This window comes from Ictalurus furcatus, chromosome 15 (assembly GCF_023375685.1).
Source record: "Ictalurus furcatus strain D&B chromosome 15, Billie_1.0, whole genome shotgun sequence".
Lineage (NCBI taxonomy): Eukaryota > Metazoa > Chordata > Actinopteri > Siluriformes > Ictaluridae > Ictalurus > Ictalurus furcatus.
Window position 1 is genome coordinate 14,049,665 of NC_071269.1, and position 128,410 is coordinate 14,178,074.

Consider the following 128,410-nt stretch of genomic DNA (forward strand, 5'->3'; position numbering starts at 1 on the left):
ATTGTATACCTGCTATATATGAACTACAGGAACTGAGAAATTCATCTTGCACAATTCAGTTAATTCTGTTTTTAAACATTTGTCCTTGTTCTATGAGGAAACTACATGCTAATGTGAATAAATAAATATTGGAGACACTATGTATTTAAACATCTAAAAACACAACCACATACTTTTTACCTATGACCTAGAGACTTTTGGAAAACAAACAAAAAAAAGACATGCAGCTTAAATTATGTCTCAGTTACATTTTGGGACAGTGTGGATAAGTGATTAAGTTTTTTTTTTATTACTTAAAAGCAAAAAAACAACAACAACAACAACAACAACAACAACAAACAAAAACCACACTCTGCTGTGCTTTCACAGACATTTATTTAGTAAATGTCAATGAAAGACACCGCTTACTTACACCCTTTAAAACTAGGGACTTTGACATAAAATTTCAACATGATACACAGTCAAAATTTGTTTACTGTCCTAATACCTCAACAGATGGCACTATATTACTATTACAGCACGCACGCACACGCATACACGTTTGTCAAACTACCTTGTGAGGACCATCCACTGACAATTATTAATGCAGCAAATTAACGTTATGCATGTACTCAAATCTAACCCTAACCTTATCAGTATCCAAAAGGAAGCCTTTGCCTCTTTTAGATTTTGAAATAAAACCGGCAGGTTAAAAAAAAAAAAAAATTCTTATGAGGACCAGCCAAATGTCCCCATAAGTTGAAAACCATCAGTTATTCCTATCCGTGAGAGGACATTTGGTCTCCACCAAGATATAAAAACATGACCCACTCCCCCAGCACTCCCCCCACCCTTATACACATCAGTAATACCGAGAAATCTTTTCAAAACCTTGAGAAGCATTTGTTAATCTAATGTGTTTGGGGTTTAGAGCATCTGTTTTAGAAACCTCTTTATAATGCTGTAAAACAGATGCACTCTGCACAGAAAACAGGCAGTGTACACATTTCATTCCTAACTGGTGCATTAAAACAGAAAAATAAAAAGGTGGGTGAACGAAAATGTGGTTACACGGTTAAAGATTGGTTTATACTCAATACACATGCAAAGGTATTCGGTTGCTGTGTGTTTACAGAATCATTGTAAAAACCTAAGACACTAACTATTAAAATTCATAACATTATTAGTAATAATCATTAATTTAGTCATTTAGATTCCAGAGATTTATCTGTCAAATGTAGGTTAATAAATATATATATATATATATATATATATATATATATATATATGGATGTCTTAGTATAATGAGGACACAATGTATTAAGAACTATGCATCAGTTCAAGGTGAATGCATTTGAATGCATCAATTTGAACAGGATCTACATGTACAGAAATACAAGACTGAGCAGGGCCGAGTGTGGGACTGAATGAGGGACTCGTGTTTACGTGAGAAAGTGCTGCGTTTTTGGACTGGAAAAGAAAAAAAGGAAAAAGAAAACCTGCTCCTTTGCATGTGCAGAGGCAAGCCTGATCTTTGAGAGCTTTGACATTTAACAGCAGAGATAGACACCTGTCCACTCCTTTAGTAATCTCAGCAGTCCCTGGCTGGAGGACGCAGGATGGCTCCCTCTGCTGGTCTGGTGTTCTAGAGGAGGGAAAGTGAGGGAGTCGTCTAGTTGAGTCCAGTGTCGGTGCGGTAGCTGCTGTGGTGACCATCCGCCGTCAGTTGAGTGGTCTCTGTAGCTGATGAAGGCTGCACGAGGATGGGATCACCATCTGTGTGAGAAGGACGAGACACGGGCAACACATGCGATTACGATGATTTTTTTTTTTACCAGTTTATTTTTTACTTTTATTATTAAGCGTTGGTAAGCATCCTAAATAGTAGCTGGGGCAACTGTGAACTGTCTTCTACTCAGGCTAGTAGCAGTAATTCAAGGTGACTTGTATAATTGTAAAGATGGCTTTGTCACTCACTTATTCTTTTCCACAGAATCAGTGCCCTCAAAAAACAAAACAAAACAAAACCAGAAAAAAACAACAACAAACAAAACAATTGCATCAAAAATTCATGATGCCTGTCTTCAAAATACTAAATTCAGCTGTCCTGACTTATAGTACAAAGTTTAAATGATCTGTTTGACCAAAAACCTTCCAAACAGTTATTTAGTAGCACAAAAGAACTGGATCATTCCTTTTTCATTTGGTCATCAATCCATTACCAAACGTGTGTGTTTTTGGAACCTGCATAACAGTTATTATTAGGATTCATAATAACACAGGCCTATAAATAATACTTGAGGTGATTGATAATATGCAGATCTCTCACCCATGAATATTGATTTAAAAAAAAAAGCAAAAAAAAAAGGCAGGAGAAATAACCCACATGACAGTCCTTTCAGGATTTTACAATCAAGGAAACTCCAGAATATTCGGAGGAGTTTGCAATTTTTCAGAATTACCACAGATTTGGGCCAAGATGAGTCATGTGACATCATCACAACGCGCATTCAGCCAAAGCCCTCTTCGATTTACGTGCTTCAAACGTTGAAGGTCTCATTTACCAATGAACATCACTCGTGCAAAACAATTTCGTGCAATTCCGCAGAAAAGCACAAAAAAAAACCTAGAACAACAATTTTTAATACCACAAACATAATAAGCATAATGGAACAGAAATAGATCATATATGTTGCCAACTTCATTGAAGTTTTTGAGATAGTCCTCACTGCATGAACTAAAAGTCCAGGGGGTGGAAGTGGATCTGATCCAACTCCTCCTACTAGCCTAACCCTAAACCTCTAAAACTAACCAACACAACACCGTACAACATGAAGCAACCTGAAAAACATTTAATTGTCTCTACCTCCTCAACTTTTGGCTCGATTCCACCCGGGTAGGAGAAGCTTGATCAGGTCATACTCGATCCTGCTGACATTTTGTTCTGCAGCCGAGAATACTTGAAGTTCGCAGTGTGTTTATCATATTATTTTTGCTTCTTCCTATTCGATTAGAAGCTCAGGGTACTGACTGTGTGGAATTTCATATATTCTATGTGTATCCTCCAGTTTCCAAAAACATGGTGAAAGGTGAAACGAAGGGTGAGTCTAAACTGCCCCTAACTGTAAATGTATGTAAATGAATGTGTGTGCTACTCACTGGCGTGCAATCCATTTACATTTATTCATTTAGCAAACGCTTTTATCCAAAGCAACTTACAAATGATCCAGCATTATGCCCATAATTTAGTGCAATAAGAATTAGGTGGTTAATTATAATTATAATCAGTTAACATTGGCTTTTAGACAAGGGAACAGTGCTAATCAAAGTACTTCTTCTAGGTTAAAGTCAATATTTAAATTGGTAAAAAACAAAAACAAAAAAAAACTAGTAGTCCAATTTCTGCTGCTTGCTGTTTCTGCTGTTTACTTCTTGTTGAATGTGAATTGAAAAAAAGCACTTATTCTGTGGTCTCACCTCTCTCATCCGCTTTCATCTGAGCCTCCAGGTCCTCTGGGGAGACATAAAAATCAGGATCGTGTTCCATAGGAGGTCGTGGTTTACACTTCCCACAGCAGCAGTTACAGCAGCAGCACAGACAGCAGCAGCAATAGCAACCCGTTGCAATGCCACAGAAGATGAACAGCGCCTGCAATGTACAGATCGTATTGAATAAAACATGAACATTCCAGAATCTGAAGAAAAAGAAAAAAAGAAGTCAGACCTGCTATGATCAATCACCTTAAAAACATCTGCATGTTGTGTGTGTGTGTATGTATAAGTGTGTACAGTGCACACTCACTTTGGCCCACCAGCTGGACAGCACAAAGTACGTGTTAACGTTCTCCTCTCCAAACTGCTCAGCCACATAGAGGCCGAGAGAGCCGTACTGGTCATAGATGTTGCGTTTCGTGGGATCATTGAGGATGGCGTTAGCGTTGTTTATCTCCTTAAACTTCTCCGCTGCTTCTGGGTTATCAGGGTTTTTATCCGGGTGAAACTTCAGAGCTAGTTTCCTGTGATGTGAGCAAGAGAGGTAGAATGAGATAACTTTCCAACTGAACATGTATGAAGGTGATTTTTTATATATATTATATATATAAATAATATTAATGACACGCATTAGATGAATTGAAACAACTCCTCCATCAGCCCTATGTTGAAACTATGGATTCCTGAAAAAAAGAGCTAGGATAAATGTGCGCAGTTGTGGAATTATACTATCATAACGAAGTCTATAAGCACTTAATTACAATCTTTAGATTTTCCTTTTCGGATAACTGTGGAAAATGAGGTTGTGGGGAAAAAGGATACCCTTAGAGCAAGGTTAAATATAGGTCAACATTTATTATCATTCATTTTTGATATTAACATCTTGACATACAGGTAAATGAAAATCTACTACAATTTGCAATAAATGTCATAGGGTAAGGCCGGATAAGGACAAACTTTTGAACTCAACTGGAGTATATATATATATATATATATATATATATATATATATATATATATATATATATATATATATATATATATATATATATATATATATATACACACACACACACACACACACATATACATATACACACACACACATACATACATACACACCAACTACATTTTCTGACTATATGTTGCAGAGGTTCTTTTGCCACCCAGTAAGCATGTAAAAGTTTTACAAACTTGCGTGTAAAAAATACACACAAACATTAGAATCTAATGTTTGTATGTATTTTTTACAAGCGAGTTTGTAAAACTCTCACACACACTCACACATACACTGCTGCCTCTGTTAATGAGAGAGACATGACAGGAGAACAAAATGTGAGTGCTTATGAGAACATTTCACCCAAAACATGTTTGGATCTAATGATTAAATCCAAACATGTTTTGGGTGAAATATGTTTTTAATTCATTCTTTCTTCTGAATTCTTTCTCTTGAAACATAAAATTCAGAACATAAGGTGCAATCGCAAAATGTCTTAAACAGTTTGTTCTTAAATATACAATTAGAAAAATCTAGTGTCTTTTTTGCTACCTAGGCCTGTTTAATTCATGAATGCACGTACCACAGTTCCATTATTGCATTTTGTTGCCACAATTTACAGACTACCCAACCCCCCCCCCCATTAAAAAAGAAAACTCTTTTTCTTTTATATATATTTCTATTACTTGAACTATAACCCCAATTCCAAAAAAGTTGGGACAGTATGGAAAATGCAAAAAAAAAAAACACAACCCAACCAAACAAAAAGAGTCATTTGAAAATTCTATTCTCCCTGTACTACATTGAAAACACATTATTAACACATTATTTAATGTTTCACAGCTGATATTTGATCACAAACTGTACTGAAACTACAAAAAAAACAAAACAAAACAAAATAAAAACCAACAGTTCGACATTTAGTTAAATCTATGTGCATTTATAAAATATTTCTGTCTGCAAAGATGTCAAACTGTATTATTCAAGAAGAATGTGAACATGTGAAAGGCTTTCCCAGACAAAATCACATGAACATAATTGAATAAGACAAACAGGAGATTTCAGGAGATTTCCCCTAATGAAAATTCTTTAGTAAAGGACTAACAGGGATGATGTTCCGATTGAAGTCACTGTTAAGAGTTAATACAACGTTTACTTCTAAGCACTTACACTTGCTCACACACATTATTGAGTTTCTTACCTGTAGCACTTTTTGATGTCATCTGGTGAGGCATTCTTAGTAACCCCCAGAACCTCGTACAGGGTTTCCCCCGATGTGGAGAGAGCTCGCTGTCTTTGGTGGTCCATTACTTGCACTCAAACACCATATACACACACACACACACACACACACACACACACACACACTCTCACACACACTCACACATACACTGCTGCCTCTGTTAATGAGAGAGACATGACAGGAGACCAAAGTGTGAGTGATTTGATACCAGCCTTTAGTTCCTTATAGTTAAATTACACAAATGATCATAAATGAGCAGGTGGAGGACATAATTATTTCACGTTTTTTTCTTCATTTTTACAAAGAGCCATTCTTTAGCTGACCACTTGACTGATCTACTCATCATGTGGTTTCTTTTATGATTCGTCGGCTTCCTGATTGGTTTCAGAGTAAGTTGCAGAATGAGTCGCATGATGTGATGATGCATATTACTCAACTGACTGTTTCAGAGTTCTTCTGTTCAAACTTGAGTCTCAGTTACTGATGCTGTAGCTGACACTATGCCTTATTTTCAAAAGTCTGCCATCGCAGTGGTGTCCAAAAGCATAGCGGAGAATGTCCAGTGAATTACTGTAATCCCATAATGCACCATGATAGGTAGTTTACAAACACAGCATGGCAGTTCTGTAAGTGAGTGGGGTCCGGGCAACTTTTCACAAGTTATTATATGCATTATTGAGTTTGATTAGCATGTAATTTTCATCATGTTTAACTGGTCATCTAAATTGAATGGGTTACTCTCAGTAACTCAAAAACCAAGTAGCCCACAAACATCAACCTGGACCTGATGTGTTTCGTCAGTGAAATGTTCAGGAATAAAAAGCTTTACGGCTCTAATAAATAGATATTATTGAACACATTTAATCAACATTCATGAAGTAAACCTGTGCAGAAGGGAGATTTTTAGTTTATAGCTAATGGGGCTTTCAACAATCTCTGTATTAGTGGCTACAAAATACCCATATTGCACTGCGTTGTTTGGTTTGATTTCAATCTTCATTAACCATTTTATCTCGGGCAGGGCCGCTTGATGTTGCTTCTGTTAATTCAATCAGCAAAGACTTTCAGTTCTTCTGTGGTCATGTTTATGATTAGATGTATCTAGATATAATTACTCAAACCTCTCGCTTATGCCTCGACAACACCATTTATTCAACAAATCTGCATCTTTTCCTCTTCTTCACAGCTCATCTTTATGAACAGACCAACAGTTTGACCTCAGTCAAGCATACACATTTTTCTGCAATGTTTAGGAGTTCTTTTATTCTGGGGTTTTTGTTTGTTTTTTGTTTTTGCATAAAGAAGCTGGATGGAAAACAGCATACTAATTCGGTCCTCTTTAGCAGCGTTTTGTGTAGTGATACCTTCATTTTTCCAATGTATGTACAATAAAGAATCGGGGATTATTTCCTACACAGTGTGAATGTAGTAATGAGGAGAATGCATGCAACAAATACATCACAGTAAATGAAAATGGTAGACACAAAGGACCCAACAGCTATGTCCATTAACCTATTAAGTTCCAGCCATTCATGTCAGAAGATTTCCACACACAGAAAAAAAAAAAAATTAGAAGAGAAAAGTTATTCTTCTCCAGTGGCCAAGGTGCCAGGATTCCTCTCCAAAACCACATCAGTGGAAGTGAACTTCTCAGCATGTGAGAAATTATTCTGAACCATTTAAACATATCTAGTTCTAGAGATAGAATATGATCATTCGATCCACATGTTTGGCTTGACAGCTTCAAAAGAAACTTTTTTTCTGCAAATGTAGTTTCTAATGACTTCTTCATAAAGTGCTGTGAAAAAATATATGCATCTCACATACTAAATAGTTTTAGAGCTTCAAACTAAATACAACATCAAAAAAATCAAAAACCTATCACTAACGTAAAAACTAATTGCCCCTTTAAACTTAAAATCTGGTTAAACCACCTTTAGCAGCATTTTTTTTGGTAGAGAGCAGAATTCATGTTTCCCTCAATTATTACAAGTTGCCCAGCCCTGAAGCAGCAAAGCATCCCCACATCATCACACTTCCACCACCATGCTTGATCGTAGGTATGATGTTCTTTTTGTGGAATTCTGTGTTTGGTTTACGCCAGATGTAACGGAACCCCGGTCTTCCAAATAGTTCCACTTTCAACTCATCAGTCCTCAGAACATTCTCACAAAAGGTTTGAGGATCATCAAGGGGAGTTTTGGCAAAATTCAGATGAGCCTTAATGTTCTTCTGGGTTAGCAGTGGTTTTCACCTCATCACTCTTCCATGGATGCCATTTTTGACCAGTGTCTTTCTGATAGTGGAGTCATGAACAGTGACCTTTATTGATGCAAGAGAGGCCTGTAGATCCTTTGATGTTGTCCTCTTTTGTGGCTTCCTGGATGAGTAGTTGCTGTGCTCTTGGAGGAATTTTGGAAGGTCGGCCACTTCTGGGAAGGTTCACTACTGTGTCAAGTTTTTCCATTTGGAAATAATGGCTCTCACTGTGGTCCTTTGGAGTCCCAGAGCCTTTGAAATAGCTTTGTAACCCTTCCCAGTCTGAATATTTCAATCACCTTCTTCCTCATCATTTCTTGAATTTCTTTCAATTTTGGCATAGTGTGTTCACATGTAAGACCTTTTACCCAACTTCATGCTGCTGAAAAAGTTCTATTTAAGTGTTGATTTTATTGAACAGGGTTTGCAGTAATCAGGCCTGGTTGCGTCTAGTCCAGCTGAACCCCGTTATCAATGCAGTTTCATAGATTTGGGGAATTAGTAACAACAGGGGCAAATATATTTTCACACAGGCCCAGTTGGTATTTGATAACTTTTTTGCTTCAATAAATAATAATTTAAAAACTGTATTTTATGTTTACTTGGGTTGCCTTTGTTTTCTCTAAGATTTTGTTTTAATTTCTGAAACAATTTAGTATGCGATATACACAAAAACAGAAGAAATCAGGATGGGGCAAATACTTTTCCACAGCACTGTATCTCTGTATACCATAATATAAGACCATATGATTTCCACTATTCAAGGAACATGAATAGAAACTAAGAATTAAGATGTTCAGATATAAACATGAAAATGAGTTGATAGATGAGGAGAGATTTGGGGGTATTATAATAAAATTTCAAAACAATTGAAATGTTTTTGAACATTTGGTTCATATAGTTTTAAGAATTTTAAGAAATAGCACTCTAGAAATCATGTTGTTCTTGTGCCCGGTGTCCAGTGAGCATCACTACAGTCACATAAGTCAGCTCATTGCACTAGACTAACAGGAAATATGTGGACACAATTCACAACAGAAAAAAACGTGCCAAAAAACTTAGGAATCTCCAAGAGCTTTTAAAACCAAACATTGCTCAGTTAGCATTGACGCCTTTATCTATATGTCTATAGTAAAACTACAGTAAAAATAATAAATAAATAAATAAATAAATAAATAAATAAATAAAGGCCTGATAAAAGTAATAGAAAACTGACATTTAGAAAGAAATTAATTCCTTTTGAGGGATTATATATGCAGCCAGTAACAGCAAGGAGTGCAGTTATCTGGATTAAACAACAGTAAGTTTCTGTCAAAACAACAAAAATAATTTATACATCAAAAGTCGTGGATTGGTTTGCTTTTTATTCCCTTCAGTTCTGAGGTGCAAGGAGGATGCAAGTCTGAAATTTACAATGGGGGGGGAACCAAAGAATGAAATCATGTACATTCCTAGTATGTAATGCATGAGATGTCCAATAAGAAGTGATAGGGCTGGCTTCACTTTCTGCCAGTATACACTATGTGAAAAACGCAGTCTCTCAGTGCAGTTATTTCCTGCCACTACACTGAACAGGTGGCTCATATTGATCAAGCTTTCCAGAGAAATAGACAGCTTTAGTGGAACATCTGAATACACAGCGAATTATTTTAATCACATTTCAAACACTGCATGCCACTTTACACTGGGCACCAATCATGTGTTTAGATCTTGTACATGTAATTACTATTATACACACACGCGCGCACACACGCGCGCACACGCACACGCGCGCGCACACACGCGCGCGCGCACAACATTAAAACCACCTGCCTAATATTGTGTAGGTCCCCCTTGTGCCACCAAAACAGCTCTGACCCGACAAGGCATGGACTCCACAAAACCTCTGAAGGTGTGCTGTGGGTTCTGGCACCAAGCCTTTAAGTCCTGTAACTTACGAGGTGGGTCCTCCATGAATCGGACTTGTTTGCCCAGCACATCCTACAGATTCTCAATCGGGTTGATTTCTGGGGAATTTGGAGGCCAAGTCAACACCTGTACTCTTTGTCATGTTCCTCAAACCATTTCTGAACAATTTCTGCAGTGTGGCAGGGCGTATTATCCTGCTGAAAAAGGCCATTGCCATTAGGGAATACCGTTACCATGAAGGGGTGTACTTGGTCTGCAACAATGTTAAGGTAGGTGATACGTGTCAAAGTAACATCCGCATGAATGCCAGGACCCAAGGATTCCCAGCAGAACATCACACTGCCTCCGCCAGCTTGCCTGCTTTTCATAGTTAATCCTGGTGCCATCTCTTCCCCATTTAAGTGACACACACGCACCCGGCCGTCCACATGATGTAAAAGAAAACATGATTCCTCAGACCAGGCCACCTTCTTCCATTGCTTCATGGTCCAGTTCTGATGATCACGTGCCCATTGTAAGCACTTCTGGTGGTGGACAGGGGTCAGCATGGGTACTCTGACAGGTCTGCGTCTATGCAGCCCCAGACGCAGAAAGCTTCGAAGCACAGTGTGCTATGACACCTTTCTATCATATCCAGCATTAACACTTTCAGCAATTTGTGCTACAGTAGCTCTTCCGTCAGATTGAACCAGACGTGCTAGCCTTCGCTCCCCACGTGCATCAATGAGCCTTGGGCGCCCATGACCCTGTTGCCGGCTCTCCGGTTGTCCTTCTTTGGACCACATTTGGTACGTACTAACCACTGCATACCGGGAACACCCCACAAGACCTGCTGTTTTGGAGATGCTCTGACCCAGTCGTCTAGCCATAACAATTTGGCCCTTGTCGAAGTCGCTCAGATCCTTACACTTACCCATTTTTTCTGCTTCCCACCCCTCAACTTCAAGAACTGACTATTCACTTGCTGCCTAATATATCCCACCCCTTGACAAGTGCCATGGTAACAAGATAATCAATGATATTCACTTCACCTATCAGTGGTTTTAATGTTAAGGCAAGTTGGTGTGTGTGTGTGCGTGTGTGTGTATGTATGTGTGTATGTGCGTATGTGCGTGTTTATCCTTATTGTATTGTCTTATGTGAAAGGTTACATAAATACTTTGTTTTTGTGATTTCACCTAATCCAAGTCTGGTATATACAGAAAATGTGATTAAAATTTGTACTTGCACTGTTTTGTATTATATTATACTATACTATATTACTGTATTATTCCACTCATGGAGTCATTTTTATACTCAATAGCTACTTTACACATGTCTACAGGGAGTTTGGCCTCATCACCTAGACATCAATACAGTAGCTCCTTATAGCAGCTAGTTAAAATAGCATTAGCTGTGCTGATGGACGAATGACACCTATTAAACTCCCAACATGTCTTCTACGGTCATTTAACCCACCACGGGCAACTGAGAAATCACTGCTGCAAACAGTATAGCTAGACTGTCATTGTCTTTTATACAGGGGTACACTGTAGTCTGGTCTGGGGTGAAGTGCATTTTATACTTTTTATTTATTTGGACACACAACTGTAAAGCCCACCTACCGAGAAAACTGATAAGTTAAGTAACACAAAGAGGGACCAATCAGGATGCGCGCTGCGTCACTCTCTCACCACATCTGTCACTCGCTCTCTCAGTTTCTCCAGAGCCCGTCTAACATTAGAAATGACCATCATACTCTCTCGCTCGCTTTAAAAAAAAAAAAAAAAATTCAATTTCCGGGATATCATGTATAATTTGCAGGCTATTAAAATGCGAGAACCTCCCGGAACTCCAGGAGAGTTGGGATGTCTGGTTTTACTCAAGCTTGGCAAACATGTTGGAGAAGGAAGTCATTTCAAGAGAGCATTTTCTCATCCATGAGGAAGCCATTTTCCCCATCCATCTTCCTCTGTGGTGCTGTGAGCTGGCTCCCTGAGGCTAATCACTCTGTCGCAGAGCATTAGCGGATTAGTTCTAGCGTACCAAGTTATTTCTGTCACCTCCCAAACCCAGAGTGCCTCTTAATACGAGAAATGAAAAGTAAGCGTTGATGGCAAGTTGAACAGCTGGTAGCACTTCTTGATTATCAAAGTCTACTAAATTCATCCAGTCTGGGATTAGAAAAAAATGGCATGTTGCCAAGTTATTCAGGCTAAAGAAGAAGCCTTTATTTGTCACATATACACATTACAGAACAGTGAAACATTTTTTCCCCACATATCCCAGCTTGTTTTAGGAAGTTGGGGTCAGAGCCATGATATGGCGCCCCTAGAACAGAGAGGGTTAAGGGCCTTGCTCAAGGGCCCAAAAGTGGCAGCTTGGCAGTGCTGGTGCTTGAACCCCTGAATAAAGGGTGGGTAGTATGAATTTTTCTTGACTAATGTAATTCCTCTGATCACCACTTCTCTTCTACATCAGCTAAATACAAACCATCCATAAACACACATAATTAGACAAAATCACATTGGTTTCTTCCAATGTGTATGTAAAATGTGCTTGGGCCCACACAATTCATGCTCCATTTCCAGGATAGGTTCTGGACGCACTGGATCCCTGACAAGTATAAAGCAGTTACTGAGGATGAATGAATGCACAATTGAGAGTACTGCAAGGTTCCATTTTAGGACCATTTTTCCCAGCCTGCACATGAATGTTTTCCCATGTATACATGTTTCTTTGATTCAGATGTAGGCAAGTACATTTTGTATAATCATGGTAAAGTTAATGTACAATTTCTCAATTCTCAAATACACTACATGGCCAAACGTATGTGTACACCTGACCATCACACCCCTTTGCTCCCATTCCAAAACGAGGTGCATTAACATGGAGGAGTTTTCTGATGTAATAACCTCCAGTTTTTTGGGAAGGCTTTCCACTAGATTTTGGAACATGGATTTGGGGTTTTGCCCATTCAGCTACAAAAGCATTAGTGAGGTCAGGCAATTATGTCAAATGGGGAGCCCTGGTGTGCAGTCGGTTTTCCAAGTCATCCCAAAGATGTTCAGTGGACTCAAGGGAACTTGAGTCCTTCTACATCAACCTTGGCAAACCATGTCTTTGTGGATCTCTCTTCACGCAGAGGGGCATTGTTATGATGAGACAGGTTTGGACCCATTATATCCAACTAAAAAGAAAACATCATGCTACAGCATACAAAGACATTTGTGTTCTTCAAACTTTGTGGCAACAGTTTGGGGAAGGAGCAGATGCCCAGGTGTCCACATACTTTTGGCCTGGCATATAGGTAAAATGCAAGGTAGGTAAACCAAAAATGTGGAGTTATAACGTAGGCACTGTCTGGATCCTACCCTTGGCCTTAAGAAGCATAACAAAGCTGTGCTATGGATTAAAATATTAATCCAGCTCAATTCACCTCAGCTCAGCTAAGACATTTCTAGATGCAATAATTCTCTCATTTTCTTATGAAAGCAACACAACTCGGGTTCACTTCATAAACAATCCCGAAAAATCTTTGATAGGATTTCACATCACAACTGCTGTACACTTTCTAAACATACTATGTTGAACTTTGATCATTAAATGACATTCAGGTATTCACGGTTTATATAATCCACAACAAATGCTGCCCTTCCACCTTTTAGAGTAATCAGTCATGTTCCATTACTGCAACTAACGATCATTTTCATAATCTATTAGTTGGCCGATTATTTTTTCGATTAATTGACTTTCAGTACCATTTTTTTGTTTATTTAAAATAAAATTCACAAACTGAGTGTTACAAATATGAACTTCAGACTAAAACTTTACACAACTGTTTGTGCAATTATATAAGACTGAAAAGAACCCAATACACAAAGACACACACCAGAATATATATTATTCACTTAGGACTGTAGTTTAATTCAGTGCTTTTTGTGCATCCATAAAAAATAATGCATAAATACATATATAATATAAACAAATATATAAGTTTATATTATATAATAGTATTTATGCATTACTTTTTTATAAAAGGTAACGTCGATATAAACAGTAAACTGAAGAAAGTCATTGTCGGTGACTCTGGGTGTCTGCTAAAGCTAGCGGCGTCGCATAACGTGCGTATGACATCATTCTCCGTCCACTAGGAAGCGGATTATACTTCCGGTTAATAAAAAAAACGCTCGTGTTCTATCTGAGATGATATTACCTTTCTAAAATTCATACACTAGACGGTAGAGTACATAATGCATAGTGTAAGTGTACAGTACGTCATTTGGGACACAACTTTAGTATTTACTCTCCGATACGTGTTTCAGAACAGAAGCAATGCAGTGAGTTACAATACAGTTTAATTTTTCTTCATCATAGTATTCTGTTGCTGTCATATATTCAGTAAAATGCATAAATCGATTTCAGCCCGAGCGGCTGGTATAAATGGGCTAGCAGGGCTTAGCCTTCCCTGTCTTTCAAATATAATCTATCTATCTATCTATTTATTTTTAAAAGACACAGTTTTATTTTTGGTATTCATAACAAGTTTGCTGTTAACAAATGCGGATTAGTTTGGGTTTGTTGTGGAACCAGGCACAACAGCACTACAAAAGACACAGTATTGTATGAAGCAGCGAAGCAGAGATTTCTTTCTAATATGGTCTGTAGAGTCACGCAGCACATCAGTGATGGTCGTGCCACATGATTTCAGATAGTTGTGGGTGTAACGTTTGGGGAGTGTGAACGAGGTGGAATGTTTACTCTATCATCATCATCATCATCATCATCTAATTCCCCTAAAATAGGAGGCACTGGAAGAAGATGACACATTTTTTGTGTTTTTATGATTTTTTTAAAAAAATGAGAACTATGTATGTGTTTAACAATAATCATTCTTCTATATAAAAATCATTCAATGAGACCTCGTGAAATAATTAAAGTTACATTTATATAGTGCTTTTCTAGACACTCAAAGAGCTTTACATAGTGTGTAACGACGGCATACAACGTCAGCCATAGTACGCCAGCACACCCACCACACACCAGCTATTAGTGGAGAGGAGAGTGTGGCGTAGCCAATTCAGAGATGGGGATTATTAGGGGGTCATGATGGAGAAGGGCCAATGTGAGGAATTTCGCCAATGGGGGAAATAATGCACTGCTCTGCCCTAAAACTTTTGTTGTCAGGCCGTTAATAGATATTAGATTAAATATCTAATACTGCAACCAGCCGCCACTGAACCCCAGTACAGTACATATTCTGCATTCGACTTAACTCGGATGTGGGAAGTCGAAACACAGAATTACTGCTGGGGGGGAAAGGGGGAAGAAAAAAAAAAGGTCGCCTCCATGGTCATGTTTTGGTAGCAAAACGATGTAGCTAGCAAACTATCATGAGTGATGCGTAATTACCTCCTCAAAACAGCAAGCTATATAGTCAGCGTTACAGATTTTCCAAGCGAATACGTCTGTATGTTGATTTATCTCTATCTAATAATTGTAAATACAGTATAACTCATTTAAAAGGTAAGAGGATGCGAGTAGCCATGTTGATTTGACGTCACGTGCTGAACTCGGGCTTGAGGAGTGGAATTCCGAGCTGTGGGAGAAATGACAAATTACAACCTTAAGACAAATGCAGCAACGATTCCACCGGCCTCAACATGCTGCACTCTTTCACTCATTTGCGTTTCCTCCTCCTCCTCCCCTCCTCCACCCACACTTTCTTTCTGTATGACCATATGGACAGCCTAAATCCAGTCTAGTCCTCTGTATAATCGCTCACTTTATTTTTGTTTTAACATGGTTCAGGATGAATACTATTCTGAGAACAAGCACCTTATGGCAAAGTAAAACAGTACATGAATATGAAAGTTTTTCTTTTTTTTTTTTTTCCCCCCATTACACCCACCTGCCACCTCTCTTCGCTCCACTGGATTATTCTCTGTCTTCCTCGGCATTGTCCTTTCCTTGTTTATGTGATCCTGTGCCACTCTTTATGTGGGCTGAAAGATGAGAGCTGTGTACCTGGTTGAGCTTCTGCCCTGCTTTGAATCATCTGTTGACTTTCATGCCAGTCCAGCATGAGAGCAAACACCGTTCTTTGGGAGTCTGTCATTTCCAAACACACATTCACACACGCACAGGAAGCCTCAGTACAGAGCTTTTTCGTTCCTGGTGTAGTCTTTTGAATAACAGGACACAGGGACACATCTCCCTTCTTCCCAATATCACTTCATCTGCTCTAGACATTAGGCACTCTAGACATCCTGCTTTTTTTTCTTCCTTTTTTAAACAAATTGAAAATTTTTCCAGATAAGGACACCTGAATGCAAACATCAGGAATTCAATGAGTATTCATCAAGAGATGACGAGATTTTTGTGTGAGGGACTGGATGTAGGCAATACGAGAACACACAACCGTTGCCATGGCAATTAACACAGTGGCAAGTATGTGGATGTGGGGAGTGCTTGGTGGTGGGGGGGGGGGTTTGTCTCTTAACAGCCAGAACTCTAAACAGATGTTATATGAGATGATTATATATATATATATATATATATATATATATATATATATATATATATTATAATATAAATCAGAAAATGCCCAATTAGCACAATCCAAGACGTATTTAAATCTCAACAGCAACATTTGCAAGCATTCTTAACAATTTAAGTTATTTTTTGTGCATTTTTTGGTTATTTTTAATCACCATATGGAAGCAAGTTCATCAGACTAGGGGGGGAAAAAAAGAGAAAGCTTTTCTGTGGATTTTAAACCCAATGCTGTACACCCATGATCTAATAAAATAATGTCTTATAAACTTCAGTACTTTGCAATTACATTTTTATGCATATTAATATTATGTAATATTACTACATACTACTGATCGGAACGTCATGAGTTCAAACCTCAGCACCGCCAAACTGCCACTGTTGGGCCCTTGAGCAAAGCCCTTAACCTTCAACTGCTCAGATATATAAATGAGATAAATGTAAATCGCTCGGATAATGTACGTCTGCCAAATGCCATAAATGTAATGCAAATGTATTAATATTATTATAATATTAAACATTTCATGCAAGTGCACTGTTTGAACATCGGAGGTCCCGATCTGTGCATCCCATAGAGTTAAAAAGGCCGCGTGTCATAGGATCATGTTCCTTCGTGGAGAGCCTGCACCGTTAGCAGGGGGACCCTGCACTTGTGCAAGGTACGATAGCTCCGGATCGCGATGACTGACACACATTACAGGTTGTATGTTCTCACAAAAAAAAAATTACACCAACCCCATGCCACTGCAATCTACAGTGTTCGAGAAAGAGGTCACGTAACTCTGGCATTTTAGCTGACTTTGGAGCTCTATTTCTGGTTAAAATGATGCATCAGGCACTGCTACAGAGCTCGTTATGTTTCAATCGATCATTTCCCCCAGGTCAGAGACTTTGTTCATTCAATCACATTTTTGGGAGAATTTCTACATTTATTTATTTATTCATTTTTAAGATATTGTGACCACCTGCGATGGATTTGCACTGCATCAAGGGTGTCCCCCGCCTTGTGCCCGCGGGATAGGCTCCAAGCTCCCCGCGACCTTGTGTAGGATAAACGGTAAAGAAAATGGATGGATGGATGGATATTATGACCTTGTAGTACATTTTATTTAAAATATAAAACTTCTGTTCATATCTGTTTTGGACTTGTTTAGTTTTACACCGACAAAAACCATGCAAAACAATGTGTATTTAAGATTCAGAAATAAAAAAATAAATAAAAATAAAAATAAATGAATAAATAAAAAGGTTGAAAATATTCTGAAAATCAAATCTAATTGAACCAAATCGTGAAGCCAGTATCACAAATCAAATCGAATTGTGACTGGGGTGTATCGTTATACTTCTAATTCACTAGAACGCAATTCTAAATCTTGTATGGTAGCACTACTTGTATTGTCTCCGCTTGATATATCACTTTGCTTGTATTACCTCATTTGTAAGTCGCTTTGGATAAAAGTGTCTACATTTACATTTATTTATTTAGCAAAGATGTCAGAGTTGAATAAACTCATTGGGCATATAACATGCCTGCATTAGTGTGTTGTCATCCCTCATATAATATCTACAATTATGCTTGGTCAGCCTGGTGTTGCTAAACAATGCTGTGGTTTGTGGGGGTTTTTTTTGTTGTTGTTGTCCCCAATCAGCACATGCTGAACTAATGACATTTTGCGCCATAGCCATATTTCCTTTTCACTGAGCTTCTACTCCCATAATACTTAGCCTTACACTTACTGTGACAGAGGTGAACAAATCATAAACTCATTAGCTAGCCCGCTGGACAAGTGTAAACTCCAGTGTGCTTGCCAATCTTATGTTTTGTTTGCTGGAAACCAAATTGACTAGACCTAGAAGTAGTAGCAAACATAATGTAATAAAATACGGTGAGATAGTTCAGTGTATTAATGCAGACAAAGAGAAACATATGACTAATATAGTACACTGTGCCTTACTGACGGGAAAAAAAACATCAATGTTTCAGCTATGAGATGCGATGTTGTCCCCGCATCACACATAAAACATATTATTCGAGTCTCGATCACGTCTTTATTTTCTTCAGACATGTATAAGTTTCTACTTTGTGCTTTTTCCACTCAGCTTCCTCAATGTTTTCGTGCACCTGATCATTCCTGTTTCTGAAAAGATTATCTGTCATTAGCTTTCATTAGCTCAGCTTCAGGTAATGTTCACATCAAACAGCAAAACGCAGAAACGTGTGATCTTAGTGACTTTAACCGTGGCATGGTTGTTGGTAGGCTGGTTTGAGTATTTCAGAAGCTGCTGATTTCCTGGTATTAACAGTCTATAGAGCTGACATGGATTGATGTAAAAAAAACAAAACAAAAAAACTATCCAGTGAGTGGCTGTTCTGCAGGCAGACATGCCTTGTTGATAAGAGGAGAATGGCCAGATTGGTCCAAGCCGACAGGAAGGCTACCCAAATAATCACGCTTTACAACCACTGTGAGCAGAAAAGCATCTCGGGCAGATGGGCTACAACAGCAGAAGACCACATCAGAATCCAGTCCTGTCAACCAAGAACTGAATCAAGAACAGTGGGCACAGGTTCACAAAAACTGAAGAGCTGGAAAAAAAAAAAAAAAAAAAGTTTTTCCAATCTTCTATGCTTTTCTATGCTTCTATGCAATCTTATATGCTTTGTGTTGGATCACATTACAGATGATTGCTGTACAGTTATCAATTATTTATGACGGATCCTCTGCTATAATGACAAACTAATAAAACTTTTACTATTATTATTATTATTGTTTTTTTTCCTCCCGTAAAATTGTTTCCAAAGTTCCATTACAAACTTATAGGGGTGTTATACCCACAACACATTGTTACATTTAATTCTTTCTAAGGACATGGGTCAAATTCAAATGGCACGGTAATGAACATTTATTTGGCTCAGAAAACACACACAGCTAATCAACACCAGCGCTTCTCCAGCTGCATCCTCGCTTCCTGCTAGGGAGCATCTGTCTTCCTGTGCTGGCACATTCTCGACACATTCTCAACCCTTGCACTCCAGCTTTGTCTTTATTCACCAACTCAATTCAAGACTATTCCTCAGACCCTTCAGAAATCATTTCAATCTCTGTCTCTGCTTCGGTCGACACTGATGAGACAAGGGACTCTCAAACTGTTAGCAGCCATGAAGCTCTTCCAATGTTAAATAAATCCCCTTATGATCACAGCACAGATTTATATTAGGGAATAATCCAATTATTCGCAAAAGCCAAACCACAGTTACACGATGTTAAAATGTAGACCACGACCTACACAAACAAATACTAACAATGTTACTATGGGACGATAATGTTCTCTGCCATCGCAATGTCATTCATATATACATACAGATCTCTCCAAAAGTATTGGAACAGCAAGGCCAGTTCTTTTGTTTTTGTTATGTAAAAACAAACAAACAAACAAAAAAAACAATTAACTTTCTTTTACTTTCACACTATCCGGTGTTACCCAGATGAGTATGAGTTAACTTCAGAGTCTGGTTCCTTTCAAGGTTTCTTCCTCATATCATCTTAGGGAGTTTTTCCTTGCCACCTTCACCACCGTCTTGCTCAAAAGGGATTAATCCACACACTTAAAATCTGTATCCTACGTTTATATGATTTGAGACAATATCCATTGTAAAAAGCACTATACAAATAAAATTGAATTGATTGAAAAAAGTTGTACACTTGGGATTAAGACATTTAGGTTTGAGGTCATAATATGACTGAGACGACAGATCAGAAGTACAGCTTTCATTTCCTGATATTTACATCTAGACGTGTTGAACAGCGTAGAAAATGGCACCTTTTTTTTTTTTAACCAATCCATTTTTCAAGTGATCAAAAGTATTGGAAGATGTAACTGAAAACCCCCAAAACAACATCCATGTGACATCACCAACAACCTCCACAGTGCAGGGGTGAAGACATCACAATCCACCTTTTGCAGAAGACTTCAAGAACAGAAATATAGAAGCCATACTAAAAGATGCAAACCATGAATTCAGAAGTCTACAGAAACATTGTGTCTGCCAATTTAAAGAGAAATGCATGAACGTATATGACAAAACTAATATTATATATATAGTTTTGTCATATACGTTCATGTTCATTCAATCATTCATTCATTCATTCATTCATCCACCCTCTAACCGCTTTATCCTGGTTTAAGAAGCAGACTATCTTTTCTCCTCCAAAATTTTTTTTCTAATTCTCAAAACGGTGAAGAAGAACCGAAAATGTCACACTTCTGACACTAAAGACTACTGAAAATGAGTGAAAAAAACACCCACCTTAACACTTAACATATATCACACTGCACATTCTATTGATTTGCCATGTTTTGCCATTTCGGTTGATAAATAGGCTATGTTTTATTTAAAAAAATCATTATATCCAGGCTGTTTCTACAGGCTAATCAATGAGAGATGACTGTAAATATCCTACGAACAACAGAAAACTAGAGTGTACACAAACCATAGCCCTTCACCATCATTAACACAGAACACAATCACACAAAGCTGGGAAATATTCCTAAAGTGATAGTGTGACTTCTGAGGGACAGCTTTGTGTTCAACATTCTTGGGAGAAAACGTGAAACGATAATGTTAAAATGATTTGGTTTAAAGTTACGCAGGTCACAAGACACTTGTATATAAAATAAATAAATAACAAGTGTCTCGAAGTGAAACAGAAAATGAAAGGACTATTCTTAAGGAGCTCGTGTGAATAAACAAGTTCACTCGAGTTGAAATACTAACCACACAACAGATTATAATGTTTGGGTCATATTACATTGTGGAGTTTTTACACAAATAGTTATAAATTCACCAGATATTATCATCATTAATATTAAAATGTGTTTAGTTCAATATTCGGAGACAATGTTAAAACTTTGACCGGGTTAATGTGTTATATATTTTGCACACAGGATTTAACCGACCAGCTGGCATTAGAGACCTTAATCTGCACTGTCCCGGTCCTAAATGACTCCCGACTCCCTACACCAGCGCACTTCACAGGCTGTGAAATACTTGCTTCTAAACCATATGCAGTGTACTATATTTAAAAACGTAAGTAAATTGAGATTCACCCAGACTCACTCACTCACTCAGTAGCCCATATTCGTCGGTTAGCAGCAGTTTTAGTTGACAAGGCTAGCTGTCAGCGCTGCTTCATAATCCAATCCTAGCATAAATGCTACCGTTAGCTAATGAAGGTCCAGGATTTGAGACGCTGTGCTGAACTACATCCAGCGCGGATTTTCTTACCTTTGTGAGAAAGGTGTAAACTTGTAAAGAGGTCGTCAGTGTCCCGCTGGGAAGACTTTCCGGGACTTGTTTTCTGTGTGCAGGAGAGGCGTTATTCAAACATTCATACGCACCGGAGATCATAAACGCTTCGCCTCGCTTAGAGGAAGGACTCGTACACTGACGTCAGGGGCGGAAACACAACGAGGGAATCCGTTTTCCTAACGACGGAAGCCTTTGAACGCACCACGTGATCTAGCATCTAACTTCCAAAAAAAACCAAACAAACAAAAAAAAAAAAACTGAGAGCTCTAGGACAAAAGGCCTTCATCAGCTGTGCAAGCAAAGACCACACACACACACGCGCGCGCGCGATCGGTGTTAATTGTTAGTATTTTGTCTTCTGGGAGACATCTTATTTAGCGTCTAAATCTTTAGACAAAATAATAACAATTTACTCCAATCATCCTGTTCAAAAGTTTACACCCCATGGCTCTTAATGTATAGTGTTGCTTTCTTGAGCGTCAGTGAATGTTTGCACCTTTTGTAATAGTTGTGTACTAGTCCCTCAGTTGTCCTCAGTGTGAAAAGATCTCAACGTCATTATAGCAGCTGTCGGAAAGGGGTTAAATATGCAGAAGATGCTCGAAAAGCAAATAAAGTGCAGGACCTGGAGGATTTTTCTGAAGAACAGTGGGCAGTTTAACTGCTCAGGACAAACAAGGGACTCATGAATAATTCTCACAAAACATAAAAAACAGTCGTGGATCATCCGGAAAACGACACACAGTATTAAGAACAAAGTGTATGTAAACTTTTGAACAGGGTAATTTTTTTTTTTAATAAATTCTGCTATTATCTTGACTATATGTAAATCTGTTATGTGAAATAACTTATTCAGGACAGTACTAAATAAAAAACAACATGGGATTTTTATGATCCCTCTTATTTTGTTAACAGTGTTTAGATTTAGCAGAGTCTGCAAGGGGTATGCACACTTTTGGTAGGGGTATAAAAACTTAGTTTTTAGCACGTTTGCCTCACACCTCCAGGGGTGGTGGTTCGATTCCTGCCTCCACCTTGTGTGCGTGAAGTTTCGTAAATGGTCTGCACTTATATAGTGCTTTTTTTAACCTTAGCAGTTCTACAGAGTGCTTTACAGTGTGTCTCATTCACCCACACACTCACACACCAATGGTAGCAGAGTTGCCATGCAAGGCGCTAGCTTGCCATCAGGAGCAACTTAAGGTTCAGTGTCTTGCCCAAGGACACTTCGGCATGTGGAGTCATGTGGGCCGGCAATCGAACTGCCAACCCTACAATTAGTGGACATCCCGCTCTACCACCTGAGCCATATATAGAGAGTTTGCATGTTCTCCCTGTGCTTCAGGGTTTCCTCCTGGTAAACCGGTATCCTCCCCCAGTCCAAAGACATGTTCTGTAAGCTGATTTCCAAACTCTCTGTGTCAGTGTGTGCGATTGTGCCTTGCAATGGATTAGCACCCCGTCCAGGGGACTGCCTTGTGCCCCGGGTCTCCTAGGATAAGCTCCAGGCTTCCGTTGTGACCCTGTGTAGGATAAGCGGTACAGAAAATGGATGGATGGATGGAGAAGAGGTACATGTGTTCTTATTAAAGTAGTCGGTGAGTGTATACATATACAACATACAGAACATAGTGACACTACTGCAACAGGATAATATTTAGGTAGCAGGACAATTACTACATTTACATGGACAGCAATAATCTAATTTCTGATCTTATTCTAAATAAGACAATATTGGGATTAAGGTATTTACATGAGTTGCTTTTAGAATATTCCTTTCATGTTCAGGTTTTACATGTTATAGAGCAGAGATTGATTAATGGCACACGTCATTACGTCCCCACGCCACGCCGTCCGACGTTCCCTTCAGAATTTCACGTATCAACATACAGTTCGTCTTCGTTTTTGTACCGTATACAGTTTTGGATGTTTTCATTTTGTAATTTCATGAAAGCTTCAAGTGCAGTTAGTTATTTGTCATGATATACGTGCAAATAGATAACTACTTGAAGCCACTGGCTGCGTCCATACAATACATGTATTTCACCTACTATACAGTAGGTAAGTACACGGTTTCGGACAAAGCCAAGCTCTCGTTTGCCGTCAAACGGTTGAGCGCTGCAGTGTGTATACGTGTCCTGTCACAAAATGTGGTGAAAATGGCCACACGACGTTAGATAAATAGTGTGATTAAGGTGTGTACATGTCTATAATGCTTTCCGATAATGCTACTAAAATAGGAATACTCCATGTCAATAATCGCTGTTTACATGGTAGTATCTTAAAAAGAGTATCGTCTTAATCGGGTTAATATCGGATCATTTTTGTCCATGTAAACGTATGATAGACACGTCACAATATAGGACTGAATAGAAAAGGAATGAAATGTGAGGTGAATAAGAAGCATCTGGCAACACGCGTAATCTCGTTGGTCACGAACTCGCGCGAGATCAGACACTTTGCGGCCCTGCTCGCCTGCACTACAAGCTGCTGTTTAGCAGTAACAGTATCAGGTACAATTTACTGACGTTCAGTTTTTGTAAACACGCTTTCTGCGCTACTCTTTTCATAGCATGATTAATGTTCAGTGTTTCGGCTGATTCGCAGGCGGTAGTTAGAGATCACTGGTTCAGACGAGAGAAGACGCTTGTGTTTTGTTTTGCTGAATTTGGAGGCTTCAGTGTTGTGGTTTCGGGGAAAGGCCTGAATACTGAGTGTGCTGGTCATGTTTAGCTCACTGGATGAATAAATCCATAATAAATAAAAAAAAACCCATAAACCTTTTAGCATTTTATATTAAGAAAGAGTTTAGTTTCATCGTAGGTGTGTCTGATCGTTTATGGCATTCTTCTTCATCATCATCATCATCATCATCAGGATTATGATTCTTATTATATTATGTTACTATGATTGTGGTGCTATTCAGGTGTATTGAAATGGTTTGACAGCATTTATAACTTTTATGAAACCCTACAGTTGTCCACTCCTATAAGTGAATTTAAGAAGATAAAATCTGGTCTGTATCCAACCCAAAAGCTCCATGTCTTTACTTGAACATGAGCAGAATGCAGCCAGTGATGAGCTCAACTTTTATTCACCTTCTTTGCTTATGTATTTATGTAAGTATGTATTTATTCATTCTTCAAGACCCCCAATGATGAGTTATGCTGACAAGCCCGAGGACATAACTCGAGAGGAATGGATGGAAAAGCTCAACAATGTCCACGTTCAGAGGGCGGACATGAATCGACTCATTATGAATTATCTGGTGACAGGTATTCGGTATTATTATTATAATTTTTTTTGTCCATTTGCTATTTATTATTCTGAAAAGCTAGGACCCTGTACACTTCATCATGTATTTATTTTTCCAGAGGGTTTTAAGGAGGCAGCAGAGAAATTCAGGCTGGAATCTGGAATCGAGCCAAGCGTTGACCTGGACTCGCTAGATGAGAGGATAAAGATCCGAGAGATGATTCTGAAGGGCCAGATTCAGGAGGCCATTGCACTGATCAACAGTCTGCATCCTGAACTTCTAGATACTAACCGCTACCTATACTTCCATCTCCAGGTGAAAAAAACAAACAAACAACAGTGAGAAGGCTAATATTATATACAGGTGCATCTCAAAACAATTAGAATATTAAAACAAAAAAAAAGGATTGAAATATTTCACTTTGTGTAATGAATCTAGAATATATGAAAGTTCCACTTTTTGAATTAAATTACAGGGAAAGAAATGAAGTTTTCCATAATATTAAAATTTTCTGAGATACTCCTGTATGTGCTTCAGGCTTTTACTAACAAAACTGAACATTGGAAATGAATTAATGAAAGTAAACACTGCTTTCACATTTTACTATTGATCATTTGTATTGTGAGCATTTTGTTTCAGTTGCTAATTTCAGCATTCTGAGAGGTTTCCAACACCACCTTCTCGTCTGTTCCATGTGCAGCAGCAGCACTTGATCGAGTTAATTCGCCTGCGGGAGACCGAGGCGGCGCTGGAGTTTGCGCAGACGCAGCTGGCTGAGCAGGGCGAGGAGAGTAGAGAGTGTCTGTCTGAGATGGAGCGCACGCTGGCACTGCTGGCCTTTGATAACCCTGAGGAGTCACCGTTTGGAGATCTCCTCAACATGATGCAGAGACAGAAGGTGATTTCAGATATTTAATTATGGTTCTCAAAGTGATGTCTATTTTGACCACCACAAATGGTCTGCGATTTTTCTAATTTTGTTCTGGTGATGGAAATCACAAATGGACATTGTCATAGCTATAATCACTATAGAAAACGCCATCTGGAGTTTCACCATATCGGCAAAAATCCACACCAATAGTTTTTCCCAGTTGCGGCTGAGAAGGGTCTGCTTTCATTACACAGTACAAGAGCTGCCTCTAGAGGTGAAATAAAAACTATCACTGACCAATTTGTTGTGTTATTTGAAGTGTTTTTTTTTATTCATTTTGAATGTCTCTATTTTTATGTTATTTGGAGTGTTACTTTTTGGTTCAGTTTGGATGTATATCTTTGATTTATATTAATATTTATTAAGTTAGTGTGTGTATGTGTGTGTGTGTGTGTGTGTGTGTGTGTGTGTGTATATATATATATATATATATATATATATATATATGTGATATATATATTATTTATAAATTTGTTCATTTACAGTACACTTTCATGGTACAGTCAGTACTGTTTGTTTTTGTAATAAAGTTCAGCAGTGTTTTACTTTGAGTGTTATGATTTCATTCAGTATAAATTTTAAAACTATCGGTTGATTAATCGGTTATCGGCAGGTAACTTAGTTATCGGTAATATCCTCTATCAATCGACCTCTAGTATTGCCTAGCATTTGGTTGCATTTTCTTTACTTCATGGTGGGTCTCTTAGATTTTAGATTAGTCTTCTGCTTGACAGCATTTTAAGTGAGGGCATACCCTTAAAGTGTGTGATGGTGTTTTTTTTTTGGGGGGGGGGGACTAAATAGGATTAGTTTTAAATAAATATGATGAAATAATCACCTGAAGGAAATAAATGTTGTGTTTCCTAAAGAGATGGCAATTGTTTTTTTTTTTTTGGGGGGGGGACTAAATATGATTAGTTTTAAATAAATATGATCAAATAATCACCTGAAGGAAATAAATGTTGTGTTTCCTAAAGAGATGGCAATTGATTTTTTTAAAAATTTTTTTTTAAGGCCACAACCATTGCATTATTGAACTATTCACTGATGTCTTAAATGTTGAGACATAAAAGTATTGTGTATGCAATGTATTTGTTACTGTAAGGCATTGTTCTTACAGGTTTACACTGATTCACTACATGTGTGTATTAATAGGTATGGAGTGAAGTAAACCAAGCTGTCCTGGACTATGAGAACCGAGAGTCGACGCCCAAACTGGCGAAGCTCCTAAAACTTCTGTTGTGGGCTCAGAATGAACTGGACCAGAAGAAGGTCAAGTACCCTAAAATGACTGATCTGAGCAAGGGCACTATCGAGGACCCCAAATAAAGAGGCGCACGAGAGCTGCTCAGTGTTAACATTGTGTGGGAAATAAAATGGACATTTTTTTCCTCCTCTTTCTCTATTTATATTCAGTCAGTGACTGATTCTTTTTTCCCCCCCTGTTTAGCATACTTATAATTGCTATTGCTTATCAGAGACTTTTTTGCATTAAATGGGTTGTGCAAATGGGAATGTTTATATCTTAAATCTAAATGGCCAAAACAGGAACACTTTTGAACACGGAGACAAATGTGATGATTTTGTTACCTGTGTATTTAGCACAGTGAATTGAATCGACTTTTAACCATTGTTTTGAACAAAATTGCTGTTCTGTGTACTTTGTCAACAAATATTCAGAAATATTACTGGTCAGAGATAATATTATGATGATTATTTTTTAAAGTAGATTATGCTCTGGACCTACCGGCAGATCATCCTAACACACCGGTTAAGTGTTACCTTCAGGTTTTTCTACCTCATCTGTGGATCTCTGTCCACTCGAGTGTGAATCATTTCAACAGGACAGATCAAATGGATGACGGATCTTTTGTTTCTGTAACTTTATTAGACTGTAATGGGGGGGGGGGGGTGCATTTTGTAAGTGTATTAAGAGAGTATTATGGGGGGGATCAATCATCTGCTCTGTGAATATTTCTCATTTCATTATGATGTCTTTTATTATCCCTGCTCACATTGTATGATTTATAGAGTTCAATAAGTGAGATCTCAAATGCAAGTCAGATGCTTTACATAGGTATTAAATACTTTTTTGTTTTTTGTAAAGTCCTTGCATATTCCTCTTTATTATTTTGAGTGTTCGAGCCTACAGGGCAGGGCATGCAGATGTGCACAACGTTCATTGCGTTACTACAGTGAGCAAAGCGCCACAGCTGGTTTGTATAATACTCGTCATCATGGAGGAACAGGACACACAAGAACCCAGATGCCACCGATTACATCCAGCACTGCTCTGTTATTTGCTTTAATACACATCAGTGTGTTCTCTGTGCGCTGTCGTAAAAGGAGGGAGGTGCTCCTGTGTTGAACGCGGTTTATTTCAGATCCTGGCGTCTTTAAATCGCAGTTCAGGCGTGAACCGGGTCGATCCGGGAAACCTACAGTGAGAGATTTAAGCCATAACGATGTAAACGGACAGCGATTCGTTTCTCAGAGCTGCTGTTTTGGTAAAAAGGGGCTGAGTCATATTACTTCCTGGTTGAAGCACACCGAGGGGCTGGAGTGACTGCGTGGCTAAAAGAGAGAAAATTGCTGACACGTGGATTAGCAGTAATCAGGAAGAGCGAGAATTACGCGTTGGGCATCTCAGGCGGCAAAGCGAAACTACCGAAGTGTGTTTCTGCGGTCCAGGACTCGAGAGAGGCTGAGTAGCCATTCAGATACGATGTTACTGCGATATAAGAGCGAGCCAGAGACCACTTTAACGCCGTTTTGTCTCCTCGCACTGAAGAACTAAACTCAGCAGAGCTCAGGAAGGAAGGCACAGAAAAGCAAGGGCAACTTCTTTGTTGAATGGCAATTCTACAAAAACATGGCAAGAACTCCAGTCCAGACCTGGCCAGTGTTAAAGACAGTCCGGCGGATAATTTCGAAGGAGTTGGACATCAGAAAAAGTGGCCGGAGTCAAGTCAGAACTGGTCCAGGTGAGAGAGAGAGCGCGAGCGAGCGAGCGCGCGCGTTGTGAGTCTGTGACTGAATCCCAATTTGGTATTTTTCTCCCTATTTAGGTTCACTGGGTAGTGTTTGAAATGATCGCTCGGACGCCTTTCATGTAGTACACTATGTCTCGAGCCGTTTGGGATTGTATCTGGTTCTGCTCTGATGAGAAAGAGATTGATGGACCTGTGGTTTATCAGCGACTCCTTACCACGCACACTCACACTTTTTAACAAACAAACAGACAACATTCTTTTATGTATGTGTGTGTGTGTGTGTGTGTGTGTGTATATATATATATATATATATATATATATATATATATATATATATATATATATATATATATATATATTTTTTTTTTTTTAATGAATACCCGTCATTTCAAACGAAACATAAGTGAAATGTCGAGTGCTGTTTCTTCAAGAGTTTTCCGTCTTGTCTAAAGTCTAATTCTAAACTCCCACACAAACTAGTTAGCATGTTGTTAAACGAGTAAAGTGATGTAGCAGCATGTCATTCATGTCTGTCAGGCGGTTTAGTAGTACATGACTCCCACAACACTAAATTTGGGGTGAAACACAGTCTAGAGTATCATTTTAGTAAACAAAAATGTGTAATAGTATAGATGTAGTTGTATGAGATGGATGGAATCTCTCTCTCTTTTTTCATATTATAGAAAGAGGGAGAGAGAGAGAGAGATCTTTTTTTATATATATATACACATATATATATATATACACACATCCATCCATCCATATGGTCAGATGCTTACATATAGTGAAGCTGAAACCTGCCTGAAAATAAACTTGTCGCAAAAATAAGTAAAAATTAAACAACAAAGTCATCCACATGTGAATTTTGGTTCATATGCTGCTGTTAGGAGCAGAGCGTTTTCATCAGGGGGATAAAATATAAAATTGCAATACCATGATAATAGTTTAACCCTTTTATCATGACGTATTAAGATGCAATCACAATACTGCATTTAAGAATGACTGCACGCTAACTGCGTTTTAATCTGAAAAGAAGCCGTAGCAGGCATCACGTTCGAGACTTGTATTTATCATCATAAACCTTCGCTTCTAGTGTGCTCGCGAGTTTCTCATTCGTTCATCTTCAGCAAATGACTTTATCCTGGTGGATTTGTTGAGGAGTCTAGCTTGGAAACCCTGGATGTGGGGAAGGAACACAGCTGGGTTGCTAGCATCATCGCAGGGCATGGTATACAAATACGTACGTTCACACCAAGGGTGTAGTTTAAGAAATATGTGCAAAGGTTATGATCTATTAATATTGGTTGTCTTGTGTACCATTGATTATCAGAGCAGATCCTCATCCTGTTCTCTCTGTTCAGGCCAGTAGCGCGGATATGGACAGTGGTGCTGCTGTTGGGAACATGTCTGCTGTACTGCGCCCGTGTGGCCATGCCCATCTGTGCCGTGAGTATGGCAGAGCGCTTCAGCTGGTCCAAGAGGGAGTCAGGCATGGTGCTGGGCAGCTTCTTCTGGGGTTACTGCTTCACTCAGGTCCTCGGTGGCTACATCAGTGACAGGTCAGCACACTGGATAGTCGTGTTCGTCGCTCATCTAGTCACAAGTCACATGTTTGAAAAAGAACTAGTTGGTCTTTGAGGTGAATGTGACATAATATGACAGGGTAGTGTTCTGGCTCATAGCTGGGTGACACTTTAGCCATGATGTCAGCCTGCTTTACATGTTCATGCAAAACAGTGTCATGGCAAGAGTAAACAAGCGATCTATTGTAAAATAACTATTTGCAAAAAGGTCTTGTGTCACTTCACCAATCAGATTTCTTGGGAATAAATGACTGCTTGTTTATTTTCATAACAGTTGGCTGAACACTTATACAGATTTTGTCGAGGCTCTATAAACAAAGGTAAATATAGGCTGGCTCAACCGGATAGATCTAATCTTGTTGTTTCATGTTGCATCAGTCATTTTTACAGTGCATAGTTATCAGTCAGGCCTTCAGTAGGGTTCCAGTTCCAGTCATTTCACGTAATACAGTGCGTGGCGGTTGTAGCCTTCCATACTAACTCAGTAATAACTCTGCTTAGCTCCTTGAAACGACTGCCTTGAAAAGTCTTCAGTAAATCTGTATTCATGGCTCTTGTTTGTGTTGTAAATAGGGTGGGAGGAGAAAAAGTGATGTTGCTCTCTGCTGCGGCATGGGGAGCCATGACAGCATTCACGCCCATCCTGGCCCACTTCTGCTCGCAGCCCATCGTCTCCATGACAGTGTCCCGCTTCCTCATGGGTCTCCTGCAGGGTGAGTGACGGGTCAAGAGCTCCAGGGAGTCGCTCATTAGGTCGTCATCCCAATGCAGTCTTTTACACTCTTAATAATCGTGTTAATCATCTCCATTTCTTCAGCCAAAGCTGGAAATCTGATCTGGCTCCATAAAGCCATCGAGGTGCTGTGGCTTTAAAATTGCCCTCAGTTGAACACAGGGTTTGTTTGTGATGTCTATTATCAGAAACATAACTTGTCCACAGCTTAGAAAAGAAATCTGGAAAGCAATATGCGTGTGCTATGAACTGTTTGACAGTGAAAAGTATAACAGAAGTAAACTGCAAGGTCCTTCTAATAAAAAAAATGATTCATGATTGTCAGTGAGCAGCTGAAGATTGCCCTGCAAATGAGAAATCATTTTGTCTGTTGAAGAGGGCAGTTTGTGGAGCAGTAATGAGTGACACTGTTGAGACTCTGCACTATATCCCTCGCCTTGGGAATGCTTTACGATCATTCTCTGGCACAGAAGGAAGTAGGCATAAGATGTATTTTATGGAATACCTTTTATGTGTTATGTCTTTAGTACCCAAGTATTGTGGTTCCAGTTGCTTGCTCACATTTGATTCATTTTTGTTGTCTGTGAACACATTTAGCATCTGGACTAGCGCACTGTTCTCAGATGCTAATGTAGACTTCTAAATCTCGGTTGTCGTTATTTCTGTCTCTTCTCCAGGTGTTCACTACCCGTCTTTGGCTAGTCTGTGCTCCCAGAAAGTGGTGGAGAGTGAGCGTGGTTTCCTCATGAGCACTGTAGGGAGTGGCTCGTATCTGGGGTGAGTCATATAGAAGCACGATGATCCTGTACTGAGCATTGTGAACAGGTTTACCAGGTGATTCCATGATTTAGCGTTTGTAATGATTACGAAACAAAGATTTAACCATTCAAAAATGTGTTAACCCATCTCAGGCATTAATTAATTTTTTTTATTTAGTTTCTTGACAGTGGCTCTAAAATTTGCTCTTAAAATGAGTAACAGGATGGAGTCTGTTTAACACAAACAACATTAAGGGTGTTCTAATGATTTACTTAAAATAAATAATTTACCTTCAGCCTGTAATTTGGGCAAGAGGGTTATACTTTCAAAGTGACCTTGTATCACCATATCATTGAAAACATGGGGGGAAAAAAAAGAATGAGAGAACAGGTGAAGAAATAAAATGTCTGTTCATAATGTACAGTTACATTGAAAATTATTCACCCCAACCCCCACCCCCCCACCCCGCCTTGCAAATCAGGTTTATTGTCAAAATTTACAGTCTTTCAGCTGTTTGCAATGAACAAATCAAACAAAATCAATTGAAATAGTTCAACACAATCAATGCTTCAAGTGGTTTCCCCAAATTCAACTGAAAATGCAACTTTATAATGATTTCTTCAGTTTCCAAATTATTGAAACTGAAGAATAGTGGCCTTTGTGAGGCCATTTTAACTTGGGCAGAAATTGAAACAGTTTATTATTCTTCAGTGTGTTGTACACAAGTTGGTTGAAAATGTTAGGTATTAAAGAGGGCCCAGTGTATTGAACAGAAAACTCTGTGTGTGTGTGTGCACGATCAGGACGTTGGTGATTGGAGGAATAGGCTCACTCATGCTGGACCTGTACGGCTGGGAGAGTGTGTTCTACATCTCGGGCCTCCTGTCGGTGCTCTGGGCCTACTGTATATGGAAATACCTGCTCAAGGGTGAAGGTAAGATTCGACTACTCTTGGTACACATGCTAGACCAAACTGGATAATGAGTTACATGGCTTTAGCAGCTTCAGGCCGTGGCAGCTTAGTGGTTATGGTATTGGTCTGAGGTACTGATCAGTTGTATCCTCTCTGAATTGTAAGGTACTTTGGATAAAAGTGTCAACCATATGAGGTAAATATAAAAATGTCCACCTTAAATAACCGGTTGTTATTTAACAACGTCATGTGGATGTACTACACAATTATGGTGCTGTGGAAAAGCATTCGCATACTAAATTGTTTCAGAAATTAAAACAAAGGCAACCCGAGTAAACACAAAATACAGTTTTTCGATGATAACGTTATTTATTGAAGGACAATGTTATCCAATACCAACTAGACCTGTGTCAAAATGTATTTGCCCCAAATCTATGAAACTGCATTCATAATGGGGTTCAGCTGGACTAGACGCAACCAGGCCTGATTACTGCAAACCCTGTTCAATAAAATCAACACTTAAATAGAACTTTTTCAACCAGCATGAAGTTCGTTAAAAGATCTTACCCAGTAACACACTCTGCCAAAAATTGAAAGAAATGATGAGGAAGAAGGTGATTGAAATACATCTTTCTGGGAAGGGTTACAAAGCTATTTCAAAGGCTGGGGAACCACAAAGAACCACAGTAAGCTATTATATCCAAAAGGAAAACCTCAGGACAGTAGTGAACCTTCACGGAAGTGGCCGACTTTCCAAAATTCATCCAAGAGCACAACAGCTACTCATCCAGCAAGTCACAAAAGAACCAAGGACAACATTGAAGGATCTACAGGCCTCTCTTGCATCAATAAAGGTCACTGTTCATGACTCCACTATCAGAAAGACACTGGGCAAAAATGGCATCCATGGAAGAGTGATGAAGCGAAAACCACTGCCAATCCAGAAGAACATTAAGGTAGGGCTAGGCGATATCTTTTTTTTTTTTTTTTCAACTTTATGAACAATTGTCGATTTGAAAAATTATGCAATTTATTTATAAAGAATGGGCATTCTATAGCAAATAGTGCAAACATTGGTTCTTATTAAAAAAAAAAGTATATTTGCATGTTATTTGCAGTATTTTATACCCTTCTTTCTCGAGAAAGTAAATGGGGACCAGGTCTTTCATGACCTCAAATGCCACCGCAACTGAAAAGTCAACTATTCTCATATCTGAGTTCCTTCCTTCAAATTAGCACGGCTGAGTACAACGTCAGAAATAAGTTATACTCTATATACAAGTATTAACTTTAGATTAATCACATACAGACATATTTGTTTAAATCTAAAAAAAACTGATCAGTTTGCTGTTTGAGAAAGAAAATAGTAAGCTCAGTGAAGTGCTGCCTGTCCATCTTGGTGGGTTTTTAAAAATTGAATAGATTTTTTTAAATCTAAGTGAGCAGAGTTTTGGGAGTAGTGCAGGCTGTAGGAGGTGTTTGAGGTTAAGTTTTTCCTTCATATTTGTTTAAACTTTTTAAAAGCATTTATGAATGTTTTAATTAAAAATTTAAATATGCCTATTTAAACATGTACAATCTTGATTGGAACATTTTGAAAATCATGGTAAAACGGTCATTTGAATTAACTATATTAATCATGAAAATATGCGAGCCCTACATTAAGGGTCATCTGAATTTTGCCAATACACACATTGATGATCCTCAAACCTTTTGGGAGAATGTTCTGTGGATTGATGAGTCGAAAGTGGAACTGTTTGGAAGATGGGGGTACCATTACATCTGGTGTAAACCAAACACAGAATTTGACAAAAAGAACATCATACCTACAGTCAAGCATGGTGGTAGAAGTGTGATGGTGTGGGGATGCTTTGCTGCTTCAGGGCCTGGGCAATTTGTGATAATTGAGGGGAAACATGAATTCTGCTCTGTAGCAGAAAATCCTAAAGGAGAATATCCGGTCTTCTTGAGTTCAAGTTGAAACTCAAGCACAACTGGATTATGCAGCAAGACAATGATCCAAAGCATAGGAGTAAATCCTAGTCCTAGAAGTAAGTGAAAGATGGATCTCCAGTTATTGAAAGTGTTTGGTTGCAGTTATAAGTTTAAGGGAGCAATTCATTTTTCCACATTGGTAATGAGTATTGGATAACTTTTTAAAAAAATTTCTTCAACAACAAAAAAAAAAACTATTGTGTGTTTACTGAGGTTGCCTTTGTTCTATGTTGTATTTCGTTTGAAGATACACACAAACACAGACAAAATCAGGATGGGGGCAAATACACAGTCCTGTATATTCTTCATGCCTGACAGTGGGATTACAGTACGGTGACTAAAACTACTAAAGAAGTAAACTAGACTACGTCTATAATGCTGCTGTGGAGCTATAACAAACATTCTGACATAGAAAAAGCCTAAAGCAACAAAATGTTTTTTTTTTTGTTTGTTTGTTTTTTTTTGTTTTTTTTTTAATATAAAGACTGTCAGTTTTTATAACAAATCATTAGAATTTTTCCTCAAAGGAATTCTTTTTCGCATTTGAATATTAACGTGTCTGTTGTTTTATGCTGCTACAAACAGAATAAATATTAGCCTCAGAGCTGCACCATGAATCCATATGCATATATCATAGAACATGAACATGGTGTTTTTTCCTAAGCAAAAAAAAAAAACCTCCAAAAAGAATGAGAGCACAACTTTTGAAAGAAACTTTAATTCTGAATTGTTAATTTATTTACAGCTGGGTTGGTGGCTTTCTGTTAACTACACAGGCTGTAATAGAATGCTGTAGAGTTTACGTAGTGCACTACACACTGATCAGCTGTAACCTTAAAACCACGTGCCTAATATTGTGTAGGTCCTATATTTATAATATTGTGTAACCAAAACAGCTCTGATCTGTTGAGGCATGGACTCCACAAGACCTCTGAAGGTGTGCTGTGGTATCTGACCCCAAGCCTTTATGTCCTGTATGTTGCGAGGTGGGACCTCTATCGATCGGACTTGCTTGTCCAACACATTCCACAGATCACAGATGCTTGATCGGATTGAAATTTGGGGAATTTGGAGGCCAAGTCAACACCTTGAACTCTGTCATGTTCCTCAAACCATTCCTGAACAATTTCTGCAGTGTGGCAGGGTGCATTATCCTGCTGAAAGAGGCCACTGCCATAAGGGAATACCGTTGCCATGAAGGGGTGTAATTGGTCTGCAGCAATGTTTAGGTAGGTGGTAGGTGTCAAAGTAACATCCACATGAATACTAGGACCCATAGTTTCCCAGCAGAACATTTCCCAGCGCATCACACTGCCTCCGCAGGCTTGCCTTTGGTCCTGGTCAAAGTCTTTGCACTTGCAAACATTTTTCCTGCTTCCTACATCAACTTTGAGAACTGACTTTTCACTTGCTGCTCGGTATATCCCACCCCTCCACGGTGCGATTGTAACAAGATAATCAATGTTATTCACGTCACCTGTCAGTGGTTTTAATGTTATGGCTGATCATTGTATATTACAGGTAATGTAATTTTTACGTCACATACTTATATCATAAGACCTCTTTTATAGATCAATTGATACAATTTTAATTTTGCCAAATAGTTTAGGAAATGAATCAACAGACTTGCATTAGGCAACTTAAAGTAGGACATGGAATCTTAAACACTTGAATGTTGTTGGTTTTTTTTTTTTTTTACTGTAGATCTATTGTATCTCCATTTGTGCATCTTTGTTTAGTTGTACCGAACCATGGAGAAGCCACTTAGAGACTACTTCATGGAGGAAGTAAACCTTTTTTAAATAAATGTAGCTAGCAAACCAGAACAACTAGTCACAAAGGAAGTGCACTCAGTCAATTAAACGTCTGCATATGGGAGCTGGGATGCTGAACTTTTTTATTGATCAGTTTTACTAGATATTTGTTTAACTTTTAGCCCTTTCAACTGTAAGCTCTAGGTTCTGGGTTAATGTTTGATACTGTTGTATGTGTTCAGGCCCCATCATTACACTGGAATCACTGGGCAGCGCTGGAACTCAGTCCAAAATGTCGCGCAGGAACTGGCTGCGTCTCTTCAGACAACCAGCCGTGTGGTGAGATAAGGACCTGCACAGTGACTGAGAACTGAAGTGTGTGTGTGTGTGTGTGTGTGTGTGTGTGTGTGAGTGAGAGAGAGAGAGAGAGAGAGAGAGAGAGAGATTCTTGTTGGGGTTTACTGTCAGTGAGATTCAGAGCACAGGGCCGAGGGAGGGGGGGGAGAGATCTTTTAGTCATGTGAAAGCTAAACAAAAGCTGTAATGACACAAATAGACCACTTGTCTATTTACTTATCACGCCGAAGCAATAAAAATCCTGTTTGCAAAGTTTACATTAGCTATGCTAACATTCTCTTTCATTAGATACAGATGGTATTTACCCATTTTGTGTTAAAGACCAGAGCTGGCCAAAATACAACAGAATGATTGTTTTTAAAATATGTGGAATTATATTTGTATCAAATATGAGACATTTGGATATCATGATCTTGTGATATGACTAAGTGAAAAGTAAGCACATTTCCTTATTTGCTATATAATTATTATGTTTCATGTTATCTCAGTGTAATTAATATGAAGGTACTTCACATTTCAGTGGAAGTGTTCATAATTTTTTTTTTTTAATGATATGGTGACATTATGAGTTTCTTACTCTTCTCTCTCTTTCTGTCTCTTCTGCCACCAAACCCATGCGTGTGTGCGTTTGCTGTCTCTCAGTGCGGTCATTATTACACACCTGTGCACTGCTAGCACCTTCTTCACCCTGTTGTCGTGGCTGCCGACTTTTTTCAAGGACACCTTCCCTGATTCCAAGGTAAACATTGCTGCCCTGAGGGGAGGTACAGGTGCATCTCAGAAAACTAGAATTTCATGGGAGAAATAAAAAAATTTTCCCCACACTTTAATAAAAAAAAATGTAACTTTCAAATTTTCCAGATTAATTACACATAAAATGAAATATTTCAAGCCTTTTTTTTTTTTTTTTTTTAAATCTTGATGATTACATCTCCTAGAAATCACAAATCCATTATCTCAAAGTATTAGAATAAAGAATTTATATATACAGAAATGTCGACTTTCTGAAAAGTCGACAAATTTATGCACTCAATATTTGGTCTGGGTTTTAATCCTTTTGCACGGATTACTGCATCAATGCGGCATGACATGGAGGCAATCAGCCTGTGGCACTGCTGAAGTGTTATGGAAGCCCAGGTTGCTGAGGTGTTATGGAAGCCCAGGTTGCTTTCATAGCAGCCTTCAGCTCATCTGTATTGTTGGGTCTGGTGTCTCTCATAGATTCTCTGTGGGGTTCAGGTCAGTCGAGTTGTATGGCCAATCAAGCACAGTAATGTCATGATCAGCAAACCAGTTACTAGTAGTTTTGGCACTGTGAGCAGGTGTCAAGTCCTGCTGGAAAAGGAAACAGCATCTCCATAAAGCTCATGAGAAAACACATTGGACCAACACCAGCACATGACATGTCACCTCAAAATTGGATTGTGTCTCTCCACTCTTCCTCCAGACTCTGGGACCTTGATTTCCAAATGAAATAGAATATATGAAAGTTCTACATAGAATATATGAAAGTTCTACATTTGAATTAAATTATGGAAATAAAAGTGAACTTTTTCCATGATATTAAAACTTGAGATGTACCTGTAAACATGTTTTGTGTGGTAATAGTGTTTTATGTCATTCCTTGTTGTCCAAGTAATGGCCCCCTGTCCCACAATGAATGGGGAAATTCCATTTAAAATGTATGTTTTACAGTATATATTACAAAATGCATTACCGTCTATATTACATGCATTACTGTCATACAAGCCCCTTTCCCTTTTTTTTTTTTGGTGATTGAATCCCTCCACTGTCTGATTTCAAAGAAAAACGAAAACACAGTTGACTAAAATACCCCGTGAATTCGTGTTATTTTAAATCTGCTCATGTCGGGTATGTGCATGCAAAATACTACATAATTATGTATTGCCATTTTATCTATAAACAGGACAATAGAAACCTAACCCAGGACAGTGAACTCTGAACTATGGAAGTCCTAAATGACTTATTTATTTATTTATTTATTTTCCCTTGTTTCTTTTTGTGATCTCGACATAACAAAAAGCTGTTCTCACAGAGCGTAATTTTATCATGAGAAAATCTTGTGTCTTGTGAATGGATCTGGTGTTGCATACATGCTGGTGTAATCGCCATCATAAATGTAATAATTGCCTGCTGTAGAGATGGCTTTATCCTCACATTAAGAGAGTGGGGTGTCCCTTTTTCGTGTGTCGGACACTAACGTGGAAGTTGTCAGTCACTGATAGACGGTGAGTCCTCTGATCAAAGTAAAAACGAATTGGTTCATCCATGATGCTGCGGGATTGCGCTGAGCTTTTGCTACCTCCAGAACAATAATAATAAAAAAAATGTTATGTCGAGTACACAGGAGAACTAAGTCGTGATCACGAGAAAACAAGAAAGAAAGAAAAAATAATGCATGGCCACTTGGGGCTTCTGTACTGAATAGATATTGTCGAATAATTAAGGAATAGAGCATGACAGTGTGCATTTATAGAAAATTAGTCAGTGATGAAATTCATTATTTTTCTATTTCACAGCACATGCTTTATTCCTCTCTGCCACTGATTACAGTTATTGATTTTATTAATTAACAGCACATACTTTTTATGTGTTTTAAAGTTGCGTTTAATTTGGTGGAACGACCATGATTGCAGTCATTTCTTCCCTTTCTCTTGAAGTTAACATGATGGGGGGAAACACAGAGCCCACAAAAGCACAAATTCCTCTGTCCTGAAGATTTTGCTATGGTAGAAACCACACGAGCTGCTTTACGTCTGACCGTTATAGTTATAGAGCACTGACAACTCATTCCATGAATATTAAATAAATGTCTTGTTACTGAAGGATTCACCATTTGTATTTTTTTTTTCCAGGGTTATTTATTTATTTATTTATTTATTTATTTATTTTAACAAATCTGTTTTTTTATTATTAGTAATAGTAGGCTATTATATTAGGCCAGAGCCATATCTCCCTGCAGTTCTCGCCTGGTTTCCCACCGAAGCTAAGCAGTATGTGAATGGGAGACCTTCTGGGGAAAACCTAAGCTGGAAGTGGTATTAGTGAAGCCAGCAGGGGGAGCTCACCATATGGTCTGTGTGGAGCCTAATGCCCCAGTATAGTGACGGGTACACTATACTGTAAGAACCACACCGTCTTGCGGATGAGACGTTAAACCGAGGTCCTGACTCTCTGTGGCGAAATTACCCTATTGGCCCTTATCTATCATGGCCCCCTAATAATCCCCATCTCTGAATTGGCGACATCACTCTCCTATCCACCAATAGCTGGTGTGTGGTGGCTGTTCTGGCGCACCATCCAGGAGGATGCTGTGGTGGTTGAGGAGATTCCCCCCCATCCCCGAAACACTGTAAAGCGCATTGAGTGTTTTAGAAAAGCGCTATATAAATGTAACTATAACTGTTATATTACGCTATTAGTCTGCAGGACAGGTTTAAATCAGCGTCGTGTTTCTTTCTATTATGTTTATGAAACGTAAAGAAACATCATCGCTTGTGGCTACAGGTTGTCTTTTCTCTATTCCAAACATAATTGAAACATTATATTACAATTTATGGACATTGAACATTTAGCTAAATAATGTTTGTCATTCAGTGTTGAAATGCATGCAGCGGTACTAATGTACTCCTAGCAAAATTATGTAAATGACTAATTTGCTACCGCAAAAATCATGACCATAACCTCATCATAACCTCGTCTACGACAGGTTTTAATGATCGTGGCAAAGTTACAGTTCCACTCGTTACTGTGTTCGACAACAGAACACAGTTAGTAATAGGTCTTATCCATTATTCTTGATTTTAGGATGATTAAAGTAAAGCTGTAAAAGTATGTTCCTTGACTGTGTATAATTTATATGGAAGCATATGATTGTGGAATTTATTAATCAGATATAATCATTGGAATCGGCTCAATTAGTTTATTTTGTTGGCAAGCTTCCCTTTAACTTAAAGAAAAAAAAAGATGACGATTTGGCAGGTGCTACATAAGTGCATTTTATATAAGATTCCAGCAGAGGGTGCTGTCACATCACTGCTTATAATTGAGCTCATACTAATGTTGCATGTTAGTTATATGATTCGGAGAGTTGAAGCAAGTGGTGTGTGTATTCTAAAGATTCAGCAGAAGCTAAGCTTCCCATCTCAGCTCAGTTTCCCTATGACTAGTTTTAATGCTGCTCTGATCTCTGTCACATCGAGTCCCATTGATTTCTGCCTAGACTAAGACTTGTACAAATGTGTGTGTCTACAGGGTTGGATATTTAATGTGATCCCGTGGCTTGTGGCTATTCCCTCCTCGCTGTTCAGTGGCTGTCTGTCCGATCACCTCATCAGCCAGGGTATGAAGCTGTACACACGTACACTTGCACGCACGTCATTTTAGCCATGTAAAGAGTAGACGATCAACATTGTCTCTCTGATTAATTCTCTCTGAGCTGTGCCAGTAACTTGGCTTGTAATTAGCTCTACATATACAACAGAAGTTGTCTAGCCATCACTGAGACTTTTCATTAATGTTAGGGTCTTGATTTTTACTGTGTCTTTTACTGTGCTGTAAATGTCTCATAAACCTTTCAGTCTGTAGAATATAACTCTTTCTGACTTCTGTGCATACTGTTTTGAGTTTTATTTATTTATTTTTTGTCGGGCACTTGTCTCACACTGTTGTGTAATCTTGTGTACTGTTATGTGTTGCACCATGGTCCTTGAGAAACAAAATATTTTTCCAATGTGCAGTTGTGGTCATAAGTTTACATGTGCCTTGCAGAATCTGCAAAATGTTACCAATTTTTTTTTTTTAATTAATTATTAACATAAAAATTGCATTTTGTTTTATGTTTAATACTGCACTGAATAAGCTACTTCACATAACTGTTTACATATAGTCACACCATAATAACTGCATTCATACAAATGAACCAGTTCAAAAGTTTACATATGCTTGTACCTGGATGATCAATGACTGTTTTTATGTTTTGTGAGAGTTGTTCATGAGTCCCTTGTTTGTAATGAGCAGTTAAACTGCCTACTGTTCTTCAGAAAAATCCTCCATGTCCTGCACTTTTTATTTGCAGCATCTTCTGCATATTTGACCCCTTTCCAACAGTGACTATATGATTTTGAGTGAGGACAATTGAGAGACTTGTACGCAACATTTACAAAAGGTGCAAACATGCACTGATGCTCTAGAAGGCAACACGACAATGCATTAACAGCCTGGGGGGAATGCAAACTTTTGAACAGGATGATCGGTGTAAATTATTTTGTCTTCTGGGAAACATGTAAATATCTTGTGTAGCTTCTGAAGGGTAGTACTAAATGGGGGGATAAAGATATTTTAAACAAAATAACAATTTACTGCAATTTTTATGATTACTTTTATTTGTTTAAAAAAAATTAACATATTTTTGCAGATTCTGCAAGAGGATTGACAATAAAAATCCACTTGACGAGTTTCTCTTTTTTTTTTTTTTTGTAGGGTTTGACATTGCTTCAGTGAGAAAGTTAATGCAGGTAGGTTTCACACGTTCTTGTGTATGGACTTGTTATGAAATAGTGCAGAGATGTTTTCCTAATATTTGTATCTTTTGACTCTCTCTCGCCATCTTTCTCTTTCTTTCTCTCTCTTTCTTTCTCTCTCTCTCTCTCTCTCTCTCTCTCTCTCAGTTCTTTTCCATGGGTGTATCCAGTGTGTTCACGCTATTACTGTGTGGCACCAGTACGTTCCCCATAGCTGTGGCCTTTGTGTCTGCTGCTATGGGCCTGACCACGTTCAGTCACAGGTAACAGTGCTGTTTGCGCTGTTAGTCGAATTCAGGGTTGAGTTAGGCGCTGATACCGTCATTGTACACATCAGTTATACTCTCAGTTGCGCCTGCGAGGTGAAAGCTTACTGAAAACAGAAATGGTTCTCAGTTCTGTGGTATTTTGACCATTTTTCTTGTGCAATATCGACTTGAGTAAGGAGCAGTATTACATCCAGTGTCAGTTTCTTAATACAACCACAATATGTCACACTCAAATGTATGTTTTAGGCTATTAATACACAGCAAATACATTGAGGCCAGTATTAAATGCATAAATATGATCTTAAGTAAATAGTATTGTCCACAACGTTATTTACGAGGAGATCTAGCATCCTAATGAGAGACATTGTTTATCTTGGAGACAATTTTATATGGATTAAAAAAAAAAAAAACTTGCAGCAGGTGAGTGCTCAGTCTGCTTATGCTGCAAACATTTTCTTTAGAGGAGAGTGCATCAGTTAACCAAAACATTCAAATCATTTTATTCATTTGAGAACTCTTACCCACACATTGTGGACACAATGAACTGTTTGAGCAGAATACAATGCAAAATTGTTATTGTTAAATTAAACCAAATGTGCTTGCCATCCTTTCATTCATGCCTGTATCAGATGATTAGAATTTTTAATTTTTTTAATTTCCTCTTGCTTTTATGCTGCATCTGTCCCCTGATATTCTTTTTCATGCTTAAAGGCAAGTGCTTGTGTTTAAAGGTGCTATTAAAAACGTTCTTGGATGCCTTTCAAGAAAAATTTGCCTCAGAGGCACGAACCACACACAGTTGATTTGCACGTGCCCAGACAATCGAACTCATCAGCTGCATAACTCAACTCTGAATACAAATACCTTTTTTCCCACCTAAATAAAAGATGCCAAGTCTGACTATGTTCCATAGTGCCTATTAGAGGAGTATTTTACTGTCTAAAGTATACATGACTGAGTATTTTTCTGTCTCTGCAGCGGCGTATCCGTTAATGTTCAGGATCTTGCCCCATCCTGTGCTGGCGCTCTGTTTGGTATGTGCTGTCCTCTTTCCTTCCATCACACACCCTACGAACTTTATGTAATAGACAGCCGATAGAAACAAGCATGTGCTGTTGTAAGTAATATGTTTGTTTGTGTTTTCTAGGTGTGATGAACACGTGCGGTGCATTTTCAGGTAATCTTTCAGGCATTTGAAAACTCATGTCATTTATACGTTGGGGGTTAAGTTAAAAGGGTGTATGGAAAAATGGAAAGAAATGTATCCATATATAAACCTTTTGCAGTAGAAATCATTTGGAATAATACGATTAAAATGACGGGGGCACGGTGGCTCAGTGGTTAGCACGTTTGCCTCGCATCTCTAGGGTTGTGGATTCAAATTCGACCTGTGTGCGCGGGGTTTGCATATTCTCCTCGTGCTTCAGGGGTTTCCTCCGGGTACTCTGGGTTCCTCCCCCAGTCCAACGACGTGCGTTTTAGCTGATTGGCATTCTCAAATTGTCTGTAGCATGTGAATGGGTGTGCAATTGTGCCTTGCGATCGGTCGGCCCGTTGTCCAGGGTGTCTCCTGCCTTGTGCCCCGAGTTCCCTGGGATAGGCTCTATGCTTCCCCATGACCCTGTGTAGGATAAACGGTACAGAAAATGGATGGAAGTACGGAAGAGTATTGAAGGTATTTAAAAGTTGTTAAAAGCATATTAAAATGGTTTAGGTGGAATTCCACATGATTGGACTATTTATATACACTTTGAGCTAACAAAACAATCTATTGGCTGTTAATTGTATAGTTTTATAGCTGTATATTTTTGGGGGATGGCTTCAGGTGAACAGGATTAGTTCTTTATAATAATTGCTCTGAAAAATATTGTCTTCAAATATCTCTTCATTTTTGGTACTTCACTAGAAAGAAGAACATTCCGAATTTCCTATTTGATGGTGTAATTGTTAGCGCATGTACAGTGGGGGAAATAAGTATTGAACATTTTTTTTCAGTAAATTTCCAATGAATCTATTCACATGAAATTTTCACCAGACATCAGTATTAACTCAAGAAATCCAGATATTTAAAGAATTCACAACATTTAAAGTCCATAAATGAAGTTGTGTAATAAAGTGGAATGACACAGGAAAAAAGTATTAAACAAGCTAAGAAAAAGCAGTTCTCCAATGCAAGGTAAGGCAAGGAACCAGCTGAAATCTGTAAGTAATTATACCCCCTATCTGTGCAAATTAATATCAGCTGGGTTAGTAAATTGATAGTCTATAAAAAGGCTTTTCGTTACCAAGGTGTCACACAAGAAACATCTGAAATATACTGAAAATAAATGTTGACGTGTCCAATACTTATTTCCCCTGCTGTATGTGGCACTGAGTGTAATTAGTGCTTTGTGTGTCTCAACAGGGGTGATCATGGTGTATTTCTCAGGCTATCTGATCGAGACCACAGGGTCGTGGGCATCGGTTTTCGCCCTCGTCACCGTAGTGAACCTCTTGGGATTAGGAATGTTCCTGACGTATGCAGAGGCACGCAGGGTCGACATCGAAGCCATGAAGGGACGCTATCACAACATACACATCTGAACAAACAGAAAGGAAAACTGTTGTAATGGATGTGTTGTGCAGACTGGGACACTACAGAATTTTTAAGGATGGTCTGCACTATAATTTCCATACCTGCTGTCATGACTTCGGAGGGATCTGTGGCAGCATTGGCTTTACCGGTTCGGAACCCAGCTACACCAGTATTTCAGTATTAGCTTTTCTTCCAAAGTGTCTTGCACTTAGGATGGGACAAGTTACTGAGAATATGAAGATTGTTGGCTATAGTAGTGTAGTCTATTATAAATTAAAGTAATATAGTAAAAACTGAAAATGATATCTAATGACTGCACATTTTGTTGAGCTTGACAAAACTCAGGCATCATCATCATTGTGATCATTAATATTATTGTCCGTGGAGGTTCCCCCCACCCCCCCATTGCTCTAGTTTACCATTTTACTCTAGTTTCATTTAATTCAATGGATGAAGCCTAAATGCCAAATATTATCAAAGTTATTGAGAATGTTTCAATTCATATCACATTATGAATATTGCATGATGTCCAGCCCCTAAATCATTCCCACGTTTCACGACGCACGTCTCATGCTTTCATACTTTTGTTCTTTGATCAAGTACTGTACCAAAGGCTTTACAAGCTGCTTTTGCAAAGTAGTTGATGTTTCCAGCAAAGTTGAGCACTTTTTTGATAAGGTATAATGTTTCTAGGAAAGAAGTAGCTCTCTTTAGCTTTACAGCACTGTGTGGATAGAGGGACAGTTCCAGTAGGACAGGAAGTGATGTTACCGTTAAACCCTTAAGTGACAAAAAGTGCACAGTCTGTTTGGATGTTTTAAAGAGCATCCTTTAAGTTTACTGTTATTGTTAACCATAAGAGTAAAGATAATTTATATTTTACAGGTATTTATTTGACACTATCATCCAAAGTGCTTTAAGTGTAGGCAGAGTACAATCCATGTACAGAGCTGAACACTTGTCCCGTGAAGTGTCTTGGTCAAGGAGCCAATGGTGGAATTCCGGGAATTTAAACTCTCAAACTTTTGGCCACTAGCACAGAGCCACCACTTCCCACAGTCACTGTTAAATGTGCATTTGATTGTTGGTAGGAAAGTAAGTCTCCCCAGTATGGACAATATCGATTTGAAAAATCTTTATTGTAAGAACTGTGAATGTAACTTAGTATGTATATTTAATATACATATAATAATATATAATATCTGAAGAATTGTCAAAGGAATTGCTTCTATCTACACCAACACCATTTTTAAATTGTACAATTCAATTGTTGTAGCTTGTTTATTATATACTTTATATATACTACCTAAATATATAGTTATATTTTGCCCCCTCTTTCTTTTCATTTTCAACCAAGTCTGATCAAGGAAATTTTCCTGTGAAGCTTTAGTCACCATATGTATCTGTTTTAGGATGAAATATCACGAAGTAGCTTGAAGCTGTTGATTTGTTCAGTTACTCGAGGTCTGTAGTGAGATTATGGCAGCGTTTTCTTTTGTTTTGTTTTTTTTTTTTTCTTCTTTTTTTTTTTCTAGCATATGCTCGTCTTATGTGGAAAAAACACCTTAACAGCAATTTTGCTTAGTTTCTTGGTCAGAAAGCCTGAATGAATGATTTAAAGATATGCTGAATCTTGCTGCATCATGCTTATCTCACTAAGCTGATTCCCACCAAGAATTTTTTTTTTCAGTATTGTTTATTGCAGCTGACAAGACTGTGCAGAAAAAACAAACAAACAAAAAAAAACATGACATTCACAAAGGATTTACAAATGCAGTCTGTTGTTGTTAATTTCTTATACATAGTCCAGAAATATGTATGAGTAATAATAATAAGCTATACATACAACTAGTTCAGCTGTTAGTTTCAAAAACCTACTTAAGGTGTAATTTACTGCCATGTAATTTGTCATGTCTTGTACTGTGTTTTATAACTGCTTATGTTAAATGTTGGCATTATGATTGGAGTTCAAAATAATATTTTACCTGTCACCTGTAAAACACTGAGTACTTTCATTGTTTATCACACACGTTAAATTTGCGGTCATATTCTGTGAAAATATGATGGGCCATACAATGCTGATTCATATAATCCTGACTATTCACAGGCAGTTTTCTGGAAGTAGAAAACAAAGAGGTTATCTTTGAACTATTTAAAATGAAAATGCCTGAAAAGAGATATAGAAATGCAATATTCTCCTGCTTTAGAAAACGTGCTGTTTGTAAACCTTTTGTTCAAAAATAAAACTATATTTTATCAAAGTGTAAGGATTATTTTTCAGCATGATTTCATCACAGAGGTCCAATCCTAAACCAAAGCATAGGAAATTTAGGCCAAAGAAGTGTAATGTTCAATATTTAACACATGGAGGCAGTAGAGGGCTATGTTTATAGATCAACAGTTCATTAAAAGTTCAGCTACATATAAAAGCTCAAAGTAGAAAAGTTGTTATAGAAAACATGCATTCGGCCAGTCACATCCTGGCCCATGTATGATGTCACCTCACTCAGATCAGAACCTTCATATCACATGCAGCACTCACCCAATACCATAATGTAGTATCAATATGAGCATGAACGGACATGCAGGTCTCTCTCCCCCTCTCTGGACGTATGTTGTGGCACCATATGGCAGACTGCTGTGTGCCATGCTGGTGAGCTGGCAGCGGGTGTAGGTGCCACAGGCCAGGCGTCAGTCACCCCTCTCATGGGACCTGATCAGGTTAGTGAAGAGACAGATGGCCTTGCCCGTTACCGTAACGCTGGCAGGGGGAGGTGAGATCAGCATCCCAGGGTGAAGTGGAGTGGGCAAACCTGTGTCATAACCCAAGATGAGCAGCACTGACTGGCACCAGGACCAGATTCTGACCTGTGTATGAATCTAGGGTATATTAACTATACCTTTGAACAGGGCAGTGGTAGCTCAGTGGTTAAGACATTGGACTATTGCTCAAAAGGTCATGAGTTCACATCCAATCAAGCTGCCACTTCTAGGCCCTTGATCAAGGCCCTTAACCCTCAACTGCTCAGTTGTGTGTGTGTGTGTATATATATATATATAGAGAGAGAGAGAGAGAGAAATGTAACTCACTCTGCATAAGGCCATCTGCCCAAAGGACATCTGGGATGGAATCTGGATTGAAGCTTATGTTTCTCTAAAACCTATATATACCTTTCAGCATTGATGGTGCCTTTCCAGATGTGCAATTCCATAGGCACTAATGCACCCCATACCATCAGAGATGCAGGCTTTTGAACTGAGCGCTGATAAAAAAGCCAGATGGTCCCTCTCCTCTTTAGTTTAGAGGACGTGGCATCCATGGTTTCCAAAAAGATTTCAAATTTTGATTCGTCTGACCACAGAACAGTTTTCTACTTTGCCTCGGTCCATTTTAAATGCGCTTTGCCCAGAGAAGATGGTGGCGTTTCTGGATCATTTTCACATATGGCTTCTTCAATGCATGATAGAGCTTTAACCAGCATTTGTGGATGGCACAGAGAACTGTGATCACAGACAATGAGTTCTGGAGGTGTTTCTGAGCCCACGCAGTGATTTCCATTACAGAATCATGTCTGTTTTTAATGTAGTGCTGCCTGAGGGCCCAAAGATCACAGACATGCACAGAGATTTCTCCAGATTCTCTGAATCTTTTGATGATATTATGTACTGTAGATAATGAGATATTCATAGTCTTCGCATTTTTACATTGAGGAACATTATTCTGAAATTATTCCACAAATTGTAGACGCAGTTTTTCGCAGATTAGTGAACCTCTGCCCATCTTTACTTCTGAAAGACTCTGCCTCTCTAAGATACTCTTTTTTATACCAAATCATGTTACTGACCTTTTGCCAATTAACCTCCAGCTGTTTCTTTTTAGTAACACGTTCTTTTAGTAACACGTTCTTTTCAAGCCTTTTGTCCCAACTTTTTTTTTTTTAGACGTGTTGTGGTCATCAAATTCAAAATTACCTTAAAATGGTACATTTCCTCAGTTTAAACATTTGATATGTTTTCTATGTTCTATTGTGAATAACATATGGGTTTATGAAATTTGCAAATCATTGCATTCTGCTTTTATTTACATTTTACTCAGCGTCCCAACTTTTTGGAATTGGGGTTGTAGAACACTGACTGCACCACAGGCCTCCTCACCCAACATCAGTGCCCGACCTCACTAATGCTTTTGTAGCTGAATGCGCACAAGTCCCCACAGCCACGCTCCAAAATCTAGCAGAATGCCATCCCAGAAATTGGGGTTGTAAGTCATCTCAAAGGTGCAGCCCACTTGAGTTCTCACACATAAACCTTGGCAAACCATGTCTTTTTAAACTTGCTTTGTGCACAGGGGCATTGTGATGCTTGGGCCCTTTAGTTCCAGTAAAAGGGAAATCTTAGTGCAACATCATACAAAGTCATTCTAGACAGTTGTGTGGGAACAGTTTTGGGGAAGGCCCACATAGGGTGTGATGATCTGGTGTTCACAGTGTCAGGTGACCATAATGTATCACTCGAGGGAGCAGCATGGTGGCACAGTGGAGCGCACTGCCCCCTCACAGCTCCTGGGTTCAATCCTAAGCTTGGGTTACTTGGCTACGATAACTTGTCCTGAGGTGTAAATGTGTGAATGTGAATGTGCGTGTGTGTGTGTGTGTGTGTATGTGGATGGTGCCCTGAAATGGACTGATTTCCCATTCAGGGTGTATTCCTGCTTTGTACCAGTGTCCCCAGGATAAGCTCTGGGTCCATCACAACACTGACCAGGAAAAAGGGTTAGGTATGAAGTATGAATGAATGTTTCTTGTCACATAGATTGGCAGTTCCTAGCCTAAATTTGTAGGCCTTTATGGGTTTTTTTTTAAATGTTTTACACCAGCTTACATGTTTTGAAGGATTTGCTTATGAATTTACAGAACTTACAGTGATAATTTCCCTAGAGTTCTGGCCCTAGATATGGATTTGGACTACAAATCTCGCAAAAGTCTAAATAAAGTCTTTCCCCTCAGTCTCCCATGTCATAGACCAGTCAAGTGTTTCTTCACCTCTTGATCTTTTATTTATCTTTGATTATCTTGAAAAGTATGTAATTACTATAGAAGAGGTCAGTATGAAGAATATGCGTATGGAGAAATCAGTGTAAAAAGGAGATCCAGAAAATATTCACTTATACACCCACTCCAATCTCTTATGTAAGTTAAGAACAGGAGGCCAGTAATAAGATGAGAAACAACAAGCAGAAATCAGCAGAAGGTGTGAAAGTATACGAGAGGGACAGAATGTTGGAAAAATATAGCAAAGAAAGGTAGGTCTTCAGCTGCCCAGAGGGCAAACAAGCTGTTGTCCACCACAACCATGTGAAGTACCACACGCTCTCATGTTCTCCTTGCCATCTTTGTCTTCTCACTATCACTATCGCTGTCTCTTTCTCTTGAGTTGACGTTAGAGGATTTGCTGTGGAAAAGAACTTCCCCAGGCCTTCCTAGTCTGATGCTATTAACGTTCAAATGATTTGACAGACAGGCGACAATGTCCAGACCTCTTGTGACACAGGTGTGTGTCTGTGTGTATAATAGAGAGAGGAGAAAGAGAGAATTTAACAGCAGTTGAGACATATTACACTCAAAAACAATAAGGCTACCATCACTGCACTGTAGAGGAGACCAGAAGACAAGTGAAGAATGATGCATAAACATTACTTTACCTGTCAAGACATAACAGAAACATATCATTTTAGGATTACGGATTTGGGTTAAATGGTGCACTATGAGCGTTTGAATTCACATCTGGTGTGGACATGCTTGCTAATTCTGAGCCCTAAGACCAGCCCATACTTCTGTCACGCTCTTCATGCCAACACAAGTGATTTAATAAACAAAGCCAGAGGGCTCGCTGAAGCACACTACAGTGTAGGTCAATTTTTTTTCAAATTAAATGGATAACGTATTATGCGAATAATATATGATCATATGTGAATTCAAAGTAAATACATGTGACATCTTATGAACAATATGGGATGACGTAAAAAATAATGTGGAGGGAAAAAAGCATGTGAAAAATGAAATCATGAAAAAAAAAATCCAAACAAGCATAAACAAACCATGTAAAAATGCTCAGTGTAAAAATTACATGTGAAAATATTCGTGTAAAAATCACGTTAGAACTGAATCATGTATAGAAATCACGTGAAAGTTAATCATCTATGAAAATCATATTTGAAAATAAATTGATAGTGTGTAAAAAATTTACATGTGAAACTAACTCTGTTGGGGGGAAAAAAAACACAACGAAACCCTCATAGAATTTGTAATGGTTTAATGGTTATAATCAGAATTGCATTGGTTATAATGGAAACTGTAATCATCCCTGAGGGTCTCTACTGGTAATTTGTTGCCTTCTATTGGTGGCAGGTTATGTCTAGTGGATACCATTAAGGACTAATAATGGTAATGGTTTTAATGGATAGCTGATGGTTTGTAATGGTATTTGTAGTGGAAACCATTCAAATTTCTGTGATGGTTTCTCTGTTTTTTTTTTTGTTTTGTTTTTTTTAAATAAACGAATCATAATCAAAAATGTGTCAAACATAGCTTGTGTCTAAAAACCTCATTGTGTAGCCTATATTTCACAAGTGAACCATGTGATTATCCATGCGAATCACTTATCAATACTCAATCTTTAACTCGCACACAACTAAACCATATTCTTTTGTGCACTAATGGGGAATGTTGGTTAAATTTGCTGATTTAGAATAGGTGTCTTGTTCCTCCAGCCCAAAAGATGTGACCTTTTGAGTATTCTGTGTATGCGCACCTGGCTATGATGTGTCACATATCCTTAAATAGCCTTAAATAATATTAAAGTGGTGGCGAAGCACTTAATTAGTCGGCCAGAAAACTGCCAGAGACACAGAACCCCCACTTGTTTTATTGGTTTCCGGTGAGACGGTGCAGTAAAGAGCCTGTCAGAGGAACAGGAGTTGTGTGTGTGTGTGTGTGTGTGTGTGTGTGAGAGAGAGAGAGAGAGAGAGCGAGAGAAAGCGAGAGAGAAACAGCCCTGTTAATTACTAATTAACATCAAGCTAATGACAGTGTCAGTGTGTCACCGGCGTCTCGGCGAACGTCCTTTCTGTGTATCTGGGCGCTCTCTTGCCGACTGAGCAGCATATTAATTAAACAATCCCGTGCAACATTATGGGCCTGTTTGAAAGACTTCCTTACACATCATTTAACATTATATCCACAGTGCAAGGAATTAAATACCACATATCTTGATACAAACATCATGAGCAAGACAAACTAACACTAAGGCATGCATAACTTACTTGTGTCCTGCATGTTGTTTTCTGAAAAAAGCTATTATATATAGCCAGTTAACAATTCAGAAAGAATCAAAAATAGCTATTCGTGAACTGACTAATGATTAATGTTGCATGATAGTCTACCTTGTTGTGATTGCAATAAACCGTAGACCTTTATGGCTGAAAAAGTTTCACCGCCTGTGAGAAAAAAAGTTACAGTTAAGGCAACTTTTTAGGATTTGTTCATCTTTTCTTTCATTACAAGGTTGTCCAAAGTCCAGCCCCAGGGCCAAATGCAGCCGGTGGACAGATATTAATTGGCCTGCGGCTTCTCTCTTAGAATGTGTGACAGTTGGCCCGTTGGCCAACATGCTGCAATTTTTCCTTTCACCTGACAGTGCTAGCAGACTTAGCTAAACTGAAGAGGCTTTTTTTTCTGAGTACACATGCAAATCAGTTCTTCAAATGTGTGTGCAAATGTGTGTACCTCGTATGTCTCATATGTCAAGAGACATAGTGCTGAATTGAATATCGAGATATTAAAAAATAAATCATAGGCACTGGGAAAAAAATATTCATAGGATGAGAGGGCAGAGAAACTGAGGCAGCTGGAAGCCATCCTGGTAAAAGGAACTTTTCATCAGAACTTCCAACCACTGAGCACATCAAAATTCGGGAATTCTTGGAAGAGTTTTTAACTAGTCGACAAATGGAAAATGTCGTTTATCCTGGAAAGAAGCACAAATTTATGAATAGTGTCCTGGATGTCACAGCTGTCAGGATACCCTGCTGCAGATATCCCACTAAAAATAAATTCACCATTAATATTTTGTTGACTGGCCCTTGGGTATTATGATAAAGTCTAATCTGGCCCCTTTAGAAAAAGTTTGGACACCCCTGCGCTATCTTTACACCACATTTCATTTTGGTTTGAAACCCCAAATGTAAATCTTCTCTCTGTGGGCCTGCTGATCACGAATTATTTGTTCTCTCCTGCTTTACACACACACACACACACACACACACACACACACACACACACACACACACATACACACACAAGCAAGGCCAGATATGTTGATTTCCATCAATTAAACTCAGTCAGCTGTTGGCCTCCTGCTAAGCATATGGCCAGTGTTAAAGATACAGTCCTGTGGCTCAGGCAGAGAATGGGGCACCGTTTTAATGGACCCCTCCGGGACAGGACCTCACACCTGCGCACACAGTACACTAAAGAGCTGTCAGCAGATATACACATTGTTGATATAACAAAACAGAAAAAGCAAACTACTAAAACTTTATGCGAGTCACAGTTCACAGCTACTTCATCCATTTGAGCTGCATATGAGAATGCTGCAGTGATCTTTTATTCTATTGTTAATGCTCCTTGTCCTTTTATGTCGTCTTGTTCAGTTTGAGGTATTTCTCAGCACAAGCTTGTGGAAATAAAGTCAAAAATGTTGTAATTGCATTCTTTTTAAATACAGTCTGGTCCACAAGTATTTGAACACTGACACCGTTTTCGTCATATTGCCGACATACACCACCACAATGATGCGATTGAAGTGTAGACTTTCAGCTTTAATTCAGAGGGTTTAACAGAAATATTGCATTCACTGTTTAGGAATTACAGCCATTTTTTGTGTCGCCCCATTATTACAGACTCAAATGTAATTGGACAAACTAACATAATCATAAATATTAGGATTATTATGATTATAGTATATTTTTAATACTTTTATGCAAATCCTTTGCAGTCAATGTCTGCTTGAAGTCGGGAAGCCATGGCATCATCAAATGCTGAGTTTCCGCTCTTGAGAGGCTCTGCCAGGCCTTTACTGTAGCCGTCTTCGGTTGCTGCTTGTTTGTGGGTCTTTCTGCCTTCAGTTTTTGTCTTCAGTAAGTGAAAAGCATGCGCAATTGGGTTGAGGTCATCGGACATTTAAGTACATTTCATTTCTTTGCCTCGAAGCTCTTGGGTTGCTTTTGTGGTATGTTTTCGGTCATTATCCATCTGTATTGTGAAGTGCTGTCCTATAAGTTTTGCAGTATTTGATTGAATCTGAGCAGAAAGTGAAGCTCTGTACACTTCAGAATTCATCCTGCTACTATCTAGTCACATCATCAATAAACACCAATGACATGCTTTGTGATATGTGATATGCTTTGGATCATGAGCCCTTCATTTCCTTCTCCATTCTCTTCTCTTCCCATCATTCTGGTACAAGCTGATCAGAACTGGTCAGGCTTTTCTTTTTTCTTTTTTTTAAGAGGTTTTTATTTTATTTTTTATTTAATTTATTTTTTTTTTTTTAGAAAATTCTAATCTGGGCTTTCTGTTCCTGAGTGTTACCAGTGGTTTGCATCTTGAAGTAAACCGTCTTTACCGTATTTACATTTGTGAAGGCATCTCTTGATTGTAGACTTTGACAACATCACACCTACCTCCACCAGAGTATTCTTGACTTGGATAGATGTTGTGAAGGGGTTTTTCTTCAAAAAGGAAAGAATTCTGAATTCATCTACTTCAGTTGCCTTCTGTGGTCTTCCAGGCCTTTTGATGATGCTGAGCTTGCCAGTGCATTCCTTCCTTTTAAGACTGTACCAAATTGTTGATTTGGCCACTCCTTAAGTTTCTGCTATCTCTCTGATAGGTCTGTTTTGTTTTTTCAGCCTAATGATGGCCTCCTTCACTTGCATCAACACCTTTTTGGACAGTATATTTTGAGTTCCCATGAACAGCTACCAAATGCAAATTCAGTGCTTGGAATCAACTCCAGACTGTTTATCTCCTTAATTTGTCATGAAATAATGAGGAAACAGACCACACCTGTCCATGAAACTGCTTGTCAGTCAATTGTCCAATTATTTTTGAGCCTGTGAAAATGGAGGTACTTTGTAAACAATAGCTGTAATTCCTAAACAATGAATGCAATATTTTTGTTAAACCCCTTGAATTAAAGCTGAAAGTTCACACTTCAATCACATCTTGACTGCTTTATTTCAAATCCATTGTGGTGGTGTACAGAGGCCACTGTCCAAGTACTTATGAACCTGACTGTAGGTCTACATGGTATACTGGCAACACAATAGCATTTACTGTAGCATTTACATCTCTGTAACACTACAACCCCCCTCCACTTAAATCACCAACCATAACTGCATCCTTAAATGCAAGTGGAAAATGACGAACTACATGTATTCTTATTACAGCACTTTAGGTCATGGTTCACTGCACCTGTAGTTTTTTGAGTATAATTTAAAAATGAAATAATAAACTTTCCTACACTGATTTTTGATCACAGTTACAGAGTAAAAAAAATTACTAAAAATTAACCTCGGAAGACTGTAAGCCAATCAAAAGACCACCAAATACTGAGTCAGCAGCAGCAATGTCCGAGACAGTGGAAACAGATGAGGATCTCTGTCCCAATTTACTTATATATTTTTTTCTTGCATTTTTAATGCTTCATATGAAACAGCATAATAATGGTTTGCAAATTATGTGAGCCAAAGCCTTTGGAGATATTGAAATTTCATAGCTGCAGAAACTTACAAGTACAAGATGTCACTCCGATGTTCAGTAGCGATTGACTGTTGTGTTAAATATATCTAAGTGCTGCTATATATAATGTGTAAGAGGCATTTTACCTAAAGAGCTAACTATGTAGCTGTAAATATATATGAATGAATATGAGCTAGCTAGATTACAAACCTACCAAGCCACTGAAACCCCAACAGCATGTCGCTGTTTGCTAGCCAGCTAAAGGGACCTTGAGCAGCTTTCATGATCACTACTTTTATTTTACTCAAGTGAATTATTACTACAATACAAGGGTTTTGTACTCTTTCCCCAACTGCTTATAAACTGAAAAGGTGTTTGATAGGGTATCCAAACTTAAAGGATAATATTTTCCCCAATTACCAGATGGCAACATAAAAGTAATACAAATCTTTACAAATCAATACAAAACATCAGAATGGGGAAAAAGTGTGATCTCTGAGACTTTAAGCATGGCATAGCTGTTGGTGCCAGATTGGCTGGTTGAGAAACTGCTGATCTCCTGGGAATTTCACACTCTAGAGTTTACACAGAATGGTGCAAAAAAAAAAAAAAAAAAACCCAAAAAACATCCTGTGTGTGGAGGGTCTGCAGGCTGAAACACCTTGTTGATGAGAGAAATCAGAGGAGAATGACCACTGTTCTGAGCTAACAGGAAGTCTATAGTAACTCAAATCAGCACTCTTTGCAACCTTGGTGAGCAGAAAAGCATCTAAATGCACAACGCATCGGACTTTGAGGAGGATGGGCTACAACAGCAGAAGAGCACATCAGGTTCCACTGCTGTCAGCCGAGAACAAGAATCTGAGGCTATCATGGACACACACTCACTGAAACTGGACAGTTGAAGACTGGAAAAAGACGAGGGAATTTTGTTTCTAATCTTCAACTGTCCAGTTTTGAGTCTCTGACCATGATGGTCTCGGATTCCTGTTCTTGGATGAAACGAGTGGAACCTGATGTGATCTGCTGTTGTAGCCCATCTACCTCAATGTTTGATGTTTTGTGCATGCTGAGATGCTTTTCTGCTCACCATAGTTGTAAAGAATGATTATATGAGTTACTATATCCTTCGTGGCAGATAAAGCCAATCTAGCTATTTTCCTCTGACCTCTCTCATCAACAACGTATTTCCACCAACAAAACTGTCGCTCACTCAATGCTTTTTCTCTCTCGCAACATTCTGTGTAAACACTAGAGACTGCTTTCTGTGAAAATCCCAGGAGATTAACAGTTTCTGAAATACTCAAACCAGCCCATCTGGCACCAACAACCATGGTTAAAGTCACAGAGATCACATTTTTCCCTCCATTCTGATGTTTGATGTGAACATTAACTGAAGCTCTTGAACGTATCTGCATGGTTTTATGCATTGTGCTGCTGCCCCATGATTGGATGATTGGATAACTGCATAAATGTGCAGGTGTTCCTAATAATGATAATGAGTCTTTATTGATCACATATACATATGCACAGTGAAATTCTTTTCTTCGCAAGTCATGAAGTTGGGGTCAGAGTGCAGGGTCAGCCATGATACAGCACCCCTGGAGCAGAGAGGGTTAGGGGCCTTGCTCAAGGGCCCAAAAGTGGCAGCTTGGCAGTGCTTGAACCCCCGACCTTCCGATCAGTAACCCAGAGCCTTAACCACCAAGCCACCACTGCCCCAGTATATAATAATGAGTATTTGACTCAGTCAACTGCCAATGTTTATGCTTTTAGACTGAGGTGGGTTGACAGGGGTCATCGAGAAGAGATCATTAATATTTGTCAGTATCTTCCTCTTGATTATGGAGATTCATCCTATTAGGGGAAACTCTGTTACTATAAGGTGCAAAAATAAGCATATTGTGACCTTAGAATGAGGTCACAATACCTACCTCAACACTCTCCTGAAGGCTTACGTTCCCTCACGCAATCTGCGATCAATCAATGACCTGCACTTAGTAGTGCCTACTCAGCGTGGCTCAAGGTCCCTTTCCAGAACCTTCACACAAACTGCCCCTCAGTGGTGGAATGAACTTCCATCCTCAATCCGGACTGCAGAATCTGTCACTATCTTCAAAAAACAGCTAAAGACCCACCTCTTCCATGAACACCTAACCAACCCCTAAAAAATAAAATAAAATAAAAAATAAAAAATAAAACCCCTTACTCTGGCACTTACACCTCTACTCTGCGCACTTTGCTTCTTCTAGAACTCAATTATATATATATATATATATATATATATATATATATATATATATATATATATATATATATATATATATATATATTCTAGATTCATTACACATAAAGTGAAATATTTCAAGCCTTTTTTTCTTTTAATCTTGATGATTATGGCTTACAGCTCATGGAAATCAAAAATCCAGTAACTTAAAATATTAGAATAAAGATTTTATAATACAGAAATGTCGACCTTCTGAAAAGTATTTTCATTTATGCACTCACTATTTGGTCTGGGCTCCTTTTGCACGAATTACTGCATCAACACGGTGTGGTATGGAGGCAATCAGCCTGTGGCACTGCTGAGGTGTTTGTTATGGAAGCCCAGGTTGCTTTGGTAGCGGCCTTCAGCTCGTCTGTATTGTTGGATCTGGTGTCTCTCATAGATTCTCTATGGGGTTCAGATCAGTCGAGTTGGATGGCTAATTAAGCACAGTAATACCATGCTCATCAAACCAGTTACTAGTAGTTTTGGCACTGTGGGAAGGTGCCAAGTCCTGCTGGAAAAGGAAATCAGCATCTCCATAAAGCTTGTCAGCAGATGGAAGCATGAAGTGCTTCCATCTGAAGTGAATCTCCTGGTAGATGCTGCATTGACTCTCGACTTGAGAAAACACAGTGGACCAGCAGGTGACATGGAACCCCAAATCATCACTGACTGTGGAAACTTCATAGTGGACTTCAAGCAACTTGGATTCTGTTCCTCTCCACTCTTCCTCCAGACTCTGGCACCTTGATTTCCAAATGAAATGCGAAATTTACTTTCATGTGAAAAGAGGACTTTGGACCACTGAGCAATGATCCAGTTCTTTTTCTCCTTAGCCCAGGTAAGACGCATATACATAAATTAGCATACTTTTCAGAAGGTTGACATTTCTGTATTATAAATTCTTTATTCTAATATTTTGAGATACTGGATCTTTGATTTCCATGAGCTGTAAGCCGTAATCATGTGTGATGAATCTGGAATATGTGAAAGTTTCACTTTTTTAATTAAATTATGGGAAAAAAATGAACTTTTCCACGATATTCAAATTTTTTGAGATGCACCTGTATTGAGTGAAATATAGTGAGCTGAATTTTTTTTTTTTTTTTTTTTTACTAGTCATCATATGCTAAGTTTATGTGTTTAATTTCAGTTTTTTTAAAAAAAAATTTATCCCATATTGAGTGAATATTTCAGTAGAGGGCCTCATAAAGCAATGACTTTAATACATAACGCAGCCATTCTAGTCACTTCAGTATAATCAGTGGGGGTTGCTACTTTTTTTTTTTTTTTTTTAACTTATTATACTATGTTTTATAAGACAGAAATTGTTGTTAATCCTTCAGAAAAAGGCAAATAAATTCTCTTCATACCAGTTAGTTTGGAGTTAGAAGATCTGGTAGGTTATGATCATCTTGCTGCATTAAAAAAAAAAAGCCCCAAAAAACCTGTTTTCAGTTAACAGGGATGCATATGATCACCAGTCTAATGAGATTTCTTTATTCACTCATTTTAATGGAATAGTAGTTTGTATAAGTCATTAAAATGCATAATGGAAGTGTTAATAGTGGCTCTCTGCAGTACAACTAAATTAATTATGTCTGAGGTGGTAATTTATGGTACTTGGTGTGTAGCTGCCGTCACAAGGTAGGATTGTTTGCAATAACAGTGTGAATCCTGAAAGGCATACATTTTAGATTCAGAAAAGAGCTTTCTTTTCTTTCTCCTCAACCACAAAAATTCACAAATCCATCCATCCATCTCTCTCATTCTCTATTTCTCTCTCTCTCTATTTCTTTCTCTCTCTCACTCGCTCTCTCTCTCTCTCTCTCTCTCTGTTGCTCTCTCTCGCTCTCAAAGTTTGGCTGTCAATCAGATCTACCCCTCGGGCTATGGGCACTGATTAAAAGGCCCTAGAGATAAGGAGACCTAAATTAGATTTCAACAAGGACATTGAATATTCATAACAGGAAAACATCTAAAGGTAAATGCTTTTTGATCTCTGCTCACAAATATCACTTGTGTTCGTTCTCAGGTCCTTTCGCATCAGTTCCAAGTGTCGCTGCACTGAATAAACCAGCCTGCCATTAACCACTGCTTATACCAAAGGGACCCAATAGAAAGGGCACCCGCACTATGCATTCATTAATTAGTATTTAGAAGACATTGATCAGGTGAAAAAGAGGGTATGGGGAAAACAAGGCTGACTAACGTGCTACAGGCATCAGCACTGAAAATTATGTGAAAAAATTATGGAAAAATTATTTATATTAAAAAAAAAGGCATAAAAAACTGAGAAGGCCTTGTTGGAATCCATATGCAAATGAATTTCATTTCTGCTGCCAGCTTGTTTATTTCATTTCCACTGCTTTCCCCCCTTTTTATGGAAATGTCAGCTGAAGAGTGTCAGCGGCTACTAGCCACTTCTACTAATTATGTTGCTACAGTAGTCATAAACCTGAATGCCCATAAGAAAGCACCACATTAGCAAAATATGCCTCTATTTGCTGTCACATTCCACCGTGAGTATTTAATGTCATCCACTCAGTGGCAAAGCATCGAATTCTGGTCCATATACATACAGTGGGGGAAATAAGTATTGAACGCGTCAACATTTTTTTCAGTAAATATATTTCCAATGAGGTTATTCACATGATATTTTCACCAGACTTTGGTATTAACTCAAGAAATCCACACATATAAAGAAATCCAAACATTAAAGGCCATAAATAAAGTCATGTGTAATAAATTTCATGTGAATAGCCTCATTGGAAATATATTTACTGAGAAAAATGTTGACGCGTTCAACACTTATTTCCCCCACTGTATGTACTTTGAAGCCCCCTTCATAAAAAATTGTGGTGATACTATCTGTACTTTAAATAGTTTTCAAACTGTTTACTGACCTTTCTTTTGAAAGAAATCATTTAACAGTTGTTTTAAAGTCTATCAATAGAATTTGGTCAGTCAATTGTCTCACATACAGTAGTTAATCTCTTTGGTTGTGAATTGAACGTTCAACAGTTGGGCTCAAACAAAGTCAAAAGGTATGCATCCCTTTAGGACAAAATGAATGAGACAAAAAAATATAAAGCAAAAAGACATTTACTTGACCAAGGATTAAAGATCATCAAAAATAACAAAACATGTCAAATAATGTTTGTTATGTTTTACTTCTTTATTCAGGAATAATTTATTTCCTTTATTTATTTCCTTCTAAACTAGTGAAGTATTCCCATGCGCTCATTTCCTTTCCAAGTACCAACAGCTAATTCATCAACTCATGAATGGCCAAAAGTATGTGGACATCTGACCATCACGTCCATATGTAGGCCTTCTCCAAACTGTTGTCACAAAGCTGGAAGTATGCAATTGTCTAGAATGTCTTTGTATTCTGTAAGCAATAAGATTTCTCTTCAGGGGCCCAAACCTGTTCAAGCATGACAGTACCCCTGTGCACAAATTGAGGTCCATGAAGACATGGTTTGATAAAGTTGGTGTGGAAGAACTCGAACAGTGGCCTACACAGGGCCCCGACCTCAACAACACTGAACACCTTTGGGAACAATTGGAAAGCCAACTGTGCGCCAGGCCTTATCACCTGACACCAGTGCCCAACCTGCATAATGCTCTTGTGGCTGAATGAGCACAAATCCCCACAGCCACATTTCAAAATCTAGTGGAAAACTTTCCCAGAAGAGTGAAGGCTGTTATAGCAGTAAAGGAGGTACTAACTCTATAATACAAAAATAGACACAAAAATTACTCACATAGGAGTGTAATGGTCAGGTGTCCAGATTCTTTTGGCCATATAGTGTATCTTGCCATGGCATTGAAGAAGTAATTTCAAAGATGCTTAAGATCTCAAATTCTTTGCTTATTGCTAATGCATCGTATTTTGTTATTGTTAAACTGCACCAACAAAAGTGAGTGTTCGTGAGTCACTGTATTTTCCAGTATTTAACTTTTTACTATTCTCACCACATTTGACTGTGCCTGTGACTGTAACCTGTTGTTTGTGGAGGCTTGTGGCAGCATGGACGCTGAGGACACAGAGTCAGAATGATGAGCAGTTTGTTCTGCCAGGCCCTGATGGAGCTTGGTGATGGATCTGATCAATGACCAAACTGTTTGGGACCAGCACATCTTCAACAAGCATGTACAGAGCCTTGCACTGACTGGTTAATACTGGAAGCAACATGAGAAGACTGCTGCACAGGCTATGGGAATACTGCTGGGTATTTATTACCTTCCTTTGATGCTATATTGTTACGATGGATTATAACATGGCTGTGGGGTCATCCAGGAAGTTTTCATGGAAAGAAAAGAAATGGGAAGAAGAAAGTTCTTCTGCTTAGCCCCATGGAAAGGAAAGTTAGAATGCACAGTAGAGGACACAGGGGTACACCCCAAAGAAGATAGCTGGCTATACTGACAGTGGAAGTGCCATTACTAATAGAAAATGATGTGCTCAAGGCATGTCGGAAAGATCATATTTACGAGTTGAACGCACGTGAACGCCATCACAAAGTCGTAATTATGAGTGGGACACTACGAATTTTCTTTGAGCTCCGAGTTTCAGAGATGGGGGCGTGTCAGTATGACAACATGGTGGAATCAGTGGATGCAACGTTTGTAGGTGACGGCAAATTTGTTAAAATTGAATGTTTACAAGTCTCAGATTTCAGTTATGTGTTTGGTTTATGCAGCAAGTTATTGTCAGGCTTTTTTATTTACAATAAAACAAGCTAATTGCCTGCACAAAATACGATAGCATTGTACAATTACGATATATTATAAAATGATAAAGTTTAGAGTGACTTCATAAATTGATTAAAAACATAAAAAAGCAAAACACACCTGATGTGCATTCTTTGTTATTCATTTTCTAGAAGTAGAAAAAAAAAACTAGTTGCAAGAGGAGGTCCACCGCCATCTTGCTCCAACCAAAGTGACTTGAACGCACATAATTACATCTTACTAACTCGTAAATACGAACTTCCCAGGAGGACTTGAATGCACAGTATGTGCTTGAATGGGTTCTTTTCAAAAAAAAGAAAGAAAAAAAAAGAGACAGAATCAATGTCACTCTGGATCTAAATGATCTAGGTGCTATCAGATGGAAGCGGTGAAAACAAATGGTTTGTGACCATAGATCTGAAAGATGCATATTTCAAATGTAAATTACACAGGTGAGATTTCCTCTTCCGCAAAAACAGTGACATATCAATTCACAGCCCTTCCATTTGGATTAACATTAGCACCCAGACTGTTATAAAACTTTGTGTGAACCCTTTAAAACCTATGCAACACCAGAGTCTGTGTGTATTATCTTATCTGGATGATGGCTGCTGTGTGGATAACCCAGCAGCAGGTGATGAGCCAGACAGAGCTCCTGATCTCTCATGTGGAAGATTTGGGATTAAAAGTCAGCCATGAACCATTTGACTCCCATGCAGATTGTGCAAACCATTGGCATAAAGGAAGTCTCCTTGATTATGGATTCAGCAGCAGCAGCAACTCCAGTATTAAAACTCCAGTATTCAATCTATCTATCTCTCTCTCTCTCTATATATATATATATATACATATATATGTATATATATATATACATTCTCAGCAAAAAAAGAAATGTCCTCTCCCATTCAACTGCTTTTATTTCCAGCAAATTTCTTAACATGTGTAAATATTTGTATTAACATAAAAATATTCAACAACTGAACACATTTCACAGCAGACTTTTAACGAACTTTTAACGGGGGTGTCAATATTAAAAGTAACAGTCAGTATGTGGTGTGTCCACCAACTGCTTTAAGTACTACAGTGGATCTCATCCTCATGGACGGCACCAGATTTGTCAGTTCTTGCCTCCCTGCAGCAGGTCTATGGCATGTTCACGCAGGTGAGCAGGAACCCAAGGCATCTTTCTTCTGGTGTTTTTCAGAGTCAGTAGAAAGGTCTCTTTAGTGTCCTAAGTTATTGTAACTGTGACCTTAATTGCCTACCGCCTGTAAACTGTTCGTGTCTTAAGGACTGTTCCACAGGTGCATGTGCATTAATTGTTTATGGTTCATTGAACAAGCATGAAAAACATTGTTTAAACCCTTTCCAATAAAGATCTGTAAAGCTTATCTGGATTTTACAAAATTATCTTTAAAATACAGACTCCTGAAAAAGCAGCATTTCTTTTTTAGCTGAGTATATATATATCACAAAATAAAATAAAGCATGTGTGACTGTGTGGCCAATGTGCTCTGTGGAGAGTTTGAGTGATTATAAACCTTAATAGTTAGCAGCAGTATCTGAAATCTTAGAGTACATGATCATATCTTTGAGTGGTCTACACCCTCAATAGGGAGCAGTATCGACTCTTTGAGTGCAATGGTACAGGGGCCCTTTTATAGGCTACTCACTTTAAGTCACAGTCATGAGACAGAGGGCTTTGAGCTTTACAGTTTCTTTGTAATAATAATATAATATGTAATATGTATAAGCTGCATTTATTGTATTATTAAATTCAAGAGAGAGAAAAAGAAAGACGCTTTAAAGCTGCTATAACATACATGATATGGCCAGAAATTTGTGGACACCTGACCATCACACCCATATATACTTGTTGAACATCTCATTCCAGATTTAGTCCTCATTTTCTCTTATAACAACCTCCACTCTTCTGGGAATGATTTCCACTATAGTTTGGAATGATTTGCTCATTCAGCCTCAAGAGCATTAGTGAGGTCAGGCACTGATGTCGGACGAGGAGGCCTGGTGCACAGTCAGTATTCCAGTTCAACCCAAAGGTGTTCAGTGGGGTTGAGGTCAGGGCTTTGTGCAGGCCACTTAACTTCTTCCACTACTAACTTTGAAATCCATATCTTCATGAACCTTGCTTTGTGCACAGGGGCATTGTCATGCTGGAACAGGTTTGGGCCGCTTAGTTGCATTGAAGGGAAATTGCAATGCTACAACATACAAAGACATTCCATAGAATTGTGGCAATATTTAGGGGAAGACCTATGTACGTATGTGATGAGCAGGTGTCCACATACTTTTGGCCAAATAGTGTAAGTGACAATAGGAACTAAATTATTTTAATGTAAATATAACATAACTATGGACAAATAGACACTAAATGGATAAAAATATGATGTGTCATTCTTTCATAAATAATTTTAAAAAAAATAAAAATCATTGGCAAATTGTTGTGGTATAAGAGGAATAAAACTTCAGGATATGCCATTAGAGGTAAACTATCAACTTCAGGGTGATAACAGTCCTTCACTTGAGCCACATTATACCATCCAGTTGATACATAGCTTAAATAGCTATTTACATATTGCATTAGCAATCATTGTTATCCATTTTTAGTGTTCTGCTGAGGTGAATTGTCGAATAGAACTTGAGTGGTTGGTGCTTTGACAATTCACTTACATTTTTAGATTATTGGTTATAATGTGCAAAAAGAAAGAAACTCAAAAGAAGAAATTCAAAAACAATTATAAAATCTTTTTTGTCACATTATGATGTCACTAAAATAAACTTGAAATTACAGAATCAGATAACTAATAGAAATGTTGGAGCTGTAGTCTTAATATCTAATATATCAGCAAAGGGAAGTTGTACGATAGGATTACACTTGATTCTAAGTAATACTGAAATGGCACATATTCATAAGTCATTTTGAAGTATATTTTTCAGAAGAAAAAGCGCTGTCATATTTATTAAAAAAAACTAAATGATCTCCTGCTAGATCAGACAATTTGCTCTGACTAATTATGCCACCATAAATGTGTTATTGCCCTAAAAAATTGATTAGATATAGAGCAATCAGTCATTTGCGGTCTTTTGTCATATTTAGAATAGATACGATTAACCAATACATCAAATTAAACATTAAATAATAAATTGGTTATATTCCATAATATCATGCAAGATTATTGGATCTTTTAGTCTGCAAGTGTCACTGTTACTTTGAACGCATTTTTATTTGTGCTTTTTATATTTTTCCCCCAATGATTTTGGCCTGTTGAAGGCTGTGCATTGATTAATGAGTAATTCGACCACTTTCATAGCACTTGATATACATTATTGCAGTAAAACGTATAGAAATAGAAACTTTCAGAGCTTCTGGAACCTCAGAAACCGTATCTAGGCATTCGTGCAGACTGTCACAGGCTGTCAGTAAATCTTTAGAGATAATATTTTATGGTCATTTAACTAGGCGTTTATAAAAAAACAAAAAATCAAGAATAAAATATAAATTACTACACCTTTAATTGATGAATCTGTATGTAGGGCAGCAGACTGAACCATTTGTGCCTTTAAATGGGAGATAAGCTCACAGAGGAGCCAAATTTGTATGAATGGACAGCTCAATCTCTCAACCTTATCTTGCCAATGTGCATTAATGTAGGAAATGAATTACCTAGGGACTTGAAATTGGAAACCAAACACGTTTTGAGGGTCCTCCTTATGTTGAAAGCCTGGACCACTCGTCTGCCCACTCAACCTTGCATCTATTTAACAATCCTGTATGAACAGCTAAGAGAAAAGGCTAAGCTGTGTTTCGGTGCATGTAAAACTAGTTGTACTTGTTATTACTACACAGTACAAATCTGTATTTTTACACAGAATTTTTATAATATACATGGTTAAAAGTTAGGCGAGAGGATGAATTGTGTGAGAGGGGAGAGGAGCATGACGTGCCACACATTCCAGAAATATATCAAGCTTCATGCAACAAGACACCCGAAAACAAGGCTGCCACTCTCTGATGGAGTCAGTGAGAATCTGAGTAATGGTACAACACTAAAAAGTACAACACTACTGGCACCAGAACTTTTTGCACAGATACAGTGATTGAAAAGAGTCCATAAATGTTACTATAATAAAATACACAAGCATGCGTGTTCTTTTTGTTTCATAAAATAATTCATTAATATATAGATAAGTAATTAATTCAACCAATTTCTAATGCTTGGCAAGCTAGACATGAAAACTGTTATTTTGTGTTTTCTCTTTTTTCATGCTCTCGTTCTTTTTCTCTCTCACTCTCTCTCTCTCATTCTTTCTCTATTTTCCACTCTCTCTCTCTTTAGCGCCAAATGATGGTCATTCGGTTGCCAGGCAATCTGCTCGGATTCGCACTTGCTTTTACCCCCAGATTTTCACTATCTCCTATTCTATTTCTTTCTGTGCCTTCTCTTTTCTTTTAAGAGGACAGCTAGAAATACAGCAACACCTTCCGGTTATGTAGTCTGTGTACTGGGAAGCTGTAGTTTGACTGGCAGGCTGTGTACGTGTGAAGTGTGAAGAGTGTGTGTGTATCCAACCTGGAGGTATGGATGAACTCAACATAGGTCATTTAGACCAGTGAGGAAGGCAGAGCAGGACTTGACCTACAACCTGTAGGAAATGTGGAACAAATAATTATAGAGTGTATTTGTTTGTACATGTACAAATGCACTCATGTAACTGACAAGTGTGTGTGTATGTGTGTGTGTGTTTGCAGAGGTGATTGCGAAAGACATACCTGTCTCTCTGACAGCTGCCTCTCATGCCGCAGGGGTCCAGCAGCCATGGTACCTCTCTCTCTCTCTCTCTCTGACTCTAAGTATGTGTGCACTGCTTCCCGTAAGATAATATACCCAGAGGTCGGTTTCTCACATGTTTTTTTTAACCAAAACAAAGAAAGACGAGGTGTATCTGGCATTATATATTCACAGCACAGGATGAACAGACAACACATCATTTTATAATAATAAAAAACCTGATACATTTATAGGGTTGATATCATTACTAACATTAAAAAAAAAAAGAAATAGTCCAATTAAATAATAAAACCTTTAATATTAAAAAGGAATTTGACATGCAGAAGTGAAGTTAGACTCCGGGCTTGGAATAAAACACTGTGTTCATCTGTCCATTTTTCTACTCATACATCCTGTTAATCCTCCTCAATCTACTTGTCCATTTTAATTAGATCACTTAAACCAGTGCTGCTGCTCTTACAATAAATGTTCTGAGCCCGGTCTGTGGGTATTTATGTGTGTCTGATGCACGTGCAATCAAAGACTTGACATTGCAAGTCTTTGATTGACTGATGATGATCTTCAAAATGATGAACGTTAAATGATTTGATATTTGTTTAGTAACCTAGAAAAACCTAAACATTTACTACTATATACTGTATAGAGCTGAAAGCTACAGATGAAAAACTACAACATGATCTTCGCAGGAAGATAGCATAGGCGAGACAAGAAGTGTTAAAGTCAAAAGGCAAAATCTAGCATGTACAGTGGGGGAAAAAGTATTGGACGTGTCAACATTTTTTTCAGTAAATATATTTCCAATGATTTTATTCACATGAAATTTTCACCAGACATCAGTATTAATTCAAGAAATCAGGAAATATAAAGAATTCACAACATTAAAGTCCATAAATAAAGTTATGTGTAATAAAGTGGAATGACACAAGAAAAAAGTATTGAACACGCTAAGGAAAAGCAGTTCTCCAAGGCAAGGTAAGGCAAGGAACCAGCTGAAATAAGTAATTATACCCCTATCTGTTCAAATTAATATCAGCTGGGTTAGTAAATTGATGGTCTATAAAAAGGTTATTCATTACAAAGGTTTCACACAAGAAACATCTCATGATGGGTAAAAGCAAAGAGCTCTCCCAAGACCTTTGCAACCTTATTGTTGCAAAACATATTGATGGAATCAGATACAGACGTATTTCAAAACTTCTGAATCCTCCAGTAAGAACCATTGGGCCCATTATCCACAAGTGGAAGCAACATCACTCCGTCATCAACCGACCATGCACAGCAGCTCCTCATAAGATTTCTGACCAGGGAGTCAGAAGAATAGTCAGAAGAGTAGCCCAAGAGCCAAGGACCACTCGGAAAGAGCTCCAGAATCACGTAGAGAAAACAATAGGCAATGCCAGGCAAATAGGCAAAAGATTCCATTACTAAAGAAAAGGCATGTCGAAGCTCATTTAAAGTTTGCTACAACTCATTTGGACACGCCTATGAAATACTGGAAGAGTGTAGTCTGGTCGGACGAGAACAAAATGGAACTTTTTGGCTGTCATACTACACACCATGTTTGGAGAAGAAATGGTGAAGTTGCAGTGAAGTTTGGAGGTGGAAGCATCATGGTGTGGAGCTGTTTTTCATCGCATGGTACTGGCAGACTTCATATAATTGAAGAAACGATGAATGGAGCCCTTTACTGGAAGATTCTTGAGAAGAATCTGCTGCCATCCACCATGATGATGATGATGAGACGTGGGTGGACCTTCCTGCAGGACAACGATTCAAAGCATACAGCAAAGGAAACTCTCAACTGGTTTCAAAATCAAGGCTTTAGAAAGGCCCAGTCAATCACCTGACTTAAATCCAATTGAACAAGATTTAGACAATATGTTTAGAAGAATGAGCCAAAATCTCACCTGAATACTGCGGCCAATTAATTTCTTCATACAGGAAGCATCTTGAAGTTGTCATTACAAACAAAGGCTTCTCCACTAAGTATTAAATAAATTTCAGTTAGTGTGTTCAATACTTTTTTCCTGTGTCATTCCATTTTATTACATATAACTTTATTTATGGACTTTAATGTTGTGAGTTATATTTCCAGATTTCTTGAGTTAATACTGATGTCTGGTGAAAATTTCATGTGAAAAGCCTCATTGAAAATATATTTACTGAAAAAAAAATGTTCATTACTTTTCATTACTTGAATTAGTACTTGAAGTAATAACAAAATATTTTTTAAAAATGTAAAAAAGAAATTAGGGGCATGGATAATTTCAAAATTGTTACCATATGGCAACAGTGTGGAATGGTGGAAAGTAAAATAATCACACAAATATAACACAAAATGTAAGAGATTACAATTCCAATTACTGCAATTTTTATTTATAAGGTGAAGTTTTTTGTCACCTAGTGAGCATGTTATATGTTCTAAAACATTTGAAAGTTTTATCTTCTCGAAAGGAATTACAATTGTAAAAATCATGTAGATGGATTTACTCACTCAAAATACCTACAAACATGAGATCCAAACATGTTTTGGGTGAAGTATATTTTTAATTCTTTCTCTCGAATTCTTAATTCTTTCTCTTGAAATATACAATTTTGAACATAAGGTGCAATTGCAAAAAATAATAATAATAATAATAATAATAAAAATATCTGAAATTACAACAGTTTTTCGTACTTTGAATGTGAAGAAATGTAAATATACTATTAGAAAAGCCTAGTGTCTTTTTTGCTGTGTAGACCTGTTGCAATTCCTGAATGCACATTACCACAGTTCCATTATCGCTTGTTATTGCTCGCATTACATTTTACCATTTAACAAAATACTCAAAATATATAAACTTGTTTAAATGACAAAAATAAATGTTAACTTGTCTCAGATAGTCGTCCCCCCCTTAGAGATTAAAGCCCCCCTTTTACAGTTATATAAGAAAATAGTAGTTTTGTATTATTGCCTATAAAAAAATTTTGGAGATAAATTAATTGTTGCCATATGGCAACACCATGCAGTAAAGGATTAAATATTACTTGAAATGAGACTAAAAATAAGGCATATGTGGTAAAATGTGTCTGGTGCTATTTGTTTTTCTCATGGGATTCCTGTTAAGTGTGAGACAACTATTTTGCTAACACAATAGTGTAACCATATATGAGAATGCTGAACTGTATGTAAAAAAAAAAAAAACAACAACATACAAGAAGGTGTTTCTCAAATGGCACAGACTACACATAACACTACTGGTGCAATTAAACACAAAGGCTTTTTAATAACAATGTTGTAGGTGGGATATAGGACCATACGATGAATATGTGAAGGCAGCATTACACTGGCCAAGTGTACTCATGTTACTCCAAGTAACTGTATAAGAAATTAAATGTATGTGTGTGTGTGGGTGAGAAGCTGTGCTCGGTGTGTGTGTGTGTGTGTGTGTGTGTGTGTGTGTGTGTGTGTGTGTGTGTGTGTGTGTGTGTGTGTGTGTGTGTGTGTGTGTTCAGCCTGCAGGTGAAATGTAATATCCATTGTCTCTTAGTACCGTAGTAGAGCATGAAATAAATCCAAATAGAGAAGAAAATTACATGATAGGAAAATTGGACAATAGCGTTAAGACATGGAGAGGTCAACAATACAAGCAAAAATGTCAATGGCTGGTTACCCCAACAGGGATTAAATAAAGTGGCAGTTAAAGTGGTAATTATACAACAGTTAGCTCTGGTCCACTAAGTTGATCCACTAAGTCGAGTGGCGTTCCAAAAGTACTTATATTTCCTATAAATGGACTGGGATGTATCATGCCGCTTGTCTGAGTTTGCCACATAAAATTCCACTTAGTTAGAAAGTGTTACTATAGTAGTGTTAGTGACATCATCAGCAGACATGGCAAATTTTATTTTCAGGAATATAACTTTTTTAAAATATGAAATCGCGTCAATTGAGGATGAAAAGGAAGAAGGGACACCGATTTTAAGCACCTTTACCAGGAATGTACAAATCAATGTGAGCTATCTAGCCTGCTAGCTGACATGCTTTAAAGTGAGTGTAGCTTCTTCAGGATCTATTTCCAGCAGCAGTACAAAAATAAACAGGACATTTGGCCAACATGTTGTGTCTGAGATGTCAGTTACTTGATGTTAATTTCTTGTTTATAGAACTGTTGTATAAAAGCAATGTTGCACTCAAAATCCTGGAGTTATGATGAATATCGGCACTGCTGTGATTACATACGGTACTTGGCCTGCGGGCTCGTGTCTGCAGCAAACCGCAGCCATGCCGATATTTGGTATTACTGCACTCTAGCTTGTGCGATATAACTTAATGCGAATACCACTAATTTATAGAGAGGACTTTTATAGATTTATAGAGAAGACTTTACATCCATTGCACAAATTGCTTAGGTGCAACTAAGACCAGACTTAGCTGTGTGTGCTTTAACATACATTACACTATATGGCCAAAAGTAAGTTGACACCTGACCATCACATGCATATATGAGCCTTCCCCACACTGTTGCCAAGTTGGAAGCACTTCATTCTCTAGAACGCCATTGTATGCTATAGCATTAATATTTCGCTTTACTGGAATTAAGAGCACCAAAACCTGTACCAGCATGACAATCCTCCTGTCCACAAAGCTAGTCTATAGAGACATGGTGTGCCAAGGTTGGTGTGGAAGAACTCAAGCGGCCTGGACAGAGCCCTGACCTAAACCCCACTCAACACCTTTGGGTTGAACTGGAACGTGAACTGTTTTACCAGGCCTCGTCACCCAACATCAGTGCCTGACCTCACTAATGCTCTTGTGGCTGAAAAAGCACAAATCCCCACAGCCACGCTCCAAAATCTACTGGAAAGCCATCTCAAAAAAGTGGAGGCTGTTATAACAGCAAATGGGGGCTCTAACTCTGGAATGGGGTGTTCAACAAGCACAAACGGTTGTGATGGATTCCCTTCAAATGCTATTGAAGTTAGAAACATGTATACCAATATGTAACTTTAGAGACGGTCCCTTAATTTGCGCATATCTGCGAATATCGAACTTGAACATTGTCAAGCGAACTTTATGCCAGTCCGATAGGTTCATCTTCTCTTGTGGCTTGTCAGTACAATCCCACCACTAGGGGGTCGGCCCAGAGTAACATGTTACAATAGTATTGGCAATAAATTGCTCTTCCTGTGAGACCCGGATGTGAAGACTTGAATTTTAAGACCCGAATTTTAAGAGCTGTATTTTTGCAGCCTGAATTTGTGAGGTTGAAAAATAATGTGTTGAAATATTACCTGACGAATAATAAAGATGTTTTTTTTAACAACTGAATATTTTGGAACCGTATTTTAGGAAGGTTCAAGGTACAAAATTCAATGTGTGCATTGAATTTTGAATGCTGGAATTTTGTTTTCAATCAAAATATACAAACCCAATGAATTGCAGAGGAAACTAATTCAAGCATTGATATTGCTGTGTTTTTTTTTTTTGTTTTTTTTTCCAATTTGTGTCAAATTGCTGGGCAGAAAAATTCAAGTATTGTTATTGCGATATGTTTTTATTCAATTTATGTAATTCAGCATGCCATTTTGCCTTGAGGACATTTGGCACTATTATACTTCCATAAACAAGGGACTCATGAACAACTATCATAAAACATAAAAACAGTCATTGATCATCCAGGTAACGATACACATTATTAAGAATCAAGCATAGGTAAACCTCTGAACTGGTTCATTTGTGTAAATTCAGTTATTATTGTGTCTTGTGGACTATATGTAAACAAACTCCATTTTTATGATCCCTCTTTTTAAAAAAAAAAAAAATTAGTAACATTTTGCGGATTCTGCATGGCATATGTAAACTTATGACCACAACTGTATTTTGCACCCGTACTTCTGATTAAGAACTACTAGCCAATCCTAGTACAGGAGGCAGGACTATCATAGGGGAAGAGGTGAAATTTGTTGGAATAATAGTGTTCTTGAAGTTTACTGATGGATTGCAGGTCCAAGTTTTAGATGTATACATCTATCTACAGATGTCCTGCATGACTGTGCATCTGTTTATTGTGATATCATCTTTGAAGCATTTGCCAAGCAAGCATTGCTTCCTCTCCTGTCTAAAATCTTGGGTATACCACTGATTAAACAAGCTTCTGCTGCTCATAGAAATGAATTAGAATTTTCCTTGTCTTTGGAAAAATTTGGTTTATGACAAGTTGCATAGTGCAATAGTCTTAAAATTACAACCCTAGAAAGCTATTACAAACTCATCTTATTACCTAGTATTTGTGACACCTGTTTGTGTAACTGGATGTGGATGCACAAAAGGTACACAGACAAGCTTGTGTAGCAGGAGTGTAGATACACATAAATGCCAGTCTACAACATCTGTGGACAAATCTGATGCTTCAGGAGAGTATTAGCTTCGGCTGCTTAAGCAAAGCTGGTCAGTCTGAACTGCAGCATACATCCACATCCAAAGACCCACACATCCACATGCATCAACACACACACACACGCACACACACACACACAACCCCACAAATCCAGTCCCTCCTGTGACGACTCCTCATCATAGCCCAAAAGACAACTCCAAACATTTCAGCTCAACAATATTCTCCCAGCTCTGTCTCTCTCACACACTCACACACATAGAGAATCGCACACACGCATCATGCATGCTTTTCTCTCACGTTTTTTTTTGTTCCCTCCTAGTTGCATGGTGAGGCCAGATGTCCAGGTTGACATAGCGCTTAAGGCGTTTGACTTGATAAAAAAAGCGGCAGGGCCGTGGGTAAAGGGGGATTAAAACAGGGCCCGAGGCGCTGCTGCTAGATTGAAAACATCCTGGCCTGCTTTGTATGGAGATTTGCATACATCGGCCCTGCGCAGCGCCGGCCCATCTGCTGGAGTGCATTGTCCCCAAACAACAAAGTGTGTTTAAATATTTCACATCTCCATCTACAGGGAGAGAGCGAGGCACACAGAGTGAGCAAGGGGAAGAGAAGAAAGAGAGGATGATTTGGCAGGTCTTTGAATGTGAATAGATCCCAAATGTGCATCAGTGCCTGAGTAAACACAACTCTTCACAGGCCAGGGTGAGGGAGAGCTCCGGATTTTTGTGTTTTTGCTTCGATATGAGGAGAGATGAATGACAGAAACAGGTAGTGGGAAGGAAAAGCGGTTTTAACATAAGTATAGTACATTGCACATTAGAAAGAACAGGCTTACTGGAGATGGCCAGATTAAAAAAAAGAAATGTATAAATCTTTACCAAGCTGTCTGATATTTAAGTAAACACCATATAAATAAACACATACAGTGTTAAAAGATACTGCAAATCAAGTATCTTTTATTTAAACATGTTATTGCAGAAAGTAATTATGAGGTGAACTAGAATAAACAAAGAATTACAAAAATTTTTTTAAATATTTTTTTCTTGCATGTTTTACTATGCAATTATCTTTATTTATATTTACGCACATATTGTCAAGTATTATTTTCCATGCATTGCTTTAAATAAACACATACCGGTACTTTGGTATAATAAATATAATTAATATGACCTTCATCTACTATCGAGAAATAATAATAATACCAAATATGATCACTACAGTTATAGCGCTATCCTCCTCATCTTTATATCAGCAGTGCAAATAGAGCACCAATACACACGTTGTATATTTTAAGTGGCCTCCGTGTACAGAAACATAAAATCTGTTTTACAAACTGCATCAAGATTCACTGCGCTGGCATTAAGGAGCTGATATTAATTCATCCCAAAGCCCAAGTCTCTCTTTATAGTATTAATTTCCTAACTCCAACTGGATATGACATTAAAGCCATTGTAAAACAAGATAATTACTGCAGTGTACTCATCAGTAGCCCATGAGCTCAAGACATAAAACTTAGCAGATAGAGATAGAGAGAACGTACTGTAAGAGGAGGAGGTGGAGGAGGAGGAGGAGGAGGGAAGGATATTAAAAATGGTATGAAACATGATCTGATGACAGCCTGTGTGTAATCGAAAGTGACCTTGTCTTATCGGTGGTAATGGCAAGGCGAGTGATGGTAGAACGAGTGTACCTCTTTCCTCTAATGAGCATTTGCCTGCTAAACTCAACCTCCAGGGCAGGACTGCCTGTTAGGGCAATTCAAAAAGTCACCAGTGTTTTCACAGCTTAACTCTAACATGGTACTCACAAGCTCAACGAATAAAGCCATTTTCTGTGGATATTTTGCAGATATTCTCCAACAGCAGCTCTGCTTAAGGTACAAGTCAGTGATGGACGAGTGGGCCGACGTCCTGGCACCGTCCCCAATGCCGATCTCACACCAAATGCGCACACACACGTACAGCGGAGATGGACGTTGGAAAAGTGTGGACTGCACGGGGGAGGATTTTTGGAACACAAAGCCTGGTCAAGCTGTCTGTTCAATAAGACGTCCAAGAACACAGAAATACAGAGAAAATTCCTAACTGCCATCATGACAGGCCATCAGGAGCTACACGATTCAGCAGAGGAAATGCACTTTTTTGGGTGCTTTTTTTTTTATATAATTAGAAGAGAAGTGTATACTTTGTTGACAAGATGAGTGTATTTGTTGTAACACAAAGCCAACGAGTGATTCCGGAATTACTTACATGTGAGACACACATTAACCTCTGGTAACCTGGATTAACTGCAACAGAGAGCCATTATTTAAAAGCCATTACATGTTTTTACTGAGGGTGGTGTGTGTGAGAGAGAGAGAGAGAGAGAGAGAGAGAGAGAAGTGTAATGAATCTGTGTTACACTGAGTAAGTAACTTGGACTCTGGCTGTCCGAAATATCTAAGAGGCAACACAATCAGACTAATGGTGTCCATTAGTTAAGCGTCCAAATGTTCAGCCTTTGACTTTAAGATTTAAAAATAAATAAATATGGTGCACCGAGCAGAGTAATTAAACCAATCCCCTTAAATCACTGCACATTTGAGTGTATTTAACATCTCTCCTGTTAAATGTCACTCTGCTGATTAAATCATCTAGGACACTAAGTTGGCGTTCGGTGTGTTTATGTGTGTGAGTGCATACATTTGGCTGAACGCCCCCTAATAATTTTGTCCCTGTTTTATGATTCACAATAATGTACACAAGCGTAGGCGACTCTACAGGCAACACATACACCCCCACCATACACACACACACACACACACACAGTCTGAGCAGGACACTAGTGGCTGTCAGTAGGAGGCCTGAGCTGATGGACATTCTGGTTATGCAATGCAGTGATCGCAGCCATGAGAGACAGGTGGCCCACCACACTGTGTGTAGGTGTGCGTGAGAGAGTGGGGGGTGACAGAAAGAGAGAAAGATAGAGAGACAGTGGGTAGAAAGATAAGTAGGATGGACTGACCATGTAAAGAAAAGTATGACTATGATAGTGTCCTCAGAAGATACAGACATATGGGTAATTAAACATCATTAAACTCGGCCTTGATCGTGACATCCACACAAATGTTCATCTGTAAAATTGCTACAGCGCAGTCAGTTATAATAGATTGAAAATTGTGGCTGACTTCTGAGTGTCCACCTCGTAGTAGAAAGGTCGTTAACATCATACTGCAGGGACATTCGCTTTTTAAAGTCCCTATGAAATTGCTTGAGAGCTGTGATTAGATTTCGTATTTTGACTTAGGGTAGGTCTCATCAGCTCCCTAATTCAGTAGTCAGGCCACTGATCAGGAAGTCGGCTATTTTAAGGGCTGCCTCAATCGCACTGGAACGTTCGCTCCCTAAAAAATCCCACAATGCACTGCAGAAACCAGGGAGCATCGATGCTCACTATGTTCCCTAACTGGAAATGACGTCATATTTTCTGAAGCCTCTCAGCTCGAAAAAAATGGCAGATGAACTCTCAGCCAACTGTAGCTTGTTATTGTTGTAGCTCTCAAATGATTATTTATTTTGGCAGTTTTTAACTTTATTTGACATTCTATATATAGTTTGTTTCAGTCTAACCCGAAGTACCCTGACAGAAACGTGTGTGATTAAGCTAACAAATTTATATGACATATAATGTCAGAAATAATCCTGCCCGTTGTTGAGAAATGCCAATGGTGACATTTTACAACACGTCATGTCACGAGATATTGAATCATCAGTGTCCCAATGTGTAGTAAGCCTTGGTCCTTACTAGTGCCGAATTCTTGTACACGATATGCTGATTCATGACCTAGGGAGCAAGGGAGTTGATTGAGACGCACCCTTAATTCCTTTTGAAACAGGAAGTCAGTGTGACAGCATGTTATAGTGCTTGACTGATTATACTACAGCCAATAGTGTTCAAGATGCACTGCACGCATGCAACTCTAACCAAACTTGCCAGTAGCTTAGCGAACTAGATAAATATGGAGAACATTGAAGAGTTTAGCAAGAGCCTTTTTTTCAAGGAATTCTGACCACCACCTTAGTCTGAGGCAGCAACACATTCCAGCAGTGAACAATCCCAAACTGGTAAAACACTCCTCTGAGAAGTTCTAGTCACTTATCTGCCAACTCACACAAATTCCACCCAATTTGCAATATATGAACTCCAACCATTCATTCTCAGTCAAGAGATGGCGACTAGTGTACAAGGAGACACATGTCCAAAAATGCACTGATGAACAAATAGCAGCTTGTTAGCAGCAAATATGGCAGTGGAGTCTCAGTGGTTAAAGGCTCTGGGTTGCTGATCAGAAGGTCGTGAGTTCAAGCCCCATCACTGCCAAGCTACCACTGTTGGGCCCTTGGGCAAGGCCCTTGACCCTCAATTGCTCACTTGTATAAATGAGACAAATGTAAGTCACTCTGGATAAAGGTGTCTGCCAAATGCCGTAAATGTAAATGTAAATATGTTTTGGGTGCATCTCAATCAGCTCCCTAAGTCATGAATCAGTATATCATGTACACGAGCTCAGTTATTGCTAAAGATCCTGGCTAACTACACCATGGGATACTGATGACTCAATTTTCGGCGATTCTGACCACATACTTCTGTTGTAAAATGTCACCACTGGCATTTATCAACAACAGAGGGGGGGGCATTCAATAAAAATGGTAATACAATACATGTTAAGTTCTTGTCTGATACCAATCAGAACCAAAATTTGGACCGCAGGAAATATTGATAAAGAATGATAAATGTCGATTGGAACAGGTCACAGATACTAAAGACATCTATTCTACCAGATTATAAGAAAAAGAGCCGAGAGAGATGGAGGACGAAGGACGCGGCGATTAGTTGCTCGCAAAACAACACATTCCAAGAACAGGAAACAGTTCTATCTGTTCTGGTCCAGAAACATCGTGACACTGACTAGAGGCCTTCAGAAGTGAGACACAGAGATCATGCTATAAAAACGTATCAGTACAGAAAATTACTACATCCACCATGTTTTAAATTTTCCATCTTTCCAAATTTTCCCATATGACGTGAATGCAGCATAACTCTGTTCTTGGCTACAAGCTACTTGCTAGGCTTTGTTAGCAGACCAAGTTAGAGCTGCAACTGCCCTGTCTCTCAGTTTGACCCCTATGTCCGTGGTTGGCAGGTCTCAGGAAATTTTAAATCCAAAGTAGATATCAAAAACTGCACAAAATGACTCTAACCTAGTCCAAAGATTTTGGGAATAGAAAAGGCGAGATGCACTTCCTCCACATGCGTGAGAAACGAGTTCACTGAAGTACGCAGAAATTTTTTGCAATATACCTTTTTTTTAAATCATTTTTTTTTTACAACCATTGTGCACTCCATAATTCCCTTTAACCCTCTTGCAATCTTTGCAATACATCTTACAAAAGAAATAGTTGTATACATCATAAATTATGTCTTTACTTCACTTTCCCTTTATTTACCTTAGCCAGTGTTTTTGGAAATTGATTAGATTTCATTTTGACTTGCTTAAAAACAACATCTCGGTAGTCGAAGAATTTTTTTACACTAGTCCCAAAAAATGCCACCCGCAAGGTTGTTCCAATTTGAGGTTTAAAAAACCGAACCCTGGCAACTCTGCCTGATTATATTTAACAACTAGGCCTCACACGAACACACACTGTCCAACTGTTTAATAGGGTAATGCTGGCTTATAGTACTTCCTGTAACCCGACTGCAAACATGCCTTATGCATTAGCCTCTAGTTTAGACTTTGTGGGACGTGAATCTGGCACTGTCTGTTATTTCCATGATTAAGAGATGAGAAACAGCCTCAAATATCTGACATTAACAGCAAGGGGGAGGTGGAAGGACAGAAATTTAATATTCCAGATTTGTTTATGCTGTGACTCAAACACAGTGCATCCAGATAAAGACTTTGAATGTTTGCACTGCTTTGGTAATGTTCTTCTTCTTAGTCCATGGATATTAGTGTGAATAGACGGTATCATCATGAGGTGCGACCAGCAGTAATGCATTTACACCTTGCTGCCACACTTGAAGTTTAAAGTGTAAAGAAGACAAGAAGCAACTAACTTTCTCCGGGCAGGAGAAATACTGTCATGCAGTAACATTACCAAGTGTTAACCAGAACAAATTTAAACATTTACCATGAGGATGGAAGAGAAAATGATGAATAGTGGCTGGTCAGCAGTGAGACAATACTACCAGGTTTCAAACTGGATAGCAACAACATGTTGACGAGCATGGTCCTACGCTGGCAGAAGTTGGATGCATCAAACAACTTTAATACACAGAATTACCCCAAAGAACTCCAAAACATATACTTAGGTTTTAAGTCTAGAAACGCATCCATATGCTAGACATTGGTGTTCATTTGTTGTTCCTCCTGTTTACAAGTGTCCTAACTTAAAACTCACTGATTCCAGTTTTTTGTCTCTCCATTTTCCCCCCAACTCTGCTGCCAGTTCCTTTCTTGTCGTTGACATTATCATACCGCCTTCATACAGCTATGCAGCTAGTCATGAGACTGTGATCTCTGACTTTTCCAAGACAGGGCATCCAAACTTGTAAAAGTGTTCATACACTCAGATACTGTATATAGATCAACAAGCAAACACACATGTATATACACACACCCACGTGCACACCCACATTTATGAACAAACCTAGAAAGCAAACATGAATATGAATGAGCACACGCAGACACAAGACATGTACTCCTGTATTTGACTGTTCCCACAGGCAGGCAATGTGAAATATGAGCGGTAAACATTTGTATGGACAGATGTGGATTAATGTTCATCTTTCCCTCATGTAGGAGATTAAAGCTGATTTAGTGCTAACAGGGTTTAGGCTTCTATGATTACACACACCAGACAGGAGGGAGGAGGGCTTGACTAGAAAACTGGTGGAAAGGTAAGTTGGAAAGAACAAATGGATCTGGAATATACTATTTGTGTGTTAAAATGAGATTATACAACAGAGAGGCTGTATAGAATTTAGGTCCATGAGTGGACCATTCTGTGGCAGACAAGGGGTGGGGGGCATTAGTGGTGTAAGAGCGTCCATGTCTGAGTGTGTGTGTGCATGTGTGCATGTGTGTGCTTCTGTTTAAGGGGGTGTGATAGTGCTACAGGAGCTTGGCTGCATTTGCAGTTGATAACGAACATTTAATGCAAGTCTGGAAAATTGAATACGGTCACCATCTGCTCTGTGCCCGACTGCTTTCTGAGGACGAATCTACAGCCAAGCAGGGAAGAGAGAGAGAGAGAGAGAGAGAGAGAGAGAGAGAGAGAGAGAGAGATTCATCATAATCTTGGGATCATCACAGCCAGCTCCGATAGCCTTATTTTTCCTTGGAACTAATTTGACCATCCTTAACAATTAATTTAACAAACAAGCCCTTTTGTTTTTTTATTTCCCTTCAATGAAAATAATACAATATAAGCAATAAGATTCATAAAACATCCATAAAATAAGTAAATTACCTAATCTTTCAAAATGCAAATTCATATCCCCCCTCCCCCCATAACAATGTAAAGCGATGAGTGCCTAGAAAAGAGATATATAAATCTAATGAATTATTATTATTATTATTATTATTATTATTATAGTTCCCCGTCTGCATGAATAATCTGTTGCAGAGGAGGTTTGATGAGTTACTTTCACACATACATTGCTTAAAAAGTTCAGGCACAATATTTAGATCAGATAAGAAGAAATTCAAGGAAAGACAATATGATGAACTTGATACCTTGATCTGTTTTTGTGTGTGTGTGTGTGTGTGTGTGTGTGTGTGTGTGTGTGTGAAGTTGATACCTTGATCTCCACACATTTTGCACCTCTCCAAGTTCTCAGCAACACCCAAATAAATCACGCATATCACTTCCAACTAATGAGAAGCCACTTTGGCAGCATGAAGGTTTTCTCAGTTTTCACCCATGTCCATAAAATGTGCATCTCTTTCTTAAAAGACCTTTACATTTTTAAAACACCCCAGTTAAAATAGCAGTGTTTGTGATGTAACAAAATGACGTCAAAATACATCATTTCAGATCATTTTTCCCACCTTTAATGCGATTTAGCAACCAACACAATATAACTCAAAAACAAATAGAAATGTTTTATGGGGAAAAAAAGGAAAAACCTTTTGCTTGTAATACAGCACTCTGTGTTTTTGGGTAAGAGTCTACCAACTTAGCACATTTGTGCTTTGAGTTGTTATCATGCTGGAAGGTGAAATTTTTCTTCATCTTCAGCTGTCTAACAGAGGCCTGCAGATTTTGTGCCAAAATAGATTTGTATTTAGAGATATCCATGATTCCCTCTATCTTGATTAGAGTCCCAATCCCAGCTGAAGAGAAGCAACTCTATAGCATGGTGCTGCCACCACCATGCTTCACCATGGATATGGTGTTTTCCGGGTGTCTTGTATTTGCACCAGACATATCTTTTCGAATTATACCTAAAACATTCTTTTTTTTTTTTTCACCAGACTGTAGCACATTTTGCCACATGTTTTTGGATGATTTAAGTGGGCTTGGATATTGTTTTTTGTGAGAAAGGGCTTCCATCTAGCCACCCTGTCCCATAACCCAGACATGTGACAAATATTTGAGATTGTTGTCACATGTAGGGAGTTACCAGTACATAGATATTCCTGCAACTCCTTTAATGTTTCTGTTGGTCTCTTGCAGCCTCCCTGATAAGTTTTCTTCTTGTCCTTTCATCTTGGTAATGTCACTGTGATGCTCCATTTTCTCCACTTGATGATGGCCTTCACAGTGTTCCATGGTACATGTAATGTTTTGGAAATTCTTGTGTAACCCTCTCCTGATAAATACCTTTCGATAATGAAATCCCGTACACACTACATAAGCTCTTTCTCTACCAAGGTTTCAGCAGTTGTAAACCATTTTTGTTTTTCAGCTGATTTTTGTTGCTTGCTGTATCACATTAAAGGTGGAAAAAGATCTTGGGTTGTGTAGACTTTTTACCTCCACTGTGTATATAGAGAGAGCAACCATTTTGCCTGTATTAATGAGGTTTATGGAAAAGGTTCCTACAACATTTAACTTCATGTGTACATTGCATTTCATAATTAAATCTGTCTCAAAGGAAGTTCACAGAGGAACATATACTAAAATTAAAATAAAAGTAAAATTTTACTAAAATAAAGTAAAATGATATAGCACAAGAAATGATTAAATAACAATATTTGTAAACAAGAAAACCAGATGATGGAAAAAATATTGGTAAAATAGTCGATCATAAAAGTAACGTAAACAGAATAAGAACTGATGGTTAAAAAAATCTTCTGCTGTTGGTATGTTCATCTTGAGTTACTGCTTTATCCCAGTCAGGGTCACGGTGGATCCTGGGAACACTGGGCGCAAGGCAGAAATACACCTTTCATTTTTTTAGGAACACATGTACACCTACTCATACATGCAATTAAGGAATCAGCCAATCATGTGGCAGCAGTGCAATGTATAAAATGCTGCAGATACAGGCCAGCAGCTTCAGGTGATCACATCAACCATCAGAATGTGATCTCACTGATTTTGACCATGGCATGACTGTGGTTTGAATATTTTTATAACTGCTGATCTCCTGGGATTTTCATGTAAAACCGTCTCTAGAGTTTACTCAGAATGGTGCAATAAAGAAAAAAAACAAACATCCAGTGAGTGGCAAACTTTGGGCTCGTTAATACCAATCAATCGTCGCTTGAATGCCACAGACTATTTGAGCATTGTTTCTGACCACATGCATCCCTCCATGGCCACAGTTTACCCATCTTCCAATGGCTACTTCCAGCATTGATGCACCATGTCACAAAGCAAATGTCATCTCAAACTGTCATGACTCATGAACATGACAATAAGTTCAGTGTTCTTCAGTGACCTTCCCAGTCACTGGATCTGAATCCAATAGACACCTTTGGGATGTGGTAGAACAGGAGTTTTGCAGCATGAAAATGCACTTGATCTGTAGAAATCTGTAGGAATTGTGTGATGCAATCATGTCAGCATGGACCAGAATCTCAAAGGAAAGTTTCCAACATCTTGTGGAATCCATACCGCAAAGAACTGAAGCTGTTTAGAGAGCAAAGGGAGGCCCTACTATATACAAATACCCAGTATTAGTGTAGTGTTCCTAATAAAGTGACCAGGGAGAGGTCCAACATTGCAGGCATCCTACACTCTGTAGGATTGTATTGTCTATCTGAGGCTATGGCCTATGTTATTAAATGTGTTGTTAAATATGATTTAATTTTCATTTGTATGAAACCAAATGAAACCCAACCACATCGTCCTTGGTTATTTGAATTCATAAGAATTCCTCATGAGACCAGATTTCATTGGCAAATGCAGTAACAGCCACATTTCTGCAGAGAGAGAGAGAGAGAGAGAGAGAGAGAGAGAGAGAGAGAGAGAGAGAGAGAGTTATATTTACTTATAAAAACATTAAAAGAATTAATAGCTTAGAAATTGAGGAAAATGTGGCAGAGATGTAAGAGTTAGAGAGAGAGAGAAGATGGCCCACCCATCATGTGTGATTTGTGAAGTCACAGACACAGATGCAGGTGAGCACAAGTAGGATGGCCAGCCATGAGTCTCACATTTACAGACACACAAATACACAAATACACATGTGCACACATACACACATACATTTGTCTTACTTTCCCTGTCAGGACCTTCCATGGACATAATTATTAATACACACACTCACGCAATCTCTCTCTCTCTCTCTCTCTCTCTCTCTCTCTCTGTCTCTACACACAAAATCACAGCCTTAGGGTACAAAACTCTACACAACCAACATCACAGGTTAAAACAAATATGCACATTCACACATATACACACTGATCACAGCTGAGCATTATCAGATAAAAATGTAACTCTACGTTGGACATGAAAATCTGCCTGAGTGATTGTGAACTGCTTGGTCACTAATGTTCCCAGTTAAATGTGCATGAACATCACAGTAACATCACAGTACAACCAGTATAACTTACAGCCGCTGTGCTTATTGTACTTATACTTCCTTAAAAAGTGCAATCAGTGATTTTTCCAGAGGTTATCTGCAGTTTTAGAACTCAAACTCAAGCAAACAATAATTTGTTTACTTGTAAATAATATATTATTATATGAAAGGGGGCGATTTCTGAATTGACACACAAATAGAGATGGTTAGATGTTGGTGGATGACATAATTTATTTTTCCTCCCATTTAACATGCCTGAGGCACTGCAGAGAATTATTATTATTATTATTTTTGTTCTGAAATGGAGTGGGAACATTACACAATTTGTTCTAAATTAAAAATGCTCATCACATCTTTTGCCTACCACAACTACAGCCTATATGTGATTAAACAACCGGAGACCTACTGTAGCTGACGAGAGGGTTAAGAATAGACAGAAAAGAAAAGAATAGATTTCTCAGTGAATTTTAAATATAGTCCACATCACCATTTTCAATATATTCTGAAATCCTGATACATATCTTTCCTTTCATCATTCTATCATTCACAGATAAACAGATAGACGGTCGAAATTTAATTCACCATTGCTCATGAGCCTTTGTTAAATCTTTGCAATTTTCATTTAATAGAGATTCAATGTGGATTTTTGACCATTTTTGGTCTCCTGTCCCAATCTGTAGCATAGTGAACATGCTTAGAGAGAGAGAGAGAGAGAGAGAGAGAGAGAGAGAGAGAGAGAGAGAGAGAGAGAGAGAGAGAGAGAGAGTAAACAGCTGCCTAACATTACAGCTATTGGTGTTAATCTGTATCTCTCTGACTCATTCAAACACATATTAAATATGAAGCATGGATTTAGCAGGCATGATAGCAGGAGGTGGGGAGAAAGTGCTGATACCGGAGAGTAAAAGTGGCTCATCTGGAGACTGACTGTACTCAAGTGTGTATACAATACAAACATGGAGGACTAGAATTACTTTAGTGTGTCAATTTATCATATAGCTATATTTTTAAAGCTACATCCTTCCAAAGCACAGGAACGCCCAAATGGTATGAATGATTATGAATTTTTTTTCATGCTGTTGGTATCCATAAAACCTAACCACTAATTGCTTTTGGTTGAGATTATTTCGGCATTTTAGATAGTGGTGAGATTGTCTTTCACTCTTCAAAATGGCAAAAGCTTGATAAAGTGTCTAACCACAGGGTTTTGAACATCAAGATCGGCAACACCAAATTATAATGTGGGCTCGTGTACAATAATACATCAAATCTATGAATGCATGTTGAAAATGACTTTAAATGGAGATGACAATACACCAGTATGCAAAGACCTTAGGCACAAATAAAGTAAAGCTTTCATAACTAATGAACTAAAATGTTTCTAAATATAAAACATTACTATGAAGAACAATGAAAACTAAAATAAAATTCAGATCAGTATTTGGGGTGACTGGCCTTTGCTCTTATAATTGCATCAATTCCTTTAGGTACATTGTGGTGCAGTTTTAAAAGGAAATTGGCTAGTATGTTTTTCAAGCATCTTGGAGAACTATGTCCTAGATGTTCTGTAGACTGTGGCTCACTCTCTCCCTCTCACTCTGCTTTTATTTCTGCAGGTCCTAAGGGCTAAAAAGATCTCTAATACTTCACATGGCTCTTTAGGAATTAAAATCTTTGAACATTTTAGGATGAAAATAAAGGGGGGAAAATAAAGATTTAAACAATAAACAAAAATTAAGTAACACTTTACATTAAGGGTCATATAACTGAGCTTTAACACATTAGTTGACAAAAAAAACAACAACATAAACTTACCATACGTAACATTTAAATAACTAAAACTTAAAGTAACTGATGGTTTTTAAGTAATAAATTATGTAAGCTAAATAATAAACACCACAGTTTATGAACATATTTGTGGTTGTTAACTGTAAAAAGAATTAAGACTGAAAAGTTCTCATGTTTATGTCTGGAGAGCAGAGTTCAGAACTTAGTTTTAGTCATGAACTGCAGTATGCAGGTGCAGTTAGTTTAAATAAATATTTAAAGACATGTCAATTAACATGTGTTTTAAACATTGTAATTTATTTATGCTGACCTTCATGATTTGTTAGTGTTAACTCATGCAGTTAAATATATGCATATATTTGCATATATATGCATATAAACGGTACATATTCTCAGTTTAAACATTTGATATGTTTTCTGTGGTCTATTGTGAATAACACATGGGTTTATGAGATTTGCAAATCAATGCAATTTTATTTACATTTTACATAGTGTCTTTTTTGGAATTATTTTTTGTAGTACCCAGCTCTTCTTCTTTCTGTTTATGGACATGACATAACTATGTAAAGATGTGGTGATGTCAAAGGCCACGCAAGTGATGTCAAAATGACATTTCTGGCGAAATTCCACCCGACAGCACAAATTCTAAGATCATTATTATAAGCTTACCATTGCGAATCGGGGTAAGGTAAGGAGATTGTTTTGAACAATTACTTTTTAAATTGATTTTTGTTCATTTTTATCAAAAAAGTTTGATACTCCAGCTTCAAATGATATTCATTCAACTGAATGACTAATTTAATTAGTACGATGTTTTTTCTTGCAACATATCACCATTTGAAACAAGCTGACCATCACAATGTACATTTAACTGCCAATCAAACAGCAGCTTGTAACCATGCAGTCAATTATCGTAACTACATTTATTCATTTTATGCATTTGTTGTCATTCTAAATTAATTTATTTTGTAATAGAAAGTACAATGTTAACAGTCGAACAGCTTTGTTCTTTTCAGGCAGCTTATTCAGTACTAATGCTACATTTTTAATCTACAGAGTACACCACATTTGAGCTTGGTGGAGGCATTGTCCATATTCAGAGGATGGTGGTACAAAAAATTCTACTGTGAAAGCTGTAACACTGAATAATACTGTATTACTGTATACTCATACATGGATCATATGGATATATCATTTTTTATTTATTTATATTTACTGCAATCCACTGAAGTAGACATACAAAATACAAATAAAAATAAATAAATACATGTAAATTGGTAAACCTGGATACAGACTTAACATTTAATTATTATTTATAAGGATGCCAAATACACCAAAAAGTTAAACAATAGTACATATCATTAGTTGGGACTAAAGTTAGATATTATTACAAACACTTAGCTGTACAAAAGTTTAGCTGAAATGATGGAACGAGCAGATGAACAGACAGTAGCTCCATTTCTGTTTTCTTTTCCGTATTGAACAATGCAGTGGTTTCAGTGGGGGAGAAATTGGCCTTGCTCAGTGTGAGTCAGGCTGTCGCTCTGTGCTGGATTACGGTGGTGCATTAGAGAGAGCACAGAAAGCCCTCCAGCTCTAATGTAAATAATGACTGAGATGCAAGGAAGATTACACACACACACACACACACACACACACACGCATACACACACACACACACACACACACACACACACACACACAAATACACATGCAATGCATACACACAATTAGCAGATTCTACATTATAGGTGTGTTCATCAGCACAACAAACAGCCTGCAGCTACAAACTCCCAACTCTTTAAAGTCAGTTTAGACCTAAACGCTAAACAATGACTGATATACAGAAAGACAGCCAGTGACGGAAGCCTCATTTTGCATTCATGTTTTTTTGGTGTGTGTGTGTGTGTGTGTGTGTGTGTGTGTGTGTGTGTGTGTCAGGCAAAACAGAGCAGCAGACTCCGTCTCCTCATGGCTAGGCATGCTGCTGGGGGGATTAATACCGAGGGGTTGTCCATATTTCCCACTGATCCCCACACACTCACAGACACTAAGTCTATACATGTCTGATCCTCCACTTATGTCCACCGTCTGATACTATCTTTTACTCTTAGTAATCATTCTATACATTTTACTGACATGTCAAGCCACGGCAAAAAAACCCCCCAAAAAACAAAACAACAACACAAAGATAGTATGATCCAGAAGTGGATATTCATCCCAGTACTATTACAGCTACAGTAAGTGTCTTTTCTTTGCCCTGAAGTCCTTTCTTGAACAATTAATCACTAATTATTAAAGGTCTCATTCGCAGACTTCTCCAACCGCTGACAAAAAGCTTTAAATACTTCTTTCATCCTTATAAACCTCTTAGTCTATTGTTCCTGCATATTAAACACCACTCACTCTGACCTTAACCCCCCTTTCACCACTCTGACTTACATTGGTTTAACTCCCTCAATGCGTGTAAGTGCTGCATTTCCACTGCAAACATGATTAAATCACACAATCTACTGCCATGAATCCTCTTATGCTGCATATTACATATCTGTCTAACAAAAGAGTCTCAATCAGAACAATCAAAGCCCACTCTCAGGCCTGGATTATCTGATCCCATTGCCATAATGAAACGAGAGTCAGGGACATCATGGAAAATCCTCTGTTCATAGTATTAAAGATAGAAGCATGGAAGGGTTATGAAGGATAATAACACAGAAGTATCCTCAGAAAGTGCCTGATATGGATCAGTTAAACTGTAACCTTGTGCATCATATACTGTAAGCGAGTATAGGACAGAAAACCCTGCTGAAAAAAAAAAAATGAAGCCAATAGAAACCCTCATAGAATGTGTAAAGATTTTAATGTTTATAATGGGGATTGTATTGATTTTAATGGAAACTGTAATGGTCCAAGTGGGTCTCCAATGGTAATTCGTTGTCTTATATTGGTGGCATGTTATATAAAGTGGATAAAATTAAGGATCAGTAATGGTAATTGTAATGGTTTTAATTGTTAGCTGATGGTTTGTAATGGTGTTTGTAGTGGGAACCATTTGAGTTTCTGTGACGATTTTTATTGTTTTGTTTTTTTCAGCAAGGATGACATTTGTAGAAACGAGTTTAAAAATACTGAACAACTGTGTTAATGTCTGTGAATGTGAAAATACAGGAGAATCAGAGTCAATATGTGTTTTTAGAAATCTATCTTTAAATGTTCAATTAATTAGTCAACAAGTGTGTATTCTACCTTTAGGATTTATAATAATTTACGACACTGTTGTGATCTAAAGTGTATACCCAAAATATGCTAAATAAAAAAAAAAAAATAATAATAATCATATGACCAAAAGGACTGCTGTCATTTCTGATTACGCCTAACATCAGAAACGCCAATTTACGTGTGAACTGGGATATACTGTATGAACTGGTAGATCTAAAATTAGGGCAAGATGTTTAGAAACTATAAGCACACCCAATCAAAGTTCATGTCATAAAATCTAAGACAATATCTTATGCAAAAAAGAATTAAACCCTTATTAAGGTTAGAAGACACACTTGTACCGCATCACAATATGTATGTGTATGTGTGTGTGTGTGCGTGTGTGTGTGTGTGTGTGTGTGTGTGTGTGTTTGCCAGGGCTCCTGTACTCTCCACAGGGCGTAGGGATTATCTGAGGAAGTGCACTGGAGTGGCAATAAATGGGAGACCTCCTCGAAAGCATATGCATGCTCAGGTTCACAAGTACACACACACACACACACACACACACACACACACAGACAATACACATGTACAATTGTTTGTCATGCCAATAAAGCACAAGAAAACTGAAAACTGAAAAAAATAGAGAGAGTGAGTGAGTGAGAGAGAGAGAGAGAGTGTGTGTGTGTGTGTGTGTGTGTGAGAGAGAGAGAGAGAGAGAGAGAGAGAGAGAGAGATTTCCTTTATACAAAACCAAACCCAATATGCCAATCATACTTGCATTCACCGAGAATAAATATGGAAAACAACCGTTAAGTACAAGTTCTCAAAATCACTCATCATAACCTGTACATGCGCTATAGAGGCCATTCCATAAAAAGCTGAAAAAGACTTGCACTTGTGTGACATAGAAATGTAGTTTACTGACAGATTGCAGTAAGGACAGCAATGTTGTTTTCTTACACACACACACACACACACACACACAAAATCAGTGTGTCTCCTTCTCTGTCACCTGCCCTACTCTATCTCCCTGAAAGTCATCTCCACCATTATGCTGCCAGTGTAATTAAGAAGGAGAATGGCACCTCACCAACCCCCTCGATGGACCAGCTCTGCTCTGCATGATAGACGAGGAGGCTGTCACATCAACCTGGAAGAGGCACGGGGTTGAGAAGGTGGTCATAACAGCAACTCTAATCACATACAGTAAACCAAAACTGTTGTCATTATGTTGTCTAAATGCTGGTGTGCCTTAAACCTCTTGAAGGCTTTAGAATGCTGAAAGTATTATTCTCTCATTATTATTATTATTTTATTTAGCCTGGAAACAGATCAACAGAAATTCCCATGAACGGTACAGCAATAATGTAGTCCAAGCCTTTTCCAGGAAAACAGTTAGGTATGTACAGTATGTTTAAAATGTGCAACGGGATAAAAGGTACCAATTAAGTGATTATGAAGTATGAGTATGAAACACCCATCAGCACTATGTGTTTCCCTGAAGGGATATCACAGAAAACTAATAATGAAACCCGCACTATTATGTAGTTGAGTTTTTGTTTATTTTGAATGCTTTTGAAAGAAATTTGTAAGAAGTATGACTGAAATTAAAAGTTACAAAGTTAGTGTTAGGGTGACTTATTTATTTATTTATTTATTTATAAATGAATTAATTTGTATGAATTCAAACAAAATTCAAGCCAAACATGATCCATTTGTTGAATTTTATACACTATATTGCACTGTAGTTACCCAAGAAAGGCTTATACAACATTAGCTGAAGAGTCATTACCCCTTGTAATGTTGTAACAGGTTAAGACTATGTAACATCCATATCCAGGAAAAACTTCTGAGTCTAAAATGTCATAATTCAAATCCATTTTCATTATCAGAACATTTCAAAAGCATTATCTCTTGGAGTAATATCCCATTTATTCCTGTTAATCCTTTACAAAAAAAAAAAGTGGTTGATACCACCTGATAGGCTCAGTGGACATGAGGGGTTTCAATGGAAAATGAAATCATGCTGGAATTTGTGTAAGTGGATTCCAGGCCATTTAATTTCGTTGCATTAAAAATGAACTCGCTTCATACTGAGAGATGAAAATAACACCATGTCCTCTCTCGTTCTCTCCATCTGATTAAATACATGTGCTCCTGTCTCATGCAGATTGTAGGAGTTGTGTTTTGGTGACTTAATAGGTCTCAGTAGACAAATGCTATTCTCTATTGTATAACCCGTTCGTAGCCTCATTTCTCAATCAAATAAAATACGACAATAAACATATAACAAACCTGCTGACTAACTGAAGAAAGTCAGGAAGGTAATCATCCTTTAATTCCTCCTGCAGATAAGTAAGATTATTTTGGATATAATCGGATTTCCATTCTGGTAGTCGCACAGAGAAAATATACAGTTGTGCTCATAAATTTACATACCCCTTGCAGAATCTGCATAAAGTTGTTTAAAAAAAAAAAAAACAATAATAAGAGGCATCATTAAAATTGCAATTTGTTTGTTATTTCGTACTGCCCTGAATAAGCTATTTTACACAACAGATGTTTGTGTACATATAGTCCACAAGATATATAGTCACAAGAGTCACATATAGTCCACAAGAGACAATAATAACTGAATTTACACAAATTAATTATTAATTATTAGTTAATTATTAGTTAAACAGCCCACTAATCTTCAGAAAAATCCTCCAGGTCCATTACAAAAGGTGCAAACATTCACTGATGCTCAATAAGGCAACACGATACATTAAGAGCCAGGGGGATGTAAACTTTTGAACAGGACGATTGGTGTAAATTGTTATTATTTTGTCTTCTGGGACACATGTAAATATCTTATTTATCTTCTGAAGGGCAGTACTAAATAATAAAAAAAAAGATCTTTAAACAAAATAATAACAATTGAACAATTGAACCATCAGTACTCATTATAAATGTTACCTAACATCTATGATGAACAATACTGATGATATTCACAATGATGAACAATATGGAACAATATGAAGAATATGAATAATATGACCACTATGATGAACAATATTCAGATATTTGCAACCATACTACGTCTACCAATATAGGTAGTATTATGTGAAATAAACTATGTTATGTTTATCCCAGATATAAAAAGGATGGAATCAAAAGTAAGAAAAGCCAAATAAATAGCTTTATAACAGGAAACCACAGGCATTAAAGCCCTGGTGAGTGACAGCTTTCTAACTGTTAGTCCTTGAAGCTGAGCATTTTTGTCTCGTGGAGATATTGACAAGTGGAATTGGCCATAAACTGATTATCGCAATGGGATAAAGAAGCTTTAAGAGTCTTTAGCACAATCCACTGCTGAGGAGATGGCCGGAGAGCCCTGGATCAAGCTCAGATAAACCTCACGCCTCCAGAACTCCCTTCTTCCATCATCTTCTCCTCTCAACCCTTCTAGCCAAACTCCTCAATTGTAAATGCACTCAAAGGCAGTGAGTCTCACAGTTTCAAAACAAACTTTAAAAGCCCTCTGTGCAATGAGCATTGAGGTTCATCTTAACAGACCCAACCCACACACATTGAACTGGACTCTTCTTATTGTGTTTATTACATGAAGTAGCATAGTTCACAAATGATAGTTCACAGTGCTCAGATTTTTCTATAATGCTGTGACCTGCTGCTGTCTTTATCCCCCCCCCCCATAGGTTAGTGTGTTGTCAGGGAGATTAGTAATTCTGTATGGATCTTTATAAGGGGAGGGAGTCATTAAGTCAAGTTAGTGTGGGTGACCATTCACTGCTCCACTCTCATATCAAAAATGTTACAGTGACTGTACATCACCTGTCAGCCTGTACTACACAGGAAGGACACCCGAATGACACAAAGAGTTATTCAGGTCGTAATGAAGAAGCTTAATGAAACCAATGCCCTTGAAAATTCTTTATCACCCCCCTCCATATTACCCCCCCCTCTCTCTCTCTCTCTTTCTATCCTGTCAGCTATGCCACGTGCCATTCCTATATTAATTAAACCCAGCATTTTCTAAAGCACTTAAGTGAGCCGCTCTTGTTGATAATGAGTGGGCTTAAAAGAGCGCTGTCCCTCCAAAATGACTTTTTAAACCGGCCTTATTAAGCAGAAAATTACGCCCAAATCAGCCTACAAGGCCCTCATTAAAAGCCACTGATCCTTAGCTGGCTCGTTCGCTTTTAATTAGGAGCGCGTGAGTCTCGCCACCGCGCCGAGAGCCATTAATCCTTCCTTTCATCACTCACAAGACAGGCTCCACCCACTCAACGACTATAGGCCACGCCCACTCATACTCATCCGGCCCCGCCTACTCCCACCTTGCCGCTCCATCGCTGAATGCAGTAAATGTACAGCATTGTGTGTACATTTAGATTTAGATTTATTCATTAGGCAGACCAAGACTAACACAGAGCAACAATACATACTAGTAAGCTCGCTTACTAAAAAAGTACTTATTTAAAACCTAACTAATGTTATAAACAACACAACACTCTTGTTTGTATTTCTTGGCCATTGCAGATAGGTTTAGATCTGAACAGTAGAACAGTATTCTGTTCTATAGTAATACTGCAAAGTAATAATTCTGACCTCTGCATTTAGACTTATTACAATTATTAAATTTGTCATACTATCCTTGTGAGGTATTTCCACTGACATAATTATTAATGCAAATAATTCATGTGATCCTACATCTAAATCTAACCTTAACCTTAACCTCAGTCACCAAAAGGAAACCTTTTAGCTTATTTATTTATATATTTATTTTTAATACATACAAGCTGCAGTTTTTGAGTTTTGTTAAAAAAGATATCCTTATCTTTATGAGGAAATTTGGTCCCCAGTAAGATATAAAAGTATAAACAACCCCCACCCCACCCACACTGCAAACAATGATACTGTATGTTATCAAGTGAAAATATCTTGAATGTGTTAATGTATCTAATATGTGCTATTAAGAGATTACTTGAAATTGAATATAAAATTATGCAGCCTGTTTTTAGATGTTATTCATTTCAAGCTTTGAATGTTTATATTGTATTGGTATATAATTTTGCTTCTTTCTGGAAATAAATGCTTTTAAAAAAAAGATGATTCCATGTTTGAAATGTGCAGAATATGTCTAGAAATAGGTTTAACAATCTCATATTTGGTTTATTGTAATCTTATGATTGAAAATACTAGATAGATGTGACTACATTTAAGATACTTTCGCTTGTTAAGATGTCATTTTTTGCATTTTTTGCACACACACACACACACACACACACACACACACACACACACACACACACAGTGTAATCTAGTGAGTTTCTCAGGCATTGCAGTGGTGCACACCTCTGCCTGTCAGAATCCTCTGTGCATCAAGGATTATGGATGGCCAATTACATCGCTTTTGGCATTAATTAATGACACTAACTATCCCCCAATGCTCTCTACAAAACAGGGTTTCCCCTCAGCTGCTCCAGAAAACACGATTCAGAGGGCCTTATACAGCAGGGAAGTAACTGGGTGTTGTGAGTGTGCTGGAGTTTGTCTCTCGTTGTGTCTGACTACACAATTTCAGTGTGTGCATATGTCTGTTTGTATATGAACACAAGAACAAGTGAAAGTCTATTTGTGTGTGTGTGTGTGTGTGTGTGTGTGTTAGGAAATGTGAACACCAATGTGGCAGGGGGAGGGAAATGGGACTGCACTGGTGTGCACCTCGTTTCCGTGTCCCAGATCCCCTGTCATCTTTCTAAAGTTCCCACCAGTTTGGCGTCTGAAGGCCATTACAGAGATTAGGCTGTGAAGCTAGACTGGGCGCTGGGCGTGTCATCTCACATACAGAGTCAAAATGAGACACAGCTATTGTGCTCTCTTGCACTCTCTTTTTATTTTTTCACTCTCTTTCTCTCTCTCCATTGTCTATTTTGTGTACTATAAAATTAATATATATGTATCAACTGAACATTTTATATGCAAATGCAGTAGCACGGCTATAAATATGAACAGGAAAGTTAATATTATATTTCTTCTGTTCTGTTCTGTTCTCTCCTCTCCATGGCTTAATGTTTTCCTCAGGTGGTTATGGTAGGGGGTTTAAATGTGGTGTCAGGTGCCTTGTGGCAATTTGTGGGCATGTATACTATTTGTGAGCATTCTCCAATCCATGTCTGATTACAGTAACGAATCCTTATTCCTCGGCGGTGCCACACACTCGCTCATGTCTGACTGAATCACATGGCTGCTAGGAACCAACTGACTTTGCCTCTCATTGCATGAGACAAACAGGGCCGCAGGGAAGAGGCAGCCATGATGTCACATATCTACCAGAGGGGGTCCCGTCTTTATTCACATACAGAGGCATTAGAGGGTGTGTGCACCTTTCAAACATTCATGTAGTTAGGCAGGGACTCTCTCTTAAACACTGCGATTAGCCAGATAAATCGTGCACAACGAGCTTCCATTCACATGAGGAAATGTTCAATGTGTACCCTTCCAGCACAAAAATATGAAAATGGACCTCCAGAGTCGGTGGACGTTTCTGGTCAGTCAGTGGTCACTGGGATACATATAGTGTTAAGCCTACTGAGACTACCTGAATAGAAGACTGCCGATGGCATTTACGGGGTCGTTCTAAACTAAACAGTTTTTAATTAAAGGCACTAACTAAGGAACACTTATCATTACGTGTAACTAATGAACACATATCAGTTGTTGTTTGCAACAGTAAATGACTTTGGGGGGGGGGGGGCTGCTGAAAATAGAGAAAATAGTTGAGGTAGGTAAGCTTTCTGGTAAAAGTTTTCACCAGCCATTTTAATAGGAATACCAGTACATTCATGAAATCATTATCCAAGCAGTGCAATGCACAAAATCATACCTATATATAGGGCAAGAGTTTCACTTAATGCTCACATCAAAAAGCAGAATGGGAGAAAAAAATGTGATCTCAGTGACTCAGTGATGGGCTGGTTTGAGTATATAAGAAACTGCTGATCTCCTGGGATTTTCATGCACAACAGACTATTGTGTTTCTACATAATGGTGTAAAAAAAAAAAAAAAAACTAACAAGAAATGAACAAATAAAATTCTGTGAGCGTCAGAAATGCCTTGATGAGAGAGGTCAGTGGAAAATGGCCAGCTTGGTTCAAGTTGACAGGAAGGCTGCAGTAACTCAAATAATTACTCTTTACAACTGTGGTGAGCAGGAAAGCATCTCAAAACACACAGAGTGCTGAACCCTGAGGTGGAGGAGCAGAAGACTGCATTAGGTTCCACTCCAAGAACAGGAATCAGAAGCCACAGGCTCATAAATAACATTATTTAACCTACTGTATATTAGACTATGTGAACCACAATTGCTAAATAAATAAACAAAGGGACATTAAAAAAATCCAGCTTGCTTGCTTAATTCCTCTTTTAATTATTAAATTGTGAGACTTGTTCTTGTTTCCAAAAGTAATTGTGTGACTTCAGTTTCAAAACAATTATAGTGAAGTATGTGTATTATAAATTGCTGTTCCTTCCAGTGGAACAAGAGTGGAAGAAGAAGGTGGAAGAAGAGGCTTTGGTGAGCATAAGGCAAAGTTAGTGTCCTTTCAAAATAGATATATAGACTCTAGCACTTATGCGCACGCCACACAAAAAGTCGCAACACTTTATTTTACAGTTCCCTAAGTTTTACTTATTAACATGGTAAAGAGTAATGTACAAGCACTAATGCTGAGTGTTTACATCATAAAACACTATATGTACAAGCTTGAGGTATTAGACAGGTCAGAGTGTGATTATACCTGACAATAACTGCTCAACAGTTTGTACTACACTGCTAAAACATAGAGAAATGCTAAACAAAGACACACACTCCTAAACATAACCAGCTCGCTAGTGCTTCAAATGATGTGCCTTGGAGCTCGTATGTTTTCCAAAGTGAGAACAAACACAACCTGAACTCTGTTTCAGCAACCTGCCCCCCATCTTCCCAACTATTCTCTAGGCCTGTTTGCACTCCTGAGCCCTGTAGTAAACAAGTGCACATATAACAAGCACCGGTACTGAGCTACAAGAGCTTAATGACTCTCAGCAGCACTGTCAGAAACAGTCGGTAGAGTTCAGCACTTAAGGGCATATGCTTCTCTCTCTCTCCATCAGTCGCCTGTGAAGAGCAACAAAACACACAAAAGAGGCTTCCAGCTATGGTAATGAAATTAGTCCTGTGGAATAAGAAGCATTAATGGCCTGAGACATGAGGGATGACAGGAATAATCTTATAAAGAACACTTGTGCAAAGCAGATGAATGACTACTGCTCTTGAAGTCTTTAAAGTCTTTATGCTGGTTTTGTGTGTGTGTGTGTGTGTGTGTGTTAAAGTAGTTTAGCAATCATTTGCAGGAGTGATTTGACAAGCAAAATGAAAACGCACTCGCATCCGAAATGCTCAATAAACTCAAACAGTGTTGCGTGTGTGTTTTCTGGCCCTATAACTAGTACGTCAATGAAACATCTTGAATCATAATGGCCATTTTGAGCCAGTATCATATGGTTTGATTTTTGGATTTGATTACCTAAAGTCACTCTCTGGCACTCTCTCTGCAAAATGATGTCAACATGCAGTTCATATAAAGATAATTTGTGGTAATAAGCTCCCATTACGTGCTATATATCTTAGTTTCATTAAAGAAGAAGCAAAATTTTGACACCAAACATGGTTTGCATCATAAAGTTGACACATTTTAGGTAAATGGACAAATTGTGACAATTTTCCCATGAAAAAAGTTTGTAATATGTTTGCTGGTTGTCAGTTTGGTGTATACAGTATATCCAGACCAGTACACTCAAAGTACACAGGACTACAGTGTACCTTTAAAAATCATTTAATGTACATAATGGGACTTTAAGGAACACTGATGTGGGGGCATGGTGGCTTAGTAGTTATAGCTCCGGGGTTGGGGTTCGAATCCTGCCTTCGCCCTGTGTACGTGGAGTTTGCGTGTTCTCCCCATGCTTCGGGGATTCCTCTTGGTACTCCGGTTTTCTCCCCCAGTCCAAAGACATGCGTTGTAGGCTGATTGGCATCTCTAAACTGTATGTAGTTTGTGAATGGGTGTGTGAGTCTGTGTGCGATCGTGCCCTGTGATAGGTTGGCACCCCATCCAGAGCATCCCCTGCCTTGTGCCCCGAGTCCCCTGGGATAGGCTCCAAGTTCCACGTGACCCTGTTTAGGATAAGTGATACAGAAAATGGATGGATGGATGGATGGATGGAACATTGATATACCCTTAAAACTCTACCCTAAAAGTTAATTTAAAAGTACATCATGCACACATTCCCAGGTAAAAGATACACACAAAATTTACAAAGCATGTCCCCTTGATGCTACCGTCCTATGACGAGGAAGAGTACAGTGTTTTACCTTGATTTCAGAGAGTGTATGGTGAAAAGACAGTGCAAGTCAGACAAACAGTTCTCGAAATGTTTATTACTACATTTAGTCTAAAGTGCTTTATTCATGGACCCAAACAAACAAAGCTGACATTTGCTCTGGAATCTGATTGTATCTGTTTGACTTGTTTCAGTCACTGATGTCATTTATGCTACATGTGAAGAATCCTATAGGATTTCATTTAGCTCATTTTCTTTCTCATGTTAAATACAAAAATGTTCAAACGTGCTCAAAAGCCAATGTAGATTATAGTAGTAACGTGATCCATGATGGAGCCTGTGTTTATACCTGTAACTAGTGATTAATGTAGGGAAAACTGATCCATGTCCAAGCTGCAGACAGACAGACAACCTCACTGGAAACAGTCCGGTTAAATCTGGATGGATAATCAAAACTGAAATGAAAATCCAAGCAATATTTATCATACACTTGTAATTGAAGACAGCGCATGGGTTTGTTACTTTTAAAAGGACTCATGTAACTCAACAGGACTTCACCTTGGTAGACTTGTGCTCTCTTATTAAAAGTGCTGACTTTATGTAAAGGGACTTCCCTCTTCTTGTGCTCTGTTCTCAAAAGAACATAGGCTTTGATTTTACAAGTGACTATTCTACTAAAATCTAAAGTCATAACTGACTCTATAATACTTGTAGAGGAACAGTGAAAATGTTGAATAAAAATATATTTTTAAAGGTCTTAGACACTTAAATGATATGCATCCACCTTGTAGTAAACTTAACTGTATGCATGTACAATCATTTGGTTAGGTTAATGTCATTACACTGTGACACAAGTACAAGCTGGAGAAGTGCAGAAGTTTTCGCTCAGCCTAGGCCTCATTGTCCATTTGGTTATTGAAATATGAAATATTTTCAGTGCAGCAGTAATCAGACCTCTGTCTATTGTATATAGGAAAGACTGGCTCGGTAATGGCTTTAACAAACGGAGAGCAACAGAAACCCTGCGCTTTTGAAAAATACCCGTGGCTACGCACATCTGCCGAAACTGCCCAGAGCAAAGATTAGCCGCATTTAAGAAATTCATATCATACCTTCTCAGGATCACTGAATGGCATGACAGAGGAATTTTTTTAATTAGCTAAAATGGCCTACAAAAATATTTGAGAATGAACGTAAATAATAATAATAATAATAATAATAATAATAATAATAATAATCACAAAAACAATAATAATGCCAGTGATTTGATTAAATGTTTAGTTTTAAATATATAGTTTAGATTATTTTTTTTATTTCTAAATTAAACAAAAAACAAACAAACAAAAAAAAAAAACACAAAAAAACCAAAACAAAACAAAAAAAAAAAATAGCCAAAATCGCGAATGGTCCACACTGGCATCTTTACGTAAAATAAAAGCACAAATGCAACATTGATATACAACACCTCAGCCATATATGTCCGTAATGAAGTGAAAATAATTGGAGGAGCAATAAAGCGTCATCAGTCATCACTGCTCATAGATGTTTTAATTATAAAGACGTATAAACAATATATGAAACTCATGTAGCAACAAGACCAAACGCTTTGCCAGTGTAGGCGTCATCAAGTAGATCTTCACAGTCGTACAACACAATCAAGTGAATATGTTCATTAACATATCCAAATCCAAAAATCACCATCATAGGCCAACAGATTCAAAATGCGTTACACAGCGTTTTCTCCACAAAGCACTGACAGAAGAGAGGGTGAGAGAATTTAGGATATGTTTGGCCCATATTGATGTCTGACTGTCTAAATGAATATACATGATAAATCGTCCCCCCTACCCCCTTTCTCATTGTGACACGTTGCATAGTTTACCAATAATAAACTAAATTACAAGGGGAAAATTCTGAGGTTTGCAGTGGCAATTACGCAATTACTGACTTATTAAAGAATGGTCTATTTTTCCATAGGATCACTGAACATGCACTCCAGTGCAATGCATTACGTCACATAGGCGATTGTTAAAATATGTTTTGCTTAATTAGGAGGACAGAGGAGAAAAGCGGCTGAATGTGAGGAATTTAAAAAAGCCTGTTCCAAAATATATTGCGACCCTTCGTACACATATTTCACATGACCTGGATGAAATATTATAGTAGGTATTTAAACATGTCGAAGAATTATGTATTATACTAAAGTTCTCTTCCCAACAACAAAACATTTCAATTGTGTATATCGAGACCAGCTGCGGGTAAAGTTCGAGTAAGCGCGCAGGTGTGTGTGTGTGCGTGTGTGTAAATCAAGGCTTATCGCTGCAGTGCTTGAAGAGACTCGAAGGCGCCGCCGAGTACGAGCACTTCTCCACGCAGGCAGCTAGCGCAGTGCCTGAGAACGGGTACACGGTGGTGGGGGTCTGTCCGAACGGGGCCAGTGCGCTCGGTACGGCCGAGGTGAGCGTTTGGCCTTGGTTAAGGTACGCCACGAGCCGGCGCATCTCCTCCAGAGCCTGCGCCTGCATGAGGATGTAGTTCTTGGCGAGGAGCAGCGTGGCGATTTTGGACAGTTTGCGCACGGACGGGCTGTGTGCGTACGGGATGACGGCGCGCAGGCCGTCGAGAGCATCATTCAGGTCGTGCATGCGCCGGCGCTCGCGCGCGTTGATGCTCAGGCGCAGAGAGCGCTGCTCCTTGGGCTTCTTGGCGGCCGGGTGCTTGGGGTCCTCTCCAAAGGCCGAGCTCTGTTTCCGAGCGTCCACATCGAAGCTGTCGTCGTCGTCGCTCGTGTGCTCGCCGCCGCTCTCCCCGGATTTGGCCGTCTGCGCCGTGAGGAAGTCTGCAGCAGCGGAGGAGGCGAGCGGGAAACGGGCAGGACTCGATGCACCGTGACCCGCGCCGAAGCCCAGCGCCGCTTGGCCGTAACGCTGCGTCAGGTCCAGAAGCGTGTCATTGCTGATTGATTTCAGCAGATTCTCCTCTCGAGCATTCATTATGAAAAAAATGGAAACGAATTACAAAAATAAAAATAAAATTAAAATCAAAAAAAGATTAAAATCGGGAAGTGAAACCTTATCCGCCGCGTTCCTAGTCTCGATTTCTCTCTGCGCTTTCTCGCGCTGTCTTCTTGCTTCCTGCAAGTCCTCACGGCCGTGCCCAGAAACTGTGAAAGTTGTAATCTGAGTCAACCTTGCTCCAACCCGCTTCTTCCCTCGCGCGCCTGATCTGGTCACCTTACACAAGCATGTGATGTGGTAAAGACGCACTCGGTTATGATACGCGCACTTTAGACACCTCGTGCGAACTTGTGCGCGTGTCCTTGCTGCTGCGCGCGCTGCGGTCTGCCCTCGCCCTGGGCACAGTGTGGCGCGCGCTCCGTCCTACAAGAGCGTTAGTAAGAGCGCGAGGCCCCGCGGGATTACAATTCTGTCCAATCAGCGAGGCGTTTTAATTAAGAGGATTAGAAGCCTGCTGTGTCTTCATTGTAACCGAGAAAAAAAACCACAATAGCTGGACCGGACGAAATAATGACATGAAAGTGTCTGCAGTGAACTTCAGATATTAATATTTCTGACATTTATCAGCGATTTTATACTAGCTAAAAGACAAAAATACAAATTAAAAATACCCCTCTCTCTCTCTCTCTCATATATATATATATATATATATATATATATATATATATATATATATATATATATATATATATATAGTTTAATCGGTTACTTGATCATACACCAGTAGAGTCTCATCATTGTGTTGTGAACTCTAGAAAGCAATCATTTTCTTTTTTCTTTGACTTTTGAAATATATCCAAGCCTAGATAAACTCGTCTAATTCTAGACTTTCCCCTAGACGATTAAAGTGTACACTTTGGAATAAAATTTCATGCCTAACAGCAACAACAACAACAACAGCAACAACAACACAATGAATTAAAGATAATGTGTTATCGGAATGATCGTAAGAATGAGTTCAGGAACTAAACACAAAGTCTTAAAGAGCCTCCAGATTTGATCCCATACCACAGTTTCCGGCTTACGGCAGATCTTTACCTTTCTACTATGTGGGATTCAGTGGTTAATGTTGATGTGGGTAATTCTGTTTTCCTTTAAATATTGATGCTGACCCTTTCTGCTCTCCGGACTTGACTGATCCAACCTGATGCCCTACCTCTGTATGGAGCTCTCATCAACTGAAGGCTACATTCTGCCACTGAGGACGACCTCAAGCAGTGCAGCCTGGAGATTGCTGAGGATGGTACTTAGCATGGAAATGGTTTTGGACCTCAGTTCCACATGCACATTTTCGCTGTGGTTGCTGGGACTATGGTTGCTGCGATGGCCTTAGGACTGCAATTACCACATACAATTTTGCACTCAAGTCTCCTTTAGAGAACAGTGGACTAGTTCAACAAACAGACTTCATATAAAAACCATAATGAACTTTCGTCTACTTTCACACTATCCGTTGTTACCCAGATGAGGATGGGTTTCCTTCTTAGTCTGATTCCTCTCAAGGTTTCTTCCTCATATCATCTTAGGGAGTTTTTCCTTGCCACCGTCGCCACCGGCTTGCTCAATAGGGATAAATTCACACACTTAAAATCTGTATCCCATATTTATATATTTCTGTAAAGCTGATTTGAGACAATATCCATTGTTAAAAGCACTATACAAATAAAAATGAATTGAATTGAATTTAAATACAAATCGAGACCATGAATTCGTGAATTTGAGGTCATACCCGACAATTATTCTATTACAAGCCATAAAGTTTTTAAAGCAGGTCCAGCTTTCATACTGTTTTGGTGTACAACGTCTTACACAGTTAAAGCAAAAGGGAGAAAACAACAACAATAACAACAACAACAACAGCAACAAATAGGACATCAACATTCCAATGAGGGTCATACTAACTTATATCTGAAATCTGATTGCATTTTGATTAGATTTTTTAATGGAGCTGAAATGAGGAAGTTGGACAGCTAAATGGCTACCGGTACCGTTAACAGTAGGCTATTTACCGGGACTAACTCAGTTGTTTTTATTTCCGCTTAGAAACGAACAGAGCAGCCTACACAGTGCTGGAGCATTGATCATAACGTCTAAGACAGCCTTAAAACAGATCTAAACACTTAAACGCACCTAAACAGTTAATCACACAGAGTATAAGTAGGCCACTGGGACACGCAGCGAACCGTGTAGCCTGAAAAGAACTGCAAACATGCTGCTCCTGCCGCCGTGTGGTCGCTGTTCCACATTACAACACTCCATATAGCCCTGTCTGAATGACTTCCCTATTCATATGGCAGTGCACTACATTATTACAGGGCCAGGAGTGGACACAGGCTTATATATATATAAAAGAACAGGGGCACCTAGAGGGAATTGACTAATTTTTTCCCTACTAGGCTATAGACATACCCTATAGTGGGCACATTTTCTCATACACATAAAAAGCAGGCATGTATAGGAAACCCTATAGAGCACTGCATCTCATTTTCTCCAATGGAAAGACACCAATCAGGGCACTTTATTATGTTTCCTCACATGTATGGGAACCCTATAGGGCACTGCATTACATATTCTCCACTGGAAGGCACTTCATCAGATTTTCTCATGTCTACTGGCACCCTTGAGGGCAATATGATACTTTTGTTCTGTTTTGTTTTTCAATTTGAAGGGCAGCAATTATGGCACTTAATCATGTTTTCTTCGCTCTAAGGGCACCCTAGAGGGCACTTTTTCACATGTTGTATAGGGACAACCTACAGGGCATTTTCACAGCAAATTGTGTTATCTGTGATTTCTGTCAAAGGTAAATCCTGTTATTGTTGTTACTGCTGTGAGAAATTAATTACAGAATGTTCCCTAGGCCAACATCTTTAATGAATTTGATGGTAGCTACTCTGTACATATAATATATGTATTGTATGTGCATATAAAATAATCTAATTATGTTGATAATTAATTGGGGGGGGGGGGGGAGTGGGGGTTCGTGTTTAGCACTATTGCCTTGCACCTCCAGGGTTGGGGGTTCAAATCCCAGTGTGCACTGTGCCTGCGTGCTCTCTCTGTGCCTCAGGGGCTTCTTCCGGGTACTCTAGTTTCCTCCTCCAGTCCAACGACATGCATTGTAGGCTGATTAGAATTCCCAAATTGACCGTAGTGTGTGAATATGACGTCCAATGTTTCCTCTGCTCTGTACCCCAAGTGGGATACACTCCATGCTCCCCATGACTCTGTGTAGGATAAGCGCTACAGAAAATAGATAGATGGCTGGATAATGAATTTGAATTTTTAAAAATCTTGTTGTTAAAATTTTATTTATTGATGCCATTAATAAGTATGCTGCAAAAAAAGACAATGTATTAAAAATATAACTGTGGATGAACGCAGCCCTGTGACGGTTTGGCACCCCGTCCAGAGTGTCAGTGGTTTTGTGCCTCGAGTTCCCTGGGATAGGCTCCAGGCTCCCCAGCGACCATGAGTAGGATAAGCAGTATGGAAAATCATTAGATAGATGGATGGATGAAAGTAAGAACCTAAACTAATGAAAATCTGTGTCCCAAAATACAAAAAAAAAATCATTAAAATGACTTCTAATCAGGCTTGACAAAAGGTTAAAACTTGCTTCTATAAAATATGATAGAAACATTTTCTTTTAAACATGATAGAAACATTCTTCCTTCACATTGAGGATTTAAGAATTTATCAGCAAGAAAGCTTAGACAAGTTGGAAATTCAAAAAGTGTCCCAATATATCTGAATTCAGAATCAGAATAATTTTATTTGCCATATACCTTTACATGTATTAGGATTTTTTTTTTGGTGTTTGGTCACAACATGATACATTCAACACAAACAGCTCAGACAATACAGTAGAATTCACCCTAATTTTCCACTGAAAATACAGAGAACACTACAAAATGCCTGCAAGCCAAATAGTGAATTTTATGGTGAATAGGGAACCAGTTCAGACATGGCTTGTATTTTTGTGGCTTCGGGTCAATAAGTAAATTGTAATGCCTAGATTCAGAACCTGAAAGGGATCCATGTAGAAATGTATAATTATCAAAAGAACCCTTTTAGAATCCTCTTTTCTATGAGTGTACCACTCTCATACAGTGGAATAAGTATTCATTCCCTTTCCACACTTATTTAGTGTTACAACCTGTAACTGAAATGGACTTTACGTCTTATAAATGGACTTTATAATGGAGATTATTGTTATGAGTCTACACAAAATAGCACATAATATTAAAATCAGTGTTAAATCAATATATTGCAATTTTGTTTTTTTAAAAAAAATTTTTTATGCTTTTTTTGTTTTTTTTTGTTGTTTTTTTTTTTTTACAAATAAAAAGCAAAAAAAGTTGTGATTGCTTCACAGAAGTAATTCACTCACCCCTCTTGCTGTGAAACACCTACAGTAAGTTGAGGGGAGTGAATACTTATGCAAGCTACTGTATAACACAATACATTTTTTGGTCTTTATAAGTCCATGGCCTAGAAGTAGGCCAAAATGAGTCCGGGCAGAATACTGTGGTGACTTATTTTAATATTCTTACACATTATGGGAAAAAAAAAGATCCCAAATATGGTTCTTCAAATATTCTTAAATTAGTTAAGAGTTCTTAGCTTCCTAACACAGTTATATCTGGAATCCATTCTTTTAGGAAAACATTCAGGGGTTCTCCTAGAGCAGTGATCACCAACGATCTTCCTTTGAGATCTACCTTCCTGCAGGTTTCATCTCCAAACAAAATCTAATACACCTGTTTTATTTGATCGAGAACTCCTTAAGGCAATGATTAGATGGTCAGGTGGGCACGATTATGGTTGCAGCTAAAGTCTCTAGGAAGGTAGATCTCCAGGAGGTCTTACCCTAGAGGGACAACCAAATAACCCATAAAGGTTCTAGATTTAATCTTATTTTGTTTGTTGAGTGTAGATGAGATAACTGAATCCTATCCTTTTTTAAAACTGTTCTGATCTTAACAACAATAATGTTGTTTCTAATGCAAGTGCAAGAAGTTGCATGATGTTTATGTTCATAGATTTTTGTATATGTAATTGGAGAAACGATCCTGACAATATGCACAGAAGTGCCAGTAGGAATTTTGAGCTAACTTAAAGGTTAATGTACTGAGACAGATCTGGGCCATTTTCATTTTCCTGGGCAATTTCTGTCCTCTAGCATCCTCTTAAGCCACTATCTACTATCTAGATCAGTGATCACCAACCCCCTTGAGATACCTTCTTGCAGGTTTCATCTCTAACCAAAATCTAACACAGTTGATCAAAAACTTTTTAAGGCAATGATTAGATGGTTAGGTGGGCATGATTATGGTTGGAGCTAAAGTCTTCAAGAAGGTAGAGCTCCAGGAACATGCTTGGTGACCACTGATCTACATGCTATTGCTATGTGTGTGCACAAATGATTGAGCAACAAACATTTAATAGTTAAATACAGGCCAGGGAAAGGGGGGAATCACAAACCTGGCCACACAGTTTCCTTTCAGCCACTACACATACAAACACTAGTTGAGGAAGAGCTCCCCCTTGTGGAAAATATCTACTAAATACGAGGAAGCATGATTGAGCTACGTGCTGGGTTTACGGGCTGCTTTGCATCTAAACAAACAAACAAAAATAAATAAATAAATAAATAAATAAATAATGTGGGTGTGGTTGTGGGTGTATATATATATATATATATATATATATACAGGTGCATGTAAAAAAAAAAATTGAATATAGTGGAAAAGTTAGGTTTTTTTCGAGTAATTTAATTCAGAAAAGTGGAACTTTCATATATTCTATATTCGTTACACATAAAGTAAACTATTTCAATCCTTTTTTGTTTTAATATTGATGATTATAGCTTACAGCTCTGCTTTTGTAGAAGCCCAAGGCTCATCCTTGCTTCAGTGGATAATCTCACCTGAATACTGTGGACTTGTACAGTGCTGTGAAAAAATATTTGCCCCAACCTGATTTCTTCTGTTTTTGTGCATATCACATACTAAATAGTTTTAGATCTTCAGAACAAACAAAATACAATATAAAACAAAGGCAACCTGCATAAACACACAATATAGTTTTTTATTTATTATTATTTTTATTGAAGCAAAAAAAAAGTTAACCAACACCTATCACCAATGTGAAAAACTAATTGCCCCCTTAAACTTAAAATCTGGTTAAGCCACCTTTAGCAGCAATAACTGCATCCAAACGCTTCAGATAACTGGAGATCAGTCTTTCACTTTCTTCTAGGACTTGGACTTACTCGGTTATTCCCCTTTAGCATTTTCTGGTACAGAGCAGAATTCATGTTTCCCTCAATTACTGCATGTTGCCCAGGCCCTGAAACAGCAAAGCATCCCCACGCCATCACACTTCCATGCTTGACCTTAGCTATGATGTTCTTTTTGTGAGAGTCTGTATTTGGTTTACACCAGATGTAACGGCACACCTGTATTCCAAATAGTTCCACTTTCAACTCATCAATCCACAGAACATTCTCCCAAAATGTCTGAGGATCATCAAGGTGTGTTTTGGCAAAATTCAGAAGAGCCTTAATGTTCTTCTGGGTTAGCAGTGATTTTCAACTCCCCACTCCTCCATGGATGCCATTTTTGCCTGGTGTCTTTCTGATAGAGTCATGAACAGTGACCTTTATTGATGCAAGAGAGGCCTGTAGATCCTTTGATGTTGTCATTGGCTCTTTTGTGACTTGCTGGATGAGTTGTTGTTGTGCTCTTGGAGGAATTTTGGAAGGTCAGCCACTTCTGGGAAGGTTTACTATTGTGCCGAGTTTTTCCATTTGGAGATAATGTGTAAAGATTTAAGATCACTGTGGATCTTTGGAGTCCCAGAGCCTTTGAAATAGCTTTGTAACCCTTCCCAGACTTTTGTATATCATCTTCTTCCTCATCATTTCTGGAATTTCCTTAAATTTTGACGTAGTGTGTTACTGGATAAGAGCTTTTAACTTCATGCTGTTGAAAAAGTTCTATTTAAGTGTTGATTTGATTGAACAGGGTTTGCAGTAATCAGGCCTGGTTGTGTCTAGTCTAGCTGAACCCCATTATGAATGCAGTTTCATAGATTTGGGAAATTAGTAACTAGGGGGCAAATACATTTTCACACAGGCCCTGATGGTGTTTGATAACTTTTTTGTTTCCATAAATAACATTATCATTTAAAAACTGTATTTTATATTTACACAGGTTGCCTTTGTTTTATCTTAGATTTTGTTTTAATTTCTGAAACAATTTAGCATGAGATAAACACAAAAACAAAAGAAATCACAGAACTGTAGTCATAAAGGCTGTCCTGTGCTCATCCCAGGACTCTCATTCACAATATGCTCATATTGAACATCCTTTCAACATATGTAGTTCTGTTTGACTTCATAGCAAACAGCTATAAATAATGTACAGTACTGTGCAAAAGTTACAGTATTTTCTTTAGTACAAACTTTGTAGATTTTTTTATTTTATGACTTATACATTATTGAGTCAGTACAAAAAACATTTTAGATTCCCAAACATTAGTTTTCTAGCACAAAATTAAATGTTACAGAACAATGTTTGTATGTCATTAAAGAAAGCAGCATATTACATAAGAGACACTTCTCAGACAAAAAACATAATGAAGGCTGCTGAGTTTTGCTGAAAAAATAAGAAGCAAGTGCGACAGGCATTGCCTTACTTTGTTATGTAGATATGGATAGTAAATGTTCCTAACCTTTGCTGTACCACATTAGGGAAGATAAGGGAAGATAAAAGATAAGAATATACCTCGCAATTAGATAAAAATGTACCTCACAATTAGACAAATACTTAGCTAACATTATGTTTAATAGGAGATCCAAATAAATAAAAACACCATGACTATATATATATATATATATATATATATATATATATATATATATATATATATATATATATATATAATTTTTTTGGCCGCATTGACATCTGCAGTTCTCTTTCATAGCTAAATAAAACAGTTTCACAAGTTCTTAATAACAGTGAATAGTATGGCTGTCACGTCACAGCATGCTGCAAACTCCATTTCCCAGTAGACACCACGGCCTACAAACATGGTCGCTTCGGACTACACTGTTGAACTGTTCTGTTTACGGATGTGTGCCTTTGTCCTGCCTAGTTCATTATATTTGATAATCGCCTGATCATTGCCTGTTTGACCTTGAACCTGCCTATTATTTTGGATTTGTTGATAAAAACTGCTTTACCTGTAACTGCATTTGTCCTCGCCTCCATCTGACAGTGGCTAGTTTATATACAAGATGACTGTGACTGGCTTTCAGAAGCCTAGCTCTTAGATAAGCATCACCCCTTAACAGGATATACAAAATGTAAACTTCTGAATTCATTCTGCTGCTACCATCATGAGTTACATCATCAATAAAGATTAGTGAGCCAGTTCCAGAAGGAGCCATGCAAGCCCAAGCCATGACACTACCTCCACCATGTTTCACAAATGAGTTTGTATGTTTTGGATCATGAGCAGATCCTTTCTTTCTCCACACTTTGGCCTTTCCATCACTTTGGTAGAGGTTAATCTTGGTTCCAGAACTTCTGTGGCTCATCTTTGCATTTCTTTGTAAATTCCAATCTGGCTTTCTGATTCAATATTGTGGTTTGGCCTCTTCTTCAAACTGTGACATCACAAACTTATGATACCTTCATGGTGTGATGCCTTGTGGAAGTTGTTGGTGATGTTGTTTTTTGGTTTTTCTTCACAGCTCTCACAATTGTTCTGTTATCAGAATTAATTGTGATTGTAATTGTAATTGTTCTGTTGTTGTTGTTGTTTTCCCTTTGGTCGACCTATTTGGTGTCTGTTACTCAGTACACCAGTAGCTTCTTTCTTTTTCAGAACATTCGTGCTTAAGAAGCTGCTTTTAAATGCGCTTTATAAAATAAAGTTGTTTATTATTATTATTATTATTATTATTATTATTATCATTCCAGATTCATGTATTGGCTATGCCCAATGTTTGTGCATTGCCAGTTTATTTTCCCTCTTTTCACAGCTTCAATATGGTTTGCTTTTCTCCCATACACAGCTCGCTAGTCTTCATGTTGGCTTATCCTTTTTTAACAACAAATACAGTTTTCACAGGTGAGACTGAAGGCTCAAACCAAAGGTAGATGTTCAGAGTTATTTATTGTTTAAACAATCAATCTACCTGGGACACACCTATGTAACAAGAAACACCTGTCAGTCACAAGTTCCAGTATTTTTGCTCGCATCAAATTGGTTGGCCTGATACAAAATATGCCATATTTGATGACATTTAACACATCTTCTTATATTCGTCTTCTGATTTCAAACCTAAATGTCTTCAGTGCGCAGTAAAAACAAATGAATTGGCTTTGCCTTTCCAATAGTTTAGACGGGGACTGTAAATGTATAACTATAAAATCCACACTAATTGCATTGATGAAAAGAAAATGGAAAGAGAAGCCAAAGAACATTCATTTTCCATAATGGGTCAAATCATAAATGAACTAAAAGAATACTCAACGTGCTGTCACTGCTGGTTGTTAAATCAGAGCTTGTTAAAGACCTGGACTTAGTAGTTGAGTTTGAAAAGCAAGTAAAAGCAAGAAGGAAGCCAGTCGCCTAACATAAGTTTACCTTCTACGTACCCTGAGGCAACACAAATACTTATAATGGATGTGTAATCTAGTAAAGTACATGTTTTTTTTGGGTTTTTTTGGCAGTGGTTCAGGTTATGGTGAGGGGCGGTCAGGGCTCTATTCACTGGGGAGTGTAGCCTTGTATTCATTGGTTATACAATAATCTACATAGAAATGTATTGTTACCAGTGGCGGCTGGTAATTTTTAAAATAGGGTAATCACAGTTGCCTTTAAGGTATGTACATATATACCTGTGTGTGTCCTGTTTTATCTGTTTTATCTTTCAGCTGTTGTTCTGGCCTCTTGTTTAATTCTCAGTCTTTCCTCATTCATATGAGCAGGTCAACCAGAAATCAGGTCAACAAAATTAGTAGCATCTGTCATGTTGCGCTAAATAGAAGATAAGCTGCTAGATAGCTAGTGACAGCTGGCTAATAAAACCTGCAAAGAAACCCCCAAAATCCAAAACAAATGCAAATAATAAAAAATTGCTTCATTCTTATGATTTCTTTACAATATTGACCAAAATACTTGTGTACAATTGTTATGGATTAGGCTATTGACTGCAGCTCCAAGCCCTCAGTCTGACTGCTAGCAATATGTATAAATTTGTGATGTCAGTTATGTTCATTACCATTTCAATAATTGGCAGTTGGTTAAGATGCTCAGCTCCTCTGAGAGATCTCCCACTCACTATATGGAGAAGCCATGTATCTGAGCAGGACAAGCGAACTTTACAGGCAAACTTACAATTAACTATGTGCTTTACTATGCAACCCCCCCCCCAATGAGTGTTACTCTTCCACCCATTAAAACACAGTACAGTTGAATCCAGTGCCGGACTGGGACAAAATTTCAGGCCGGGAGTCTCACACTTATCCAGGCCACCTCACACACCCACAACCAATTTTTAAAACACTGACAACCCTATTTTTATTTTCCTAAATTCAATTTATTACACACAGTATAGTCATCCCATAAAAACATAAACAAGAAACCTAGAGGTCGTGAAGCAGCCCTAATTTATATCAGCTTTCATGGGTATCCCAAGCATTTAAGAAACACCAGAAGTGCAAAGCTGCCAGTAACTCTCTACATTTCACTCACAAAAGTACGTTAAATGCAGAAGAGCGGTAAACAAAAGACACTTTTTCGGCCATTTTTCATGTACCTGTCACTTCTTCACCAGGTCTAATGCTATAAACAAAACTGTCTCCACATTGTTGGAATAAAAAATGTTTAACCTCACTATAATTTGTGAGTACAGAATGTAAATTTATTTTAGTTAAAATTAATGTAACACACTAGGGCAATGTTTTTGTTTTTTTTTGAGACTTAAAAATACTTAAAATACCTGAGCTTTAACCTTACTATATTTCATACAAATATATTAAAGCGTATTTAATTTCTCTTTATTTACCTCTACCTGTCATCTCAGGTTGACCCTGAAGTGTGACCACTGCACAGAGCTAGTGCCGGGTTAACTCTCTCCACCTTATTGTGAAAAATATCAGAAAATAGTTGTTTTTTCAACCTCACATATGGGCAGACATCATTTTCTAAATTGCCTAAATATGTGTTAGCACAATACGAACTACATGATGACAATATCTATTTAGAAAAATCCTAATATTGAACATGATATTACCTTTTATGACTCATAGCTTGGAAAAGTGTTTGTTGTTGTTGTTTTCCCTAGCTGTATTTATAATTTCAACATTTAAAATAACAACATGGACGGCTCTCTAAATGTACTGTATATAAATTTGAATATTTGTCTGCTAAATGACTTAGTATTATAACTAGTGACACTGTGGGTAATACCTGTTTAGCTAAGTTAGCAAACACAAACGTACAGTATTTACAGACGACCTGTACTTCTGACCTGCACTTGAAGCCCTGAACAGGTCAGTAATTTTGCTACATTCACTGCTTCTTTTTAGAGGGCTTTCTTTTTGCATGGCCTTTCCCTCTCTGCTCCACCGGGCCTCTTCCTCTCCATCCTCGCTCTGTGCAGTGATGACTCTGTTCAAAACCGTTCACCGGAGCTGAGGAGAATGGTAGCATTGCAAGTCAACACTAAGAGATTCATGATTTGTTATAGATTTATTATCGAATGCTGAAGTCGGAAAGGATCACTTGAGTACATAGGACATGCAATAATATAAAATAATTAATACATTTGATTAAATTAAATTTTTTTTAAAAAAACAGCAGGGAAGCAGAACAAATCAGTTGTCAGGCCACCGGAAAGTCTCCTGGTGCTCCTGATGGCTGCTCCAGGCCTGGTTGAATCCGCCATTGAAGCCCATAGAAGCCATGCTTCACTGGATTCTTATGGGTGCTGTGTCATGGGTTTCAAAGAAGATTTTAATGCAACCTGTGCTGTCTACCTATAGCAGTTTGTGTTAAATGGAAAACAAAACAAACAAACAAACAAAAAACAGTGAGCTATTGTTGTGAAATATTTGAATATTTTATATTGATTTTACATACAATATTGTATTTCACCAAGCGTGATGAATAATATAGACACATTTCTACATTTAATATACAAAACATTTAATTCCTTCGTTTTAATGAAATTCAAGGGGAAAGCTGGCAATCACATGTGACAACAACAACAGACTTCTTCTATCAAAGGCCTGCTTAAAATATAAACACTTTCTGCATATTTTATTACATATTTTATTAACTAACTGACTAACTAACTAAAGCATCAATTCAGTGTTTCCCAATCCTGTTTAATACTGCACTGCATATTTGAAGTCATCAGTTACACTCATAACAACCAGGAAAGGTTCTTTAAAGTTATGCCATATGGCACAATGGATAGAACAATCATTTTCAACCACAAAGATCCTTCCATGTAATAGTGAGATTTACAGTGGGAAATTATTTGTTTATTGGTTCTCTCTGGTGCCAACACATTTGCTAGCAGATGCAATGAAGTGTTCAGAAATATACAGTAAAATCCAACAATATCCCATTAGTATCCCACAACTTTCACTGTTTTGTATTGAGGAAAGATTGTAATACTTGCAGAGAAACGTGATCTGGTGAGAGATGAATTAGTCCTGGTGTGATGGTCCTTTGATACAAAAGTAAACAAAGAAGCTTAATATTAGCTAGCTAGGCTACAACTGTAAAACTTCTCCTCTATGGCTTCCCTCTGTGGCACACCTATTGCAAACAGCATGCACATATTGTATATTGATGCCACAAGCAATTGCTTCTGAAGTGAATGCTTCATAATTTCTTCACAATCAGACAAAGCAGCAGAAAAAACTGCTTACCAATCAGTAACATCAATTATTATTATTAAAGAAATGATTGAAGTATCCAATTTGGTTGATTTTTAGCGTGTTGATTTGATGTCTGTCCTTTATGTGGAAGCGGGGTTTTGAGCTCGGGATACTGGGTGGAGTTTCACACATTCTCCCCTTGTCTGCATGGGTTTCCTCTGATTGTCTGGTTTCCTCCCACCTCCCAGAAACATGCCAGATTGGCTATGCTAAATTGCTCTTAGGTGTGACTGAGGTAGTGAATGTGTGTGCATGGTGCCTGCAATGGATTGGGATCTTATCCAGGCTGCATTCTTGCCTCACACCCAGTGTTCCCATTATAAACTCCAGATCTAGCACGATCCTGACCTGGGATAAAGTGGTCAATGAAGAATAACGAATGTGAAAGCAGGTGATATGTAAAACAAAGCAAATTATGCAGTAGTGGCTTGGCGGTTAAGGCTCTGGGTTAAGGCTCTTCTCGGAAGGTCAGGGGTTCAAACCCCAGCACTGCCAAGTTGCCACTGTTGGGCCCTTGAGCAAGGCCCTTAACCCTCTCTGCTCCAGGGGCACTGTATCATGGCTGAGGTGTGCGAAGAAAACATTTTCACTGTGCTCTACTGTATATGTGACCAATAAAGATTCATTATCATTATTATGGAGGAAGACTTTTGCAGGTCCTGCAACAGTGTTGTATACTATATGGCTAAATGTATGTGGCCACCTGCTCATCACACCCATGTGCTTGTTGAAGATCCCTTTACAGATTTAGTCCCCCCTTTGCTGTTATAATATTTTCCACTGTTCTGGGAAGGCTTTCCACTAGATTTTAGAGCGTGACAGTGGGGATTTGTGCTCATTCAGCCACAGGAGCATTAGTGAGGTTGGACACTGATGTTGAGTGAGGAGGCCTGGGATGCAGTCAGCATTCCAATTCATCCCAAAGTTGTTCAGTGGGCTTGAGGTCAGGAATCTGTCCAGGTCACATCTTCCACTCCAACCTTAGATTCAGTGAAGGGTAATGTTACAGCATACAAAGACATTCTATACAATTGTGCGCTTCCAATTTTGTGGCAGCATTTTGGGAAAGGCTTACATATGGCTGTGATGGTCAGCTGTCTATATACTTTTTGGCCATATAGTATATTTGATGCAATTTCATTTGTGTTACAAATGCTTGAAACAATTTCCCACTTTGAATTCCCACTTTTTTGTTGTCAATTTTTGAAACAACTTCCCAGCTGATTTTGTCCCTGTCCACCCTTTGCGTATGCTGTATTGGTTTGCTGATCCGAGATCACTTTTGGATATCTCTGGCATAGCTAGATAGGCAATCTGTATAACCGATGTGGAGCTGGACCTGAAGTGAATCAGGAGTGTTTTGCAGAATATGTAAGAACGTCATGTTTGCATGTTCCATGCACCAGGAGGCGCCGTACAACAACTCAACTACATGTCTTGAAGAATATCAAATGCACAACTACATAGAGCAGCAGTTTCCTATGTCTATAATGTTCACCCGTGTGAATGTGCTGAATGAAATGAATTGCTTACTGCTATATATCCTAAACTACTTAATCCATTGATTTTATCATTGACCTCTAGCTATTTATGCATTACAGACTGCATAGGGCCTTTCTTCATTGTCTAGTATAGCGAGTATAGTGAGTATGGCCACCAAACAGCTTTTCTTTACATTCAGAAATGGGTCCTATTTGACATATAGACATATACTTGACATACAGTGTACTACAGATAGTGTATGAGACCATATCATATTTAGTTTATGTTATAGGAATAAGGGAGTTATCACTTCATATGTCTTCACATTTCAGACTTGGGTTCAAAGTGTGGGGCCAGAAAACCACTGTTGGTCCTTAGAGAAAGATCCTTTTCCCTCAACAGCTCAGCTCAAAGTGGATTGTATTCTCTGGATTGTATATGTAATTAACAGATCATTGATGAAAGCTAGTCTCTTTGAGAACATTTTTAATCCAGTTATACAGTCATCTCTTACTGCTTTGTGGACAGGTTTGCTACAACATCTATTACAGGGTGTTTCAGGCTTATGCATAAGTCAGTGAAGCTACCCTACAGTAACTTTAACCATATAAAGTCTTTATCCTTTCTCCCTGTGTCCAGATAATTGATGTGAGAATGAGGTCAGGAAAGATGCAACACCTTTGGTGAACACATGCCGAAAATGTGGACTTGTATTCACGACGGGTCAGACACAAAATGAACAGATGAAAAGGAGAGAGACTGTTGATGCTGAGTCCTTTACATTTTCTTATTTCTTCCACTTAGCAAGCAGAGCCATGTGTGTGTGTGTGTGTGTGTGTGTGTGTGTGTGTGTGTGTGTGTGTATGTGTGTGTGTGTGTGTGTGTGTGTGTGTGTGTGTGTGTGTGTGTGATCAATGGAGAGAGGCTTTGGAACACAAGCATTTATTATCAGGCTCAGTGAACCTCAGGCCAGACATCCAACCATCCCACACTTTCCCTGCTTCTACCTCCTATAACACACCATGAAATTATGGTGCTCCACAAACATTGTGATCAAAATGGCTCATTTCACACCATTTGTTCTGTGTCCTCCAACCATTTTCCCTATCAAAAACTGGTCATTGTCAGCAGCCGGGGTGTGGGTATATTTAAATTGGGGTGCATTTATGTGATTTATGCCTGGCGTGTGTGTGTGTGTGCGAGTGTGAGTAGAGAGAGGATGAGGTTAAAGGTAATGTGTATCCTAAAAGATGAAATGAGAAAAGCATTCTCTGAAGAGGATTATCACATAGCTTTTAGCTATGGGAACAATTTAAAGTTCACATTCCCCTGCTGTTCTTATACTTCCGTACCTCTAGCAAATGCGAAAGGGTGTGTGTCGGCCCTCTCTGTGCAACACGGTGCAATGGCAGCCTCTAATCTTCTCACTGTGTTCACTCCATCTCTACAGAGGCTGCTAAGGAGCACACACACACACAGAAAGAGAGAGAGAGAGAGAGAGAGTTTTTTTGGTTGTTGCTAGGTGACCGTTAATCTATAGTTAAATACAAAGATCCTGACGTTCACCCTGAGTGAAGGATGCAATTAGGAAAATGGAAAAACCGAGACATCTTTAAACACATTGTTTGACAAGAACTATTTTAACCCAGTGACTATTGGGAGAGAAATAGCATAAACATCTGAAAACAAAGCATGGCTGGCTAGTGTAATGGCACGCACACTGTGCCACTGATTAGCGGCTCCCTGTTGCCACAGCAACCATGGGGCAGTCAGCTCCAAGGTGACATGCCACTTAATGCCCTAGAATGCCATCGAAGGCCACAAGGGAGCAGCAGTGCCCGTTTCAACAAAACACCATGAACCACAGCATTGTAAGTATGCGTCTGTACATAATGCCAGGTGGTCCTTGATGCAGTGTTCCTGATGGTCCTTGATAATTGACAATATAATCTACAGTGCATTATGCTCCTGTGTGTGACTGCCTTGTCAACCATGTTGTAAACACTTATCGGGTCAGACGAGGTCCTACTCATGACCTACAGTCTAGAGGGGAGTGTAATTTTGAAGGAGATAAATGCAGAGCAGAAGAGATAGTAAAGGCGACTGAGATTATCGCCATCTGTTCCATGTAAGAGAACAAGAGAGACAGACAGTGTGTGTGTGTGTGTGTGTGTGTGTGTGTGTGTGAGTGAGTGAGAGAGAGAGATTGACAGTGAGATATATTTTTTGACTGACAGCAATAAACCCTGCTAAAAAAGAATTGCTTCTACAGTTATTTGCTTCACTTTGTGGTATCTCTGGCATACCAGACATTTTAAACCAGATGTACATGTCTGTACAGCAAAAATGGGCGTCAGTGCTCATCTGTATGGGATCATGCCTCTTGCTCTTGCCGTGCATGTTCACATGGTTTGTATCAATATACAGTCCCCTCTGAAAGTATTGGAACAACCAGGGCAATTCTATTGTTTCTGCTATACACTGAAGACATTTGGGTTTGAGATCAAAAGATGAGAAAAACGAGACGATAGATTGGAATTTCAGTATTAATTTCCTGATTTTTACATCTAGAGGTGTTAAACAGCTTAAAACATGGCACCTTTGCTGGCAGACCACCCAATTTATAAGTGAGCAAAAGTATAGAAACAGATAGTCTTAAAGTAAATTAAAGTTTCTTATCCCTTTCTTACAATAACTGCATCAAACCGTCGACCGACTGACATCACCGAACCTTCACATTTTCCAGGCTTGTACTGCAGCTGCTTTCAGTTGTTGTTTGTTTTGGGGGGGGGGGGGGGGTTCTCCCTTCTGTCTCTTCTTCAGGAGGTGAAATGCATGCTCAACTGGTTAAGTCCTGGTGATTGACTTGGCCAGTCTAAAACCTTCCACTTTCCCCTTCCACTTTTAAATTGGATGAATTTCTCTGTAAATTGGAAGAAAGATTATTTCTGTAGACTTCTGAATTTATTCTGCTGCTACCCTCATGAGTTACATCATCAATAAAGATTAGTGAGCCCATTCCAGAAGCAGCCATTGAAGCCCAAGCCATGACGCTACCTCCATTGTGCTTGATCAATGAGCTTGTATGTTTTGGATCATAAGCAGATCCTTTCTTTCTCCACACCTTAGCCTTTCCATCACTTTGGTAGATGTTCTTGGTTCCTGGGCTTTTGTGGCTCATATCTGTATTTTTTTGCAAATTCCAATCTGGCTTTCTGGTTCTTACTGCTGATGAGTGGTTTGCATCTTGTGGTATGGCCTCTATATTTCTGCACTTGAAGTTCTCTGGTATTCATTTTGGTTTATCCTTTTTAACAACAAATGCAGTCTTCACAAGCACAACCCAGGGCTCAAACCAAGAGTAGACATTCAAAGCTATTTATTCTTTAATCAATCAATTTAACAGGGCATAACTGGGCAGCAAGAAACACCAGTCACATGTTCCAATATTTATGATCACTTGAAAAAAAAATGGGTGGGTTCAAACAAAAGGTGCCATGTTCTAAGTTGTTTAACACATAGACATAAATATGCGGAAATTAAAGCTGGAATTCGGATCTACTGTCTCATATTCACAATTTGATCTCAAACACAAATGTCTTTTGAGTATAGCGAAAGCAATAGAATTGACCTTGAGGTTCCAATACTTTCAGAGGGGACTATAGCTGACTGAGATTGGCAAGCAACTAGATAAGGTAAGCAATTTTACCTGAGTGATTCACTGAACACGCTCCAGATTGAAGCATTTTGGCACTCTTTGCCTTGTTGTTATTGCGGAATAACTATTTTTGATGTCAGGCTGAACCAGTGATTAATTTCAGAGGGGTTAGAAAATATATAAAGGATAAAACATGAAAAGGTTTATAGCAAAATAATGGAGGGGTTTATAGCAATATAATCAATGACAGAGTGGTGTTATGCAGACTGATGCGAAGCGGAGGGCTTTCATCACCAAATGTTGATTAATTTCCAATAGCAGCATAACCAAAAGTGTTTTATTCCTCTTATACCACAGCAATTTGACAACAATTGCAATTTTTAATTGATTAAAAAATTACGTCATACTTTTTTTTATCCATTTATAATTACAGTTAATGTTGTGCAACATTCACCAAAGAAACTAGTTCCTGTTATCACTTACATTATAACAGCTGTAAAAAGATGTTCCCTCACCAGCCTTTTTTTCACTTGTTTGAAGTTAATAAGACAAAAATAATGTATCTTTTAATGTTACAGAGAAACTGCAAACTCCTCCATCCTAAAGACCTTCCCAAGGTAGAAAACATAAAGGAAAACATTACCTCTGATTGTTACAAAGATCTGACACTGGAGACTCCTTCCAAAAATACTAAATAAATGTCTCCTCACAGAGTACTTCTCCATATCAATCATTATACTTGTTTACATATATTTCCGATAATGTGGATCATCTGCCAAATAAGTCCATGTGTAATTCATGATTATAGAATCAATTAGAACAATCAAATGAATATATCTTGCAGCCAGAACTATTGGAAACACCTTCTGACCAATCAAGCATTCTACAGTGCTGTGTTATAATATCAATAAAGTCACCATGTGATCTGTAAAAGTGCTAAGCGATGCGCTCGTGCATTTTGCATGGATGATTGTAGGTATGTATTGCTGGTTCAATATCTTGACTGGTTCATCTTTTTTTTTTTTTTTTTTTAAATCACCATAGCATCTGGTAGACAAGAAAAATAACAGACATGACAGGTTCATGATGTGTGTCGAATTGGTGTGTCAGGTTAAAGGAGGACATGTTAATGATGCACTCAGTGACCTTTTCTGTTATATTGTGCTGAACAGCCGATAGGTGACATAAAATCATATGCGCTATCCATCCATTTTCCCTGCACAGGGTCACGGGAACCTGGAGCCTATCCCAGGGGACTCGGGATACAGGCAGGGGACACTCTGGATGGGGTGCCAACCCATTGCAGGGCACAGTCACACACACGTTCACTATTTGTAAACGCCAATCAGCCTACAGCGCATGTCTTTTGGACTGGGGGAGGAAACCAGAGTAGTTTGATGGAGAACATGCAAGCTACACACACACACACAGGGCAGAGGCGGGATTCAAACCCCCAACCCTGGAAGTGTGAGGCAAATGTGCTAACCACTAAGCCACACTTATGCACTATATTCATGTATAAAACCATATGCTATATAATCATGAAGAACCATTTGGATCTGTCATAAAGTATTTCAGGGTGTTTCAAACCTGAAATCTTCACCCCGTACCCCACCTTCACCTTTGTGTAGAACTATCTGAAGACTTTTAAAGGTAAATTAAGGTACAGTTCATATCATGTTTTCACTTGAGCTTGCCAACACACCTTATTCAAGACTAGAGACAGACTAGAGAAGAACAACAGGAACAGAAGAGCCTGCAGATCTCTGACATTTAGTCTTATATCACCGGTGTAGAAAACCTGAGAGGCGTACAGATGTTTGGAAATACCCGATATGACCCTCCATATCTTGATTCCTTTGCTTCTTTCTTCCTCGCTGTACAGCATGTAACGCATGTGCTTTACAGTTGTATCAGCGTGCTTTGATTTATTCTTCCTCTAAACCCACATCAGGTTCAAATTGCCCAGTTACTCATTTCACATACTTTCTATTATTTGGAGTGTCTGTGCATGTAAACGAGGGTAAGAGTGGAAGAATGAAAGCACACACACGCACACACACGCACACACACGCACACACACTCACACACACACAAACACACACACATACGTGATCAAAGGCAAACTCTCTCACCTCTCAGAATCACACTCAAGGGATTTGCTCTTCATTTCCATACCAGCACACCAACCTATCTCATCCTCTCTCTCTCTCTCTCTCTCTTGCTTTCTCTCTCGGTCTCTCTCACATAAGCACACACACACTCACACACACACACACACACACACACACACACACACACAGAAGGGAGGGGAGAGTGGAGGCAGTTCAAAGCCTTTTTCTCTGTGAGCATGGCATGCCTGGCTTTGATCTCACTCTGACTAATTTGAAGACGTCAAGTTTCTGGGAGATTGGCTCCCATATGCTGCAGTGCTGTTCTCTTCACTCCAGTGCTAATCGCAAGCTTAGCCACTCGCTAGCACGTTCCTAACTACTGCACACACAGAGCTTGCTAACATGTAGGCACCATAGCCCTAAGTGGTTCAACAGCAAGGCATGTGATTGGTCACTAACCACCCACCATCAAACCCTCAAGCTTGTTGATGATCAGCCAGAGCACAGGACAAAAAGATTATCAACCAGTCTAACAACACTATCAAACCACAACTTGCCGGATGCTAGCAAGGATCAGACAGACATCAATGTTAATCATCGATTGACTTAACAGTCAGTGGTATAGATGTGGTTTATTGCACCAGCATTTCATCAGATCTTTATCTGACAACAGGAAAAGTCATCCCTCCTTCTTCTCTCCTCCCAAGCACTGCAGCAGCACACAGATATTAAAGTGAGAGACACAGAGACAGACAGAGAGAGAGAGAGAGGAGGCAGAGAAAGAGATGGGGGTGCATGAATAATTGTTGAAGATATTTTTACTGTGACCCACTTTAAAGTCGAATTCAAAGCTCTTAAAGGGGCCACATCCTGGAGAGTGCCGGAGTCAACAGTGCGCAATGCTGCAGAGGATGGTAGGAACGTTGTCAACATTAAACGACACATATAACTGAACAAAGAACCATTAGTAATCGATTCTGAATTGAAAACAAACAAAGAAACAAAAAAAAACGCAGTGTGAATACCAGAGGAATTCTATCCTTGGCACTTGGTGAAGAAGTGATATCATTTCACCCAGAACCCCTACACTTTAAAAAAGTGCTGCAATATTAGATGCTTGCTGGATATGCAACTGGAACTTGTTGAAATAGATGGCTAACACATTTAAACTTTCACACTCAGGTTTTTCGGTATGTCTCTTCATGCCATTTCACCACCATGGATAGACTCATAGTCAGCCAGACAGGTTTATGTTATTATTCAGTTCAATTCAATTGTATTTGTATGGCACTTTTAACAATGGATAGTGTCACAAAGCAACTTTACAGAAATATATCAGTTCCAAAAATATACGTTTCACACATATTAATTTATCCCTAATGAGCAAGCCAGAGGTGACGGTGGCAAGGAAAAACTCCCTGAGACGATACAAGGAAGAAACATTGAGAAGAACCAGACTCAAAAGGGAACCTCATCTGGGTAACAACGGATAGTGCGATTATAAATAATTCTACATGGTCAAAAAGTGCAATTGTGAAACCAGGAAAATTCATAATAGCTTTCACTTGAAGTCTATTATCATTGAGAGACCTAATTATTGACATAATTATTAAATGCAGCTAATTAACGCTACGTCTACACCTAACACTATCCCCAACCTTAAGCTCATGTTTGTTTGTTTGCTTTTTCTTTTCACAAAAGCTGCAGTTTTTGTAAAAGTAGTTTTCCCCATGGAGACCAACCAAACGTTCTCACAAGGTCAAAGACTGTCTGATATTCCTATCCTTATTGGGACATTTGGTCTCCTCCAAGATAATAAATAATCAAACCCCCCCCCCCCCCCCCCCACACACACACACACACTGTAGAGTACATGGAGAATAAAAGGTCACAGAGTTCATAAAGGTCACAGTGACTTCATTCCCAAATCTACAGGTGCAGAAACAAACAGGAGACGGTTAGCAAAAGAACAGAACAGCATGCAAGCTCTGGAGAATGACACACTTGGAAAGACATTCAGAAGTTATTGTTTTATAAACAAACTGCAGCCTAATTATGCATTCATGAGGTGATAATAATATTAGAATGATAATTACAGTGATGAGAAAAATCGAATTGAATTGAAAATCTTGTATCACGGTGGCTTAGTGGTTAGCACATTTGGCTCACACTTCGGGGGTTAGGGGTTTGCATCCCACCTCTGCCCTGCATGTGTGGAGTTTGTGCGTTCTCCCTGTGCTTTGGGGGCTTCTTCCAGGTACACCGGTTTCCTCCCCCAGTTTCCTCCCCCAGGGGATTTCTTCTAGGTACACCGGTTTCCTCCCCAGTTTCCTCCCCAGAGGGTTTCCTCCAGGTACACCAGTCTCCTCCCCCACTTTCCTCCCACAGGGGGTTTCCTCCAGCTATACCGGTTTCCTCCCCCAGGGGATTTCCTCCAGGTACACCAGTTTCCTCCCCCAGTTTCCTCCCCCAGGGGGTTTCCTACAGGTACACCAGTTTCCTCCCCCAGAGGGTTTCCTCCCCCAGGGAGTTTCCTCCAGGTACACCAGTTTCCTCCCCCAGGGGATCTCCTCCAGGTACACCAGTTTCCTCCCCCAGTTTCCTCCCCCAGGGGATTTCCTCCAGGTACACCAGTTTCCTCCCCCAGTTTCCTCCCCCAGGGGGTTTCTTCCAGGTACACCAGTTTCCTCCCTCAGTTTCCTCCCCCAGAGGGTTTCCTCCCCCAGGGAGTTTCTTCCAGGTACACTGGTTTCCTCCCCCAGGGGGTTTCCTCCAGGTACACCGGTTTCCTCCCCCAGGGGATTTCCTCCAGGAACACCGGTTTCCTTCCCCAGTTTCCTCCCCCAGGGGTTTTCCTCCAGGTACACTGGTTTCCTCCCCCAGGGGGTTTCCTCCAGGTACACCGGTTTCCTCCCCCAGTTTCCTCCCCCAGGGGATTTCCTCCAGGTACACCGGTTTCCTCCCCCAGTCCAAAGACATTGTAGACATTGTAGGCTGAATGGCATCTCTAAATTGTCTGTAGTGTGTGATTGTGCCCTGTGTTGGCACCCCGACCAGAGTGTTCCCCGGGATAGGCTCCAGGCTCCCCATAACCCTTATAGTATAAGTGGTGCCGAAAATGGATGGATGGAAATCTTGTAGCACTATTTTCAACACATCCAATTTTTAAATCTTTAATGTATTATGCTATCTAATAAAATATTTCTACTAAAACAGGTTACATTCTAAATACTGTAAAGTAGCTATTAATAGCCTACTGTAAACCAGCATTCATTATTAAAAAGATGTTCAGTTTTAGTGCATACATACAGGGGTAACAAGTACAACTATGTAACCTGAGCGCTTTTGCAGCCATGCAGGGACACTTTTATCTGTAAATGAAAATACACAGAACCTCTCAGTGCAAATTATACCAAATTATACAGTATTTCATGAACAGAAGACAACAATTAGGCACATTACTTAAATGTGTATGACTATTTATTGGAGACATAGAGATTTTTCGTGTCTGCACTTTCCACCCACAGAACACGTTTAATTAAAATAGCAATTTATTAAAATAGACAATTGAAATCATTTGCATGCATAATCAGTTTTGTTGATGGTAGGCTGTGATTTCCACCACTGTACCAAAATCACAGACCCACTGGATGTGCTTCACAGACCCCTGTGTTTCCCCACACCCCACTTTGCTTAGAGAATTAGCATTTCTAGCATACTCGGGTTTGCTATATACATCAAATGCAAGAATTTAGGACAAACAATGTACCTGTATTGGATATAAACATATTTGTCTTTTACTAAAAAAGGGGTATAAAAAAAAAAATGATAATAATGAAATGAATTTTTGTGCTCTCTGTGTCAGTGAAATGCTGTAATATTGTGTTATTGGTTGGTTATTGCTCTGAATAATTAGCATAAGCAACATGGTTAATCTTGTAAGCAGTCTCAATTGCAGTATCACAGAAGGTTCCTGCATCCTAAACACACACGTGTATACACGTGTACACACACACACACACACACACACACACACACACACACACACACACACATAGAGAGAGAGAGAGAGAGAGAGAGAGAGAGAGAGAGAGAGAGAGAGCATTTTCCTGTTTTCCTGCAGGGATTTTTTTTTTTAGAAAAGAGGTCAATATTTAATGAAGTGACCCTCTTGTTAAAATGCTCTGCCCAGCACTGGAGGCTGGTTAGGGTTTTTATTTATTCATTTGGACACACGACCCTCCACCCCCAACCTATCACTCTCTCTCTCTCTCTCTCTCTCTCTCTCTCTCTCTCTCTCTCTCTGTCTGTCTGTCTGTCTCTCCGGTTAAGAGCATCCCAGTAGTAATGGCCCGTTATCTCCCCAGGGGAAAACCAGTGCGTCATTCTGCATTAGCTTCCGTCAGAATGCACTGCTCTGAGTAAAACACACACACACACACACACACACACACACACACACATACACACACTCTATCCCCCCTCTCGCTGTCATATCCCTGCACACATACACTTTCATATATGCTATACATCTTTATACAGCTATATTTACATTTAGATTTACATTTATTAATTTATCAGACGTTTTTATCCAACACTACTTACAAATGAGGAATAGATAGAGCTCCTGTGTCACCCCTTCTTGTGGGTATTTTTAGGGATGCACCGATCAGGATTTTTGCAGCTGATACCGATTTTCGATTTCTTGTGATCATGATCGTTCAATTTTTATATAAGTAATATGTAAGCTTTCTGTTGACTGTCACTGCTAACCTTTTCTTTTTCAGATAAGGTCATACCACAGATGTTGCCTTCGTTATATTATTTACAATAATGTTGTAGATTGTTGTTTTAATTGAGAATCAAATAAATAAGCACAACTAATATTCATTTTACAATGAGCATTTTAATACACCTTTAAAAATACACGGCAAATGGCGAATTATTCATTGTTTCTTGAGACATCGTAATGATTCCACACTGGTGATGACATGACTGCAGCGCTGAAGTTTAACGTCATCATATGTTTTAGGTCCTCGTATGTTTTACGTCATCAAATTTTGATCGTTTCGTGAGATCGGCCAAATTTAGAGACTGCCGATCGAGTCATGGAATCTGATTGGCGACCGATCGATCGGAGCATCCCTAGTATTTTTGCTTTCTAGACTTAGAGTGATTTTTCAGTGTAGGAATCAAACCACTGCAAGTCGTCCTATCAATAATGAGACAGCCATGCTTTTAACATCTTAACATTTAGGATGCTAGAATCATGTGGGATTCTTCGACAGCTTCTCATCTCCGTCTAACTCTTTCATCAGTGGAAATCAACCACCACAGGGCCACCACTGACTCAAAGTTACTTGGGTGATGGATTCATTCT

At 38.5% G+C, this 128,410-nt stretch overlaps 4 protein-coding genes across 4 annotated transcripts; 2 read left to right on the top strand and 2 right to left on the bottom strand.

The window, feature by feature from the left end:
- Nucleotides 1–1,261: 1,261 nt before the first annotated feature.
- dnajc5ab (DnaJ (Hsp40) homolog, subfamily C, member 5ab) lies at nucleotides 1,262–22,027 on the bottom strand. Its single transcript, XM_053642687.1, has 5 exons — nucleotides 21,700–22,027; nucleotides 5,670–5,868; nucleotides 3,782–3,995; nucleotides 3,457–3,628; nucleotides 1,262–1,755 (listed from the first exon to the last, which is right to left on the bottom strand). Exons 2-5 carry the CDS (start codon nucleotides 5,774–5,776, stop codon nucleotides 1,652–1,654), a joined length of 597 nt encoding a protein of 198 aa, XP_053498662.1. The 5' UTR covers nucleotides 5,777–5,868; nucleotides 21,700–22,027; the 3' UTR covers nucleotides 1,262–1,651.
- Nucleotides 22,028–24,155: 2,128 nt separating this feature from the next.
- gid8b (GID complex subunit 8 homolog b (S. cerevisiae)) lies at nucleotides 24,156–28,007 on the top strand. Its single transcript, XM_053642686.1, has 5 exons — nucleotides 24,156–24,236; nucleotides 24,871–24,998; nucleotides 25,098–25,294; nucleotides 25,680–25,877; nucleotides 27,066–28,007. The coding sequence occupies exons 2-5, from the start codon at nucleotides 24,878–24,880 to the stop codon at nucleotides 27,237–27,239; spliced, it is 690 nt and encodes a 229-aa protein (XP_053498661.1). The 5' UTR covers nucleotides 24,156–24,236; nucleotides 24,871–24,877; the 3' UTR covers nucleotides 27,240–28,007.
- Nucleotides 28,008–28,169: 162 nt separating this feature from the next.
- On the top strand, nucleotides 28,170–47,504 carry slc17a9b (solute carrier family 17 member 9b). Its single transcript, XM_053642676.1, has 13 exons — nucleotides 28,170–28,894; nucleotides 30,265–30,462; nucleotides 31,060–31,199; nucleotides 31,897–31,996; nucleotides 32,782–32,912; nucleotides 36,883–36,979; nucleotides 37,640–37,736; nucleotides 41,273–41,360; nucleotides 42,500–42,534; nucleotides 42,688–42,803; nucleotides 43,788–43,843; nucleotides 43,957–43,986; nucleotides 45,214–47,504. Exons 1-13 carry the CDS (start codon nucleotides 28,764–28,766, stop codon nucleotides 45,390–45,392), a joined length of 1,398 nt encoding a protein of 465 aa, XP_053498651.1. The 5' UTR covers nucleotides 28,170–28,763; the 3' UTR covers nucleotides 45,393–47,504.
- Nucleotides 47,505–101,321: 53,817 nt separating this feature from the next.
- On the bottom strand, nucleotides 101,322–103,207 carry bhlhe23 (basic helix-loop-helix family, member e23). The gene has a single exon (XM_053643574.1). The coding sequence runs from the start codon at nucleotides 102,779–102,781 to the stop codon at nucleotides 102,095–102,097; it is 687 nt and encodes a 228-aa protein (XP_053499549.1). The 5' UTR covers nucleotides 102,782–103,207; the 3' UTR covers nucleotides 101,322–102,094.
- Nucleotides 103,208–128,410: the final 25,203 nt, after the last annotated feature.

What these genes read in the sequence shown, in the direction of transcription:
- dnajc5ab (XM_053642687.1), bottom strand. Translation starts at nt 5,776, where the DNA reads ATGGACCACCAAAGACAGCGAGCTCTCTCCACATCGGGGGAAACCCTG. An exon ending in GACATCAAAAAGTGCTACAG is followed by an intron (nt 3,996 to 5,669) that starts GTAAGAAACTCA and finishes CTCACATCACAG; the next exon opens with GAAACTAGCTCTGAAGTTTC. An exon ending in GATGAAAGCGGATGAGAGAG is followed by an intron (nt 1,756 to 3,456) that starts GTGAGACCACAG and finishes CTTCTCACACAG; the next exon opens with ATGGTGATCCCATCCTCGTG.
- gid8b (XM_053642686.1), top strand. Translation starts at nt 24,878, where the DNA reads ATGATGAGTTATGCTGACAAGCCCGAGGACATAACTCGAGAGGAATGG. An exon ending in ACCTATACTTCCATCTCCAG is followed by an intron (nt 25,295 to 25,679) that starts GTGAAAAAAACA and finishes TTCCATGTGCAG; the next exon opens with CAGCAGCACTTGATCGAGTT. An exon ending in ACATGATGCAGAGACAGAAG is followed by an intron (nt 25,878 to 27,065) that starts GTGATTTCAGAT and finishes GTGTATTAATAG; the next exon opens with GTATGGAGTGAAGTAAACCA.
- slc17a9b (XM_053642676.1), top strand. Translation starts at nt 28,764, where the DNA reads ATGGCAATTCTACAAAAACATGGCAAGAACTCCAGTCCAGACCTGGCC. An exon ending in TCAAGTCAGAACTGGTCCAG is followed by an intron (nt 28,895 to 30,264) that starts GTGAGAGAGAGA and finishes CTCTCTGTTCAG; the next exon opens with GCCAGTAGCGCGGATATGGA. An exon ending in CAGTGAGAAAGTTAATGCAG is followed by an intron (nt 42,535 to 42,687) that starts GTAGGTTTCACA and finishes TCTCTCTCTCAG; the next exon opens with TTCTTTTCCATGGGTGTATC.
- bhlhe23 (XM_053643574.1), bottom strand. Translation starts at nt 102,781, where the DNA reads ATGAATGCTCGAGAGGAGAATCTGCTGAAATCAATCAGCAATGACACG.